This window comes from Pristiophorus japonicus, chromosome 8, assembly GCF_044704955.1.
Source record: "Pristiophorus japonicus isolate sPriJap1 chromosome 8, sPriJap1.hap1, whole genome shotgun sequence".
NCBI classification, from domain to species: Eukaryota; Metazoa; Chordata; class Chondrichthyes; family Pristiophoridae; genus Pristiophorus; species Pristiophorus japonicus.
This window is the reverse complement of record NC_091984.1, coordinates 158,168,537-158,311,596: the sequence shown is the minus strand read 5'-3', so window position 1 is coordinate 158,311,596 and position 143,060 is coordinate 158,168,537. Positions and strand designations below refer to the sequence as shown.

Here is a 143,060-nt window from a genome sequence, read left to right as displayed (position 1 = left end):
GCATCCTCCTCTATTTCGGCTGCGTCCAAAGGGTCGGCACCAGTCTCCATCTGCTCCACGACGACATGCAGGCCGTGATCCTGACCAATGGATCCACTACAGACCCAATCCACGTCCTGACCGCGGTCAAGCAGGGCTGCGTCATCACCCCAACCCTCTTCTCAATCTTTCTCGCTACAATGCTCCACCTCACACTCAACAAGCTCCCCGCTGGAGTGGAACTAAACTACAGAACCAGTGGGAACCTGTTCAACTTTTGTCGCCTGCAGGCCAGATCCAAGATCGTCCCATCCTCTGTGGTGGAATTGCAGTACGCGGACGACGCCTGCGTCTACGCACATTTAGAGTCTGAACTCCAAGTCATAGTCAACATCTTCACTGAGGCGTACGAAAGCATGGGCTTTACACTAAACATCCGTAAGACAAAGGTCCTCCACACAACACTATCCCCCAGTCATAAAGATCCACGGCACGGCTCTGGACAATGTGGAACATTTTCCATAACTCGGTAGACTAGTATCAACAAGGGTAGACGTCGATGACAAGATTCAACACAGCCTCCAATGCGCCAGCACAGGCTTCAGCCGCCTGAGGAAAAGAGTGTTCGAAATCAGACCCTCAAATCTTCCACCAAGCTCATGGTCTACAGGGTCGTAGTGATACCTGCCCTCCTGTATGGCTCAGAGACATGGACCATATACAGTAGACACCTCAAATCGCTGGACAAATACCACCAATGATGTCTCCGCAAGATCCTGCAAATCCCCTGGGAGGACAACGTTAGCGTCCTCGATCAGGCAAATATCCCCAGCATCGAAGCACTGACCACACTCGACCAGCTCCATTGGGCAGGCCACATTGTTCGCATGCCTGACACAAGACTCCCAAAGCAAGTGCTCTACTCGGAACTCAAAGTGGGCAGAGGAAATGTTTCAAGGACACCCTCAAAACTTACTTGACAAAGTGCAACATCCCCACTGACACCTGGCAGTCTCTGGCCAAAGACTGCCCCAAGTGGAGGAAGAGCATCCGGGAGGGCACTGAGTACCTCGAGTCTCATCGCCGAGAGCATGCAGAAACCAGGTACAGGCAGCGGAAGGAGCATGCGGCAAACCAGTCCCACCCATCCCTTCTCTCAACCACTGTCTGTCCCACCTGTAACAGAAACTGTAATTCCCATATTGGACTGTTCAGTCCCTAAGAACTCAGTTTTAGAGTGGAAGCAAGTCTTTCTCGATTTCGAGGGACTGCCTATGATGATGAGCAAGTAAGGAATCTCAAGGATGGCTAGGGCAACCAGAGAAGGAGGGAAACAGTCTTGGGTAGGCTGGAGTAATCCTGGGTTGACTTGGGTAGCCAACGAGAAAAGGAATCGCAGGTAGTCTGCAAAGGGATCTCAAGGAGACCCAACTTACTCTCAAGGGTGACAAGAGTAGCTGAAGAGCTCTGGCTGACTAGGGTAGCCACCGGGAGAAGTAATCATGGGTAGTCTGCGAAGGGGTCTCAGGGAGGCCAGAGGTAATCTCATGGACGGCCAGGGCAGCCAGAGGAGAGAAACAGTCTCGGATAGGCTGGAGCAATCTCGATTGACTGGGGTAGTCACAGAGAAACATAGAAAATAGGTGCAGGAGCAGAGCATTCAGCCCTTTGAGCCTGCACCACCATTCAACATGATCATGGCTGATCATGCAACTTCCGTACCCCACACTCCTACCTTCTCTCCATATCCCCTGATCCCTTTAGCCGTAAGGGCCACATCTAACTCCCTTTTGAATATATCTAACGAACTGGCCTCAACAACTTTCTGTGGTAGAGAATTCCACAGGTTCACAATTCTCTGAGTGAAGAAGTTTCTCCTCATCTCGGTCCTAAATGGCTTACCCCTTATCCTTCGACTGTGACCCCTGGTTCTGGACTTCCCCAACATCGGGAACATTCTTCCTGCATCTAACCTGTCCAATCCCATCAGAATTTTATATGCTTCTATGAGATCGCCTCTCAGTCTTCTAAATTCCAGTGAATATAAGCCTAGTCGATTCAGTCTAGGTTTATATTCACTGGAATTTATACGGGCCAGAAATAATCGCAGGTAGTCTGCAAAGGGTCTCAACAAGGCCAGGGGTAATCTCAAGGGTGGCTATGGCAGCCAGAGGAGAGAAACAGTCGCGGACAGCCTGGAGTAATCTCGGGTCAACTAGGGTAACCACAGAGAGAAGCCAGAGCAGGTCACTGCAAGATGGTATCGGGGGAGACCAAGGCAGTCAGGGAAAATTTCTCAGCCAGAGGCACTGGAAATGGACTCACTGCAGCAAAACGCAGTAGAGCCAGCGGCTAAGAGCAGTCGTAGGAAGTCCATGGAGGCTAAGGTAGTTGCATATATATGCAACAAATTAGACATTTCAGGGTCATGGGCACGGGAAATACTGCACTCTGGGGATCCGCAGGAAAAAACGGCAGAGTGGACAGTCAGTAGTAACCACAAAGGGTCAACAGAGAAGGTGATTTGACTCATGTGCTGCAGAAGCAGACAAGTGTTGAGAGAAAAGCTAGGACAGTTGGAGGAGGAGAATAAGAAATTAAAAAGTGTGATAAGCAGTTTCGAGAGACAAAAGCAGGACTAAGGTATTAAGGAAGAAATGGTCTGTAATCACCTGGAATATTTGTAGTGTCAGATGATCCATGCAGAAGGCAGCAGCAGACGTACATCGAACAAAGTGAAGGGCACTTAGAGAGAGCCAAAGAGGCAGAAGAACAGCTAAGAAAGATAAAGATAGCATATCAGGTAGCGCAGAAACAGGGTTACGAGAGAGCAGATCATGGGCCTTGTAAAGAAAAGATCTGCCAGTTAACAGCCAATTTAGATGGGGCCAAAGGGATGGTTTGTCTCATGGCACCAGGAGGCGAGAAAGTTTGGGATTCAGGGGGGACAGAGTCAATGGCCTGAGTATAGCGAGCATCAGTCGGCTCCCGAGGCACCGGGACCCCCCTGAGACCGATGTGTCTCTTGAGACAGCAGAAATTCGGCCCACCCCACCAAATGGTGGTCCAGCGCCATTACAGAGTGACTATGTGATCCCATACACACCACTTCAGCTGCAGGAGATGCTGACAGGTATGCCAAAATTAAAGCAGGGAGGGGATGCCTCCATTCATTTTGCCAACACAGAGTATAATAACTGCAGCAAGGAGGAGATAGTGAAGTTAACAGTGCTCTCTCTGGAAGGGAAGCTTTATCAGAGCTTGTTGACAGTCATCAAGTTAGATGCAGGAACCCCACAGGGCTTAAAGGAGGAAATCTTGTCAGCACTAGGGTACAGTAAAGATAGTCCATTTTGGCAGGTAGAACAGACTAGGAAGCAAGTAAATGAATCACCCGATACGTTTGCAGATAGACTGTGCTCTATTTATTTAAGGGCCACTGGAGAAAATCTGGTACGGGCAGGCTTATTAGGGGAACCCGGAAACCATTGGCTGAGAACCATAATGGCTAACAGTTTACCACGGCTCAGAGCAAAGATCAAAGCATGGTTTGACCCAGACAATCTCCAGAATACAGAGGCGGGGTAATGAGAAGATTGACTCTAGCTTTTAAGTCCAGGCAAGGGGAAGAGGAGAAACAAAAAGGGAAAGTGCACAAAGTAAGAGGAGAGGTTAGGGCAAAGAGAGAATGGAAACAAGAGGGAGGTAATGCGGATCGATCCAGAGGGTGGTTTAACTGTGGGAAGTTGGAACACTGGAGCAAGGATTGTAGACTCTCGAGAGGAGGGAAGCCAGGGTACGAGGGTGCTGAGGCAGAAACAGGCCAAAGGAAGGTAGCCGATGACCCAGTACAGGTTTTAGTGGCTGCATTACAGCAGGTTATGGGCAACGGTAGAGGAAAGCTGGACGCTGCAATGGGTGAAAAGGGACCAATGCATTGGCACCCCCACTATGACGTTGCGCCCAGCCAGAGTATCTGTGTCCACTCATCTACGATGGGAGGGGCAGGCCATGTGTAGATGTAAAGGTGGAAGCAGTTAGGGGAAGGTATCTGATAGATACAGGAGCCTCCAGCACAGTTGTCCACTCACCGAATCCGACCACTTCCCCGTGGTCGAGCGGAGTCCCATTTACACTGGCAGGCTTTACGGGTAATGAGCAGGCTGGGGCAGTGTCAAAGCTCTCAACCATAGAGTTAGGACCTAACATAACAAAGTGGGAATGCATTTTAATGAAGTGGGAACAGCCCGGTTCAGGAGTTCTCAGGGCCGACTACATGTTGGCACACCACACCATTGTGGATATGGCAAACAATTGTCTATGGGGGGCAGTTGATGCAGATAGGATAGGTGAGATTGTAGTGATTCCCAGGGACAGTACAGATAAAGGCATGATGAAGCCGAAAGGGAGTTATGACTTAGAAAGATTAGCCGATAGCATTCCGGCCAGGTATCAAGGGCATGTACAGGATAATACAGATGCATTTGCAATGCACAAGCATGATTGCGGGAGAGTAACTGGGGTAGAGGTGAAGATAGACGGGGGATCCGATGACACGGGCCCAGAAACAGTATCATTTTCCCCGGGAAGCAGAAAGGGATTTGGAAACTGCTGTAAATTCCTTGGTGGATCAAGGTGTGTTGAGGACCATAGCCACACATGTAAACTCACCCCTATGGCCAGTAGAGAAGCCCAATAACTCATGGAGAGCCATGGTAGATTACCGAGCCCTGAATAAAAATATTCCAGCCTGTGCACCCGTGGTAGCCGCTTTGTTAGGGAGTATCCCTGCGGCCACAACAACTTTTACCGTGCTGGACATTTCAAACGGGTTTTGGTCCATTCCCCTAAGATGGGAGGACCAGTATAAATTTGCCTTTACCTTTAAGGGTCAGCAGTACATGTAGACATGTCGTCCACAAGGGTTTTACAATAGTCCCTCATCTTTCACCAGATTATGGCTGAGGCACAAAGGTTTTAGTCAGCTGAATCGGTTGGTCCAATATGTGGATGACCTGCTCTTATTCTCCAAAAGTGCGGAGGACCACGGGCCCATTATTGAGTGAATTTTGCATTTGTTGAAAGAAGGTTTTAAAGTAAATCCCAAGAAAGCTCAAGTCGGCCAAGAGGAGGTGCAGTTTCTAGGTTTGACCATTAGAGTAGGAGAGAGAGCTATAGATGGAGCTGAGAAAAAGGCAGTCTAGGAGCTACCCATTCCTAAGGACATGTCTGAGGTAAGGTCTTTCCTGGGAATAATGGGTTACTGCAGGGAATTTAACGAAGGATATGCAGCCATGGCAGATCCTTTGTTGAGGCTTCTTAGGAAAGGAATAGGGTGGGAATGGAGTAAGAGTTGTCAGGAAACTTTCATCCGGTTAAAGGAGGTGTTACATACAGTTGGAAGCAGTAAATGGGGACCAGGACTTTAGTCTGGAGGTAGCAGTGACTGGGGACAGTTTGAGTGCAGTGTTACTCTAGGAGCGACACAGCAAGCTGAGATCGGTGGCCTACGCCTCCCGGGTTCTAACAGAAGTAGAAAAGAGCTTTTCAAACTGCGAGCGACATTTGTTAGCAACTCTTTGGGCAGTAAAGTATTTTCAGTCGCTCACAGGGTTAGCTACAGTAACTTTGCTGACCTGTCACACACTGACACAAATGTTACTGGACGGTATGATGAAAGATGGGACAGTAAGCAGTAGCAGGATTGCCAGCTTGATATTGTTGCTTACTCAGTTAGACCTGAAGGTTGAAAGGCCAGGAGAACCAAAGCTCGCCCTGAACCTGGTTTGTCCGGGGGCAGCTCACGTGTGTTCAGTGGAAGGCGTAGGATGTAGATGTGGGATTCTGAGCAGGGGAACATCCGACAGGCAGAGACATTTATGTAAATAGGTCAAGTTCAGTGACGAACGGAGAGAGAAAAACAGGCTGTGGGATTTACGATCCAGAGGCAGGGATAGAAAAGGCCATAAAGTTCCCCAACACTAAGTGCACAGCAGGCCGAACTGGCAGACGTAGTGCATGTGCTCACACACCCGAGTGATTTCCCAACTCCCTATAGGATATGTTTGGACTCCATCTTCACTTGTAACTCCTGTACAGAGTATTTAGCCAAATGGGTTAGGCGAGGGTTTAAGTCCTCAGACGGGAAGCCGTTGGTGACGGCTCCTTTGTTAAAAGTCATTTTGGATGTCACGGGTAGGGACCAGAAGGATCACTACATCCAAAAGGTCAAAGCACACTCTAAGACAGAGCCCAAGTGGGAAGGGAATGAGAAAGCTGTCACCCTGGCCAAAACAGGGGCAGGAGAAGGGACACCTTGGGATCCATATCACTGTGGACAGATTATGGCTGTAACAGGCAGAGAGGGGCCCAAAGAAGTACCATTGTCGCCTGATATAAAACAGGCTCAGCTACGGGATGCAGACCTTAGAGTAGTGATTAGAGACAAGGTAGATGGGAAGTCTGTAGTGGGAGCTTTAGGAGCTGTAAACATAGCAGGAAGTCAGGGAATGCTGTTTAAAGGAGACAGTTGGATCATGCCTGGGCAGTGCAGGGAAGAATTCTTGCAGCTAGCTCATGGGGGTCCAGTGGCTGGACATCCAGGGCCAGAAATGACATGGAATAAAGTGGAGGCGTGGGATGGTGGCCTGGGCTCAGAAACGATGTGAAGGATTATTGCCACAATTGTCTGGTATGTTCCGCAAACAATCCAGACCCCCACCGGAGGAAGGCTCCGTTGAGACACACGAGGAGGGTAGAGGGGCCATGGCAGTCTATACAGATAGATTTCATTGGGTCACTGCCCACCTCAGGCAGAGGCAATAAATATTGCCTGGTGTTAGTAAATCTTTTCACAAAATGGGTAAAGCTTTTCCTTGTAGGGGCCACCGCAGTAGTCACAGCAAAGATACTGGTGCGAGAAGTATTTTCTTGATGGGGTCTGCCCAATAGTGGAATCAGATCAAGGGAGTCATTTCACCGGAGTGGGAATACAGGGGAAATGGCATGTGGCGTATAACCCCCAATCGTCAGGTCCAGTAGAGAGGACAAACCCGACCTTAAAAGAGAGGCTTAGGAAGGAGATAGGAGATACCCCGAAGAAATGGGATGAGATCCTACCCCTAATACTGACGATCCACCGAGCCAGTCTCTCCAAGAGTACGGGACACTCCCTGCATGTGCTGATGACAGGGAGACTAATGAGGACTCTGACTCATATTAGCATCAGTCCTGACCGAAACGCAGGTTAAAGAGCTCATATGGGAAAGGTTTGTCAGAGATCTATATAATACTCTGAATGGGCTACATTGGGAAGCAGCTAACAATATGGGCAGGCAGCACCAACAGAATAAACTGCTGCTGGAACCCAGTGTTACACAGGAATGGAAGGTAGGGGATCAGGTAATGGTCAGGAATTATGCCAGAGTAGGGGCATTTGAACCGTTGTACAAGGGACCATATAACATAGTGGACAAGGCAAGCCCTATGGTCTATGTGATCCAGCTGCCAAAATGAATAAAGTGGTTTCACATAAACCAGTGTAAGCTGTACAACCCCGGAGAGAAAAGTAAAAAGCAGGCCAATGCCCAAGGAACTGTGATGCATTTGAGCCTTCCACCCATGCTGTGGGATGATGATGATGGAGACGTAAGGGATGGAGCATTAAGGCGGCGTGGTCGGGTGCTGCGACCGAGGGTGCCCTGAATGCCTCATCTCCATACCCAAGCCTCTGAAAGCCCAAGCATTGGGATAAAAGAGGAAAGCAGTGATCTAAATCATGTAAATGTACATATGTGTATAACTGAAGGAGGGGGAGGTGAGGGGGAGGTCCCTAACAGAGCAGGGTCATTGCTTTCATTTTGTCTTTATAGGAGTGAATCGAGCTAGGGATACGTGATGAGGTGGACATTGTGGGTAGGCCTGTGGATGGCCCTGGTTACAGCAGGATGGGGTGATCGGGGAGACGCTGAGACATTCCTTACACGCGGGTGTATGGGAGGAACCAGCCCCAATGTAACTCAAGGGGGAGCCATACAGAGCAACAAGGTCACAAACGCCCATGCTCACACTGGAAGTTGGCCAGTGTGGTTAGGGTCAAATTTGACCCAATACTCCAGAGAAACCGAGGGTAAACTTGGGGAGGTGGCAGTGTCCTGCCCTACGGTAAAGATCACAACCAGCAGGGTAGGGGTGAAAGACGAGTTTGTCTGGAATGGAAAGGAAGTACCCCCATGGGAGGGTGATGGTGGTTACGGAAAACAGACAGGGGAGAAGTTAATGCATCCACAGAATGGGAGAGATTGGGTAATAGTTCAAACAGGTGGACCACAGGAACAAAAGAAGGGACGAGATTGTGTTGGGAGAAATCGTGGAAGGAGGAACAAGGGATTTATATCTGTGTGGTTGGATCTAGCCACAAGTGCAGGGGAGGTGTGGTGATTGTTTTTAAACGACAGTGGCAGGATTCCGGGTCGGGTATGAATTGGACGCAGGGTTTTGATTCCTGTGTGACCTTGAACCCTCCAAAAGCAGTCAATGGAACCGAGCTGATCGCGAGCAGATTAAAACCTCTCCCTAAAATGCTGGAGATTCCAAACCAAGAAGTTCCATGGCCTGTCCTAACACCCGGGCTTAAGAATGGGGTGGTGTTAATCCCAACAGGGAAAATGTTGTATCATACTGTGTATTACGAAGTAGCGTCAGTTATTCTGTGTTTAACAGAGTTACAATTACACCAGTGTGCCTGACAGAAACGGATAATTATATGAGCAATTGTTAAGAGAAATGTTTAAGCAATTCTATCAGAAGAATTATGGGGACGAAAGTCAAGGGGAAGCGTACAAACCGATAAGCAAAAGCCAGACGGGCTGGGGGAGATGATAAAGGGGACTGATGAATGATGTGGCTATGGCGTTTAATACAGGAACATCACTGGTCAATAGTGTAGACAACGCACAGTTGCAAGTTCAAGTAAATACCTTAAGGGACCAGTTAAAGACAATACTGGGGGAGGGTAGTGACATAGAGGGTCACGAATTACAGAAAGACCAGGTAATGACAATCTATTTGAAGAAGATGGTAGCTGAGGTGGTGACACATGCTCAGACCATCAATGCTTTAATAAAGGATAGAAACGCGTCAGATCAAGCTGCTGAGAATGACGTGTGTGTGGGTGTCATGTATGGAGCTTGGTTGTTAAATCAAGGATGCAGTAATTTAGAGGATTTAAAACAAGGCCACGTACTATCGTGGGTCAGTAACAAGTACCTAAAAGCTTTGAATGTCTACAATAACCCCCTGAATCTGTGCCAGCTACAGTCAGCCTCCGAAGCGTACCCAGTCCCGGTCAACTGTGGTCAGAGTAAACAGTCTATAAGGGGATAGTGCTTAGAATACCGGTGATGGATCAGTCACAACGAACTGTACTGGTATACTGGGTGGAAAATATTGGGGTAATTCGGAACGGGGTACATGTGAAACATCATAAAACCCCTCAGTATGTGGTGAAATTGGGAGACTCAATAACTGGTGCTAGTCTGGAGGGATGTCACAGAGGAGGTACACATGTGGTATTGTGCCCCTATCATCTGAACCCTTTCAACCGGCTGGTATGTGGGTTCAAGTATGGGGACAGGCATCCTATAAGCTGTATCATGGAAGTGATGGCTCACGACCATGTCCCGCCACAGGTTTCGTACGAGGGGAACGGGACATACTGTGTCACCAGTGAAGGTTGGTACAGAGTACACCAGGACACTTGGTTCCGAGTGAAAGATTCCATCTTTTACTTCAAACCCCAGGTAGAGATACAAGTAGCACAAGAAAGGATAATTTCTATCTCAGACCACAAACATATCAGTATTACAGTCAACGATACTTTAACGAACCTCCAGGGATACATATCGCGTTTTGGATACGATATCCCGCCGTTACCTGAACATTTGACTGAACTATTAAAGAGCATCGAGCTGACCCACAAACATTATTCCACGTTACACCAAAAGAATGAAAAAGTAACGGAGGAAATCGAGGAAATAATTGCCCCTCCACGATGGAATGTGGGACTCAATATTGAGATTCCCCCCCTGGGTTCGAAGCATATAAAACTTGTTAATAATTGTACAGTTGGTAATATTGTTGTATCTATTCGCCTTGTCCTGTAAATTAAAGCAAAAGACGAGGGAAGGGAATCTTGAAGGGTTATTAAAATGAACCAAGGCCAAAGTGTTTGTAAAAGTATAAACTGAAGTCAGATGGAGTAAGGCCAAACATAGTTTTGTTGTAAAAAGTATGTTATCTGAAGATTGGACTGAAGACTGCAATACAACCAAAAAGGCTCAGGGAAAAGAAGAAGTCGCCTAGAGTAATATCTCTGACTTTATAAGAGACATTAAAGGGGGAAGTGTAAGGTTACACATTTTCACGATCGAAGCACAGCAAGAGGCCACGGACTAACATGGTTTAAAAGAAACCTTTGGGACTGTTGGGCGGGAGAAAGAACGCCAGCCTGGGACAGGTGGTGACTCATCACTGGTTAATGCAATTTCTGGGGTCAGGAGTGAGACCCGATTAACATCGAGACAAAAGATTTGATGCAATCAATCAGAGAAGCTGATGGATTAATTGGCTGGAGGGGAAAACCAGTTCCCTATGGAGACTACAAATCTGCGAAAACCCAGGACAACAAAGGATCCCATAAGGCGTGCATTCTTGGATAAAGGGGCACAAAAGATAAGGAGTTATCTTTTGCCCTGTCGATTCCATGCACCGAAGTAAGTGTGAATTGTAGCCATCCAAACAGATCCAGACCCATCATCACAGCCATCGAGACTCATCCAGACATATTAACTGAAAGCAGCCCAGCAGGAGATGTGTATAATCAACTGGTTATATCTGTAAGAGCTGAGAACCACAGCTCAGAGAGGAACAACAAGAAACAGAAGGATAGAAATGGAGCAAGCCATTCGGCCCTTCGAGCCTGCACTGCCATTCAAAAGATCATGGCTGATCATTCAACGTCAGTACCCCTTTCCTGCTTTCTCTCCATACCCCTTGATCCCTTTGGCCGGAAGGACCATATCTAACTCCCTTTTGAATATATCGAACGAACTGGCTTCAACAACTTTCTGCAGTAGAGAATTCCACAGGTTAACCACTCTCTGAGTGAAGAAGTTTCTCATCTCGGTCCTAAATGGCTTACCCCTTATTCTTAGATTGTGACCCCTGGTTCTGGAACTCAATAGCAATGGAAACATTCTTCCTGCTTCTAACCTGTCCAATCCCGTCAGAACTTTATGTTTCTATGAGCTCCCCTCTTATTCTTCTAAACTCCAGTGGATACAAGCCCAGTTGATCCAGTCTCTCCTCATGTGTCAGTCCTGCCATCCCGGCAATCAATCTGGTGAACCTTTGCTGTACTCCCTCAATAGCAAGAACGTCCTTCCTCAGATTAAGGGACCAAAATTGAACACAGTATTCCAGGTGAGGCCTCACCAAGTCTGTGTACAACTGCAGTAAGACCTCCCTGCTCCTATACTCAAATCCTCTAGCTATGAAGGCCAACGTGTCATTTGCCTTCATTTGCTGTACCTGCATGCCAAACTTCAATGACTGATGTATCATGACACCCAGGTCTCGTCGCACTTACCCTTTTCCTAATCTGTCACCATTCAGATAATATTCTGCCTTCCTGTTTTTGCCACCAAAGTGGATAACCTGACATTTATCCACATTATACTGCACCTGCCATGCATTTGCCCACTCACCTAACCTGTCCAAGTCACGCTGCAGCCTCTTAGCATCCTCCTCACAGCTCATACCGCCACCTAGCTTAGTGTCATCTGCAAACTTGGAGATATTACTCTCAATTCCTTCATCTAAATCATTGATGTATATTGTAAATAGCTGGGGTCCCAGCACTGAACCCTGCGGCACTCCACTGGTCACTGCCTGCCATTCTGAAAAGGACCTGTTTATTCCGACACTCTGCTTCCTGTCTGCCAACCAGTTCTCTATCCACGTCAATACATTACCCCCAATACCATGTGCTTTAACTTTGCACACTAATCTCTTGTGTGGAACATTGTCAAAAGCCTTTTGAAAGTCCAAATACACCACATCCACTGGTTCTCCCTTGTCCACTCTTCTCGTTACATCCTCAAAAATTTCTAGAAGATTTGTCAAGCATGACTTCTCTTTCATAAATCCATACTGACTTGGACCGATCCTGTCACTGCTTTCCAAATGCGCTGCTATTACATCTTTAGTAACTGATTCCAACATTTTTCCCACCACCGATGTCAGGCTAACCGGTCTATAATTCCCCATTTTCTCTCTCCCTCCTTTTTTAAAAAGTGGTGTTATTAGCTACCCTCCAGTCCATAGGAACTGATCCAGAGTGAATAGAATGTTGGAAAATGATCACCAATGCATCCACTATTTCTAGGGCCACTTCCTTAAGTACTCTGGGATGCAGCCTATCAGGCCCTGGGGATTTATCGGCCTTCAATCCCATCAATTTCCCTAACACAATTTCCTGACTAATAAGGATTTCCTTCACTTCCTCCTTTTCACTACACCCTCAAACCCCTAGTATTTCCAGAAGGTTATTTGTGTCTTCCTTAGTGAAGACAGATCCAAAGTATTTGTTCAGTTGGTCTGCCATTTCTTTGTTCCACATTATAAATTCATCTGATTCTGTCTGCAAAAGACCTACGTTGGTCCTTTGCAAGGAACAACAGCTCAGGGGAACAGGTCGAAGAAACACCTCAGTACAGCAGGTCAAAGGAACAACGGCCACGAACCAGCAGTGGGGGCCCAACACCTTCCGTCGCTCCACGAGCCGACAATCGACAACAGCAGCAACTGGCTGGATGGGTGATTGTATGTCTTTGATCAATCTCTAAGGTCTTGTTCTGTAATGTTTTGTTGTTTTATGTGTAATAAACTAACAGTTGGGTTTAAGCCTAAACTTTGCGTTACATGGAGTCCTTCCTGTAATTCCTGAGGTCTATGAATCAAAGTAGAGTGCAAAATCAACACGCGACACGAGGTCCCACCTCCCTGTTCAGTGGAATATTAAACCGAGGCCTTGTCTCCCTGTTCAGGGTAGTGTTAAAGAACGGCCCCGTCTCCCTATTCAGGGGAATATTAAACTGTGGCCACGTCTCCCTGTTCAGGGTAGTGTTAAAGAACGGCCCCCTCTCCCTATTCAGGGGAATATTAAACTGTGGCCACGTCTCCCTGTTCAGGGGGATATTAAACCGAGGTCCCCTCTCCCTGTTCAGGGGGATATTAAACCGAGGTCCCCTCTCCCTGTTCAGGGGGATATTAAACCGAGGCCCCCTCTCCCTGTTCAGGGTTGTGTTAAACCGAGGCCCCCTCTCCCTGTTCAGGGTTGTGTTAAACCGAGGCCCCCTCTCCCTGTTCAGGGTTGTGTTAAACCGAGGCCCCCTCTCCCTGTTCAGGGGGATATTAAACCGAGGCCCCGTCTCCCTGTTCAGGGTTGTGTTAAACCGAGGCCCCCTCTCCCTGTTCAGGGGGATATTAAACCGAGGCACCCTCTCCCTGTTCAGGGTTGTGTTAAACCGAGGCCCCCTCTCCCTGTTCAGGGGGATATTAAACCGAGGTCCCCTCTCCCTGTTCAGGGGGATATTAAACCGAGGCCCCGTCTCCCTGTTCAGGGGGATATGAAACCGAGGCCCCATCTCCCTGTTCAGGGGGATATTAAACCGAGGCCCCGTCTCCCTGTTCAGGGGGATATTAAACCGAGGCCCCATCTCCCTGTTCAGGGTTGTGTTAAACTGAGGTCCCCTCTCCCTGTTCAGGGGGATATTAAACCGAGGCCCCGTCTCCCTGTTCAGGGGGATATGAAACCGAGGCCCCCTCTCCCTGTTCAGGGGGATATTAAACCGAGGCCCCATCTCCCTGTTCAGGGTTGTGTTAAACCGAGGTCCCCTCTCCCTGTTCAGGGGGATATTAAACCGAGGCCCCATCTCCCTGTTCAGGGGGATATTAAACCGAGGCCCCGTCTCCCTGTTCAGGGGGATATTAAACCGAGGCCCCATCTCCCTGTTCAGGGTTGTGTTAAACTGAGGTCCCCTCTACCTGTTCAGGGGGATATTAAACCGAGGTCCCCTCTCCCTGTTCAGGGGGATATTAAACCGAGGCCCCGTCTCACTGTTCAGGGGGGTATTAAACCGAGGTCCCCTCTCCCTGTTCAGGGGATATTAAACCGAGGTCCCCTCTCCCTGTTCAGGGGGATGTTAAACCGAGGTCCCCTCTCCCTGTTCAGGGGTGTATTAAACCGAGGTCCCCTCTCCCTGTTCAGGGGATATTAAACCGAGGCCCCCTCTCCCTGTTCAGGGGGTATTAAACCGAGGCCCCCTCTCCCTGTTCAGGGGGATGTTAAACCGAGGTCCCCTCTCCCTGTTCAGGGGGGTATTAAACCGAGGTCCCCTCTCCCTGTTGAGGGGGATATTAAACCGAGGCCCCCTCTCCCTGTTGAGGGGGATATTAAACCGAGGCCCCCTCTCCCTGTTCAGGGGGATATTAAACCGAGGTCACGTCTCCCTGTTTAGGGGGATATTAAACCGAGGCCCCCTCTCCCTGTTCAGGGGGATATTAAACCGAGGTCCCCTCTCCCTGTTCAGGTGGATATTAAACCGAGGCCCCCTCTCCCTGTTCAGGGGGATATTAAACCGAGGTCCCCTCTCCCTGTTCAGGGGGATATTAAACCGAGGTCCCCTCTCCCTGTTCAGGGGGATATTAAACCGAGGCCCCCTCTCCCTGTTCAGGGGGATATCAAACCGAGGTCCCCTCTCCCTGTTCAGGTGGATATTAAACCGAGGTCCCCTCTCCCTGTTCAGGGGGATATTAAACCGAGGTCCCCTCTCCCTGTTCAGGGGGATATTAAACCGAGGTCCCCTCTCCCTGTTCAGGGGGATATTAAACCGAGGTCCCGTCTCCATGTTCAGGGGGATATTAAACCGAGGTCCCCTCTCCCTGTTCAGGGGGATATTAAACCGAGGTCCCCTCTCCCTGTTCAGGGGGATATTAAACCGAGGTCCCCTCTCCCTGTTCAGGGGGATGTTAAACCGAGGCCCCGTCTCCATGTTCAGGGGGATGTTAAACCGAGGTCCCCTCTCCCTGTTCAGGGGGATATTAAACCGAGGCCCCCTCTCCCTGTTCAGGGGGATGTTAAACCGAGGTCCCCTCCCCCTGTTCAGGGGGGTATTAAACCGAGGCCCCATCTCCCTGTTCAGGGGGATGTTAAACCGAGGTCCCCTCTCCCTGTTCAGGGGAATATTAAACCGAGGTCCCCTCTCCCTGTTCAGGGGGATATTAAACCGAGGCCCCCTCTCCCTGTTCAGGGGGATGTTAAACCGAGGTCCCCTCTCCCTGTTCAGGTGGATATTAAACCGAGGCCCCCTCTCCCTGTTCAGGGGGATATTAAACCGAGGTCCCGTCTCCCTGTTCAGGGGGATATTAAACCGAGGCCCCATCTCCCTGTTCAGGGGGATATTAAACCGAGGCCCCCTCTCCCTGTTCAGGGGGATATTAAACCGAGGCCCCCTCTCCCTGTTCAGGGGGATATTAAACCGAGGTCCCCTCTCCCTGTTCAGGGGAATATTAAACCGAGGCCCCCTCTCCCTGTTCAGGGGGATATTAAACCGAGGTCCCCTCTCCCTGTTCAGGGGGTATTAAACCGAGGCCCCCTCTCCCTGTTCAGGGGGATGTTAAACCGAGGTCCCCTCTCCCTGTTCAGGGGGGTATTAAACCGAGGTCCCCTCTCCCTGTTGAGGGGGATATTAAACCGAGGCCCCCTCTCCCTGTTGAGGGGGATATTAAACCGAGGCCCCCTCTCCCTGTTCAGGGGGATATTAAACCGAGGTCACGTCTCCCTGTTCAGGGGGATATTAAACCGAGGACCCCTCTCCCTGTTCAGGGGGATATTAAACCGAGGTCCCCTCTCCCTGTTCAGGTGGATATTAAACCGAGGCCCCCTCTCCCTGTTCAGGGGGATATTAAACCGAGGTCCCCTCTCCCTGTTCAGGGGGATATTAAACCGAGGTCCCCTCTCCCTGTTCAGGGGGATATTAAACCGAGGCCCCCTCTCCCTGTTCAGGGGGATTTTAAACCGAGGTCCCCTCTCCCTGTTCAGGTGGATATTAAACCGAGGTCCCCTCTCCCTGTTCAGGTGGATATTAAACCGAGGTCCCCTCTCCCTGTTCAGGGGGATATTAAACCGAGGTCCCCTCTCCCTGTTCAGGGGGATATTAAACCGAGGTCCCGTCTCCATGTTCAGGGGGATGTTAAACCGAGGTCCCCTCTCCCTGTTCAGGGGGATATTAAACCGAGGCCCCCTCTCCCTGTTCAGGGGGATGTTAAACCGAGGTCCCGTCCCCCTGTTCAGGGGGGTATTAAACCGAGGCCCCCTCTCCCTGTTCAGGGGAATGTTAAACCGAGGTCCCTTCTCCCTGTTCAGGGGAATATTAAACCGAGGTCCCCTCTCCCTGTTCAGGGGGATATTAAACCGAGGTCCCCTCTCCCTGTTCAGGGGGATATTAAACCGAGCCCCCCTCTCCCTGTTCAGGGGGATGTTAAACCGAGGTCCCCTCTCCCTGTTCAGGTGGATATTAAACCGAGGCCCCCTCTCCCTGTTCAGGGGAATATTAAACCGAGGTCCCCTCTCCCTGTTCAGGGGGATATAAAACCGAGGTCCCCTCTCCCTGTTCATTGGGATATTAAACCGAGGTCCCCTCTCCCTGTTCAGGGGGATTTTAAACCGAGGCCCCCTCTCCCTGTTCAGGGGGATATTAAACCGAGGTCCCCTCTCCCTGTTCAGTGGGATATTAAACCGAGGTCCCCTCTCCCAGTTCAGGGGGATATTGAACCGAGGTCCCCTCTCCCTGTTCAGGGGAATATTAAACCGAGGTCCTCTCTCAATGTTCAGGGGGATATTAAACCGAGGTCCCCTCTCCCTGTTCAGGGAGATATTAAACCGAGGCCCCCTCTCCCTGTTCAGGGGGTTATTAAACCGAGGTTCCCTCTCCCTGTTCAGGGGTATATTAAACCGAGGTCCCCTCTCCCTGTTCAGGGGGATATTAAACCGAGTTCCCCTCTCCCTGTTCAGGGGGATATTAAACCGAGGTCCCGTCTCCCTGTTCAGGGGGATATTAAACCGAGGTCCCTTCTCACTGTTCAGGGGGATATTAAACCGAGGTCCCCTCTCCCTGTTCAGGGGATATTAAACCGAGGTCCCCTCTCCCTGTTCAGGGGGATATTAAACCGAGGTCCCTTCTCCCTGTTCAGGGGGGTATTAAACCGAGGTCCCCTCTCCCTGTTCAGGGGGATATTAAACCGAGGCCTCCTCTCCCTGTTCAGAGGGATATTAAACCGAAGCCCCCTCTCCCTGTTCAGAGGGGTATTAAACCGAGGTCCCCTCTCCCTGTTCAGGGGGGTATTAAACCGAGGCCCTGTCTCCCTGTTCAGGGGGATATTAAACCGAGGCCCTGTCTCCCTGTTCAGGGGGATATTAAACCGAGGCCCCCTCTCCCTGTTCAGGGGGATATTAAACCGAGGTCCCCTCTCCCTGTTCAGGGGGATATTAAACCGAGGTCCCCTCTCCCTGTTCAGGGGGATATTAAACCGAGGTCCCCTCTCCCTGTTCAGGGGGATATTAAACCGAGGTCCCCTCTCCCTGTTCAGGGGGATATTAAACCGAGGTCCCCTCTCCCTGTTCAGGGGGATATTAAACCGAGGCCCCCTCTCCCTGTTCAGGGGGTATTAAACCGAGGCCACCTCTCCCTGTTCAGGGGGGTATTAAACCGAGGCCCTGTCTGCCTATTCAGGAGGATATTAAACCGAGGCCCCCTTTCCCTGTTCAGGGGGATATTAAACCGAGGTCCCCTCTCCCTGTTCAGGGGGGTATTAAACCGAGGCCCCCTCTCCCTGTTCAGGGAAATATTAATCCGAGGTCCCCTCTCCCTGTTCAGGGGGATATTAAACCGAGGTCCCATCTCCCTGTTCAGGGGGATATTAAACCGAGGTCCTCTCTCCCTGTTCAGGGGGATATTAAACCGAGGCCCCCTCTCCCTGTTCAGGGGGAAGTTACACCGAGGTCCTCTCTCCCTGTTCAGAGAGATATTAAACCGAGGTCCCGTCTCCCTGTTCAGGGGGATATTAAACCGAGGTCCCCTCTCCCTGTTCAGGGGGATATTAAACCGAGGTCCCCTCTCCCTGTTCAGGGGGATATTAATCCGAGGCCCCCTCTCCCTGTTCAGGGGGATTTTAAACCGACGTCACCTCTCCCTGTTCAGGGGGATATTAAACCGAGGCCCCCTCTCCCTGTTCAGGGGGATATTAAACCGAAGCCCCCTCTCCCTGTTCAGGGGGATATTAAACCGAGGTCCCCTCTCCCTGTTCAGGGTGATATTAAACCGAGGCCTCCTCTCCCTGTTCAGGGGGATATTAAACCGAGGCCCCCTCTCCCTGTTCAGGGGGATATTAAACCGAGGCCCCCTCTCCCTGTTCAGGGGGATATTAAACCGAGGTCCCCTCTCCCTGTTCAGGGGGTTATTAAACCGAGGCCCCCTCTCCCTGTTCAGGGGGATATTAAACCGAGGCCCCCTCTCCCTGTTCAGGGGGATATTAAACCGAGGTTCCCTCTCCCTGTTCAGGGGGATATTAAACCGAGGTCCCCTCTCCCTGTTCAGGAAGATATTAAACCGAGGTCCCGTCTCCCTGTTCAGGGGGATATTAAACCGAGGTCACCTCTCCCTGTTCAGGGGGATATTAAACCGAGGTCCCGTCTCCCTGTTCAGGGGGATATTAAACCGAGGTCCCCTCTCCCTGTTCAGGGGGATATTAAACCGAGGTCCCGTCTCCCTGTTCAGGGGGATATTAAACCGAGGTCCCTTCTCCCTGTTCAGGGTATATTAAACTGAGGTCCCACTCTCCCTGTTCAGGGGGATATTAAACCGAGGTCCCCTCTCCCTGTTCAGGGGGATATAAAACCGAGGTCCCCTCTCCCTGTTCATTGGGATATTAAACCGAGGTCCCCTCTCCCTGTTCAGGGGGATTTTAAACCGAGGCCCCCTCTCCCTGTTCAGGGGGATATTAAACCGAGGTCCCCTCTCCCTGTTCAGTGGGATATTAAACCGAGGTCCCCTCTCCCTGTTCAGGGGGATATGAAACCGAGGTCCCCTCTCCCTGTTCAGGGGGATATTAAACCGAGGTCCCCTCTCCCTGTTCAGGGGGATATTATACCGAGGTCCCCTCTCCCTGTTCAGGGGGATATTAAACCGAGGTCCCGTCTCCCTGTTCAGGGGGATATTAAACCGAGGTCCCCTCTCCCTGTTCAGGGGAATATTAAACCGAGGTCCTCTCTCAATGTTCAGTGGGATATTAAACCGAGGTCCCCTCTCCCTGTTCAGGGAGATATTAAACCGAGGCCCCCTCTCCCTGTTCAGGGGGTTATTAAACCGAGGTCCCCTCTCCCTGTTCAGGGGTATATTAAACCGAGATCCCCTCTCCCTGTTCAGGGGGATATTAAACCGAGTTCCCCTCTCCCTGTTCAGGGGGATATTAAACCGAGGTCCCGTCTCCCTGTTCAGGGGGATATTAAACCGAGGTCCCTTCTCACTGTTCAGGGGGATATTAAACCGAGGTCCCCTCTCCCTGTTCAGGGGATATTAAACCGAGGTCCCCTCTCCCTGTTCAGGGGGATATTAAACCGAGGTCCCTTCTCCCTGTTCAGGGGGGTATTAAACCGAGGTCCCCTCTCCCTGTTCAGGGGGATATTAAACCGAGGCCTCCTCTCCCTGTTCAGAGGGATATTAAACTGAAGCCCCCTCTCCCTGTTCAGAGGGGTATTAAACCGAGGACCCCTCTCCCTGTTCAGGGGGGTATTAAACTGAGGCCCTGTCTCCCTGTTCAGGGGGATATTAAACCGAGGCCCACTCTTCCTGTTCAGAGGGATATTAAACCGAGGTCCCCTCTCCCTGTTCAGGGGGATATTAAAACGAGGTCCCCTCTCCCTGTTCAGGGGGATATTAAACCGAGGCCCCCTCTCCCTGTTCAGGGGGATATTAAACCGAGGTCCCCACTCCCTGTTCAGGGGGATATTAAACCGAGGCCCCGTCTCCCTGTTCAGGGGGATATTAAACCGAGGTCCCCTCTCCCTATTCAGGGGGATATTAAACCGAGGTCCCATCTCCCTGTTCAGGGGGATATTAAACCGAGGTCCCCTCTCCCTGTTCAGGGGGATAATAAACCGAGGCCCCCTCTCCCTGTTCAGGGGGATTTTAAACCGAGGTCCCCTCTCCCTGTTCAGGGGGATATTAAACCGAGGTCCCCTCTCCCTGTTCAGGGGGATATTAAAGCGAGGCCCCCTCTCCCTGTTCAGGGGGATAGTAAACCGAGGTCCCCTCTCCCTGTTCAGGGGGATATTAAACCGAGGTCCCTTCTCCCTGTTCAGGGTATATTAAACTGAGGTCCCACTCTCCCTGTTCAGGGGGATATTAAACCGAGGTCCCCTCTCCCTGTTCAGGGGGATATAAAACCGAGGTCCCCTCTCCCTGTTCATTGGGATATTAAACCGAGGTCCCCTCTCCCTGTTCAGGGGGATTTTAAACCGAGGCCCCCTCTCCCTGTTCAGGGGGATATTAAACCGAGGTCCCCTCTCCCTGTTCAGTGGGATATTAAACCGAGGTCCCCTCTCCCTGTTCAGGGGGATATGAAACCGAGGTCCCCTCTCCCTGTTCAGGGGGATATTAAACCGAGGTCCCCTCTCCCTGTTCAGGGGGATATTATACCGAGGTCCCCTCTCCCTGTTCAGGGGGATATTAAACCGAGGTCCCGTCTCCCTGTTCAGGGGGATATTAAACCGAGGTCCCCTCTCCCTGTTCAGGGGAATATTAAACCGAGGTCCTCTCTCAATGTTCAGTGGGATATTAAACCGAGGTCCCCTCTCCCTGTTCAGGGAGATATTAAACCGAGGCCCCCTCTCCCTGTTCAGGGGGTTATTAAACCGAGGTCCCCTCTCCCTGTTCAGGGGTATATTAAACCGAGATCCCCTCTCCCTGTTCAGGGGGATATTAAACCGAGTTCCCCTCTCCCTGTTCAGGGGGATATTAAACCGAGGTCCCGTCTCCCTGTTCAGGGGGATATTAAACCGAGGTCCCTTCTCACTGTTCAGGGGGATATTAAACCGAGGTCCCCTCTCCCTGTTCAGGGGATATTAAACCGAGGTCCCCTCTCCCTGTTCAGGGGGATATTAAACCGAGGTCCCTTCTCCCTGTTCAGGGGGGTATTAAACCGAGGTCCCCTCTCCCTGTTCAGGGGGATATTAAACCGAGGCCTCCTCTCCCTGTTCAGAGGGATATTAAACTGAAGCCCCCTCTCCCTGTTCAGAGGGGTATTAAACCGAGGACCCCTCTCCCTGTTCAGGGGGGTATTAAACTGAGGCCCTGTCTCCCTGTTCAGGGGGATATTAAACCGAGGCCCACTCTTCCTGTTCAGAGGGATATTAAACCGAGGTCCCCTCTCCCTGTTCAGGGGGATATTAAAACGAGGTCCCCTCTCCCTGTTCAGGGGGATATTAAACCGAGGCCCCTTCTCCCTGTTCAGGGGGATATTAAACCGAGGTCCCCACTCCCTGTTCAGGGGGATATTAAACCGAGGCCCCGTCTCCCTGTTCAGGGGGATATTAAACCGAGGTCCCCTCTCCCTATTCAGGGGGATATTAAACCGAGGTCCCATCTCCCTGTTCAGGGGGATATTAAACCGAGGTCCCCTCTCCCTGTTCAGGGGGATGTTAAACCGAGGCCCCCTCTCCCTGTTCAGGGGGAGTTACACCGAGGTCCTCTCTCCCTGTTCAGAGGGATATTAAACCGAGGTCCCGTCTCCCTGTTCAGGGGGATATTAAACCGAGGTCCCCTCTCCCTGTTCAGGGGGATAATAAACCGAGGCCCCCTCTCCCTGTTCAGGGGGATTTTAAACCGAGGTCCCCTCTCCCTGTTCAGGGGGATATTAAACCGAGGTCCCCTCTCCCTGTTCAGGGGGATATTAAAGCGAGGCCCCCTCTCCCTGTTCAGGGGGATATTAAACCGAGGTCCCCTCTCCCTGTTCAGGGGGATATTAAACCGAGGTCCCCTCTCCCTGTTCAGGGTATATTAAACTGAGGTCCCACTCTCCCTGTTCAGGGGGATATTAAACCGAGGTCCCCTCTCCCTGTTTAGGGGGATATAAAACCGAGGTCCCCTCTCCCTGTTCATTGGGATATTAAACCGAGGTCCCCTCTCCCTGTTCAGGGGGATTTTAAACCGAGGCCGCCTCTCCCTGTTCAGGGGATATTAAACCGAGGTCCCCTCTCCCTGTTCAGTGGGATATTAAACCGAGGTCCCCTCTCCCTGTTCAGGGGGATATTAAACCGAGGTCCCCTCTCCCTGTTCAGGAGGATATTAAACCGAGGTCCCCTCTCCCTGTTCAGGGGGATATTAAACCGAGGTCCCCTCTCCCTGTTCAGGGGGATATTAAACCGAGGTCCCGTCTCCCTGTTTAGGGGGATATTAAACCGAGGTCCCCTCTCCCTGTTCAGGGGAATATTAAACCGAGGTCCCCTCTCCCTGTTCAGGGGGATATTAAACCTGTTCAGGGAGATATTAAACCGAGGCCCCCTCTCCCTGTTCAGGGGGATATTAAACCGCGGTCCCCTCTCCCTGTTCAGGGGGTTATTAAACCGAGGTCCCCTCTCCCTGTTCAGGGGTATATTAAACCGAGGTCCCGTCTCCCTGTTCAGGGGGATATTAAACCGAGGTCCCCTCTCCCTGTTCAGGGGGATATTAAACCGAGGTCCCCTCTCCCTGTTCAGGGGGATATTAAACCGAGGTCCCCTCTCCCTGTTCAGGGGGATATTAAACCGAGGTCCCCTCTCCCTGTTCAGGGGGATATTAAACCGAGTCTCCCTCTCCCTGTTCAGGGGGATATTAAACCGCGGTCCCCTCTCCCTGTTCAGGGGGATATTAAACCGAGGTCCCCTCTCCCTGTTCAGGGGGATATTAAACCGAGGTCCCGTCTCCCTGTTCAGGGGGATATTAAACCGAGGTCCCTTCTCACTGTTCAGGGGGATATTAAACCGAGGTCCCCTCTCCCTGTTCAGGGGATATTAAACCGAGGTCCCCTCTCCCTGTTCAGGGGGATATTAAACCGAGGTCCCTTCTCACTGTTCAGGGGGGTATTAAACCGAGGTCCCCTCTCCCTGTTCAGGGGATATTAAACCGAGGTCCCCTCTCCCCTGTTCAGGGGGATATTAAACCGAAGCCCCCTCTACCTGTTCAGGGGGATATTAAACCGAGGCCTCCTCTCCCTGTTCAGAGGGATATTAAACCGAAGCCCCCTCTCCTTGTTCAGAGGGATGTTAAACCGAGGTCCCCTCTCCCTGTTCAGGGGGAGAGTAAACCGAGGTTCCCTCTCCCTGTTCAGGGGGATATTAAACCGAGGTCCCCTCTCCCTGTTCAGGGGGATAGTTAACCGAGGTTCCCTCTCCCTGTTCAGGGGGATATAAAACCGAGGCCCCCTCTCCCTGTTCAGGGGGATATTAAACCGATGCCCCCTCTCCCTGTTCAGGGGGGTATTAAACCGAAGTCCCCTCTCCCTGTTCAGGGGGGTATTAAACCGAGGTCCCCTCTCCCTGTTCAGGGGGTATTAAACCGAGGTCCCCTCTCCCTGTTCAGGGGGGTATTAAACCGAGGCCCCCTCTCCCTGTTCAGGGGGATATTAAACCGATGTCCCCTCTCCCTGTTCAGGGGGATATTAAACCGAGGTCCCCTCTCCCTGTTCAGGGGGATATTAAAGCGAGGCCCCCTCTCCCTGTTCAGGGGGATATTAAACCGAGGTCCCCTCTCCCTGTTCAGGGGGATATTAAACCGAGGTCCCCTCTCCCTGTTCAGGGTATATTAAACTGAGGTCCCACTCTCCCTGTTCAGGGGGATATTAAACCGAGGTCCCCTCTCCCTGTTCAGGGGGATATAAAACCGAGGTCCCCTCTCCCTGTTCATTGGGATATTAAACCGAGGTCCCCTCTCCCTGTTCAGGGGGATTTTAAACCGAGGCCCCCTCTCCCTGTTCAGGGGGATATTAAACCGAGGTCCCCTCTCCCTGTTCAGTGGGATATTAAACCGAGGTCCCCTCTCCCAGTTCAGGGGGATATTAAACCGAGGTCCCCTCTCCCTGTTCAGGGGAATATTAAACCGAGGTCCTCTCTCAATGTTCAGGGGGATATTAAACCGAGGTCCCCTCTCCCTGTTCAGGGAGATATTAAACCGAGGCCCCCTCTCCCTGTTCAGGGGGTTATTAAACCGAGGTTCCCTCTCCCTGTTCAGGGGTATATTAAACCGAGGTCCCCTCTCCCTGTTCAGGGGGATATTAAACCGAGTTCCCCTCTCCCTGTTCAGGGGGATATTAAACCGAGGTCCCGTCTCCCTGTTCAGGGGGATATTAAACCGAGGTCCCTTCTCACTGTTCAGGGGGATATTAAACCGAGGTCCCCTCTCCCTGTTCAGGGGATATTAAACCGAGGTCCCCTCTCCCTGTTCAGGGGGATATTAAACCGAGGTCCCTTCTCCCTGTTCAGGGGGGTATTAAACCGAGGTCCCCTCTCCCTGTTCAGGGGGATATTAAACCGAGGCCTCCTCTCCCTGTTCAGAGGGATATTAAACCGAAGCCCCCTCTCCCTGTTCAGAGGGGTATTAAACCGAGGTCCCCTCTCCCTGTTCAGGGGGGTATTAAACCGAGGCCCTGTCTCCCTGTTCAGGGGGATATTAAACCGAGGCCCACTCTTCCTGTTCAGAGGGATATTAAACCGAGGTCCCCTCTCCCTGTTCAGGGGGATATTAAAACGAGGTCCCCTCTCCCTGTTCAGGGGGATATTAAACCGAGGCCCCCTCTCCCTGTTCAGGGGGATATTAAACCGAGGTCCCCACTCCCTGTTCAGGGGGATATTAAACCGAGGCCCGGTCTCCCTGTTCAGGGGGATATTAAACCGAGGTCCCCTCTCCCTATTCAGGGGGATATTAAACCGAGGTCCCATCTCCCTGTTCAGGGGGATATTAAACCGAGGTCCCCTCTCCCTGTTCAGGGGGATGTTAAACCGAGGCCCCCTCTCCCTGTTCAGGGGGAGTTACACCGAGGTCCTCTCTCCCTGTTCTGAGGGATATTAAACCGAGGTCCCGTCTCCCTGTTCAGGGGGATATTAAACCGAGGTCCCCTCTCCCTGTTCAGGGGGTATTAAACCGAGGCCCTGTCTCCCTATTCAGGAGGATATTAAACCGAGGCACCCTTTCCCTGTTCAGGGGGATATTAAACCGAGGTCCCCTCTCCCTGTTCAGGGGGGTATTAAACCGAGGCCCCCTCTCCCTGTTCAGGGAAATATTAATCCGAGGTCCCCTCTCCCTGTTCAGGGGGATATTAAACCGAGGTCCCATCTCCCTGTTCAGGGGGATATTAAACCGAGGTCCTCTCTCCCTGTTCAGGGGGATATTAAACCGAGGCCCCCTCTCCCTGTTCAGGGGGAAGTTACACCGAGGTCCTCTCTCCCTGTTGAGAGAGATATTAAACCGAGGTCCCGTCTCCCTGTTCAGGGGGATATTAAACCGAGGTCCCCTCTCCCTGTTCAGGGGGATATTAAACCGAGGTCCCGTCTCCCTGTTCAGGGGGATATTAAACCGAGGTCCCCTCTCCCTGTTCAGGGGGATATTAAACCGAGGCCCCCTCTCCCTGTTCAGGGGGATTTTAAACCGAGGTCACCTCTCCCTGTTCAGGGGGATATTAAACCGAGGCCCCCTCTCCCTGTTCAGGGGGATATTAAACCGAAGCCCCCTCTCCCTGTTAAGGGGGATATTAAACCGAGGTCCCCTCTCCCTGTTCAGGGGGATATTAAACCGAGGCCCCCTCTCCCTGTTCAGGGGGATATTAAACCGAGGTCCCCTCTCCCTGTTCAGGGGGTTATTAAACCGAGGCCCCCTCTCCCTGTTCAGGGGGATATTAAACCGAGGCCCCCTCTCCCTGTTCAGGGGGATATTAAACCGAGGTTCCCTCTCCCTGTTCAGGGGGATATTAAACCGAGGTCCCCTCTCCCTGTTCAGGAAGATATTAAACCGAGGTCCCGTCTCCCTGTTCAGGGGGATATTAAACCGAGGTCACCTCTCCCTGTTCAGGGGGATATTAAACCGAGGTCCCGTCTCCCTGTTCAGGGGGATATTAAACCGAGGTCCCCTCTCCCTGTTCAGGGGGATATTAAACCGAGGTCCCGTCTCCCTGTTCAGGGGAATATTAAACCGAGGTCCCCTCTCCCTGTTCAGGGGATATTAAACCGAGTCCCCCCCCGCTTTTCAGGGGATATTAAGCCGAGGCCCCCTCTCCCTGTTCAGGGGGATATTAAACCGAGGCACCCTCTCCCTGTTCAGGGGGGTATTAAACCGAGGCCCCCTTTCCCTGTTCAGGGGGATATTAAACCGAGGTCCCCTCTCCCTGTTCAGGGGGGCATTAAACCGAGGTCCCCTCTCCCTGTTCAGAGGGGTATTAAACCGAGGTCCCCTCTCCCTGTTCAGGGGGGTATTAAACCGAGGCCCTGTCTCCCTGTTCAGGGGGATATTAAACCGAGGCCCACTCTTCCTGTTCAGAGGGATATTAAACCGAGGTCCCCTCTCCCTGTTCAGGGGGATATTAAAACGAGGTCCCCTCTCCCTGTTCAGGGGGATATTAAACCGAGGACCCCTCTCCCTGTTCAGGGGGATATTAAACCGAGGTCCCCACTCCCTGTTCAGGGGGATATTAAACCGAGGCCCCGTCTCCCTGTTCAGGGGGATATTAAACCGAGGTCCCCTCTCCCTATTCAGGGGGATATTAAACCGAGGTCCCATCTCCCTGTTCAGGGGGATATTAAACCGAGGTCCCCTCTCCCTGTTCAGGGGGATAATAAACCGAGGCCCCCTCTCCCTGTTCAGGGGGATTTTAAACCGAGGTCCCCTCTCCCTGTTCAGGGGGATATTAAACCGAGGTCCCCTCTCCCTGTTCAGGGGGATATTAAAGCGAGGCCCCCTCTCCCTGTTCAGGGGGATATTAAACCGAGGTCCCCTCTCCCTGTTCAGGGGGATATTAAACCGAGGTCCCTTCTCCCTGTTCAGGGTATATTAAACTGAGGTCCCACTCTCCCTGTTCAGGGGGATATTAAACCGAGGTCCCCTCTCCCTGTTCAGGGGGATATAAAACCGAGGTCCCCTCTCCCTGTTCATTGGGATATTAAACCGAGGTCCCCACTCCCTGTTCAGGGGGATTTTAAACCGAGGCCCCCTCTCCCTGTTCAGGGGGATATTAAACCGAGGTCCCCTCTCCCTGTTCAGTGGGATATTAAACCGAGGTCCCCTCTCCCTGTTCAGGGGGATATTAAACCGAGGTCCCCTCTCCCTGTTCAGGGGGATATTAAACCGAGGTCCCCTCTCCCTGTTCAGGGGGATATTAAACCGAGGTCCCCTCTCCCTGTTCAGGGGGATATTAAACCGAGGCCCCCTCTCCCTGTTCAGGGGGATATTAAACCGAGGTCCCGTCTCCCTGTTCAGGGGGATATTAAACCGAGGTCCCCTCTCCCTGTTCAGGGGAATATTAAACCGAGGTCCTCTCTCAATGTTCAGGGGGATATTAAACCGAGGTCCCCTCTCCCTGTTCAGGGAGATATTAAACCGAGGCCCCCTCTCCCTGTTCAGGGGGTTATTAAACCGAGGTACCCTCTCCCTGTTCAGGGGTATATTAAACCGAGATCCCCTCTCCCTGTTCAGGGGGATATTAAACCGAGTTCCCCTCTCCCTGTTCAGGGGGATATTAAACCGAGGTCCCGTCTCCCTGTTCAGGGGGATATTAAACCGAGGTCCCTTCTCACTGTTCAGGGGGATATTAAACCGAGGCCCCCTCTCCCTGTTCAGGGGATATTAAACCGAGGTCCCCTCTCCCTGTTCAGGGGGATATTAAACCGAGGCCCCGTCTCCCTGTTCAGGGGGATATTAAACCGAGGTCCCCTCTCCCTGTTCAGGGGGATATTAAACCGAGGTCCCCTCTCCCTGTTCAGGGGGATAATAAACCGAGGCCCCCTCTCCCTGTTCAGGGGGATTTTAAACCGAGGTCCCCTCTCCCTGTTCAGGGGGATATTAAACCGAGGTCCCCTCTCCCTGTTCAGGGGGATATTAAAGCGAGGCCCCCTCTCCCTGTTCAGGGGGATATTAAACCGAGGTCCCCTCTCCCTGTTCAGGGGGATATTAAACCGAGGTCCCTTCTCCCTGTTCAGGGTATATTAAACTGAGGTCCCACTCTCCCTGTTCAGGGGGATATTAAACCGAGGTCCCCTCTCCCTGTTCAGGGGGATATAAAACCGAGGTCCCCTCTCCCTGTTCATTGGGATATTAAACCGAGGTCCCCTCTCCCTGTTCAGGGTGATTTTAAACCGAGGCCCCCTCTCCCTGTTCAGGGGATATTAAACCGAGGTCCCCTCTCCCTGTTCAGTGGGATATTAAACCGAGGTCCCCTCTCCCTGTTCAGGGGGATATTAAACCGAGGTCCCCTCTCCCTGTTCAGGAGGATATTAAACCGAGGTCCCCTCTCCCTGTTCAGGGGGATATTAAACCGAGGTCCCCTCTCCCTGTTCAGGGGGATATTAAACCGAGGTCCCGTCTCCCTGTTTAGGGGGATATTAAACCGAGGTCCCCTCTCCCTGTTCAGGGGAATATTAAACCGAGGTCCCCTCTCCCTGTTCAGGGGGATATTAAACCTGTTCAGGGAGATATTAAACCGAGGCCCCCTCTCCCTGTTCAGGGGGATATTAAACCGCGGTCCCCTCTCCCTGTTCAGGGGGTTATTAAACCGAGGTCCCCTCTCCCTGTTCAGGGGTATATTAAACCGAGGTCCCGTCTCCCTGTTCAGGGGGATATTAAACCGAGGTCCCCTCTCCCTGTTCAGGGGGATATTAAACCGAGGTCCCCTCTCCCTGTTCAGGGGGATATTAAACCGAGGTCCCCTCTCCCTGTTCAGGGGGATATTAAACCGAGGTCCCCTCTCCCTGTTCAGGGGGATATTAAACCGAGTCTCCCTCTCCCTGTTCAGGGGGATATTAAACCGCGGTCCCCTCTCCCTGTTCAGGGGGATATTAAACCGAGGTCCCCTCTCCCTGTTCAGGGGGATATTAAACCGAGGTCCCGTCTCCCTGTTCAGGGGGATATTAAACCGAGGTCCCTTCTCACTGTTCAGGGGGATATTAAACCGAGGTCCCCTCTCCCTGTTCAGGGGATATTAAACCGAGGTCCCCTCTCCCTGTTCAGGGGGATATTAAACCGAGGTCCCTTCTCACTGTTCAGGGGGGTATTAAACCGAGGTCCCCTCTCCCTGTTCAGGGGATATTAAACCGAGGTCCCCTCTCCCCTGTTCAGGGGGATATTAAACCGAAGCCCCCTCTCCCTGTTCAGGGGGATATTAAACCGAGGCCTCCTCTCCCTGTTCAGAGGGATATTAAACCGAAGCCCCCTCTCCTTGTTCAGAGGGATGTTAAACCGAGGTCCCCTCTCCCTGTTCAGGGGGAGAGTAAACCGAGGTTCCCTCTCCCTGTTCAGGGGGATATTAAACCGAGGTCCCCTCTCCCTGTTCAGGGGGATAGTTAACCGAGGTTCCCTCTCCCTGTTCAGGGGGATATAAAACCGAGGCCCCCTCTCCCTGTTCAGGGGGATATTAAACCGATGCCCCCTCTCCCTGTTCAGGGGGGTATTAAACCGAAGTCCCCTCTCCCTGTTCAGGGGGGTATTAAACCGAGGTCCCCTCTCCCTGTTCAGGGGGTATTAAACCGAGGTCCCCTCTCCCTGTTCAGGGGGGTATTAAACCGAGGTCCCCTCTCCCTGTTCAGAGGGATATTAAACCGAGGCCCCCTCTCCCTGTTCAGGGGGATATTAAACCGAGGTCCCCTCTCCCTGTTCAGGGGGATATTAAACCGAGGTCCCCTCTCCCTGTTCAGGGGGATATTAAAGCGAGGCCCCCTCTCCCTGTTCAGGGGGATATTAAACCGAGGTCCCCTCTCCCTGTTCAGGGGGATATTAAACCGAGGTCCCCTCTCCCTGTTCAGGGTATATTAAACTGAGGTCCCACTCTCCCTGTTCAGGGGGATATTAAAACGAGGTCCCCTCTCCCTGTTCAGGGGGATATAAAACCGAGGTCCCCTCTCCCTGTTCATTGGGATATTAAACCGAGGTCCCCTCTCCCTGTTCAGGGGGATTTTAAACCGAGGCCCCCTCTCCCTGTTCAGGAGGATATTAAACCGAGGTCCCCTCTCCCTGTTCAGTGGGATATTAAACCGAGGTCCCCTCTCCCAGTTCAGGGGGATATTAAACCGAGGTCCCCTCTCCCTGTTCAGGGGAATATTAAACCGAGGTCCTCTCTCAATGTTCAGGGGGATATTAAACCGAGGTCCCCTCTCCCTGTTCAGGGAGATATTAAACCGAGGCCCCCTCTCCCTGTTCAGGGGGTTATTAAACCAAGGTTCCCTCTCCCTGTTCAGGGGTATATTAAACCGAGGTCCCCTCTCCCTGTTCAGGGGGATATTAAACCGAGTTCCCCTCTCCCTGTTCAGGGGGATATTAAACCGAGGTCCCGTCTCCCTGTTCAGGGGGATATTAAACCGAGGTCCCTTCTCACTGTTCAGGGGGATATTAAACCGAGGTCCCCTCTCCCTGTTCAGGGGATATTAAACCGAGGTCCCCTCTCCCTGTTCAGGGGGATATTAAACCGAGGTCCCTTCTCCCTGTTCAGGGGGGTATTAAACCGAGGTCCCCTCTCCCTGTTCAGGGGGATATTAAACCGAGGCCTCCTCTCCCTGTTCAGAGGGATATTAAACCGAAGCCCCCTCTCCCTGTTCAGAGGGGTATTAAACCGAGGTCCCCTCTCCCTGTTCAGGGGGGTATTAAACCGAGGCCCTGTCTCCCTGTTCAGGGGGATATTAAACCGAGGCCCACTCTTCCTGTTCAGAGGGATATTAAACCGAGGTCCCCTCTCCCTGTTCAGGGGGATATTAAAACGAGGTCCCCTCTCCCTGTTCAGGGGGATATTAAACCGAGGCCCCCTCTCCCTGTTCAGGGGGATATTAAACCGAGGTCCCCACTCCCTGTTCAGGGGGATATTAAACCGAGGCCCCGTCTCCCTGTTCAGGGGGATATTAAACCGAGGTCCCCTCTCCCTATTCAGGGGGATATTAAACCGAGGTCCCATCTCCCTGTTCAGGGGGATATTAAACCGAGGTCCCCTCTCCCTGTTCAGGGGGATGTTAAACCGAGGCCCCCTCTCCCTGTTCAGGGGGAGTTACACCGAGGTCCTCTCTCCCTGTTCAGAGGGATATTAAACCGAGGTCCCGTCTCCCTGTTCAGGGGGATATTAAACCGAGGTCCCCTCTCCCTGTTCAGGGGGATAATAAACCGAGGCCCCCTCTCCCTGTTCAGGGGGATTTTAAACCGAGGTCCCCTCTCCCTGTTCAGGGGGATATTAAACCGAGGTCCCCTCTCCCTGTTCAGGGGGATATTAAAGCGAGGCCCCCTCTCCCTGTTCAGGGGGATATTAAACCGAGGTCCCCTCTCCCTGTTCAGGGGGATATTAAACCGAGGTCCCCTCTCCCTGTTCAGGGTATATTAAACTGAGGTCCCACTCTCCCTGTTCAGGGGGATATTAAACCGAGGTCCCCTCTCCCTGTTCAGGGGGATATAAAACCGAGGTCCCCTCTCCCTGTTCATTGGGATATTAAACCGAGGTCCCCTCTCCCTGTTCAGGGGGATTTTAAACCGAGGCCCCCTCTCCCTGTTCAGGGGGATATTAAACCGAGGTCCCCTCTCCCTGTTCAGTGGGATATTAAACCGAGGTCCCCTCTCCCTGTTCAGGGGGATATTAAACCGAGGTCCCCTCTCCCTGTTCAGGGGGATATTAAACCGAGGTCCCCTCTCCCTGTTCAGGGGGATATTAAACCGAGGTCCCCTCTCCCTGTTCAGGGGGATATTAAACCGAGGTCCCGTCTCCCTGTTTAGGGGGATATTAAACCGAGGTCCCCTCTCCCTGTTCAGGGGAATATTAAACCGAGGTCCCCTCTCCCTGTTCAGGGGGATATTAAACCGAGGTCCCCTCTCCCTGTTCAGGGAGATATTAAACCGAGGCCCCCTCTCCCTGTTCAGGGGGATATTAAACCGAGGTCCCCTCTCCCTGTTCAGGGGTATATTAAACCGAGGTCCCCTCTCCCTGTTCAGGGGGATATTAAACCGAGTTCCCCTCTCCCTGTTCAGGGGGATATTAAACCGAGGTCCCCTCTCCCTGTTCAGGGGGATATTAAACCGAGGTCCCCTCTCCCTGTTCAGGGGGATATTAAACCGAGGTCCCCTCTCCCTGTTCAGGGGGATATTAAACCGAGTCTCCCTCTCCCTGTTCAGGGGGATATTAAACCGCGGTCCCCTCTCCCTGTTCAGGGGGATATTAAACCGAGGTCCCCTCTCCCTGTTCAGGGGGATATTAAACCGAGGTCCCGTCTCCCTGTTCAGGGGGATATTAAACCGAGGTCCCTTCTCACTGTTCAGGGGGATATTAAACCGAGGTCCCCTCTCCCTGTTCAGGGGATATTAAACCGAGGTCCCCTCTCCCTGTTCAGGGGGATATTAAACCGAGGTCCCTTCTCACTGTTCAGGGGGGTATTAAACCGAGGTCCCCTCTCCCTGTTCAGGGGATATTAAACCGAGGTCCCCTCTCCCCTGTTCAGGGGGATATTAAACCGAAGCCCCCTCTCCCTGTTCAGGGGGATATTAAACCGAGGCCTCCTCTCCCTGTTCAGAGGGATATTAAACCGAAGCCCCCTCTCCTTGTTCAGAGGGATGTTAAACCGAGGTCCCCTCTCCCTGTTCAGGGGGAGAGTAAACCGAGGTTCCCTCTCCCTGTTCAGGGGGATATTAAACCGAGGTCCCCTCTCCCTATTCAGGGGGATATTAAACCGAGGTCCCCTCTCCCTGTTCAGGGGGATAGTTAACCGAGGTTCCCTCTCCCTGTTCAGGGGGATATAAAACCGAGGCCCCCTCTCCCTGTTCAGGGGGATATTAAACCGATGCCCCCTCTCCCTGTTCAGGGGGGTATTAAACCGAAGTCCCCTCTCCCTGTTCAGGGGGGTATTAAACCGAGGTCCCCTCTCCCTGTTCAGGGGGGTATTAAACCGAGGTCCCCTCTCCCTGTTCAGGGGGGTATTAAACCGAGACCCCCTCTCCCTGTTCAGAGGGATATTAAACCGAGGCCCCCTCTCCCTGTTCAGGGGGATATTAAACCGAGGTCCCCTCTCCCTGTTCAGGGGGATATTAAACCGAGGTCCCCTCTCCCTGTTCAGGGGGATATTAAACCGAGGCCCCATCTCCCTGTTCAGGGGTATATTAAACCGAGGTCCCCTCTCCCTGTTCAGGGGGATATTAAACCGAGGTCCCCTCTCCCTGTTCAGGGGGATATTAAACCGCGGTCCCCTCTCCCTGTTCAGGGGGATATTAAATCGAGGTCCCGTCTCCCTGTTCAGGGGGATATTAAACCGAGGCCCCCTCTCCCTGTTCAGGGGGATATTAAACCGATGTCCCCTCTCCCTGTTCAGGGGGATATTAAACCGAGGTCCCCTCTCCCTGTTCAGGGGGATATTAAACCGAGGCCCGCTCTGCTTGTTCAGGGTTGTGTTAAACAGAGGCCCCATCTCCCTGTTCAGGAAGGAGGCAGTATGTGATATCCCTGTGGGGAGCAGTGTCTGACCCTGAGCTGCCCCAGGGAGGCGGCAGTATGTGATGTCCCTGTGGGGTGCAGTGTCTGACCCTGAGCTGCCCCAGGGAGGGGGCAGTATGTGATGTCCCTGTGCGGTGCAGTGTCTGACCCTGAGCTGCCCCAGGGAGGGGGCAGTATGTGATGTCCCTGTGGGGTGCAGTGTCTGACCCTGAGCTGCCCCAGGGAGGGGGCAGTATGTGATGTCCCTGTGGGGTGCAGTGTCTGACACTGAGCTGCCCCAGGGAGGGGGCAGTATGTGATGTCCCTGTGGGGTGCAGTGTCTGACCCTGAGCTGCCCCAGGGAGGGGGCAGTATGTGATGTCCCTGTGGGGTGCAGTGTCTGACCCTGAGCTGCCCCAGGGAGGGGGCAGTATGTGATGTCCCTGTGGGGTGCAGTGTCTGACCCTGAGCTGCCCCAGGGAGAGGGCAGTATGTGATGTCCCTGTGGGGTGCAGTAAGTTCAGTGTCTGACCCTGAGCTGCCCCAGGGAGGGGGCAGTATGTGATGTCCCTGTGGGGTGCAGTGTCTGACCCTGAGCTGCCCCAGGGAGGGGGCAGTATGTGATGTCCCTGTGGGGTGCAGTGTCTGACCCTGAGCTGCCCCAGGGAGGGGGCAGTATGTGATGTCCCTGTGGGGTGCAGTGTCTGACCCTGAGCTGCCCCAGGGAGGGGGCAGTATGTGATGTCCCTGTGGGGTGCAGTGTCTGACCCTGAGCTGCCCCAGGAAGGGGGCAGTATGTGATGTCCCTGTGGGGTGCAGTGTCTGACCCTGAGCTGCCCCAGGGAGGGGGCAGTATGTGATGTCCCTGTGGGGTGCTGTGTCTGACCCTGAGCTGCCCCAGGGAGGGGGCAGTATGTGATGTCCCTGTGGGGTGCAGTGTCTGACCCTGAACTGCCCCAGGGAGGGGGCAGTATGTGATATCCCTGTGGGGTGCAGTGTCTGACCCTGAGCTGCCCCAGGGAGGGGGCAGTATGTGATGTCCCTGTGGGGTGCAGTGTCTGACCCTGAGCTGCCCCAGGGAGGGGGCAGTATGTGATGTCCCTGTGGGGTGCAGTGTCTGTCCCTGAGCTGCCCCAGGGAGGGGGCAGTATGTGATGTCCCTGTGGGGTGCAGTGTCTGACCCTGAGCTGCCCTCATTTTTTTTAAATTCGTAGCCAATCTTTCCAATTCTTTGTCAAATCACAAACACCAGAGGTCACCTTGCACACATCAAGGATCATCCTGCGCCAATGCTCTTAGCCAAAAGGCCAAGAGCCACTGCACCATTCCTGGAAGTACTGCAATACCAGGTTCGTGCCATGGAGGTGGATAGGTCAGCAACCCCACACACCTCCGTGGAGGTGGATGGGTCAATCCACCCCACTCACCTCCTATTTCCCCCCTGCTCTTGGGGACAGTCACGCTCCAATCAGTCCTTAATTGGAGGGACAGCGTCATCTACTGGACATCGGCGGTATTTCAAGGCACAGCATGTCCGCTTCGATCCCAGAGAATTCCGAAACCAACATGTAGTTTCAATTCATTTTATTATCAATTGTTTAACAAATTTTAACCCCATTTGTTGGGGCTTTCAGTATTTGAAGAAAACCCTTGAAAGAGTGGTGTGGATGCAAACACAATCAGCATTATTTTTAGCTCACCTTTTTCCCATTGATTAATTGGTCAAATATCCAGAATATTAAACTCCAGCCAGTTATAGGGGGAATGAATATCAGCAGAAAGAAAGCCCAACTCTCAGAATGGACACAGTTCAGTCTGGGGTAACAGCAGTATCCAAACCCTGCAGTCACTTGTGAAATCGCTGGTGTGTCCGTAGATGGCATGATCGAGTGAATCCCTTCCCACACATAGTGCAGATGAACGGCCTCTCCCCAGTGTGAACTCGCTGGTGTCTCAGCAGGTCAGATGACCGAGTGAATCCCTTCCCACACTCTGAGCAGGTGAACGGCCTCTCCCCAGTGTGAACTCGCTGATGTCTCAGCAGGTTGGATGACCGAGTGAATCCCTTCCCACACTCTGAGCAGGTGAACGGCCTCTCCCCAGTGTGAACTCGCTGATGTCTCAGCAGGTCAGATGACCGAGTGAATCCCTTCCCACACTCTGAGCAGGTGAACGGCCTCTCCCCAGTGTGAACTCGCTGATGTCTCAGCAGGTTGGATGACCGAGTGACTCCCTTCCCACACTCTGAGCAGGTGAACGGCCTCTCCCCAGTGTGAACTCGCTGATGTCTCAGCAGGTCAGATGACCGAGTGAATCCCTTCCCACACTCTGAGCAGGTGAACGGCCTCTCCCCAGTGTGAAGTCGCTGGTGTCTCAGCAGGTTGGATGACCGAGTGAATCCCTTCCCACACTCTGAGCAGGTGAACGGCCTCTCCCCAGTGTGAAGTCGCTGGTGTCTCAGCAGGTCAGATGACCGAGTGAATCCCTTCCCACACACGGAGCAGGTGAACGGCCTCTCCCCAGTGTGAACTCGCTCGTGTGTTAACAGGTGGGATGACCGAGTGAATCCCTTCCGACACACAGAGCAGGTGAACGGCCTTTCCCCAATGTGAGTGCGATGATGAATTTCCAGATCAGACGGTGAATTGAATCCCCTCCTACAGTCCCCACATTTCCACCGTTTCTCCATGGTGCGGGTGTCCTTGTGACTCTCCAGGTTGGATGATCACTTGAAGCCTGGTCCCCACATACAACACGTGTACTCTTTCTCCCCGCTGTGAATGGTGCGTTGATCTTTCAGGCTGTGTACCCGGATACTGCTCTTTCCACAGCTTGGAGCACACTCATTCAGGTGTGGGTGTCTTGGTGCTTTTCCAGTCACACTGATGTTTGAAATATGTTCTCACAGACAGAACAGACAAACGTTTCTCCTTCCACATTCAAAGGCGGTAATGATATTCAAGTCCTGAGGAATCGAGTGATTGTCAGCTCTTGACGTGATATTTGGTTTCAGTTCCCCCCGTCTGCGAATCCTCCCCTTCTAGTACCCTGGAAAAGGAGTTTACACCTTCTAGTACCCTGGAAAAGGAGTTTACACCTTCTAGTACCCTGGAAAAGGAGTTTACACCTTCTAGTACCCTGGAAAAGGAGCTTACACCTTCTAGTACCCTGGAAAAGGAGTTTACCTTAGAGTGCCCTGGAAAAGGAGTTTACACCTTCTAGTACCTTGGAAAAGGAGCTTACGCATTCTAGTGCCAGGAAAAAGGAGTTTACACCTTCTCGTAGCCTAGAAAAAGAGTTTGCACCTTCTAGTACCTTGGAAAAGGATTTTGCACCTCATATTACCCAGGAAAAGGAGTTTACATCTTCCAGTACCCTGAAAAATGAGTTGACACCTTCTAGTACACCGGAAAAGGAGTTTGCACATTCTAATGCTCTGGAAAAGGAGTTTATACATTCTAGTGCCCTGCAATTGGAGTTTACCCTTCTAGTACCCTGGAAAAGGAGTTTACACCTTCTAGTACCCTGGAAAAGGAGTTTACCTTCTAGTACCCTGGAAAAGGAGTTTACACATTCTAGTACCCTGGAAAAGGAGTTCACACCTTCTAGGGTCCTGGAAAAGGAGTTTACACCTTCAAGTGCCCTGGAAAAGGAGTTTACACTGTCTAGCACCCTGGAAAAGGAGTTTACACCTTCTAGTACCCTGGAAAAGGAGTTTACACCTTCTAGTACCCTGGAAAAGGAGTTTACACCCTCGAGTATCTTGGAAAAGGAGTTTGCACCTTCTAGTGACCTGAAAAAGGAGTTTGCACCTTCAAGTGACATGAAGAAGAGTTTACACCCTCGAGTACCCTGGAAAAGGAGTTTACATCTTCTAGTACCCTGGAAAAGGAGGTTGCACCTTCTAATGCCCTGGAAAAGGAGTTTACAGCTTCTCGAAGCCTAGAAAAAGAGTTTGCACCTTCTAGTACCTTGGTAAAGGAGTTTGCACCTCATATTACTGAGGAAAAGGAGTTTACATCTTCTAGTACCCTGAAAAATGAGTTGACACCTTCTAGTATACTGGAAAAGGAGTTTGCACCTTCTAATGCTCTGGAAAAGGAGTTTATACATTATAGTGCCCTGCAATTGGAGTTTACCCTTCTAGTATTCTGGAAAAGGAGTTTATACCTTCTAGTTCCCTGGAAAAGGAGTTTACACCTTCTAGTACCCTGGAAAAGGAGTTCACACATTCTAGGGTCCTAGAAAAGGAGTTTACACCTTCAAGTGCCCTGGAAAAGGAGTTTACACCGTCTAGCACCCTGGAAAAGGAGTTTACACCTTCTAGTACCCTGGAAAAGGAGTTTACACCCTTGAGTATCCTGGAAAAGGAGTTTGCACCTTCTAGTGACCTGAAAAAGGAGTTTGCACCTTCTAGCGACCTGGAAAAGAGTTAACACCCTCGAGTAACCTGGAAAAGGAGTTTGCACCTTCTAGTACCCTGGAAAAGGAGTTTACATCTTCTAGTACACTGGAAAAGGAGGTTGCACTTCTAATTCCCTGGAAAAGGAGTTTCTACATTCTAGTACCCTGCAAAAGGAGTTTATACCTTTCTAGTATCGTGCAAAAGGAGTTTATACCTTTCTAGTACCCTGGAAAAGGAGTTTACCTTCTAGTACCCTGGAAAAGGAGTTTACCTTCTAGTGACCTGGAAAAGGAGTTTGCACCTTCTCGTACCCTGGAAAAGGAGTTTACCTTCTAGTACCCTGGAAAAGATATTTATACCTTCTAATACACTGCTAAAGGAGTTTACACCTTCTAGTACCCTGGAAAAGGAGTTTACACCCTCTAGTGCCCTGGAAAAGGAGTTTACACCTTCTACTGACCTCGAAAAGGAGTTTACACCTTCTAGTTCCCTGGAAAAGGAGTTTACCTTCTAGTGCCCTTGAAAAGGAGTTTACACCGTCTAGTACACTGCTAAAGGAGTTTACACCTTCTAGTACCCTGGAAAAGGAGTTTACACCTTCTAGTGCCCTGCAAAAGGAGTTTACACTTTCTAGTACCCTGGAAAAGGAGTTTACACCTTCTAGGGTCCTGGAAAAGGAGTTTACACCTTCTAGCACCCTGGAAAAGGAGTTTACACCTTCTAGTACCCTGGAAAAGGAGTTTACACACTCGAGTATCCTGGAAAAGGAGTTTGCACCTTCGAGTATCCTGCAAAAAGGAGTTTACCTTCCAGTACCCTGCACAAGGAGTTTACACCTTCTAGTGGCCTGGAAAAGAGTTTACATCTTCTAGTACCCTGGCAAAGGAGTTTACACCTTCTCGTGACCTGGAAAAGGAGTTTACCTTCTAGTGCCCTGCAAAAGGAGTTTACACCTTCTAGGGTCCCGGAAAAGGAGTTTACACCTTCTAGTGCCCTGGAAAAGGAGTTTACATCGTCTAGTACCATGGAAAAGGAGGTTAAACTTAATTATGCCCTGGAAAAGGAATTTCTACATTCTAGTACCCTGCAAAAGGAGTTTATACCTTTCTAGTACCCTGCAAAAGGAGTTTATACCTTTCTAGTACCATGGACAAAGAGATTACACCTTCTAGTGCCCTGGAAAATGAGTTTACACCTTCTAGTAACCTGGAAAAGAGTTTACACCTTCTAGTACCCTGATAAAGGAGTTTATACCTTCTAGTATCCTGGAAAAGGAGTTTATACCTTCTAGTACACTGCTAAAGGAGTTTACCTTCTAGTGCCCTGGAAAAGGAGTTTACCTTCTAGTGCCCTGGAAAAGGAGTTTACCTTCTAGTGACCTCGAAAAGGAGTTTACACCATCTCGTACCCCAGAAAAGGAGTTTGCACCTTCTAGTACCTTGGAAAAGGAGTTTGCAGCTCAGATTACCCAGGCAAAGGAGTTTAAATCTTCTAGTGCCCTGAACAATGAGTTGACACCTTCTAGTACACTGGAAAAGGAGTTTGCAGCTGCTAATGCTCTGGAAAAGGAGTTTATACATTCTAGTGCCCTGCCAATGGAGTTTACCCTTCTAGTTCCCTGGAAAAGGAGTTTACACCTTCTAGTGCCCTGGAAAATGGGTTTACACCTACTAATTCCCTGGATAAGGAGTTTATACATTCTAGTACTCTGCAAAAGGAGTTTATCGCTTCCAGCACCCTGGAAAAGGAGTTTACACCCTTGAGTATCCTGGAAAAGGAGTTTGCACCTTCTAGTGGCCTGGAAAAGGAGTTTATACCTTCTAGTGACCTGGAAAAGAGTTTACACCTTCAAGTGCCCTGGAAAAGGAGTTTACCTTCTAGTACCCTGGAAAAGGAGTTTACCTCCTGGTACCCTGGAAAAGTAGTTTACACCTTCGAGTGCCCTCGAAAAGGAGTTTACATCTTCTAGTACCCTGGAAAAGGAGTTTCCATCTTCTAGTATCCTGGAAAAGGAGGTTGCACCTTCTAATGCCCTGGAAAAGGAGTTTCTACATGCTAGTACCCTGCAAAAGGAGTTTATACCTTTCTACTTCCCTGCAAAAGGAGTTTATACATTTCTAGTACCCTGGAAAATGAGTTTACACCTTCTAGTGACCTGGAAAATAGTTTATACCTTCTAGTACCCTGAAAAAGGAGTTTATACCTTTTAGTACCCTGGAAAAGGAGTTTATACCTTCTAGTACACTGCTAAAGGAGTTTATACCTTCCAGTACCCTGGAAAAGGAGTTTACCTTCTAGTGACCTGGAAAAGGAGTTTACCTTCTAGTGCCCTTGAAAAGGAGTTTACACCGTCTAGTACATTGCTAAAGGAGTTTACACCTTCTGGTACCCTGGAAAAGGAGTTTACACCTTCTAGTGCCCTGGAAAATGGGTTTACACCTACTAATTCCCTGGAAAAGGAGTTTACCTTCGAGTGCCCTGGAAAAGGAGTTTACACCTTCTAGTACCTTGGAAAAGGAGCTTACACATTCTAGTGCCCGGAAAAAGGAGTTTAAACCTTCTTGAAGCCTAGAAAAAGAGTTTGCACCTTCTAGTACCTTGGAAAAGGAGTTTGCACCTCATATTACCGAGGAAAAGGAGTTTACATCTTTTAGTACCCTGAAAAATGAGTTGACACCTTCTAGTACACTGGAAAAGGAGTTTGCACCTTCTAATGCTCTGGAAAAGGAGTTTATACATTCTAGTGCCCTGCATTTGGAGTTTACCCTTCTAGTATCCTGGAAAAGGAGTTTATACCTTCTAGTTCCCTGGAAAAGGAGTTTACACCTTCAAGTGCCCTGGAAAAGGGGTTTACACCGTCTAGTACCCTGGAAAAGGAGTTTACACCCTCGAGTATCCTGGAAAAGGAGTTTGCACCTTCTAGTGACCTGAAAAAGGAGTTTGCACCTTCTAGTGACCTGGAAAAGAGTTTACACCCTCGAGTAACCTGGAAAAGGAGTTTGCACCTTCTAGTATCCTGGAAAAGGAGTTTACATCTTCTAGTACCCTGGAAAAGGAGATTGCACCTGCTAATGCCCTGGAAAAGAAGTTTCTACATTCTAGTACCGTGCAAAAGGAGTTTATACCTTCTAGTACCCTGGGAAAGGAGTTTACCTTCTAGTACCCTGGAAAAGGAGTTTACCTTCGAGTGACCTGGAAAAGGAGTTTACAACTTCTAGTACCCTGGAAAAGGAGTTTACCTTCTAGTGACCTGGAAAAGGAGTTTACAACTTCTAGTAACCTGGAAAAGGAGTTTACCTTCTAGTGCCCTGGAAAAGGAGTTTACCTTCTAGTACCCTGGAAAAGATGTTTATACCTTCTAGTACACTGCTAAAGGAGTTTACACCTTCTAGTACCCTGGAAAAGGAGTTTACACCTTCTAGTGCCCTGGAAAAGGAGTTTACACCTTCTACTGACCTCGAAAAGGAGTTTATACCTTCTAGTTCCCTGGAAAAGGAGTTTACCTTCTAGTGCCCTTGAAAAGGAGTTTACACCTTCTAGTGCCCTGGAAAATGGGTTTACACCTACTAATTCCCTGCAAAAGGAGTTTATACCTTTCTAGTACCCTGAAAAAGGAGTGTATACCTTCTAGTACCCTGGAAAGGGAGTTTATACCTTCGAGTACACTGCTAAAGGAGTTTCTACCTTCTAGTACCCTGGAAAAGGAATTCACATCTTCTAGGGTCCTGGAAAATGAGTTTACACCTTCAAGTGCCCTGGAAAAGGAGTTTACACCTTCTAGCACCCTAGAAAAGGAGTTTACACCTTCTAGTACCCTGGAAAAGGAGTTTACACCTTCGAGTACACTGCTAAAGGAGTTTCTACCTTCTAGTACCCTGGAAAAGGAATTCACACCTTCTAGGGTCCTGGAAAATGAGATTACACCTTCAAGTGCCCTGCAAAAGGAGTTTACACCTTCTAGCACCCTAGAAAAGGAGTTTACACCTTCTAGTACCCTGGAAAAGGAGTTTACACCTTCTAGCACCCTGGAAAAGGAGTTTACACCTTCTAGTACCCTGGAAAAGGAGTTTTCCTTCTAGTGACCTGGAAAAGGAGTTTACCTTCTAGTGTCCTGCAAAAAGGAGTTTACCTTCCAGTACCCTGCAAAAGGAGGTTATACCTTACTAGTACCATGGAAAAGGAGATTACTCCTTCTAGTAACCTGGAAAAGAGTTTACACCTTCTAGTACCCTGAAAAAGGAGTTTTACCTTCTAGTGCCCTGGAAAAGAGTTTAAACCTTCTCGTGACCTGTAAAAAGGAGTTTACTTTCGAGTGCCCTGCAAAAGGAGTTTACACCTTCTAGTGCCCTGGAAAAGGAGTTTACATCTTCTAGTACCATGGAAAAGGAGGTTAAACCTAATAATGCCCTGGAAAAGGTGTTTCTACATTCTAGTACCCTGCAAAAGGAGTTTATACCTTTCTAGTGCCCTGCAAAAGGAGGTTATACCTTACTAGTACCATGGAAAAGGAGATTACACCTTCTAGTAACCTGGAAAAGAGTTTACACCTTCTAGTACCCTGAAAAAGGAGTTTTACCTTCTAGTACCCTGGAAAAGGAGTTTATACCTTCTAGTACACTGCTAAAGGAGTTTATACCTTCTAGTACCCTGGAAAAGGAGTTTAAAACTTCTAGTGCACTGGAAAAGGGGTTTACCGTCTAGTGACCTGGAAAAGGAGTTTACACCTTCAAATACCCTGGAAAAGGAGTTTGCACCTTCTAGTACCTTGGAAAAGGAGTTTGCACCTCATATTACCCAGGAAAAGGAGTTTACATCTTCTAGTACCCTGAACCATGAGTTGACACCTTCTAGTACACTGGAAAAGGAGTTTGCAACTTCTAATGCTCTGGAAAAGGAGTTTATACATTCTAGTGCCTTGCAATTGGAATTTACCCTTCTAGTATCCTGGAAAAGGAGTTTACACCTTCACACCTTCTAGTACCCTGGAAAAGGAGTTCACACATTCTAGGGTCCTGGAAAAGGAGTTTACACCTTCAAGTGCCCTGGAAAAGGAGTTTACACCATCTAGCACCCTGGAAAAGGAGTTTACACCTTCTAGTACCCTAGAAAAGGAGTTTACACCTTCTAGTACCCTGGAAAAGGAGTTTACACCCTCGAGTATCCTGGAAAAGGAGTTTGCACCTTCTAGTGACCTGAAAAAGGAGTTTGCACCTTCTAGTGACCTGGAAAAGAGTTTACACCCTCGAGTAACCTGGAAAAGGAGTTTGCACCTTCTAGTACCCTGGAAAAGGAGTTTACATCTTCTAGTACCCTGGAAAAGGAGATTGCACCTTCTAATGCCCTGGAAAAGGAGTTTCTACATTCTAGTACCGTGCAAAAGGAGTTTATACCTTTCTAGTACCTTGGAAAAGGAGTTTACCTTCTAGTACCCTGGAAAAGGAGTTTACCTTCTAGTGACCTGGAAAAGGAGTTTACACCGTCTAGTACCCTGGAAAAGGAGTTTACCTTCTAGTGACCTGGAAAAGGAGTTTACCTTTTAGTACCCTGGAAAAGATGTTTATACCTTCTAGTACACTGCTAAAGGAGTTTACACCTTCTAGTACCCTGGAAAAGGAGTTTACACCTTCTAGTGCCCTGGAAAAGGAGTTTACACCTTCTACTGACCTCGAAAAGGAGTTTATACCTTCTAGTTCCCTGGAAAAGGAGTTTACCTTCTAGTGCCCTTGAAAAGGAGTTTACACCTTCTAGTGCCCTGGAAAATGGGTTTACACCTACTAATTCCCTGTAAAAGGAGTTTCTACATTCTAGTACCCTGCAAAAGGAGTTTATACCTTCTAGTACCCTGGAAAAGGAGTTTATACCTTCGAGTACACTGCTAAAGGAGTTTCTACCTTCTAGTACCCTGGAAAAGGAATTCACACCTTCTAGGGTCCTGGAAAATGAGTTTACACCTTCAAGTGCCCTGGAAAAGGAGTTTACACCTTCTAGCACCCCAGAAAAGGAGTTTACACCTTCTAGTACCCTGGAAAAGGAGTTTTCCTTCTAGTGACCTGGAAAAGGAGTTTACCTTCTAGTGTCCTGCAAAAAGGAGTTTACCTTCCAGTACCCTGCACAAGGAGTTTACACCTTCTAGTGCCCTGGAAAAGAGTTTACATCTTCTAGTACCCTGGCAAAGGAGTTTAAACCTTCTCGTGACCTGGAAAAAGGAGTTTACCTTCGAGTGCCCTGCAAAAGGAGTTTACACCTTCTAGGGCCCCGAAAAAGGAGTTTATACCTTTTAGTGCCCTGGAAAGGAGTTTACACCTTCAAGTGCCCTGGAAAAGGAATTTACACCTTCTAGTAGCCTGGAAAAGGAGTTTATACATTCTAGTACCCTGGAAAAGGAGTTTACACCTTCAAGTGACCTGGAAAAGGAGTTTACACCTTCAAGCGCCCTGGAAAAGGAGTTTACACATTCTAGTAACCTGGAAAAGGAGTATACCGTCTAGTACCCTGGAAAGATAGTTTATACCTTCAAGTATGCTGGAAAAGGAGTTCACACCTTTTAGTATCCTGGAAAAGGAGGTTACACCTTCCAGTATCCTGGAAAAGGAGTTTACACATTCTAGTAACCTGGAAAAGGAGTATACCGTCTAGTACCCTGGAAAGGTAGTTTATACCTTCAAGTATGCTGGAAAAGGAGTTCACACCTTCTAGTACGCTGGAAAAGGAGGTTACACCTTCTAGCTCCCTGGAAAAGGAGTTTACACCTTCTAGCACCCTGGAAAAGGAGGTTACACCTTCTAGCTCCCTGGAAAAGGAGGTTACACCTTCTAGCACCCTGGAAAAGGAGTACACCGTCTAGTACCCTGGAAAGGGTGTTTATATCTTCTAGTGCCCTGGAAAAGCAGGTTACAACTTCTAGTTCCCTGGAAAAGCAGGTTACAACTCCTAGTTCCCTGGAAAAGCAGGTTACACCTTCCAATGCACTGGAAAATAAGTTTATACCTTCTAGTATCCTGGAAAAGCAGTTTACACCTTCTAGTGCCCTGGAAAAGGAGCTTACACCTTCGAGTGCCCTGGAAAAAGAGTTTGCACCTTGTCGTGCCCTGGAAAATGAGTTATACGTTCTAGTACCCTGGAAAAGAGTTTACACCTTCTAGGGGCCTGGAAAAGGAGTTTACACCTTCTAGTGCCCTGGAAAAGGAGTTTATACCTTCTAGTACCCTGGAAAAGGAAGTTACACCTTCGAGTGACCTGGAAAAGGAGTTTAGACATAGTACCATGTAAAAGGAGTTTACTTTCTAGTACCCTGCAACAGGAGTTCATACCTTCTAGTATGCTGGAAAAGGAGTTTACACCTTCTAGGAGCCTGGAAAAGGAGTTTATCTTCTAGTACCCTGGAAAAGGAGTTTATACCTTCTCGGAGCCTAGAAAAGGAGTTTACCTTCTAGTATCCTGCAAAAAGAATTTACACCTTCTAGTGACCTGGAAAAGGAGTTTATACCTTCTAGTACCCTGGAAAAGGAGCTTATACCTTCGAGTACCCTGGAAAGGAGCTTATACCTTCTAGTGACCTGAAAAAGGAGTTTATGCCTTCTAGTACCCTGGAAATGGAGTTTACACCTTGTAGAGAGTGACCTGAAAAAGAGTTTACACCTTCTAGTACCCTGGAAAAGGAGTTTATACCTTCTAGTGACCTGAAAAAGAGTTTACACCTCCTAGTACCCTGCAAAGGGAGTTTACCTTCTAGTACCTTGGAAAAGGAGTTTACACCTTCCAGTACCCTGGAAAAGGAGGTTACATTCTAGTACTCTGCAAAAGGTGTTTATACCTTCAAGTGCCCTGGAAAAGGAGTTTACACCTTCTCGTGACCTGGAAAAGGAGTTTACCTACTAGTGACCTGGAAAAGGAGTTGACCTTTTAGTGCCCTGGAAAAGGCGTTTAAATCATATAGTACCCGGGAAAAGAAGTTTAAATTCGAGTGCCCTGGACTAGGAGTTTACACCTTCGAGTGACCTGAAAAAGGAGTTTACCTTCGATTACCCTGGAAAAGGAGTTCACACGTTCTAGTGCCTTGGAAAAGGAGGTTACACCTTCGAGTACCCTGCAAAAGGAGTTTACACCTTCTAGTACCCTGGAAAAGGAGGTTATACCTTCTAGTACCCTGGAAAAGAAGTTTATACCTTCTAGTACCCTGGAAAAGGAGTTTACATCTTCTAATGCCCTGGAAAAGGAGTTTACACCTTCTAGTACCCTGGAAAAGGAGTTTACCTTCTAGTGCCCTGGAAAAGGAGTTTATCTTCTAGTGCCCTGCAAAAGGAGTTTACACCTTCTAGTGACCTGGAAAAGGAGTTTAAACCTTCTAGTGCCCTGGAAAAGGAGTTTATATCTTCTAGTACCATGGAAAAGGAGGTTGCACCTAATAATGCCCTGGAAAAGGAGTTTACCTTCTAGTGACCTGGAAAAGGAGTTTACCTTCTAGTGACCTGGAAAAGGAGTTTACAACTTCTAGTACCCTGGAAAAGGAGTTTACACCTTCTAGTGACCTCGAAAAGGAGTTTACACCTTCTAGTACCCTGGAAAAGGAGCTTATAGCTTCTAGTACACTGGAAAAGGCGTTTACACCTTCTAGTGACCTGGAAAAGGAGTTTACATCTTCTAATGCCATGGAAAAGGAGTTTACGTTCTAGTACCGTGCAAAAGGAGTTTACACCTTCTAGTGACCTGGAAAAGGAGTTTACATCTTCTAATGCCCTGGAAAAGGAGTTTATACATTCTAGAACCCTGCAAAAGGAGTTTATACCTTCTAGTACCCTGGAAAATGAGTTTATAGCTTCTAGTACACTGGAAAATGAGTTTACCTTCTCGAACCCTGCAAAAGGAGTTTACACCTTCGAGTGACCTGGAAAAGGAGTTCACCTTCTAGGGCCCTGCAAAAGGAGTTTATACCTTCCAGTACCCTGGAAAAGTAGTTCACCATCTCGTGCCCTGGATAAGGAGTTTAATACCTTCGAGTACCCTGCAAAAGGAGTTCACACCTTCTTGTGACCTGGAAAAGGAGTTTACATCTTCTAGTGCCCTGGAAAAGGAGTTGACACCTTCTAGTACCCTGGATAAGGAGTTTAATACCTTCGAGTACCCTGGAAAAGTAGTTTAATACCTTTGAGTTCCCTGAAAGAGGAGTTGACACATTCTAGTGCCCGGGGAAAAGAGTTTACCTTCTAGTACCCTGGAAAAGGGGTTTACACCTTCTAGTACCCTGGAAAAGGAGTTTACACCTTCTTGTACCCTGGAAAAGACGTTTACACCTTCTAGTGACCTGAAAAAGGAGTTTACCTTCTAGTACCCTGGAAAAGGAGTTTACCTTCTCGTGCCCTGCAAAAGTAATTTACACCTTCTAGTGACCTGGAAAAGGTGTTTATACCTTCTAGTACCCTGGAAAGGAGCTTACACCTTCTAGTGACCTGACAAAGGAGTTGACCTTCTAGTACCCTGGAAAAGGAGTTTATACCTTCTAGTACACTGCTAAAGGAGTTTATACCTTCTAGTATGCTGGAAAAGGAGGTTACACCTTCAGGTGACCTGAAAAAGGAGTTTACACCTTCTAGTGACCTGAAAAAGAGTTGACACCTTCTAGTACGCTTGTAAGGGGTTTTCACAGGGTTGTTGTGCCTTGGGTGTCTCTCTCTGGGCTTCTGCCCTCACAGCTTATGCCTGGCCTGTGAGGTACCCTGAGTGCTGCAAGAGCACCCCTGGAGAGACTGTGTCCACAGCTTATGAAGGGGGTTTTGAGACTCGTGCGTCCCCACAGCTTATGCCTAGCCTGTGAGGCACCTGTGAGTGTCAAACACTCCTAACCTCTTCTTCCCTAGCCTGTGACACACAGTTGAGCGTTTTCGAGGCGCTCCTAGCTTCCCTTACACGGTTCTGACATAAGACTCACGATCAGGAGATGTAATACAATAGAACTGAGACAAGGTGATTCCAAGAGGAACTTTAGGCTTCCAATTTATTTGGCAAGGTGTAACTCAACAAACAGCAATACACCAACAAAACAATCCCCCTAAATCCCACTAAACGGACACAACGAAAATCTTTACACCAGTTTAGCAGTACAATGCCCAACCTCCCACCTTTCCTGGCCTAACTGAGTTGGGAGTTCTGGGGACCAGAGGTTATACTCACTACTGTGCCTTCCGCAGTCTGGTGGTTTGTTTCTTCTATCTTTGGTGTCTTCGGACACTGGTTTTCCTTCAGTGTCGCGAGGCCTGTGGTTGTGGTTGTTGAATCACGAGGGCAGGGAAAATCATCACTCCTCTTCTTCACTACGTCAGAAACCCCTTTTTTATAGCCAGATTATCCAGTCCGCCTCTCCTGCTGAAGTCGATTCTTCTCATTGGTGGACTTTTGATTTTGAAAAATGCAGCAGTTTGAGGTTTTTAGGTTTTTTTTCCACTGATCTTAACCTACTCAAGGTTTGAGTGGGTGTTGATTGCATTGGCCTCCTGTAGCCATTGTGCTAGTCTGGCCTGAGCCAGATATTTCTATGCCTGATGAAAAAGGTGTTGGAATATGTATGTGGCATTGTTTAAATGCTAATGTTTTCAAGGGGCAAGTTTCGAGGGTATACAGTTCCCAGACAATTTGATTAGTTCCAATGTCCAAACTGGCCCTTTTGATATTGACTCCACCCCTTTTCTTGCAGACCTTTAAAAAAAATCCCAAATTCGATTAAAGTTCATAGTTTCTTCCATGTGCACTTTAGGATTTCAAACATTCTGGTAGATAGTTCCAAATTAAATTCCCTTTCCTATGAGTCCAAACACTGGGGGGGGTCTCCATTTGTGTCCCAAAGTTTTCCTTCCATCGGTTTCAAATCACAGCACAGACTGATCCCACAGCCCTTTTCCTTCTGGGTAAAATGAGGGGTTTTCGTCCTCCCCTACACCCTGCAAAAGGAGGTTACACTTTCGAGTGACCTGGAAAAGCAGTTTACCTTCCCGAGACCTGGAAAAGGAGTTTACAGCTTCTAGTACCCTGGAAAGGAGTTTATAACTTCTAGTATCCTGGAAAAGGAGTTTACACCTTCTAGTGACCTGGAAAAGGAGTTTATACCTTCTAGTGACCTGGAAAAGGAGGTTACACCTTCTAGCACCCTGGAAAAGGAGGTTACACCTTCTAGCACCCTGGAAAAGGAGGTTACACCTTCTAGCGCCCTGGAAAAGGAGGTTACACCTTCTAGCACCCTGGAAAAGGAGGTTACACCTTCTAGCGCCCTGGAAAAGGAGGTTACACCTTCTAGCGCCCTGGAAAAGAAGGTTACATCTTCTAGTACCCTGGAAAAGGAGGTTACAACTTCTAGTTCCCTGGAAAAGCAGGTTACACCTTCCAATGCCCTGGAAAATGAGTTTATACCTTCTAGTATCCTGGAAAAGCAGTTTACACCTTCTAGTGCCCTGGAAAAGGAGCTTACACCTTCGAGTGCCCTGGGAAAAGAGTTTGCACCTTGTAGTGCCCTGGAAAATGAGTTATACGTTCTAGTACCCTGGAAAAAGAGTTTGCACCTTCTAGGGGCCTGGAAAAGGAGTTTACACCTTCTAGTGCCCTGGAAAAGGAAGTTACACCTTCTAGTACCCTGGAAAAGGAGTTTACACCTTCTAGTGCCCTGGAAAAGGAGTTTATACCTTCTAGTACCCTGGAAAAGGGAGTTACACCTTCGAGTGACCTGGAAAAGGAGTATACCTCCTAGTAACCTGGAAAAGGAGTTTAGACATAGTACCATGTAAAAGGAGTTTACTTTCTAGTACCCTGCAACAGGAGTTCATACCTTCTAGTACGTTGGAAAAGGAGTTTACACCTTCTAGGAGCCTGGAAAAGAGTTTATCTTCTAGTACCCTGGAAAAGGAGTTTATACCTTCCAGGAGCTTAGAAAAGGAGTTTACCTTCTAGTACCCTGCAAAAAGAATTTACACCTTCTAGTGACCTGGAAAAGGAGTTTATACCTTCTAGTACCCTGGAAAAGGAGGTTATACCTTCGAGTACCCTGGAAAGGAGCTTATACCTTCTAGTGACCTGAAAAAGGAGTTTATGCCTTCTAGTACCCTGGAAATGGAGTTTACACCTTGTAGAGAGTGACCTGAAAAAGAGTTTACACCTTCTAGTACCCTGGAAAAGGAGTTTATACCTTCTAGTGACCTGAAAAAGAGTTTACGCCTTCTAGTACCCTGCAAAGGGAGTTTACCTTCTAGTACCTTGGAAAAGGAGTTTACACCTTCCAGTACGCTGGAAAAGGAGGTTACATTCTAGTTCTCTGCAAAAGGAGTTGATACCTTCAAGTGCCCTGGAAAAGGAGTTTACACCTTCTCGTGACCTGGAAAAGGAGTTTACCTACTAGTGACCTGGAAAAGGAGTTGACATTTTAGTGCCCTGGAAAAGGCGTTTAAATCATATAGTACCCGGGAAAAGGAGTTTAACTTCGAGTGCCCTGGACTAGGAGTTTACACCTTCAAGTGCCCTGGAAAAGGAGTTTACACCTTCTCGTGACCTGGAAAATGAGTTTACACCTTCCAGTGATCTGGAAAAGAGTTTACACCTTCTAGTACCCTGAAAAAGGAGTTTATACCTTCTCGTATCCTGGAAAAGGAGTTTATACCTTCTATTACACTGCTAAAGGAGTTTATACCTTCTTGTACCCTGGAAAAGGAGTTTACACCTTCTAGTGCCCTGGAAAAGGAGTTTATGTTCTCGTGCCCTGGAAAAGGAGTTTACACCTTATAGTCCCCTGGAAAAGGAGTTTACCTTCTAGTGACCTGGAAAAGGAGTTTACCTTCTCATACCCTGGAAAAGGAGCTTATAGCTTCTAGTACACTGGAAAAGGCGTTTACACCTTCTAGTGACCTGGAAAAGGAGTTTACATCTTCTAATGCCCCGGAAAAGGAGTTTACCTTCAAGTGCCCTGCAAAAGGAGTTTACACCTTCTAGTGACCTGGAAAAGGAGTTTACATCTTCTAATGCCCTGGAAAAGGAGTTTATACATTCTAGAACCCTGCAAAAGGAGTTTATACCTTCTAGTACCCTGGAAAATGAGTTTATAGCTTCTAGTACATTGGAAAAGGAGTTTACATTCTCGTACCCTGCAAAAGGAGTTTATACCTTCGAGTGACCTGGAAAAGGAGTTCACCTTCTAGGGCCCTGCAAAAGCAGTTTATACCTTCCAGTACCCTGGAAAAGTAGTTCACCATCTCGTGCCCTGGATAAGGAGTTTAATACCTTCGAGTACCCTGCAAAAGGAGTTCACACCTTCTTGTGACCAGGAAAAGGAGTTTACATCTTCTAGTGCCCTGGAAAAGGAGTTGACACCTTCTAGTACCCTGGATAAGGAGTTTAATACCTTCGAGTACCCTGCAAAAGGAGTTTACACCTTCTAGTACCCTGGAAAAGGAGTTTACACCTTCTTGTACCCTGGAAAAGACGTTTACACCTTCTAGTGACCTGAAAAAGGAGTTTACCTTCTAGTACCCTGGAAAAGTAATTTACACCTTCTAGTGACCTGGAAAAGATGTTTATACCTTCTAGTACCCTGGAATGGAGCTTACACCTTCCAGTGACCTGACAAAGGAGTTTACCTTCTAGTACCCTGGAAAAGAAGTTTATACCTTCTAGTACCCTGGAAAAGGAGTTTACATCTTCTAATGCCCTGGAAAAGGAGTTTACACCTTCTAGTACCCTGGAAAAGGAGTTTACCTTCTAGTGCCCTGGAAAAGGAGTTTATCTTCTAGTGCCCTGCAAAAGGAGTTTACACCTTCTAGTGACCTGGAAAAGGAGTTTACACCTTCTAGTGCCCTGGAAAAGGAGCTTATATCTTCTAGTACCATGGAAAAGGAGGTTGCACCTAATAATGCCCTGGAAAAGGAGTTTACCTTCTAGTGACCTGGAAAAGGAGTTTACCTTCTAGTGACCTGGAAAAGGAGTTTACAACTTCTAGTACCCTGGAAAAGGAGTTTACACCTTCTAGTGACCTCGAAAAGGAGTTTACACCTTCTAGTACCCTGCAAAAGGAGTTTATACCTTCTCGTACCCTGGAAAAGGAGCTTATAGCTTCTAGTACACTGGAAAAGGCGTTTACACCTTCTAGTGACCTGGAAAAGGAGTTTACATCTTCTAATGCCCTGGAAAAGGAGTTTACGTTCTAATACCGTGCAAAAGGAGTTTACACCTTCTAGTGACCTGGAAAAGGAGTTTACATCTTCTAATGCCCTGGAAAAGGAGTTTATACATTCTAGAACCCTGCAAAAGGAGTTTATACCTTCTAGTACCCTGGAAAATGAGTTTATAGCTTCTAGTACACTGGAAAATGAGTTTACCTTCTCGAACCCTGCAAAAGGAGTTTACACCTTCGAGTGACCTGGAAAAGGAGTTCACCTTCTAGGGCCCTGCAAAAGGAGTTTATACCTTCCAGTACCCTGGAAAAGTAGTTCACCATCTCGTGCCCTGGATAAGGAGTTTTATACCTTCGAGTACCCTGCAAAAGGAGTTCACACCTTCTTGTGACCTGGAAAAGGAGTTTACATCTTCTAGTGCCCTGGAAAAGGAGTTGACACCTTCTAGTACCCTGGATAAGGAGTTTAATACCTTCGAGTACCCTGCAAAAGGAGTTTACACCTTCTAGTACCCTGGAAAAGGAGTTTACACCTTCTTGTACCCTGGAAAAGACGTTTACACCTTCTAGTGACCTGAAAAAGGAGTTTACCTTCTAGTACCCTGGAAAAGTAATTTACACCTTCTAGTGACCTGGAAAAGATGTTTATACCTTCTAGTACCCTGGAAAGGAGCTTACACCTTCCAGTGACCTGACAAAGGAGTTTACCTTCTAGTACCCTGGAAAAGAAGTTTATACCTTCTAGTACCCTGGAAAAGGAGTTTACATCTTCTAATGGCCTGGAAAAGGAGTTTACACCTTCTAGTACCCTGGAAAAGGAGTTTACCTTCTAGTGCCCTGGAAAAGGAGTTTATCTTCTAGTGCCCTGCAAAAGGAGTTTACACCTTCTAGTGACCTGGAAAAGGAGTTTACACCTTCTAGTGCCCTGGAAAAGGAGCTTATATCTTCTAGTACCATGGAAAAGGAGGTTGCACCTAATAATGCCCTGGAAAAGGAGTTTACCTTCTAGTGACCTGGAAAAGGAGTTTACCTTCTAGTGACCTGGAAAAGGAGTTTACAACTTCTAGTACCCTGGAAAAGGAGTTTACACCTTCTAGTGACCTCGAAAAGGAGTTTACACCTTCTAGTACCCTGCAAAAGGAGTTTATACCTTCTCGTACCCTGGAAAAGGAGCTTATAGCTTCTAGTACACTGGAAAAGGCGTTTACACCTTCTAGTGACCTGGAAAAGGAGTTTACGTTCTCGTGCCCTGGAAAATGAGTTTACACCTTCTAGTCCCCTGGAAAAGGAGTTTACCTTCTAGTGACCTGGAAAAGGAGTTTACCTTCTAGTGACCTGGAAAAGGAGTTTACAACTTCTAGTACCCTGGAAAAGGAGTTTACACCTTCTAGTGACCTCGAAAAGGAGTTTACACCTTCTAGTACCCTGCAAAAGGAGTTTATACCTTCTCGTACCCTGGAAAAGGAGCTTATAGCTTCTAGTACACTGGAAAAGGCGTTTACACCTTCTAGTGACCTGGAAAAGGAGTTTACATCTTCTAATGCCCTGGAAAAGGAGTTTACGTTCTAGTACCGTGCAAAAGGAGTTTACACCTTCTAGTGACCTGGAAAAGGAGTTTACATCTTCTAATGCCCTGGAAAAGGAGTTTATACATTCTAGAACCCTGCAAAAGGAGTTTATACCTTCTAGTACCCTGGAAAATGAGTTTATAGCTTCTAGTACACTGGAAAATGAGTTTACCTTCTCGAACCCTGCAAAAGGAGTTTACACCTTCGAGTGACCTGGAAAAGGAGTTCACCTTCTAGGGCCCTGCAAAAGGAGTTTATACCTTCCAGTACCCTGGAAAAGTAGTTCACCATCTCGTGCCCTGGATAAGGAGTTTAATACCTTCGAGTACCCTGCAAAAGGAGTTCACACCTTCTTGTGACCTGGAAAAGGAGTTTACATCTTCTAGTGCCCTGGAAAAGGAGTTGACACCTTCTAGTACCCTGGATAAGGAGTTTAATACCTTCGAGTACCCTGGAAAAGTAGTTTAATACCTTTGAGTTCCCTGAAAGAGGAGTTGACACATTCTAGTGCCCGGGGAAAAGAGTTTACCTTCTAGTACCCTGGAAAAGGGGTTTACACCTTCTAGTACCCTGGAAAAGGAGTTTACACCTTCTTGTACCCTGGAAAAGACGTTTACACCTTCTAGTGACCTGAAAAAGGAGTTTACCTTCTAGTACCCTGGAAAAGGAGTTTACCTTCTCGTGCCCTGCAAAAGTAATTTACACCTTCTAGTGACCTGGAAAAGGTGTTTATACCTTCTAGTACCCTGGAAAGGAGCTTACACCTTCTAGTGACCTGACAAAGGAGTTGACCTTCTAGTACCCTGGAAAAGGAGTTTATACCTTCTAGTACACTGCTAAAGGAGTTTATACCTTCTAGTATGCTGGAAAAGGAGGTTACACCTTCAGGTGACCTGAAAAAGGAGTTTACACCTTCTAGTGACCTGAAAAAGAGTTGACACCTTCTAGTACGCTTGTAAGGGGTTTTCACAGGGTTGTTGTGCCTTGGGTGTCTCTCTCTGGGCTTCTGCCCTCACAGCTTATGCCTGGCCTGTGAGGTACCCTGAGTGCTGCAAGAGCACCCCTGGAGAGACTGTGTCCACAGCTTATGAAGGGGGTTTTGAGACTCGTGCGTCCCCACAGCTTATGCCTAGCCTGTGAGGCACCTGTGAGTGTCAAACACTCCTAACCTCTTCTTCCCTAGCCTGTGACACACAGTTGAGCGTTTTCGAGGCGCTCCTAGCTTCCCTTACACGGTTCTGACATAAGACTCACGATCAGGAGATGTAATACAATAGAACTGAGACAAGGTGATTCCAAGAGGAACTTTAGGCTTCCAATTTATTTGGCAAGGTGTAACTCAACAAACAGCAATACACCAACAAAACAATCCCCCTAAATCCCACTAAACGGACACAACGAAAATCTTTACACCAGTTTAGCAGTACAATGCCCAACCTCCCACCTTTCCTGGCCTAACTGAGTTGGGAGTTCTGGGGACCAGAGGTTATACTCACTACTGTGCCTTCCGCAGTCTGGTGGTTTGTTTCTTCTATCTTTGGTGTCTTCGGACACTGGTTTTCCTTCAGTGTCGCGAGGCCTGTGGTTGTGGTTGTTGAATCACGAGGGCAGGGAAAATCATCACTCCTCTTCTTCACTACGTCAGAAACCCCTTTTTTATAGCCAGATTATCCAGTCCGCCTCTCCTGCTGAAGTCGATTCTTCTCATTGGTGGACTTTTGATTTTGAAAAATGCAGCAGTTTGAGGTTTTTAGGTTTTTTTTCCACTGATCTTAACCTACTCAAGGTTTGAGTGGGTGTTGATTGCATTGGCCTCCTGTAGCCATTGTGCTAGTCTGGCCTGAGCCAGATATTTCTATGCCTGATGAAAAAGGTGTTGGAATATGTATGTGGCATTGTTTAAATGCTAATGTTTTCAAGGGGCAAGTTTCGAGGGTATACAGTTCCCAGACAATTTGATTAGTTCCAATGTCCAAACTGGCCCTTTTGATATTGACTCCACCCCTTTTCTTGCAGACCTTTAAAAAAAATCCCAAATTCGATTAAAGTTCATAGTTTCTTCCATGTGCACTTTAGGATTTCAAACATTCTGGTAGATAGTTCCAAATTAAATTCCCTTTCCTATGAGTCCAAACACTGGGGGGGGTCTCCATTTGTGTCCCAAAGTTTTCCTTCCATCGGTTTCAAATCACAGCACAGACTGATCCCACAGCCCTTTTCCTTCTGGGTAAAATGAGGGGTTTTCGTCCTCCCCTACACCCTGCAAAAGGAGGTTACACTTTCGAGTGACCTGGAAAAGCAGTTTACCTTCCCGAGACCTGGAAAAGGAGTTTACAGCTTCTAGTACCCTGGAAAGGAGTTTATAACTTCTAGTATCCTGGAAAAGGAGTTTACACCTTCTAGTGACCTGGAAAAGGAGTTTATACCTTCTAGTGACCTGGAAAAGGAGGTTACACCTTCTAGCACCCTGGAAAAGGAGGTTACACCTTCTAGCACCCTGGAAAAGGAGGTTACACCTTCTAGCGCCCTGGAAAAGGAGGTTACACCTTCTAGCACCCTGGAAAAGGAGGTTACACCTTCTAGCGCCCTGGAAAAGGAGGTTACACCTTCTAGCGCCCTGGAAAAGAAGGTTACATCTTCTAGTACCCTGGAAAAGGAGGTTACAACTTCTAGTTCCCTGGAAAAGCAGGTTACACCTTCCAATGCCCTGGAAAATGAGTTTATACCTTCTAGTATCCTGGAAAAGCAGTTTACACCTTCTAGTGCCCTGGAAAAGGAGCTTACACCTTCGAGTGCCCTGGGAAAAGAGTTTGCACCTTGTAGTGCCCTGGAAAATGAGTTATACGTTCTAGTACCCTGGAAAAAGAGTTTGCACCTTCTAGGGGCCTGGAAAAGGAGTTTACACCTTCTAGTGCCCTGGAAAAGGAAGTTACACCTTCTAGTACCCTGGAAAAGGAGTTTACACCTTCTAGTGCCCTGGAAAAGGAGTTTATACCTTCTAGTACCCTGGAAAAGGGAGTTACACCTTCGAGTGACCTGGAAAAGGAGTATACCTCCTAGTAACCTGGAAAAGGAGTTTAGACATAGTACCATGTAAAAGGAGTTTACTTTCTAGTACCCTGCAACAGGAGTTCATACCTTCTAGTACGTTGGAAAAGGAGTTTACACCTTCTAGGAGCCTGGAAAAGAGTTTATCTTCTAGTACCCTGGAAAAGGAGTTTATACCTTCCAGGAGCTTAGAAAAGGAGTTTACCTTCTAGTACCCTGCAAAAAGAATTTACACCTTCTAGTGACCTGGAAAAGGAGTTTATACCTTCTAGTACCCTGGAAAAGGAGGTTATACCTTCGAGTACCCTGGAAAGGAGCTTATACCTTCTAGTGACCTGAAAAAGGAGTTTATGCCTTCTAGTACCCTGGAAATGGAGTTTACACCTTGTAGAGAGTGACCTGAAAAAGAGTTTACACCTTCTAGTACCCTGGAAAAGGAGTTTATACCTTCTAGTGACCTGAAAAAGAGTTTACGCCTTCTAGTACCCTGCAAAGGGAGTTTACCTTCTAGTACCTTGGAAAAGGAGTTTACACCTTCCAGTACGCTGGAAAAGGAGGTTACATTCTAGTTCTCTGCAAAAGGAGTTGATACCTTCAAGTGCCCTGGAAAAGGAGTTTACACCTTCTCGTGACCTGGAAAAGGAGTTTACCTACTAGTGACCTGGAAAAGGAGTTGACATTTTAGTGCCCTGGAAAAGGCGTTTAAATCATATAGTACCCGGGAAAAGGAGTTTAACTTCGAGTGCCCTGGACTAGGAGTTTACACCTTCAAGTGCCCTGGAAAAGGAGTTTACACCTTCTCGTGACCTGGAAAATGAGTTTACACCTTCCAGTGATCTGGAAAAGAGTTTACACCTTCTAGTACCCTGAAAAAGGAGTTTATACCTTCTCGTATCCTGGAAAAGGAGTTTATACCTTCTATTACACTGCTAAAGGAGTTTATACCTTCTTGTACCCTGGAAAAGGAGTTTACACCTTCTAGTGCCCTGGAAAAGGAGTTTATGTTCTCGTGCCCTGGAAAAGGAGTTTACACCTTATAGTCCCCTGGAAAAGGAGTTTACCTTCTAGTGACCTGGAAAAGGAGTTTACCTTCTCATACCCTGGAAAAGGAGCTTATAGCTTCTAGTACACTGGAAAAGGCGTTTACACCTTCTAGTGACCTGGAAAAGGAGTTTACATCTTCTAATGCCCCGGAAAAGGAGTTTACCTTCAAGTGCCCTGCAAAAGGAGTTTACACCTTCTAGTGACCTGGAAAAGGAGTTTACATCTTCTAATGCCCTGGAAAAGGAGTTTATACATTCTAGAACCCTGCAAAAGGAGTTTATACCTTCTAGTACCCTGGAAAATGAGTTTATAGCTTCTAGTACATTGGAAAAGGAGTTTACATTCTCGTACCCTGCAAAAGGAGTTTATACCTTCGAGTGACCTGGAAAAGGAGTTCACCTTCTAGGGCCCTGCAAAAGCAGTTTATACCTTCCAGTACCCTGGAAAAGTAGTTCACCATCTCGTGCCCTGGATAAGGAGTTTAATACCTTCGAGTACCCTGCAAAAGGAGTTCACACCTTCTTGTGACCAGGAAAAGGAGTTTACATCTTCTAGTGCCCTGGAAAAGGAGTTGACACCTTCTAGTACCCTGGATAAGGAGTTTAATACCTTCGAGTACCCTGCAAAAGGAGTTTACACCTTCTAGTACCCTGGAAAAGGAGTTTACACCTTCTTGTACCCTGGAAAAGACGTTTACACCTTCTAGTGACCTGAAAAAGGAGTTTACCTTCTAGTACCCTGGAAAAGTAATTTACACCTTCTAGTGACCTGGAAAAGATGTTTATACCTTCTAGTACCCTGGAATGGAGCTTACACCTTCCAGTGACCTGACAAAGGAGTTTACCTTCTAGTACCCTGGAAAAGAAGTTTATACCTTCTAGTACCCTGGAAAAGGAGTTTACATCTTCTAATGCCCTGGAAAAGGAGTTTACACCTTCTAGTACCCTGGAAAAGGAGTTTACCTTCTAGTGCCCTGGAAAAGGAGTTTATCTTCTAGTGCCCTGCAAAAGGAGTTTACACCTTCTAGTGACCTGGAAAAGGAGTTTACACCTTCTAGTGCCCTGGAAAAGGAGCTTATATCTTCTAGTACCATGGAAAAGGAGGTTGCACCTAATAATGCCCTGGAAAAGGAGTTTACCTTCTAGTGACCTGGAAAAGGAGTTTACCTTCTAGTGACCTGGAAAAGGAGTTTACAACTTCTAGTACCCTGGAAAAGGAGTTTACACCTTCTAGTGACCTCGAAAAGGAGTTTACACCTTCTAGTACCCTGCAAAAGGAGTTTATACCTTCTCGTACCCTGGAAAAGGAGCTTATAGCTTCTAGTACACTGGAAAAGGCGTTTACACCTTCTAGTGACCTGGAAAAGGAGTTTACATCTTCTAATGCCCTGGAAAAGGAGTTTACGTTCTAATACCGTGCAAAAGGAGTTTACACCTTCTAGTGACCTGGAAAAGGAGTTTACATCTTCTAATGCCCTGGAAAAGGAGTTTATACATTCTAGAACCCTGCAAAAGGAGTTTATACCTTCTAGTACCCTGGAAAATGAGTTTATAGCTTCTAGTACACTGGAAAATGAGTTTACCTTCTCGAACCCTGCAAAAGGAGTTTACACCTTCGAGTGACCTGGAAAAGGAGTTCACCTTCTAGGGCCCTGCAAAAGGAGTTTATACCTTCCAGTACCCTGGAAAAGTAGTTCACCATCTCGTGCCCTGGATAAGGAGTTTTATACCTTCGAGTACCCTGCAAAAGGAGTTCACACCTTCTTGTGACCTGGAAAAGGAGTTTACATCTTCTAGTGCCCTGGAAAAGGAGTTGACACCTTCTAGTACCCTGGATAAGGAGTTTAATACCTTCGAGTACCCTGCAAAAGGAGTTTACACCTTCTAGTACCCTGGAAAAGGAGTTTACACCTTCTTGTACCCTGGAAAAGACGTTTACACCTTCTAGTGACCTGAAAAAGGAGTTTACCTTCTAGTACCCTGGAAAAGTAATTTACACCTTCTAGTGACCTGGAAAAGATGTTTATACCTTCTAGTACCCTGGAAAGGAGCTTACACCTTCCAGTGACCTGACAAAGGAGTTTACCTTCTAGTACCCTGGAAAAGAAGTTTATACCTTCTAGTACCCTGGAAAAGGAGTTTACATCTTCTAATGGCCTGGAAAAGGAGTTTACACCTTCTAGTACCCTGGAAAAGGAGTTTACCTTCTAGTGCCCTGGAAAAGGAGTTTATCTTCTAGTGCCCTGCAAAAGGAGTTTACACCTTCTAGTGACCTGGAAAAGGAGTTTACACCTTCTAGTGCCCTGGAAAAGGAGCTTATATCTTCTAGTACCATGGAAAAGGAGGTTGCACCTAATAATGCCCTGGAAAAGGAGTTTACCTTCTAGTGACCTGGAAAAGGAGTTTACCTTCTAGTGACCTGGAAAAGGAGTTTACAACTTCTAGTACCCTGGAAAAGGAGTTTACACCTTCTAGTGACCTCGAAAAGGAGTTTACACCTTCTAGTACCCTGCAAAAGGAGTTTATACCTTCTCGTACCCTGGAAAAGGAGCTTATAGCTTCTAGTACACTGGAAAAGGCGTTTACACCTTCTAGTGACCTGGAAAAGGAGTTTACGTTCTCGTGCCCTGGAAAATGAGTTTACACCTTCTAGTCCCCTGGAAAAGGAGTTTACCTTCTAGTGACCTGGAAAAGGAGTTTACCTTCTAGTGACCTGGAAAAGGAGTTTACAACTTCTAGTACCCTGGAAAAGGAGTTTACACCTTCTAGTGACCTCGAAAAGGAGTTTACACCTTCTAGTACCCTGCAAAAGGAGTTTATACCTTCTCGTACCCTGGAAAAGGAGCTTATAGCTTCTAGTACACTGGAAAAGGCGTTTACACCTTCTAGTGACCTGGAAAAGGAGTTTACATCTTCTAATGCCCTGGAAAAGGAGTTTACGTTCTAGTACCGTGCAAAAGGAGTTTACACCTTCTAGTGACCTGGAAAAGGAGTTTACATCTTCTAATGCCCTGGAAAAGGAGTTTATACATTCTAGAACCCTGCAAAAGGAGTTTATACCTTCTAGTACCCTGGAAAATTAGTTTATAGCTTCTAGTACACTGGAAAATGAGTTTACCTTCTCGAACCCTGCAAAAGGAGTTTACACCTTCGAGTGACCTGGAAAAGGAGTTCACCTTCTAGGGCCCTGCAAAAGGAGTTTATACCTTCCAGTACCCTGGAAAAGTAGTTCACCATCTCGTGCCCTGGATAAGGAGTTTAATACCTTCGAGTACCCTGCAAAAGGAGTTCACACCTTCTTGTGACCTGGAAAAGGAGTTTACATCTTCTAGTGCCCTGGAAAAGGAGTTGACACCTTCTAGTACCCTGGATAAGGAGTTTAATACCTTCGAGTACCCTGGAAAAGTAGTTTAATACCTTTGAGTTCCCTGAAAGAGGAGTTGACACATTCTAGTGCCCGGGGAAAAGAGTTTACCTTCTAGTACCCTGGAAAAGGGGTTTACACCTTCTAGTACCCTGGAAAAGGAGTTTACACCTTCTTGTACCCTGGAAAAGACGTTTACACCTTCTAGTGACCTGAAAAAGGAGTTTACCTTCTAGTACCCTGGAAAAGGAGTTTACCTTCTCGTGCCCTGCAAAAGTAATTTACACCTTCTAGTGACCTGGAAAAGGTGTTTATACCTTCTAGTACCCTGGAAAGGAGCTTACACCTTCTAGTGACCTGACAAAGGAGTTGACCTTCTAGTACCCTGGAAAAGGAGTTTATACCTTCTAGTACACTGCTAAAGGAGTTTATACCTTCTAGTATGCTGGAAAAGGAGGTTACACCTTCAGGTGACCTGAAAAAGGAGTTTACACCTTCTAGTGACCTGAAAAAGAGTTGACACCTTCTAGTACGCTTGTAAGGGGTTTTCACAGGGTTGTTGTGCCTTGGGTGTCTCTCTCTGGGCTTCTGCCCTCACAGCTTATGCCTGGCCTGTGAGGTACCCTGAGTGCTGCAAGAGCACCCCTGGAGAGACTGTGTCCACAGCTTATGAAGGGGGTTTTGAGACTCGTGCGTCCCCACAGCTTATGCCTAGCCTGTGAGGCACCTGTGAGTGTCAAACACTCCTAACCTCTTCTTCCCTAGCCTGTGACACACAGTTGAGCGTTTTCGAGGCGCTCCTAGCTTCCCTTACACGGTTCTGACATAAGACTCACGATCAGGAGATGTAATACAATAGAACTGAGACAAGGTGATTCCAAGAGGAACTTTAGGCTTCCAATTTATTTGGCAAGGTGTAACTCAACAAACAGCAATACACCAACAAAACAATCCCCCTAAATCCCACTAAACGGACACAACGAAAATCTTTACACCAGTTTAGCAGTACAATGCCCAACCTCCCACCTTTCCTGGCCTAACTGAGTTGGGAGTTCTGGGGACCAGAGGTTATACTCACTACTGTGCCTTCCGCAGTCTGGTGGTTTGTTTCTTCTATCTTTGGTGTCTTCGGACACTGGTTTTCCTTCAGTGTCGAGAGGCCTGTGGTTGTGGTTGTGGTTGTTGAATCACGAGGGCAGGGAAAATCATCACTCCTCTTCTTCACTACGTCAGAAACCCCTTTTTTATAGCCAGATTATCCAGTCCGCCTCTCCTGCTGAAGTCGATTCTTCTCATTGGTGGACTTTTGATTTTGAAAAATGCAGCAGTTTGAGGTTTTTAGGTTTTTTTTCCACTGATCTTAACCTACTCAAGGTTTGAGTGGGTGTTGATTGCATTGGCCTCCTGTAGCCATTGTGCTAGTCTGGCCTGAGCCAGATATTTCTATGCCTGATGAAAAAGGTGTTGGAATATGTATGTGGCATTGTTTAAATGCTAATGTTTTCAAGGGGCAAGTTTCGAGGGTATACAGTTCCCAGACAATTTGATTAGTTCCAATGTCCAAACTGGCCCTTTTGATATTGACTCCACCCCTTTTCTTGCAGACCTTTAAAAAAAATCCCAAATTCGATTAAAGTTCATAGTTTCTTCCATGTGCACTTTAGGATTTCAAACTTTCTGGTAGATAGTTCCAAATTAAATTCCCTTTCCTATGAGTCCAAACACTGGGGGGGGTCTCCATTTGTGTCCCAAAGATTTCCTTCCATCGGTTTCAAATCACAGCACAGACTGATCCCACAGCCCTTTTCCTTCTGGGTAAAATGAGGGGTTTTCGTCCTCCCCTACACCCTGCAAAAGGAGGTTACACTTTCGAGTGACCTGGAAAAGCAGTTTACCTTCTCGAGACCAGGAAAAGGAGTTTACAGCTTCTAGTACCCTGGAAAGGAGTTTATACCTTCTAGTATCCTGGAAAAGGAGTTTACACCTTCTAGTGACCTGGAAAAGGAGTTTATACCTTCTAGTGACCTGGAAAAGGAGTTTACACCTTCTAGTGACCTGGAAAAGGAGGTTACACCTTCTAGCACCCTGGAAAAGGAGGTTACACCTTCTAGCACCCTGGAAAAGGAGGTTACACCTTCTAGCGCCCTGGAAAAGGAGGTTACACCTTCTAGCACCCTGGAAAAGGAGGTTACACCTTCTAGTGACCTGGAAAAGGAGGTTACACCTTCTAGCGCCCTGGAAAAGGAGGTTACACCTTCTAGCGCCCTGGAAAAGGAGGTTACACCTTCTAGCACCCTGGAAAAGGAGGTTACATCTTCTAGTACCCTGGAAAAGGAGGTTACACCTTCTAGTCCCCTGGAAAAGCAGGTTACAACTTCTAGTTCCCTGGAAAAGCAGGTTACACCTTCCAATGCCCTGGAAAATGAGTTTATACCTTCTAGTATCCTGGAAAAGCAGTTTACACCTTCTAGTGCCCTGGAAAAGGAGCTTACACCTTCGAGTGCCCTGGGAAAAGAGTTTGCACCTTGTAGTGCCCTGGAAAATGAGTTATACGTTCTAGTACCCTGGAAAAGAGTTTACACCTTCTAGGGGCCTGGAAAAGGAGTTTACACCTTCTAGTGCCCTGGAAAAGGAAGTTACACCTTCTAGTACCCTGGAAAAGGAGTTTACACCTTCTAGTGCCCTGGAAAAGGAGTTTATACCTTCTAGTACCCTGGAAAAGGGAGTTACACCTTCGAGTGACCTGGAAAAGGAGTATACCTCCTAGTAACCTGGAAAAGGAGTTTAGACATAGTACCATGTAAAAGGAGTTTACTTTCTAGTACCCTGCAACAGGAGTTCATACCTTCTAGTACGTTGGAAAAGGAGTTTACACCTTCTAGGAGCCTGGAAAAGGAGTTTATCTTCTAGTACCCTGGAAAAGGAGTTTATACCTTCTAGGAGCTTAGAAAAGGAGTTTACCTTCTAGTACCCTGCAAAAAGAATTTACACCTTCTAGTGACCTGGAAAAGGAGTTTATACCTTCTAGTACCCTGGAAAAGGAGGTTATACCTTCGAGTACCCTGGAAAGGAGCTTATACCTTCTAGTGACCTGAAAAAGGAGTTTATGCCTTCTAGTACCCTGGAAATGGAGTTTACACCTTGTAGAGAGTGACCTGAAAAAGAGTTTACACCTTCTAGTACCCTGGAAAAGGAGTTTATACCTTCTAGTGACCTGAAAAAGAGTTTACGCCTTCTAGTACCCTGCAAAGGGAGTTTACCTTCTAGTACCTTGGAAAAGGAGTTTACACCTTCCAGTACGCTGGAAAAGGAGGTTACATTCTAGTTCTCTGCAAAAGGAGTTGATACCTTCAAGTGCCCTGGAAAAGGAGTTTACACCTTCTCGTGACCTGGAAAAGGAGTTTACCTACTAGTGACCTGGAAAAGGAGTTGACATTTTAGTGCCCTGGAAAAGGCGTTTAAATCATATAGTACCCGGGAAAAGGAGTTTAACTTCGAGTGCCCTGGACTAGGAGTTTACACCTTCAAGTGCCCTGGAAAAGGAGTTTACACCTTCTCGTGACCTGGAAAATGAGTTTACACCTTCTAGTGATCTGGAAAAGAGTTTACACCTTCTAGTACCCTGAAAAAGGAGTTTATACCTTCTCGTATCCTGGAAAAGGAGTTTATACCTTCTATTACACTGCTAAAGGAGTTTATACCTTCTTGTACCCTGGAAAAGGAGTTTATACCTTCTAGTGCCCTGGAAAAGGAGTTTATGTTCTCGTGCCCTGGAAAAGGAGTTTACACCTTATAGTCCCCTGGAAAAGGAGTTTACCTTCTAGTGACCTGGAAAAGGAGTTTACCTTCTCATACCCTGGAAAAGGAGCTTATAGCTTCTAGTACACTGGAAAAGGCGTTTACACCTTCTAGTGACCTGGAAAAGGAGTTTACATCTTCTAATGCCCGGAAAAGGAGTTTAACTTCGAGTGCCCTGCAAAAGGAGTTTACACCTTCAAGTGCCCTGGAAAAGGAGTTTACACCTTCTCGTGACCTGGAAAATGAGTTTACACCTTCTAGTGATCTGGAAAAGAGTTTACACCTTCTAGTACCCTGAAAAGGGAGTTTATACCTTCTCGTACCCTGGAAAAGGAGTTTATACCTTCTATTACACTGCTAAAGGAGTTTATACCTTCTTGTACCCTGGAAAAGGAGTTTACACCTTCTAGTGCCCTGGAAAAAGAGTTTATGTTCACCTGCCCTGGAAAAGGAGTTTACACCTTATAGTCCCCTGGAAAAGGAGTTTACCTTCTAGTGACCTGGAAAAGGAGTTTACCTTCTCATACCCTGGAAAAGGAGCTTATAGCTTCTAGTACACTGGAAAAGGCGTTTACACCTTCTAGTGACCTGGAAAAGGAGTTTACATCTTCTAATGCCCCGGAAAAGGAGTTTACCTTCTAGTACCCTGCAAAAGGAGTTTACACCTTCTAGTGACCTGGAAAAGGAGTTTACATCTTCAAATGCCCTGGAAAAGGAGTTTATACATTCTAGAACCCTGCAAAAGGAGTTTATACCTTCTAGTACCCTGGAAAATTAGTTTATAGCTTCTAGTACATTGGAAAAGGAGTTTACATTCTCGTACCCTGCAAAAGGAGTTTACACCTTCGAGTGAACTGGAAAAGGAGTTCACCTTCTAGGGCCCTGCAAAAGCAGTTTATACCTTCCAGTACCCTGGAAAAGTAGTTCACCATCTCGTGCCCTGGATAAGGAGTTTAATACCTTCGAGTACCCTGCAAAAGGAGTTCACACCTTCTTGTGACCAGGAAAAGGAGTTTACATCTTCTAGTGCCCTGGAAAAGGAGTTGACACCTTCTAGTACCCTGGATAAGGAGTTTAATACCTTCGAGTACCCTGCAAAAGGAGTTTACACCTTCTAGTACCCTGGAAAAGGAGTTTACACCTTCTTGTACCCTGGAAAAGACGTTTACACCTTCTAGTGACCTGAAAAAGGAGTTTACCTTCTAGTACCCTGGAAAAGTAATTTACACCTTCTAGTGACCTGGAAAAGATGTTTATACCTTCTAGTACCCTGGAAAGGAGCTTACACCTTCCAGTGACCTGACAAAGGAGTTTACCTTCTAGTACCCTGGAAAAGGAGTTTATACCTTCTAGTACACTGCTAAAGGAGTTTATACCTTCTAGTATGCTGGAAAAGGAGTTTACACCTTCAGGTGACCTGAAAAAGGAGTTTACACCTTCTAGTGACCTGAAAAAGAGTTGACACCTTCTAGTACCCTTGTAAGGGGTTTTCACAGGGTTGTTGTTGTGCCTTGGGTGTCTCTCTCTGGGCTTCTGCCCTCACAGCTTATGCCTGACCTGTGAGGTACCCTGAGTGCTGCAAGAGCACCCCTGGAGAGACTGTGTCCACAGCTTATGAAGGGGGTTTTGAGACTCGTGCGTCCCCACAGCTTATGCCTAGCCTGTGAGGCACCTGTGAGTGTCAAACACTCCTAACCTCTTCTTCCCTAGCCTGTGACACACAGTTGAGCGTTTTCGAGGCGCTCCTAGCTTCCCTTACACGGTTCTGACATAAGACTCACGATCAGGAGATGTAATACAATAGAACTGAGACAAGGTGATTCCAAGAGGAACTTTAGGCTTCCAATTTATTTGGCAAGGTGTAACTCAACAAACAGCAATACACCAACAAAACAATCCCCCTAAATCCCACTAAACGGACACAACGAAAATCTTTACACCAGTTTAGCAGTACAATGCCCAACCTCCCACCTTTCCTGGCCTAACTGAGTTGGGAGTTCTGGGGACCAGAGGTTATACTCACTACTGTGCCTTCCGCAGTCTGGTGGTTTGTTTCTTCTATCTTTGGTGTCTTCGGACACTGGTTTTCCTTCAGTGTCGAGAGGCCTGTGGTTGTGGTTGTGGTTGTTGAATCACGAGGGCAGGGAAAATCATCACTCCTCTTCTTCACTACGTCAGAAACCCCTTTTTTATAGCCAGATTATCCAGTCCGCCTCTCCTGCTGAAGTCGATTCTTCTCATTGGTGGACTTTTGATTTTGAAAAATGCAGCAGTTTGAGGTTTTTAGGTTTTTTTTCCACTGATCTTAACCTACTCAAGGTTTGAGTGGGTGTTGATTGCATTGGCCTCCTGTAGCCATTGTGCTAGTCTGGCCTGAGCCAGATATTTCTATGCCTGATGAAAAAGGTGTTGGAATATGTATGTGGCATTGTTTAAATGCTAATGTTTTCAAGGGGCAAGTTTCGAGGGTATACAGTTCCCAGACAATTTGATTAGTTCCAATGTCCAAACTGGCCCTTTTGATATTGACTCCACCCCTTTTCTTGCAGACCTTTAAAAAAAATCCCAAATTCGATTAAAGTTCATAGTTTCTTCCATGTGCACTTTAGGATTTCAAACTTTCTGGTAGATAGTTCCAAATTAAATTCCCTTTCCTATGAGTCCAAACACTGGGGGGGGGTCTCCATTTGTGTCCCAAAGTTTTCCTTCCATCCGTTTCAAATCACAGCACAGACTGATCCCACAGCCCTTTTCCTTCTGGGTAAAATGAGGGGTTTTCGTCCTCCCCTACACCCTGCAAAAGGAGGTTACACTTTCGAGTGACCTGGAAAAGCAGTTTACCTTCTCGAGACCAGGAAAAGGAGTTTACAGCTTCTAGTACCCTGGAAAGGAGTTTATACCTTCTAGTATCCTGGAAAAGGAGTTTACACCTTCTAGTGACCTGGAAAAGGAGGTTACACCTTCTAGTGACCTGGAAAAGGAGGTTACATCTTCTAGCATCCTGGAAAAGAAGGTTACACCTTCTATCACCCTGGAAAAGGAGGTTACATCTTCTAGCATCCTGGAAAAGGAGGTTACACCTTCTAGTACCCTGGAAAAGGAGGTTACACCTTCTAGTGCCCTGGAAAAGCAGGTTACAACTTCTAGTTCCCTGGAAAAGCAGGTTACACCTTCCAATGCCCTGGAAAATGAGTTTATACCTTCTAGTATCCTGGAAAAGCAGTTTACACCATCTAGTGCCCTGGAAAAGGAGCTTACACCTTCGAGTGCCCTGGGAAAAGAGTTTGCACCTTGTAGTGCCCTGGAAAATGAATTATACGTTCTAGTACCCTGGAAAAGAGTTTACACCTTCTAGGGGCCTGGAAAAGGAGTTTACACCTTCTAGTGCCCTGGAAAAGGAGTTTATACCTTCTAGTACCCTGGAAAAGGAAGTTACACCTTCGAGTGACCTGGAAAAGGAGTATACCTTCTAGTAACCTGGAAAAGGAGTTTAGACATAGTACCATGTAAAAGGAGTTTACTTTCTAGTACCCTGCAACAGGAGTTCATACATTGTAGTACGTTGGAAAAGGAGTTTACACCTTCTAGGAGCCTGGAAAAGGAGTTTATCTTCTAGTACCCTGGAAAAGGAGTTTATACCTTCCAGGAGCTTAGAAAAGGAGTTTACCTTCTAGTACCCTGCAAAAAGAATTTACACCTTCTAGTGACCTGGAAAAGGAGTTTATACCTTCTAGTACCCTGGAAAAGGAGGTTATACCTTCGAGTACCCTGGAAAGGAGCTTATACCTTCTAGTGACCTGAAAAAGGAGTTTATGCCTTCTAGTACCCTGGAAATGGAGTTTACACCTTGTAGAGAGTGACCTGAAAAAGAGTTTACACCTTCTAGTACCCTGGAAAAGGAGTTTATACCTTCTAGTGACCTGAAAAAGAGTTTACGCCTTCTAGTACCCTGGAAAAGGAGTTTACACCTTCTAGTGACCTGAAAAAGAGTTGACACCTTCTAGTACCCTTGCAAGGGGTTTTCACAGGGTTGTTGTTGTGCCTTGGGTGTCTCTCTCTGGGCTTCTGCCCTCACAGCTTATGCCTGACCTGTGAGGTACCCTGAGTGCTGCAAGAGCACCCCTGGAGAGACTGTGTCCACAGCTTATGAAGGGGGTTTTGAGACTCGTGCGTCCCCACAGCTTATGCCTAGCCTGTGAGGCACCTGTGAGTGTCAAACACTCCTAACCTCTTCTTCCCTAGCCTGTGACACACAGTTGAGCGTTTTCGAGGCGCTCCTAGCTTCCCTTACACAGTTCTGACATAAGACTCACGATCAGGAGATGTAATACAATAGAACTGAGACAAGGTGATTCCAAGAGGAACTTTAGGCTTCCAATTTATTTGGCAAGGTGTAACTCAACAAACAGCAATACACCAACAAAACAATCCCCCTAAATCCCACTAAACGGACACAACGAAAATCTTTACACCAGTTTAGCAGTACAATGCCCAACCTCCCACCTTTCCTGGCCTAACTGAGTTGGGAGTTCTGGGGACCAGAGGTTATACTCACTACTGTGCCTTCCGCAGTCTGGTGGTTTGTTTCTTCTATCTTTGGTGTCTTCGGACACTGGTTTTCCTTCAGTGTCGCGAGGCCTGTGGTTGTGGTTGTTGAATCACGAGGGCAGGGAAAATCATCACTCCTCTTCTTCACTACGTCAGAAACCCCTTTTTTATAGCCAGATTATCCAGTCCGCCTCTCCTGCTGAAGTCGATTCTTCTCATTGGTGGACTTTTGATTTTGAAAAATGCAGCAGTTTGAGGTTTTTAGGTTTTTTTTCCACTGATCTTAACCTACTCAAGGTTTGAGTGGGTGTTGATTGCATTGGCCTCCTGTAGCCATTGTGCTAGTCTGGCCTGAGCCAGATATTTCTATGCCTGATGAAAAAGGTGTTGGAATATGTATGTGGCATTGTTTAAATGCTAATGTTTTCAAGGGGCAAGTTTCGAGGGTATACAGTTCCCAGACAATTTGATTAGTTCCAATGTCCAAACTGGCCCTTTTGATATTGACTCCACCCCTTTTCTTGCAGACCTTTAAAAAAAATCCCAAATTCGATTAAAGTTCATAGTTTCTTCCATGTGCACTTTAGGATTTCAAACTTTCTGGTAGATAGTTCCAAATTTAATTCCCTTTCCTATGAGTCCAAACACTGGGGGGGGTCTCCATTTGTGTCCCAAAGATTTCCTTCCATCGGTTTCAAATCACAGCACAGACTGATCCCACAGCCCTTTTCCTTCTGGGTAAAATGAGGGGTTTTCGTCCTCCCCTACACCCTGCAAAAGGAGGTTACACTTTCGAGTGACCTGGAAAAGCAGTTTACCTTCTCGAGACCAGGAAAAGGAGTTTACAGCTTCTAGTACCCTGGAAAGGAGTTTATACCTTCTAGTATCCTGGAAAAGGAGTTTACACCTTCTAGTGACCTGGAAAAGGAGTTTATACCTTCTAGTGACCTGGAAAAGGAGTTTACACCTTCTAGTGACCTGGAAAAGGAGGTTACACCTTCTAGTGACCTGGAAAAGGAGGTTACATCTTCTAGCATCCTGGAAAAGAAGGTTACACCTTCTAGCACCCTGGAAAAGGAGGTTACATCTTCTAGCATCCTGGAAAAGGAGGTTACACCTTCTAGTACCCTGGAAAAGGAGGTTACACCTTCTAGTGCCCTGGAAAAGCAGGTTACACCTTCTAGCACCATGGAAAAGGAGGTTACACCTTCTAGCACCCTGGAAAAGGAGGTTACACCTTCTAGCACCCTGGAAAAGGAGGTCACACCTTCTAGCACCCTGGAAAAGGAGGTCACACCTTCTAGCACCCCGGAAAAGGAGGTCACACCTTCTAGCACCCTGGAAAAGGAGGTTACACCTTCTAGCACCATGGAAAAGGAGGTTACACCTTCTAGCACCCTGGAAAAGGAGGTTACACCTTCTAGCACCCTGGAAAAGGAGGTCACACCTTCTAGCACCCTGGAAAAGGAGGTTACACCTTCTAGCACCCTGGAAAAGGAGGTCACACCTTCTAGCACCCTGGAAAAGGAGGTCACACCTTCTAGCACCCTGGAAAAGGAGGTCACACATTCTAGCACCCTGGAAAAGGAGGTTACACCTTCTAGCACCCTGGAAAAGGAGGTTACACCTTCTCGCATCCTGGAAAAGGAGGTTACACCTTCTAGTACCCTGGAAAAGCAGGTTACAACTTCTAGTTCCCTGGAAAAGCAGGTTACACCTTCCAATGCCCTGTAAAATGAGTTTATACCTTCTAGTATCCTGGAAAAGCAGTTTACACCTTCTAGTGCCCTGGAAAAGGAGCTTATACCTTCGAGTGCCCTGGGAAAAGAGTTTGCACCTTGTAGTGCCCTGGAAAATGAGTTATACGTTCTTGTACCCTGGAAAAGGAGTTTACACCTTCTAGTGCCCTGGAAAAGGAGTTTACGTTCTCGTGCCCTGGAAAAGGAGTTTACATCTTCTAGTGCCCTGGAAAAGGAGTTTACGTTCTCGTGCCCTGGAAAAGGAGTTTACATCTTCTAGTCCCCTGGAAAAGGAGTTTACCTTCTAGTGACCTGGAAAAGGAGTTTACCTTCTAGTGACCTGGAAAAGGAGTTTACACCTTCTAGTGACCTGGAAAAGGAGTTTACAACTTCTAGTACCCTGGAAAAGGAGTTTATACCTTCTCGTATCCTGGAAAAGGAGCTTATAGCTTCTAGTACACTGGAAAAGGCATTTACACCTTCTAGTGATCTGGAAAAGGAGTTTACATCTTCTAATGCCCTGGAAAAGGAGTTTACCTTCTAGTACCCTGCAAAAGGAGTTTACACCTTCTAGTGACCTGGAAAAGGAGTTTACATCTTCTAATGCCCTGTAAAAGGAGTTTATACATTCTAGAACCCTGCAAAAGGAGTTTCTACCTTCTAGTACCCTGGAAAATGAGTTTATAGCTTCTAGTACACTGGAAAAGGAGGTTGCATCTTCTAATGCCATGGAAAAGGAGTTTATACATTCTGGTACCCTGCAAAAGGAGTTTATACCTTTCTAGTAGCCTGGAAAAGTAGTTCACCATCTCGTGCCCTGGAAAAGGAGTTTACACCTTCGAGTGACCTGGAAAAGGAGTTCACCACCTAGGGCCCTGCAAAAGGAGTTTATACCTTTCTAGTACCATGGAAAAGGAGCTCACCATCTCGTGCCCTGGATAAGGAGTTTAATACCTTCGAGTACCCTGCAAAAGGAGTTTATACCTTCTCGTACCCTGGAAAGGGAGCTTATAGCTTCGAGTACATTGGAAAAGGCGTTTACACCTTCTAGTGACCCTGGAAAAGGAGTTTACATCTTCTAATGCCCTGGAAAAGGAGTTTATAAATTCTCGAACCCTGCAAAAGGAGTTTATACCTTCTAGTACCTTGGAAAATGAGTTTATAGCTTCTAGTACACTGGAAAAGGAGGTTGCATCTTCTAATGCCCTGGAAAAGAAGGTTACACCTTCTAGCACCCTGGAAAAAGATTTTACACCTTCTAGTACCCTGGAAAAGGAGTTTACACCTTCTAGTGACCTGAAAAAGAGTTTACCTACTAGTACCCTGGAAAAGGAGTTTACCTTCTATAGACCTGGAAAAGGAGTTTATAACTTCTAGTGCCCTGGAAAAGGAGTTTACACCTTCTAGTGCCCTGGAAAAGGAGTTTACATTCTCGTGCCCTGGAAAAGGCGTTTACACCTTCTAGTACCCTGGAAAATGAGTTTATAGCTTCTAGTACACTGGAAAAGGAGGTTGCATCTTTTAATGCCATGGCAAAGGAGTTTATTCATTCTGGTACCCTGCAAAAGGAGTTTATACCTTTCTAGTAGCCTCGAAAAGTAGTTCACCATCTCGTGCCCTGGAAAAGGAGTTTACACCTTCTAGTGACCTGGAAAAGGAGTTTACATCTTCTAATGCCCTGGAAAAGGAGTTTACATCTTCTAATGCCCTGGAAAAGGAGTTTACATCTTCTAATGCCCTGGAAAAGAAGTTTATACATTCTAGAACCCTGCAAAAGGAGTTTATACCTTCTAGTACGCTGGAAAATGAGTTTATAGCCTCTAGTACACTGGAAAAGGAGTTTACCTTCTCGTACCCTGCAAAAGGAGTTTACACCTTCGAGTGATCTGGAAAAGGAGTTCGCCTTCTAGGGCCCTGCAAAAGGAGTTTATACCTTCCAGTACCCTGGAAAAGTAGTTCACAATCTCGTGCCCTGGATAAGGAGTTTTATACCTTCGAGTACCCTGCAAAAGGAGTTCACACCTTCTTGTGACCTGAAAAAGGAGTTTACATCTTTTAGTGCCCTGGAAAAGGAGTTGACACCTTCTAGTACCCTGGATAAGGAGTTTATAGCTTCTAGTACCCTGGATAAGGAGTTTACACCTTCTAGTTCCCTGGAAAAGGAGGTTACACCTTCCAGTACCCTGGAAAAGGAGGTTATACCTTCTAGCACCCTGGAAAAGGAGGTTACACCTTCTAGCACCCTGGAAAAGGAGGTTACACCTTCTAGCACCCTGGAAAAGGAGGTTACACCTTCTAGCACCCTGGAAAAGGAGGTTGCACCTTCTAGCACCCTGGAAAAGGAGGTTACACCTTCTAGGACCTTGGAAAAGGAGGTTACACCTTCTAGCACCCTGGAAAAGGAGGTTACACCTTCTAGCACCCTGGAAAAGGAGGTTACACCTTCTAGCACCCTGGAAAAGGAGGTTACACCTTCTAGCACCCTGGAAAAGGAGGTTACACCTTCTAGCACCCTGGAAAAGGAGGTTACACCTTCTAGCACCCTGGAAAAGGAGGTTACACCTTCTAGCACCCTGGAAAAGGAGGTTACACCTTCTAGCACCCTGGAAAAGGAGGTTACACCTTCTAGCACCCTGGAAAAGGAGGTTACACCTTCTAGCACCCTGGAAAAGGAGGTTACACCTTCTAGCACCCTGGAAAAGGAGGTTACACCTTCTAGCACCCTGGAAAAGGAGGTTACACCTTCTAGCACCCTGGAAAAGGAGGTTACACCTTCTAGCACCCTGGAAAAGGAGGTTACACCTTCTAGCACCCTGGAAAAGGAGGTTACACCTTCTAGCACCCTGGAAAAGGAGGTTACAGCTTCTAGCACCCTGGAAAAGGAGGTTACAGCTTCTAGCACCCTGGAAAAGGAGGTTACACCTTCTAGCACCCTGGAAAAGGAGGTTACACCTTCTAGCGCCCCGAAAAAGCAGGTTACAACTTCTAGTGACCTGAAAAAGGAGTTTACCTTCTAGCACCCTGGAAGAGGAATTTACACCTTCTAGTGCCCTGGAAAAGGAGTTTACACCTTCTAGTACCCTGGAAAAAGAGTTTACACCTTCTAGTACCCTGGAAAAGGAGTTTATACCTTCTAGTGACCTGAAAAAGAGTTTACACCTTCTAGTACCCTGAAAAGGGAGTTTACCTTCTAGTACCTTGGAAAAGGAGTTTACACCTTCCAGTACCCTGGAAAAGGAGGTTACATTCTAGTTCTCTGCAAAAGGAGTTTACACCTTCAAGTGCCCTGGAAAAGGAGTTTACACCTTCTCGTGACCTGGAAAAGGAGTTTGTACCTTCTAGTGACCTGGAAAAGAGTTTACACCTTCTAGTACCCTGAAAAAGGAGTTTATACCTTCTAGTACCCTGAAAAAGGAGTTTATACCTTCTCGTACACTGCTAAAGGAGTTTATACCTTCTAGTACCCTGGAAAAGGAGTTTACACCTTCTAGTGCCCTGGAAAAGGAGTTTACGTTCTCGTGCCCTGGAAAAGGAGTTTACACCTTCTAGTCCCCTGGAAAAGGAGTTTACCTTCTAGTGACCTGGAAAAGGAGTTTACCTTCTAGTGACCTGGAAAAGGAGTTTACAACTTGTAGTACCCTGGAAAAGGAGTTTATACCTTCTCGTACCCTGGAAAAGGAGCTTATATCTTTCTAGTAGCCTGGAAAAGTAGTTCACCATCTCGTGCCCTGGAAAAGGAGTTTACACCTTTGAGTGACCTGGAAAAGGAGTTCACCTTCTAGGGCCCTGCAAAAGGAGTTTATACCTTTCTAGTACCATGGAAAAGGAGTTCACCATCTCGTGCCCTGGATAAGGAGTTTAATACCTTCGAGTACCCTGCAAAAGGAGTTTATACCTTCTCGTACCCTGGAAAGGGAGCTTATAGCTTCGAGTACATTGGAAAAGGCGTTTACACCTTCTAGTGACCTGGAAAAGGAGTTTACATCTTCTAATGCCCTGGAAAAGGAGTTTACCTTCTAGTACCCTACAAAAGGAGTTTACACCTTCTAGTGACCTGCAAAAGGAGTTTATACATTCTAGAACCCAGCAAAAGGAGTTTATACCTTCTAGTACCCTGGAAAATGAGTTTATAGCTTCTAGTACACTGGAAAAGGAGGTTGCATCTTCTAATGCCATGGAAAAGGAGTTTATACATTCTGGTACCCTGCAAAAGGAGTTAGTTTATACCTTTCTAGTAGCCTGGAAAAGAAGTTCACCATCTCGTGCCCTGGAAAAGGAGTTTACACCTTCGAGTGACCTGGAAAAGGAGTTCACCTCCTAGGGCCCTGCAAAAGGAGTTTATACCTTTCTAGTACCATGGAAAAGGAGTTCACCATCTCGTGCCCTGGATAAGGAGTTTATACCTTCTCGTACCCTGGAAAAGGAGCTTATAGCTTCGAGTACATTGGAAAAGGCGTTTACACCTTCTAGTGACCTGGAAAAGGAGTTTACATCTTCTAATGCCCTGGAAAAGGAGTTTATTCATTCTGGTTACCTGCAAAAGGAGTTTATACCTTTCTAGTAGCCTGGAAAAGTAGTTCACCATCTCGTGCCCTGGAAAAGGAGTTTACACCTTCAAGTGACCTGGAAAAGGAGTTTACATCTTCTACTGACCTGAAAAAGGAGTTTATACCTTCTAGTAAACTGCTAAAGGGGTTTATACCTTCTAGTATGCTGGAAAAGGAGGTTACACCTTCAGGTGACCTGAAAAAGGAGTTTACACCTTCTTATGACCTGAAAGAGTTGACACCTTCTAGTACCCTGCAAAAGGAGGTTACACTTTCGAGTGACCTGGAAAAGCAGTTTACCTTCTCGAGACCTGGAAAAGGAGTTAACAGCTTCTAGTACCCTGGAAAGGAGTTTATACCTTCTAGTACCCTGGAAAAGGAGTTTACACCTTCTAGTGACCTGGAAAAGAGTTTACACCTTCTAGTACCCTGAAAAAGGAGTTTATACCTTCTAGTATCCTGGAAAAGGAGTTTACACCTTCTAATGCCCTGGAAAAGGAGTTTACCTTCTAGTACCCTGCAAAAGGAGTTTATACCTTTTAGTGCCCTGGAAAAGGAGTTTACACCTTCGAGTAGCCTGGAAAAGGAGTTTATACATTCTAGTACCCTGGAAAAGGAGGTTACACCTTCTAGTGACCTGGAAAAGGAGTTTACACCTTCTCGCGCCCTGGAAAAGGAGTTTACACCTTCTAGTAACCTTGAAAAGGAGTATACCGTCTAGTACCCTGGAAAGGTAGTTTATACCTTCTAGTGCCCTGGAAAAGCAGGTTATAACTTCTAGTTCCCTGGAAAAGCAGGTTACAACTCCTAGTTCCCTGGAAAAGCAGGTTACACCTTCCAATGCCCTGGAAAATGAGTTTATACATTCTAGTATCCTGGAAAAGCAGTTTACACCTTCTAGTGCCCTGGAAAAAGAGTTTGCACCTTGTAGTGCCCTGGAAAATGAGTTATACGTTCTAGTACCCTGGAAAAGAGTTTACACCTTCTAGGGGCCTGGAAAAGGAGTTTACACCTTCTAGTGCCCTGGAAAAGGAGTTTACACCTTCTAGTGCCCTGGAAAAGGAGTTTATACCTTCTCGTACCCTGGAAAAGGAAGTTACACCTTCGAGTGACCTGGAAAAGGATTTTATGCCTTCTAGTACCCTGGAAAAGGAGTTTACATCTTGTAGAGAGTGACCTGAAAAAGAGTTTACACCTTCTAGTACCCTGGAAAAGGAGTTTATACCTTCTAGTGACCTGAAAAAGAGTTGACACCTTCTAGTAACCTGCAAAGGGAGGTTACATTCTAGTTCTCTGCAAAAGGAGTTTATACCTTCAAGTGCCCTGGAAAAGGAGTTTACACCTTCTCGTGACCTGGAAAAGGAGTTGACCTTTTAGTGCCCTGGAAAAGGCGTTTAAATCATATAGTACCCGGGAAAAGGAGTTTAACTTCGAGTGCCCTGGACTAGGAGTTTACACCTTCGAGTGACCTGAAAAAGGAGTTTACCTTCGATTACCCTGGAAAAGGAGTTCACACGTTCTAGTGCCTTGGAAAAGAAGTTTATACCTTCGAGTACCCTGGAAAAGGAGTATACACCTTCTAGTGCCCTGGAAAAGGAGTTTATACCTTTCTTGTACTCTGCAAAAGGAGTTTATACCTTTCTAGTATCATGGAAAAGGAGCTTACACCTTCTAGTGCCCTGGAAAATGAGTTTACACCTTCTAGTGACCTGGAAAAGAGTTTACACCTTCTAGTACCCTGAAAAAGGAGTTTATACCTTCTTGTATCCTGGAAAAGGAGTTTACGTTCTCGTGTCCTGGAAAAGGAGTTTACACCTTCTAGTCCCCTGGAAAAGGAGTTTACCTTCTAGTGACCTGGAAAAGGAGTTTACAACTTCTAGTACCCTGGAAAAGGAGTTTACACCTTCTAGTGACCTCGAAAAGGAGTTTACACCTTCTAGTGACCTGGAAAAGGAATTTACATCTTCGAGTGACCTGGAAAATGAGTTTACACCTTCTAGTGACCTGGATAGGAGTTTACACCTTCTAGTACCCTGGAAAGGAGTTTACACCTTCTAGTACCCTGGAAAAGGAGGTTACACCTTCTAGTACCCTGGAAAAGGAGGTTACACCTTCTAGCACCCTGGAAAAGGAGGTTACACCTTCTAGCACCCTGGAAAAGGAGGTTACACCTTCTAGCACCCTGGAAAAGGAGGTTACACCTTTTAGCACCCTGGAAAAGGAGGTTACACCTTCTAGCACCCTGGCAAAGGAGGTTACACCTTCTAGCACCCTGGCAAAGGAGGTTACACCTTCTAGCACCCTGGAAAAGGAGGTTACACCTTCTAGCACCATGGAAAAGGAGTTTACACCTTCTAGCACCCTGGAAAAGGAATTTACACCTTCTAGCGCCCTGGAAAAGGAGTTTATACCTTCTAGTACCCTGGAAAAGGAGTTTACACCTTCTAGTGCCCTGGAAAAGGAGTTTACGTTCTCGTGCCTTGGAAAAGGAGTTTACACCTTCTAGTCCCCTGGAAAAGGAGTTTACCTTCTAGTGACCTGGAAAAGGAGTTTACACCTTCTAGTGACCTCGAAAAGGAGTTTACACCTTCTAGTACCCTGCAAAAGGAGTTTACACCTTCTCGTGCCCTGGAAAAGGAGTTTACATCTTCTATTACCATGGAAAAGGAGGTTGCACCTAATAATGCCCTGGAAAAGGAGTTTCTACATACGAGTACCCTGCAAAAGGAGTTTATACCTTTCTTGTACTCTGCAAAAGGAGTTTATACCTTTCTAGTATCATGGAAAAGGACCTTACACCTTCTAGTGCCCTGGAAAATGAGTTTACACCTTCTAGTGACCTGGAAAAGAGTTTACACCTTCTAGTGCCCTGGAAAAGGAGTTTACGTTCTCGTGCCCTGGAAAAGGAGTTTACACCTTCTAGTCCCCTGGAAAAGGAGTTTACCTTCTAGAAACCTGGAAAAGGAGTTTACCTTCTAGTGACCTGGAAAAGGAGTTTACAACTTCTAGTACCCTGGAAAAGGAGTTTACACCTTCTCGTGACCTCGAAAAGGAGTTTACACCTTCTAGTACCCTGCAAAAGGAGTTTATACCTTCTCGTACCCTGGAAAAGGAGCTTATAGCTTCTAGTACACTGGAAAAGGCGTTTACACCTTCTAGTACCATGGAAAAGGAGTTTACATCTTCTAGTACCCTGGAAAAGGAGATTGCACCTTCTAATGCCCTGGAAAAGGAGTTTCTACATTCTAGTACCGTGCAAAAGGAGTTTATACCTTTCTAGTACCTTGGAAAAGGAGTTTACCTTCTAGTACCCTGGAAAAGGAGTTTACACCTTCTAGTGACCTCGAAAAGGAGTTTGCAGCTTCTAGTACCCTGGAAAATGAGTTTATACCTTCTCGTACCCTGGAAAAGGAGCTTATAGCTTCTAGTACACTGGAAAAGGCGCTTACACCTTCTAGTGACCTGGAAAAGGAGTTTACATCTTCTAATGCCCTGGAAAAGGAGGTTGCATCTTCTAATGCCATGGAAAAGGAGTTTATACATTCTGGTACCCTGCAAAAGGAGTTTATACCTTTCTAGTAGCCTGGAAAAGTAGTTCACCATCTCGTGCCCTGGAAAAGGAATTTACACCTTCGAGTGACCTGGAAAAGGAGTTCACCTTCTAGGGCCCTGCAAAAGGAGTTTATACCTTTCTAGTACCATGGAAAAGGAGTTCACCGTCTCGTGCCCTGGATAAGGAGTTTAATACCTTCGAGTACCCTGCAAAAGGAGTTTATACCTTCTCGTACCCTGGAAAAGGAGCTTATAGCTTCGAGTACATTGGAAAAGGCGTTTACACCTTCTAGTGACCTGGAAAAGGAGTTTACATCTTCTAATGCCCTGGAAAAGGAGTTTACCTTCTAGTACCCTGAAAAAGGAGTTTATACCTTCTAGTGACCTGGAAAAGGAGTTTACACCTTCTAGTATCCTGGAAAAGGAGGTTATACCTTCGAGTACTCTGGAAAGGACCTTATACCTTCGTGACCTGAAAAAGGATTTTATGCCTTCTAGTACCCTGGAAAAGGAGTTTACACCTTGTAGAGAGTGACCTGAAAAAGAGTTTACACCTTCTAGTACCCTGGAAAAGGAGGTTACACCTTCTAGCACCCTGGAAAAGGAGGTTACACCTTCTAGCACCCTGGCAAAGGAGGTTACACCTTCTAGCACCCTGGAAAAGGAGGTTACACCTTCTAGCACCATGGAAAAGGAGTTTACACCTTCTAGCACCCTGGAAAAGGAATTTACACCTTCTAGCGCCCTGGAAAAGGAGTTTATACCTTCTAGTACCCTGGAAAAGGAGTTTACACCTTCTAGTGCCCTGGAAAAGGAGTTTACGTTCTCGTGCCTTGGAAAAGGAGTTTACACCTTCTAGTCCCCTGGAAAATGAGTTTACATCTTCTAATGCCCTGGAAAAGGAGTTTATACATTCTAGAACCCTGCAAAAGGAGTTTACCTTCTAGTACCTTGGAAAAGGAGTTTACACCTTCCAGTACCCTGGAAAAGGAGGTTACAGCTTCTAGCACCCTGGAAAAGGAGGTTACACCTTCTAGCACCCTGGAAAAGGAGGTTACACCTTCTAGCACCCTGGAAAAGGAGGTTACACCTTCTAGCACCCTGGAAAAGGAGGTTACACCTTCTAGCACCCTGGAAAAGGAGGTTACACCTTCTAGCACCCTGGAAAAGGAGGTTACACCTTCTAGCACCCTGGAAAAGGAGGTTACACCTTCTAGCACCCTGGAAAAGGAGGTTACACCTTCTAGCACCCTGGAAAAGGAGGTTACACCTTCTAGCACCCTGGAAAAGGAGGTTACACCTTCTAGCACCCTGGAAAAGGAGGTTACACCTTCTAGCACCCTGGAAAAGGAGGTTACACCTTCTAGCACCCTGGAAAAGGAGGTTACACCTTCTAGCACCCTGGAAAAGGAGGTTACACCTTCTAGCACCCTGGAAAAGGAGGTTACAGCTTCTAGCACCCTGGAAAAGGAGGTTACACCTTCTAGCACCCTGGAAAAGGAGGTTACACCTTCTAGCGCCCCGAAAAAGCAGGTTACAACTTCTAGTGACCTGAAAAAGGAGTTTACCTTCTAGCACCCTGGAAGAGGAATTTACACCTAGTACCCTGGAAAAAGAGTTTACACCTTCTAGTACCCTGGAAAAGGAGTTTATACCTTCTAGTGACCTGAAAAAGAGTTTACACCTTCTAGTACCCTGCAAAGGGAGTTTACCTTCTAGTACCCTGCAAAGGGAGTTTACCTTCTAGTACCTTGGAAAAGGAGTTTACACCTTCCAGTACCCTGGAAAAGGAGGTTACATTCTAGTTCTCTGCAAAAGGAGTTTACACCTTCAAGTGCCCTGGAAAAGGAGTTTACACCTTCTCGTGACCTGGAAAAGGAGTTTGTACCTTCTAGTGACCTGGAAAAGGAGTTGACACCTTCTAGTACCCTGGATAAGGAGTTTATAGCTTCTAGTACCCTGGAAAAGGAGTTTACACCTTCTAGTTCCCTGGAAAAGGAGTTGACACATTCTAGTATCCTCGAAAAGGAGTTTACACCTTCCAGTACCCTTGAAAAGGAGGTTACACCTTCTAGGACCTTGGAAAAGGAGTTTACACCTTCTATCACCCTGGAAAAGGAGGTTACATCTTCTAGCACCCTGGAAAAGGAGGTTACACCTTCGAGCACCCTGGAAAAGGAGGTTACACCTTCGGGCACCCTGGAAAAGGAGGTTACACCTTCTAGCACCCTGGAAAAGGAGGTTACACATTCTAGCACCCTGGAAAAGGAGGTTACACATTCTAGCACCCTGGAAAAGGAGGTTACACCTTCTAGCACCCTGGAAAAGGTGGTTACACCTTCGAGCACCCTGGAAAAGGAGGTTACACCTTCTAGCACCCTGGAAAAGGAGGTTACACCTTCTAGCACCCTGGAAAATGAGGTTACACCTTCTAGCACCCTGGAAAAGGAGGTTACACCTTCTAGCACCCTGGAAAAGGAGGTTACACCTTCTAGCACCCTGGAAAAGGAGGTTACACCTTCTAGCACCCTGGAAAAGGAGGTTACACCTTCTAGCACCCTGGAAAAGGAGGTTACACCTTCTAGCAACCTGGAAAAGGAGGTTACACCTTCTAGCACCCTGGAAAAGGAGGTTACACCTTCTAGCACCCTGGAAAAGGAGGTTACACCCTCTAGCACCCTGGAAAAGGAGGTTACACCTTCTAGCACGCTGGAAAAGGATGTTACACCTTCTAGCACCCTGGAAAAGGAGGTTACACCTTCTAGCACCCTGGAAAAGGAGGTTACACCTTCTAGCACCCTGGAAAAGGAGGTTACACCTTCTAGAACCCTGGAAAAGGAGGTTACACCTTCTAGCACCCTGGAAAAGGAGGTTACACCTTCTAGCACCCTGGAAAAGGAGGTTACACCTTCTAGCACCCTGGAAAAGGAGGTTACACCTTCTAGCACCCTGGAAAAGGAGGTTACACCTTCTAGCACCCTGGAAAAGGAGGTTACACCTTCTAGCACCCTGGAAAAGGAGGTTACACCTTCTAGCACCCTGGAAAAGGAGGTTACACCTTCTAGCACCCTGGAAAAGGAGGTTACACCTTCTAGCACCCTGGAAAAGGAGGTTACACCGACTAGCACCCTGGAAAAGGAGTTTACACCTTCTAGCACCCTGGAAAAGGAGTTTACACCTTCGAGCACCCTGGAAAAGGAGTTTACACCTTCTAGCACCCTGGAAAAGGAGGTTACACCTTCCAGCACCCTGGAAAAGGAGGTTACACCTTCTAGCACCCTGGAAAAGGAGGTTACACCTTCTAGCACGCTGGAAAAGGAGGTTACACCTTCTAGCACCCTGGAAAAGGAGGTTACACCTTCTAGCACGCTGGAAAAGGATGTTACACCTTCTAGCACCCTGGAAAAGGAGGTTACACCTTCTAGCACCCTGGAAAAGGAGGTTACACCTTCTAGCACCCTGGAAAAGGAGGTTACACCTTCTAGAACCCTGGAAAAGGAGGTTACACCTTCTAGCACCCTGGAAAAGGAGGTTACACCTTCTAGCACCCTGGAAAAGGAGGTTACACCTTCTAGCACCCTGGAAAAGGAGGTTACACCTTCTAGCACCCTGGAAAAGGAGGTTACACCTTCTAGCACCCTGGAAAAGGAGGTTACACCTTCTAGCACCCTGGAAAAGGAGGTTACACCTTCTAGCACCCTGGAAAAGGAGGTTACACCTTCTAGCACCCTGGAAAAGGAGGTTACACCTTCTAGCTCCCTGGAAAAGGAGGTTACACCTTCTAGCACCCTGGAAAAGGAGGTTACACCTTCTAGCACCCTGGAAAAGGAGGTTACACCTTCTAGCACCCTGGAAAAGGAGGTTACACCTTCTAGCACCCTGGAAAAGGAGGTTACACCTTCTAGCACCCTGGAAAAGGAGGTTACACCTTCTAGCGCCCTGGAAAAGGAGGTTACACCTTCTAGCGCCCTGGAAAAGGAGGTTACACCTTCTAGCGCCCTGGAAAAGGAGGTTACACCTTCTAGCACCCTGGAAAAGGAGGTTACACCTTCTAGCACCCTGGAAAAGGAGGTTACACCTTCTAGCACCCTGGAAAAGGAGTTTACACCTTCTAGTACCCTGGAAAAAGAGTTTACACCTTCGAGTACCCTGGAAAAGGAGTTTATACCTTCTAGTGACCTGAAAAAGAGTTTACACCTTCTCGTGACCTGGAAAAGGAGTTTATCTACTAGTGACCTAGAAAAAGAGTTGACCTTTTAGTGCCCTGGAAAAGGTGTTTAAATCATATAGTACCCGGGAAAAGGAGTTTAAATTCGAGTGCCCTGGACTAGGAGTTTACACATTCAAGTGCCCTGGAAAAGGAGTTTACACCTTCTCGTGACCTGGAAAAGGAGTTTGTACCTTCTAGTGACCTGGAAAAGGAGTTTACCTTCTAGTGCCCTGGAAAAGGAGTTTATCTTCTAGTGCCCTGGAAAAGGAGTTTACGCCTTCTAGTGACCTGGAAAAGGAGTTTACATCTTCTAGTACCATGGAAAAGGAGGTTGCACCTAATAATGCCCTGGAAAAGGAGTTTCTACATACTAGTACCCTGCAAAAGGAGTTTATACCTTTCTTGTACCCTGCAAAAGGAGTTTATACCTTTCTAGTATCATGGAAAAAGGAGTTTACACCTTCTAGTGCCCTGGAAAATGAGTTTACACCTTCTAGTACCCTGGAAAAGTAGTTTATACCTTCTAGTACCCTGGAAAAGGAGTTCACACCTTCTTGTGACCTGGAAAAGGAGGTTACACCTTCTAGTGCCCTGGAAAAGGAGTTTACCTTCTAGCGCCCTGGAAAAGGAATTTACACCTTCTAGCGCCCTGGAAAAGGAGTTTACGTTCTCGTGCCCTAAAAAAGGAGTTTACACCTTCTAGTCCCCTGGAAAAGGAGTTTACCTTCTAGTGACCTGGAAAAGGAGTTTACCTTCAAGTGACCTGGAAAAGGAGTTTACAACTTCTCGTACCCTGGAAAAGGAGTTTACACCTTCTAGTGACCTCGAAAAGGAGTTTACACCTTCCAGTACCCTGCAAAAGGAGTTTACACCTTCTCGTGCCCTGGAAAAGGAATTTACATCTTCTATTACCATGGAAAAGGAGGTTGCACCTAATAATGCCCTGGAAAAGGAGTTTATACCTTCTAGTACACTGCAAAAGGAGTTCACACCTTCTTGTGACCTGGAAAAGGAGTTTACATCTTCTAGTACCATGGAAAAGGAGGTTGTACCTAATAATGCCCTGGAAAAGGAGTTTACCTTCTAGCACCCTGGAAAAGGAATTTATACCTTCTAGCGCCCTGGAAAAGGAGGTTACACCTTCTAGCACCCTGGAAAAGGAGGTTACACCTTCTAGCACCCTGGAAAAGGAGGTTACACCTTCTAGCACCCTGGAAAAGGAGGTTACACCTTCTAGCACCCTGGAAAAGGAGGTTACACCTTCTAGCACCCTGGAAAAGGAGGTTACACCTTCTAGCACCCTGGAAAAGGAGGTTACACCTTCTAGCACCCTGGAAAAGGAGGTTACACCTTCTAGCACCCTGGAAAAGGAGGTTACACCTTCTAGCACCCTGGAAAAGGAGGTTACACCTTCTAGCACCCTGGAAAAGGAGGTTACACCTTCTAGCACCCTGGAAAAGGAGGTTACAGCTTCTAGCACCCTGGAAAAGGAGGTTACACCTTCTAGCACCCTGGAAAAGGAGGTTACACCTTCTAGCGCCCCGAAAAAGCAGGTTACAACTTCTAGTGACCTGAAAAAGGAGTTTACCTTCTAGCACCCTGGAAGAGGAATTTACACCTTCTAGTGCCCTGGAAAAGGAGTTTACACCTTCTAGTACCCTGGAAAAAGAGTTTACACCTTCTAGTACCCTGGAAAAGGAGTTTATACCTTCTAGTGACCTGAAAAAGAGTTTACACCTTCTAGTACCCTGAAAAGGGAGTTTACCTTCTAGTACCTTGGAAAAGGAGTTTACACCTTCCAGTACCCTGGAAAAGGAGGTTACATTCTAGTTCTCTGCAAAAGGAGTTTACACCTTCAAGTGCCCTGGAAAAGGAGTTTACACCTTCTCGTGACCTGGAAAAGGAGTTTGTACCTTCTAGTGACCTGGAAAAGGAGTTGACACCTTCTAGTACCCTGGATAAGGAGTTTATAGCTTCTAGTACCCTGGAAAAGGAGGTTACACCTTCGGGCACCCTGGAAAAGGAGGTTACACCTTCTAGCACCCTGGAAAAGGAGGTTACACATTCTAGCACCCTGGAAAAGGAGTTTACACCTTCTAGTGCCCTGGAAAAGGAGTTTACGTTCTCGTGCCCAGGAAAAGGAGTTTACACCTTCTAGTCCCCTGGAAAATGAGTTTACATCTTCTAATGCCCTGGAAAAGGAGTTCATACATTCTAGAACCCTGCAAAAGGAGTTTACCTTCTAGTACCTTGGAAAAGGAGTTTACACCTTCCAGTACCTTGGAAAAGGAGATTACACCTTCCAGTGCCCTGGAAAAGGAGGTTACACCTTCTCATGCCCTGGAAAAGCAGGTTACAACTTCTAGTGACCTGAAAAAGGAGTTTACCTTCTAGCACCCTGGAAAAGGAATTTACACCTTCTAGCGCCCTGGAAAAGGAGGTTACACCTTCTAGCACCCTGGAAAAGGAGGTTACACCTTCTAGCACCCTGGAAAAGGAGGTTACACCTTGTAGCACCCTGGAAAAGGAGGTTACACCTTCTAGCACCCTGGAAAAGGAGGTTACACCTTCTAGCACCCTGGAAAAGGACGTTACACCTTCTAGCACCCTGGAAAAGGAGGTTACACCTACTAGCACCCTGGAAAAGGAGTTTACACCTTCTAGCACCCTGGAAAAGGAGTTTACACCTTCGAGCACCCTGGAAAAGGAGTTTACACCTTCTAGCACCCTGGAAAAGGAGGTTACACCTTCTAGCACCCTGGAAAAGGAGGTTACACCTTCTAGCAACCTGGAAAAGGAGGTTACACCTTCTAGCACCCTGGAAAAGGAGGTTACACCTTCTAGCACCCTGGAAAAGGAGGTTACACCTTCTAGCACCCTGGAAAAGGAGGTTACACCCTCTAGCACCCTGGAAAAGGAGGTTACACCTTCTAGCATGCTGGAAAAGGATGTTACACCTTCTAGCACCCTGGAAAAGGAGGTTACACCTTCTAGCACCCTGGAAAAGGAGGTTACACCTTCTAGCACCCTGGAAAAGGAGGTTACACCTTCTAGCACCCTGGAAAAGGAGGTTACACCTTCTAGCACCCTGGAAAAGGAGGTTACACCTTCTAGCACCCTGGAAAAGGAGGTTACACCTTCTAGCACCCTGGAAAAGGAGGTTACACCTTCTAGCACCCTGGAAAAGGACGTTACACCTTCTAGCACCCTGGAAAAGGAGGTTACACCTACTAGCACCCTGGAAAAGGAGTTTACACCTTCTAGCACCCTGGAAAAGGAGTTTACACCTTCGAGCACCCTGGAAAAGGAGTTTACACCTTCTAGCACCCTGGAAAAGGAGGTTACACGTTCTAGCACCCTGGAAAAGGAGGTTACACCTTCTAGCAACCTGGAAAAGGAGGTTACACCTTCTAGCACCCTGGAAAAGGAGGTTACACCTTCTAGCACCCTGGAAAAGGAGGTTACACCCTCTAGCACCCTGGAAAAGGAGGTTACACCTTCTAGCACGCTGGAAAAGGATGTTACACCTTCTAGCACCCTGGAAAAGGAGGTTACACCTTCTAGCACCCTGGAAAAGGAGGTTACACCTTCTAGCACCCTGGAAAAGGAGGTTACACCTTCTAGCACCCTGGAAAAGGAGGTTACACCTTCTAGCACCCTGGAAAAGGAGGTTACACCTTCTAGAACCCTGGAAAAGGAGGTTACACCTTCTAGCACCCTGGAAAAGGAGGTTACACCTTCTAGCACCCTGGAAAAGGAGGTTACACCTTCTAGCGCCCTGGAAAAGGAGGTTACACCTTCTAGCACCCTGGAAAAGGAGGTTACACCTTCTAGCACCCTGGAAAAGGAGGTTACACCTTCTAGCACCCTGGAAAAGGAGGTTACACCTTCTAGCTCCCTGGAAAAGGAAGTTACACCTTCTAGCACCCTGGAAAAGGAGGTTACACCTTCTAGCACCCTGGAAAAGGAGGTTACACCTTCTAGCACCCTGGAAAAGGAGGTTACACCTTCTAGCACCCTGGAAAAGGAGGTTACACCTTCTAGCACCCTGGAAAAGGAGGTTACACCTTCTAGCACCCTGGAAAAGGAGGTTACACCTTCTAGCACCCTGGAAAAGGAGGTTACACCTTCTAGCGCCCTGGAAAAGGAGGTTACACCTTCTAGCGCCCTGGAAAAGGAGGTTACACCTTCTAGCACCCTGGAAAAGGAGGTTACACCTTCTAGCACCCTGGAAAAGGAGGTTACACCTTCTAGCACCCTGGAAAAGGAGTTTACACCTTCTAGTACCCTGGAAAAAGAGTTTACACCTTCGAGTACCCTGGAAAAGGAGTTTATACCTTCTAGTGACCTGAAAAAGAGTTTACACCTTCTCGTGACCTGGAAAAGGAGTTTATCTACTAGTGACCTAGAAAAAGAGTTGACCTTTTAGTGCCCTGGAAAAGGTGTTTAAATCATATAGTACCCGGGAAAAGGAGTTTAAATTCGAGTGCCCTGGACTAGGAGTTTACACATTCAAGTGCCCTGGAAAAGGAGTTTACACCTTCTCGTGACCTGGAAAAGGAGTTTGTACCTTCTAGTGACCTGGAAAAGGAGTTTACCTTCTAGTGCCCTGGAAAAGGAGTTTATCTTCTAGTGCCCTGGAAAAGGAGTTTACGCCTTCTAGTGACCTGGAAAAGGAGTTTACATCTTCTAGTACCATGGAAAAGGAGGTTGCACCTAATAATGCCCTGGAAAAGGAGTTTCTACATACTAGTACCCTGCAAAAGGAGTTTATACCTTTCTTGTACCCTGCAAAAGGAGTTTATACCTTTCTAGTATCATGGAAAAAGGAGTTTACACCTTCTAGTGCCCTGGAAAATGAGTTTACACCTTCTAGTACCCTGGAAAAGTAGTTTATACCTTCTAGTACCCTGGAAAAGGAGTTCACACCTTCTTGTGACCTGGAAAAGGAGTTTACATCTTCTAGTGCCCTGGAAAAGGAGTTGACACCTTCAAGTACCCTGGATAAGGAGTTTATAGCTTCTAGTACCCTGGAAAAGGAGTTGCCACATTCTAGTATCCTCGAAAAGGAGGTTACACCTTCCAGTACCCTGGAAAAGGAGTTTACACCTTCCAGCACCCTGGAAAAGGAGGTTACACCTTCTAGCACCCTGGAAAAGGAGGTTACACCTTCTAGCACCCTGGAAAAGGAGGTTACACCTTCTAGCACCCTGGAAAAGGAGGTTACACCTTCTAGCACCCTGGAAAAGGAGGTTACACCTTCTAGCACCCTGGAAAAGGAGGTTACACCTTCTAGCACCCTGGAAAAGGAGGTTACACCTTCTAGCACCGTGGAAAAGGAGGTTACACCTTCTAGCACCCTGGAAAAGGAGGTTACACCTTCTAGCACCCTGGAAAAGGAGGTTACACCTTCTAGCACCCTGGAAAAGGAGGTTACACCTTCTAGCACCCTGGAAAAGGAGGTTACACCTTCTAGCACCCTGGAAAAGGAGGTTACACCTTCTAGCGCCCTGGAAAAGGAGGTTACACCTTCTAGCGCCCTGGAAAAGGAGTTTACCTTCTAGCACCCTGGAAAAGGAATTTACACCTTCTAGCGCCCTGGAAAAGGAGTTTACGTTCTCGTGCCCTAAAAAAGGAGTTTACACCTTCTAGTCCCCTGGAAAAGGAGTTTACCTTCTAGTGACCTGGAAAAGGAGTTTACCTTCAAGTGACCTGGAAAAGGAGTTTACAACTTCTCGTACCCTGGAAAAGGAGTTTACACCTTCTAGTGACCTCGAAAAGGAGTTTACACCTTCCAGTACCCTGCAAAAGGAGTTTACACCTTCTCGTGCCCTGGAAAAGGAATTTACATCTTCTATTACCATGGAAAAGGAGGTTGCACCTAATAATGCCCTGGAAAAGGAGTTTATACCTTCTAGTACACTGCAAAAGGAGTTCACACCTTCTTGTGACCTGGAAAAGGAGTTTACATCTTCTAGTACCATGGAAAAGGAGGTTGCACCTAATAATGCCCTGGAAAAGGAGTTTACATCTTCTAGTACCCTAAAAAAGGAGTTTATACCTTCTAGTACCCTGGAAAAGGAGTTTACACCTTCTAGTGCCCTGGAAAAGGAGTTTACGTTCTCGTGCCCAGGAAAAGGAGTTTACACACCTTCTAGTCCCCTGGAAAATGAGTTTACATCTTCTAATGCCCTGGAAAAGGAGTTTATACATTCTAGAACCCTGCAAAAGGAGTTTACCTTCTAGTACCTTGGAAAAGGAGTTTACACCTTCCAGTACCCTGGAAAAGGAGATTACACCTTCTAGTGCCCTGGAAAAGGAGGTTACACCTTCTCGTGCCCTGGAAAAGCAGGTTACAACTTCTAGTGACCTGAAAAAGGAGTTTACCTTCTAGCACCCTGGAAAAGGAATTTACACCTTCTAGCGCCCTGGAAAAGGAGGTTACACCTTCTAGCACCCTGGAAAAGGAGGTTACACCTTCTAGCACCCTGGAAAAGGAGGTTACACCTTCTAGCACCCTGGAAAAGGAGGTTACACCTTCTAGCACCCTGGAAAAGGAGGTTACACCTTCTAGCACCCTGGAAAAGGACGTTACACCTTCTAGCACCCTGGAAAAGGAGGTTACACTTACTAGCACCCTGGAAAAGGAGTTTACACCTTCTAGCACCCTGGAAAAGGAGTTTACACCTTCGAGCACCCTGGAAAAGGAGTTTACACCTTCTAGCACCCTGGAAAAGGAGATTACACCTTCTAGCACCCTGGAAAAGGAGATTACACCTTCTAGCACCCTGGAAAAGGAGGTTACACCTTCTAGCACCCTGGAAAAGGAGGTTACACCTTCTAGCACCCTGGAAAAGGAGGTTACACCTTCTAGCACCCTGGAAAAGGAGGTTACACCCTCTAGCACCCTGGAAAAGGAGGTTACACCTTCTAGCACGCTGGAAAAGGATGTTACACCTTCTAGCACCCTGGAAAAGGAGGTTACACCTTCTAGCACCCTGGAAAAGGAGGTTACACCTTCTAGCACCCTGGAAAAGGAGGTTACACCTTCTAGAACCCTGGAAAAGGAGGTTACACCTTCTAGCACCCTGGAAAAGGAGGTTACACCTTCTAGCACCCTGGAAAAGGAGGTTACACCTTCTAGCACCCTGGAAAAGGAGGTTACACCTTCTAGCACCCTGAAAAAGGAGGTTACACCTTCTAGCACCCTGGAAAAGGAGGTTACACCTTCTAGCACCCTGGAAAAGGAGGTTACACCTTCTAGCACCCTGGAAAAGGAGGTTACACCTTCTAGCACCCTGGAAAAGGAGGTTACACCTTCTAGCACCCTGGAAAAGGAGGTTACACCTTCTAGCACCCTGGAAAAGGAAGTTACACCTTCTAGCACCCTGGAAAAGGGGGTTACACCTTCTAGCACCCTGGAAAAGGAGGTTACACCTTCTAGCACCCTGGAAAAGGAGGTTACACCTTCTAGCACCCTGGAAAAGGAGGTTACACCTTCTAGCACCCTGGAAAAGGAGGTTACACCTTCTAGCACCCTGGAAAAGGAGGTTACACCTTCTAGCACCCTGGAAAAGGAGGTTACACCTTCTAGCACCCTGGAAAAGGAGGTTACACCTTCTAGCACCCTGGAAAAGGAGGTTACACCTTCTAGCACCCTGGAAAAGGAGGTTACACCTTCTAGCACCCTGGAAAAGGAGTTTACACTTTCTAGTACCCTGGAAAAAGAGTTTACACCTTCTAGTACCCTGGAAAAGGAGTTTATACCTTCTAGTGACCTGAAAAAGAGTTTACACCTTCTCGTGACCTGGAAAAGGAGTTTATCTACTAGTGACCTAGAAAAAGAGTTGACCTTTTAGTGCCCTGGAAAAGGTGTTTAAATCATATAGTACCCGGGAAAAGGAGTTTAAATTCGAGTGCCCTGGACTAGGAGTTTACACATTCAAGTGCCCTGGAAAAGGAGTTTACACCTTCTCGTGACCTGGAAAAGGAGTTTGTACCTTCTAGTGACCTGGAAAAGGAGTTTACCTTCTAGTGCCCTGGAAAAGGAGTTTATCTTCTAGTGCCCTGGAAAAGGAGTTTACGCCTTCTAGTGACCTGGAAAAGGAGTTTACATCTTCTAGTACCATGGAAAAGGAGGTTGCACCTAATAATGCCCTGGAAAAGGAGTTTCTACATACTAGTACCCTGCAAAAGGAGTTTATACCTTTCTTGTACCCTGCAAAAGGAGTTTATACCTTTCTAGTATCATGGAAAAAGGAGTTTACACCTTCTAGTGCCCTGGAAAATGAGTTTACACCTTCTAGTACCCTGGAAAAGTAGTTTATACCTTCTAGTACCCTGGAAAAGGAGTTCACACCTTCTTGTGACCTGGAAAAGGAGTTTACATCTTCTAGTGCCCTGGAAAAGGAGTTGACACCTTCAAGTACCCTGGATAAGGAGTTTATAGCTTCTAGTACCCTGGAAAAGGAGTTGCCACATTCTAGTATCCTCGAAAAGGAGGTTACACCTTCCAGTACCCTGGAAAAGGAGTTTACACCTTCCAGCACCCTGGAAAAGGAGGTTACACCTTCTAGCACCCTGGAAAAGGAGGTTACACCTTCTAGCACCCTGGAAAAGGAGGTTACACCTTCTAGCACCCTGGAAAAGGAGGTTACACCTTCTAGCACCCTGGAAAAGGAGGTTACACCTTCTAGCACCCTGGAAAAGGAGGTTACACCTTCTAGCACCCTGGAAAAGGAGGTTACACCTTCTAGCACCGTGGAAAAGGAGGTTACACCTTCTAGCACCCTGGAAAAGGAGGTTACACCTTCTAGCACCCTGGAAAAGGAGGTTACACCTTCTAGCACCCTGGAAAAGGAGGTTACACCATCTAGCACCCTGGAAAAGGAGGTTACACCTTCTAGCACCGTGGAAAAGGAGGTTACACCTTCTAGCACCCTGGAAAAGGAGGTTACACCTTCTAGCACCCTGGAAAAGGAGGTTACACCTTCTAGCACCCTGGAAAAGGAGGTTACACCTTCTAGCACCCTGGAAAAGGAGGTTACACCTTCTAGCACCCTGGAAAAGGAGGTTACACCTTCTAGCGCCCTGGAAAAGGAGGTTACACCTTCTAGTGCCCTGGAAAAGGAGGTTACACCTTCTAGCACCCTGGAAAAGGAATTTACACCTTCTAGCGCCCTGGAAAAGGAGTTTACGTTCTCGTGCCCTAAAAAAGGAGTTTACACCTTCTAGTCCCCTGGAAAAGGAGTTTACCTTCTAGTGACCTGGAAAAGGAGTTTACCTTCAAGTGACCTGGAAAAGGAGTTTACAACTTCTCGTACCCTGGAAAAGGAGTTTACACCTTCTAGTGACCTCGAAAAGGAGTTTACACCTTCCAGTACCCTGCAAAAGGAGTTTACACCTTCTCGTGCCCTGGAAAAGGAATTTACATCTTCTATTACCATGGAAAAGGAGGTTGCACCTAATAATGCCCTGGAAAAGGAGTTTATACCTTCTAGTACACTGCAAAAGGAGTTCACACCTTCTTGTGACCTGGAAAAGGAGTTTACATCTTCTAGTACCATGGAAAAGGAGGTTGCACCTAATAATGCCCTGGAAAAGGAGTTTACATCTTCTAGTACCCTAAAAAAGGAGTTTATACCTTCTAGTACCCTGGAAAAGGAGTTTACACCTTCTAGTGCCCTGGAAAAGGAGTTTACGTTCTCGTGCCCAGGAAAAGGAGTTTACACCTTCTAGTCCCCTGGAAAATGAGTTTACATCTTCTAATGCCCTGGAAAAGGAGTTTATACATTCTAGAACCCTGCAAAAGGAGTTTACCTTCTAGTACCTTGGAAAAGGAGTTTACACCTTCCAGTACCCTGGAAAAGGAGATTACACCTTCTAGTGCCCTGGAAAAGGAGGTTACACCTTCTCGTGCCCTGGAAAAGCAGGTTACAACTTCTAGTGACCTGAAAAAGGAGTTTACCTTCTAGCACCCTGGAAAAGGAATTTACACCTTCTAGCGCCCTGGAAAAGGAGGTTACACCTTCTAGCACCCTGGAAAAGGAGGTTACACCTTCTAGCACCCTGGAAAAGGAGGTTACACCTTCTAGCACCCTGGAAAAGGAGGTTACACCTTCTAGCACCCTGGAAAAGGAGGTTACACCTTCTAGCACCCTGGAAAAGGAGGTTACACCTTCTAGCACCCTGGCAAAGGAGGTTACACCTTCTAGCACCCTGGCAAAGGAGGTTACACCTTCTAGCACCCTGGCAAAGGAGGTTACACCTTCTAGCACCCTGGAAAAGGAGGTTACACCTTCTAGCACCATGGAAAAGGAGTTTACACCTTCTAGCACCCTGGAAAAGGAATTTACACCTTCTAGTGCCCTGGAAAAGGAGTTTATACCTTCTAGTACCCTGGAAAAGGAGTTTACACCTTCTAGTGCCCTGGAAAAGGAGTTTACGTTCTCGTGCCTTGGAAAAGGAGTTTACACCTTCTAGTCCCCTGGAAAAGGAGTTTACCTTCTAGTGACCTGGAAAAGGAGTTTACACCTTCTAGTGACCTCGAAAAGGAGTTTACACCTTCTAGTACCCTGCAAAAGGAGTTTACACCTTCTCGTGCCCTGGAAAAGGAGTTTACATCTTCTATTACCATGGAAAAGGAGGTTGCACCTAATAATGCCCTGGAAAAGGAGTTTCTACATACGAGTACCCTGCAAAAGGAGTTTATACCTTTCTTGTACTCTGCAAAAGGAGTTTATACCTTTCTAGTATCATGGAAAAGGACCTTACACCTTCTAGTGCCCTGGAAAATGAGTTTACACATTCTAGTGACCTGGAAAAGAGTTTACACCTTCTAGTGCCCTGGAAAAGGAGTTTACGTTCTCGTGCCCTGGAAAAGGAGTTTACACCTTCTAGTCCCCTGGAAAAGGAGTTTACCTTCTAGAAACCTGGAAAAGGAGTTTACCTTCTAGTGACCTGGAAAAGGAGTTTACAACTTCTAGTACCCTGGAAAAGGAGTTTACACCTTCTCGTGACCTCGAAAAGGAGTTTACACCTTCTAGTACCCTGCAAAAGGAGTTTATACCTTCTCGTACCCTGGAAAAGGAGCTTATAGCTTCTAGTACACTGGAAAAGGCGTTTACACCTTCTAGTACCATGGAAAAGGAGTTTACATCTTCTAGTACCCTGGAAAAGGAGATTGCACCTTCTAATGCCCTGGAAAAGGAGTTTCTACATTCTAGTACCGTGCAAAAGGAGTTTATACCTTTCTAGTACCTTGGAAAAGGAGTTTACCTTCTAGTACCCTGGAAAAGGAGTTTACACCTTCTAGTGACCTCGAAAAGGAGTTTGCAGCTTCTAGTACCCTGGAAAATGAGTTTATACCTTCTCGTACCCTGGAAAAGGAGCTTATAGCTTCTAGTACACTGGAAAAGGCGCTTACACCTTCTAGTGACCTGGAAAAGGAGTTTACATCTTCTAATGCCCTGGAAAAGGAGGTTGCATCTTCTAATGCCATGGAAAAGGAGTTTATACATTCTGGTACCCTGCAAAAGGAGTTTATACCTTTCTAGTAGCCTGGAAAAGTAGTTCACCATCTCGTGCCCTGGAAAAGGAATTTACACCTTCGAGTGACCTGGAAAAGGAGTTCACCTTCTAGGGCCCTGCAAAAGGAGTTTATACCTTTCTAGTACCATGGAAAAGGAGTTCACCGTCTCGTGCCCTGGATAAGGAGTTTAATACCTTTGAGTACCCTGCAAAAGGAGTTTATACCTTCTCGTACCCTGGAAAAGGAGCTTATAGCTTCGAGTACATTGGAAAAGGCGTTTACACCTTCTAGTGACCTGGAAAAGGAGTTTACATCTTCTAATGCCCTGGAAAAGGAGTTTACCTTCTAGTACCCTGAAAAAGGAGTTTATACCTTCTAGTGACCTGGAAAAGGAGTTTACACCTTCTAGTATCCTGGAAAAGGAGGTTATACCTTCGAGTACTCTGGAAAGGACCTTATACCTTCGTGACCTGAAAAAGGATTTTATGCCTTCTAGTACCCTGGAAAAGGAGTTTACACCTTGTAGAGAGTGACCTGAAAAAGAGTTTACACCTTCTAGCACCCTGGAAAAGGAGGTTACACCTTCTAGCACCCTGGAAAAGGAGGTTACACCTTCTAGCACCCTGGAAAAGGAGGTTACACCTTCTAGCACCCTGGAAAAGGAGGTTACACCTTCTAGCACCCTGGAAAAGGAGGTTACACCTTCTAGCACCCTGGAAAAGGAGGTTACACCTTCTAGCACCCTGGAAAAGGAGGTTACACCTTCTAGCACCCTGGAAAAGGAGGTTACACCTTCTAGCACCCTGGAAAAGGAGGTTACACCTTCTAGCACCCTGGAAAAGGAGGTTACACCTTCTAGCACCCTGGAAAAGGAGGTTACACCTTCTAGCACCCTGGAAAAGGAGGTTACACCTTCTAGCACCCTGGAAAAGGAGGTTACACCTTCTAGCACCCTGGAAAAGGAGGTTACACCTTCTAGCACCCTGGAAAAGGAGGTTACACCTTCTAGCACCCTGGAAAAGGAGGTTACACCTTCTAGCACCCTGGAAAAGGAGGTTACAGCTTCTAGCACCCTGGAAAAGGAGGTTACACCTTCTAGCACCCTGGAAAAGGAGGTTACACCTTCTAGCGCCCCGAAAAAGCAGGTTACAACTTCTAGTGACCTGAAAAAGGAGTTTACCTTCTAGCACCCTGGAAGAGGAATTTACACCTTCTAGTGCCCTGGAAAAGGAGTTTACACCTTCTAGTACCCTGGAAAAAGAGTTTACACCTTCTAGTACCCTGGAAAAGGAGTTTATACCTTCTAGTGACCTGAAAAAGAGTTTACACCTTCTAGTACCCTGCAAAGGGAGTTTACCTTCTAGTACCTTGGAAAAGGAGTTTACACCTTCCAGTACCCTGGAAAAGGAGGTTACATTCTAGTTCTCTGCAAAAGGAGTTTACACCTTCAAGTGCCCTGGAAAAGGAGTTTACACCTTCTCGTGACCTGGAAAAGGAGTTTGTACCTTCTAGTGACCTGGAAAAGGAGTTGACACCTTCTAGTACCCTGGATAAGGAGTTTATAGCTTCTAGTACCCTGGAAAAGGAGTTTACACCTTCTAGTTCCCTGGAAAAGGAGTTGACACATTCTAGTATCCTCGAAAAGGAGTTTACACCTTCCAGTACCCTGGAAAAGGAGGTTACACCTTCTAGGACCTTGGAAAAGGAGTTTACACCTTCTAGCACCCTGGAAAAGGAGGTTACATCTTCTAGCACCCTGGAAAAGGAGGTTACACCTTCGAGCACCCTGGAAAAGGAGGTTACACCTTCGGGCACCCTGGAAAAGGAGGTTACACCTTCTAGCACCCTGGAAAAGGAGGTTACACATTCTAGCACCCTGGAAAAGGAGGTTACACATTCTAGCACCCTGGAAAAGGAGGTTACACCTTCTAGCACCCTGGAAAAGGTGGTTACACCTTCGAGCACCCTGGAAAAGGAGGTTACACCTTCTAGCACCCTGGAAAAGGTGGTTACACCTTCTAGCACCCTGGAAAAGGAGGTTACACCTTCTAGCACCCTGGAAAAGGAGGTTACACCTTCTAGCACCCTGGAAAAGGAGGTTACACCTTCTAGCACCCTGGAAAAGGAGGTTACACCTTCTAGCACCCTGGAAAAGGAGGTTACACTTTCTAGCACCCTGGAAAAGGAGGTTACACCTTCTAGCACCCTGGAAAAGGACGTTACACCTTCTAGCACCCTGGAAAAGGAGGTTACACCTACTAGCACCCTGGAAAAGGAGTTTACACCTTCTAGCACCCTGGAAAAGGAGTTTACACCTTCGAGCACCCTGGAAAAGGAGTTTACACCTTCTAGCACCCTGGAAAAGGAGGTTACACCTTCTAGCACCCTGGAAAAGGAGGTTACACCTTCTAGCAACCTGGAAAAGGAGGTTACACCTTCTAGCACCCTGGAAAAGGAGGTTACACCTTCTAGCACCCTGGAAAAGGAGGTTACACCCTCTAGCACCCTGGAAAAGGACGTTACACCTTCTAGCACGCTGAAAAAGGACGTTACACCTTCTAGCACCCTGGAAAAGGAGGTTACACCTTCTAGCACCCTGGAAAAGGAGGTTACACCTTCTAGCACCCTGGAAAAGGAGGTTACACCTTCTAGAACCCTGGAAAAGGAGGTTACACCTTCTAGCACCCTGGAAAAGGAGGTTACACCTTCTAGCACCCTGGAAAAGGAGGTTACACCTTCTAGCACCCTGGAAAAGGAGGTTACACCTTCTAGCACCCTGGAAAAGGAGGTTACACCTTCTAGCACCCTGGAAAAGGAGGTTACACCTTCTAGCACCCTGGAAAAGGAGGTTACACCTTCTAGCACCCTGGAAAAGGAGGTTACACCTTCTAGCTCCCTGGAAAAGGAGGTTACACCTTCTAGCTCCCTGGAAAAGGAAGTTACACCTTCTAGCACCCTGGAAAAGGAGGTTACACCTTCTAGCACCCTGGAAAAGGAGGTTACACCTTCTAGCACCCTGGAAAAGGAGGTTACACCTTCTAGCACCCTGGAAAAGGAGGTTACACCTTCTAGCACCCTGGAAAAGGAGGTTACACCTTCTAGCACCATGGAAAAGGAGGTTACACCTTCTAGCACCCTGGAAAAGGAGGTTACACCTTCTAGCACCCTGGAAAAGGAGGTTACACCTTCTAGCACCCTGGAAAAGGAGGTTACACCTTCTAGCACCCTGGAAAAGGAGGTTACACCTTCTAGCACCCTGGAAAAGGAGGTTACACCTTCTAGCACCCTGGAAAAGGAGTTTACACCTTCTAGTACCCTGGAAAAAGAGTTTACACCTTCGAGTACCCTGGAAAAGGAGTTTATACCTTCTAGTGACCTGAAAAAGAGTTTACACCTTCTCGTGACCTGGAAAAGGAGTTTATCTACTAGTGACCTAGAAAAAGAGTTGACCTTTTAGTGCCCTGGAAAAGGTGTTTAAATCATATAGTACCCGGGAAAAGGAGTTTAAATTCGAGTGCCCTGGACTAGGAGTTTACACATTCAAGTGCCCTGGAAAAGGAGTTTACACCTTCTCGTGACCTGGAAAAGGAGTTTGTACCTTCTAGTGACCTGGAAAAGGAGTTTACCTTCTAGTGCCCTGGAAAAGGAGGTTACCTTCTAGTGCCCTGGAAAAGGAGTTTACGCCTTCTAGTGACCTGGAAAAGGAGTTTACATCTTCTAGTACCATGGAAAAGGAGGTTGCACCTAATAATGCCCTGGAAAAGGAGTTTCTACATACTAGTACCCTGCAAAAGGAGTTTATACCTTTCTTGTACCCTGCAAAAGGAGTTTATACCTTTCTAGTATCATGGAAAAAGGAGTTTACACCTTCTAGTGCCCTGGAAAATGAGTTTACACCTTCTAGTACCCTGGAAAAGTAGTTTATACCTTCTAGTACCCTGGAAAAGGAGTTCACACCTTCTTGTGACCTGGAAAAGGAGTTTACATCTTCTAGTGCCCTGGAAAAGGAGTTGACACCTTCAAGTACCCTGGATAAGGAGTTTATAGCTTCTAGTACCCTGGAAAAGGAGTTGCCACATTCTAGTATCCTCGAAAAGGAGGTTACACCTTCCAGTACCCTGGAAAAGGAGTTTACACCTTCCAGCACCCTGGAAAAGGAGGTTACACCTTCTAGCACCCTGGAAAAGGAGTTCACACCTTCTTGTGACCTGGAAAAGGAGTTTACATCTTCTAGTGCCCTGGAAAAGGAGTTGACACCTTCAAGTACCCTGGATAAGGAGTTTATAGCTTCTAGTACCCTGGAAAAGGAGTTGCCACATTCTAGTATCCTCGAAAAGGAGGTTACACCTTCCAGTACCCTGGAAAAGGAGTTTACACCTTCCAGCACCCTGGAAAAGGAGGTTACACCTTCTAGCACCCTGGAAAAGGAGGTTACACCTTCTAGCACCCTGGAAAAGGAGGTTACACCTTCTAGCACCCTGGAAAAGGAGGTTACACCTTCTAGCACCCTGGAAAATGAGGTTACACCTTCTAGCACCCTGGAAAAGGAGGTTACACCTTCTAGCACCCTGGAAAAGGAGGTTACACCTTCTAGCACCCTGGAAAAGGAGGTTACACCTTCTAGCACCCTGGAAAAGGAGGTTACACCTTCTAGCACCCTGGAAAAGGAGGTTACACCTTCTAGCACCCTGGAAAAGGAGGTTACACCTTCTAGCACCCTGGAAAAGGAGGTTACACCATCTAGCACCCTGGAAAAGGAGGTTACACCTTCTAGCACCCTGGAAAAGGAGGTTACACCTTCTAGCACCCTGGAAAAGGAGGTTACACCTTCTAGCACCCTGGAAAAGGAGGTTACACCTTCTAGCACCCTGGAAAAGGAGGTTACACCTTCTAGCACCCTGGAAAAGGAGGTTACACCTTCTAGCGCCCTGGAAAAGGAGGTTACACCTTCTAGTGCCCTGGAAAAGGAGTTTACCTTCTAGCACCCTGGAAAAGGAATTTACACCTTCTAGCGCCCTGGAAAAGGAGTTTACGTTCTCGTGCCCTAAAAAAGGAGTTTACACCTTCTAGTCCCCTGGAAAAGGAGTTTACCTTCTAGTGACCTGGAAAAGGAGTTTACCTTCAAGTGACCTGGAAAAGGAGTTTACAACTTCTCGTACCCTGGAAAAGGAGTTTACACCTTCTAGTGACCTCGAAAAGGAGTTTACACCTTCCAGTACCCTGCAAAAGGAGTTTACACCTTCTCGTGCCCTGGAAAAGGAATTTACATCTTCTATTACCATGGAAAAGGAGGTTGCACCTAATAATGCCCTGGAAAAGGAGTTTATACCTTCTAGTACACTGCAAAAGGAGTTCACACCTTCTTGTGACCTGGAAAAGGAGTTTACATCTTCTAGTACCATGGAAAAGGAGGTTGCACCTAATAATGCCCTGGAAAAGGAGTTTACATCTTCTAGTACCCTAAAAAAGGAGTTTATACCTTCTAGTACCCTGGAAAAGGAGTTTACACCTTCTAGTGCCCTGGAAAAGGAGTTTACGTTCTCGTGCCCAGGAAAAGGAGTTTACACCTTCTAGTCCCCTGGAAAATGAGTTTACATCTTCTAATGCCCTGGAAAAGGAGTTTATACATTCTAGAACCCTGCAAAAGGAGTTTACCTTCTAGTACCTTGGAAAAGGAGTTTACACCTTCCAGTACCCTGGAAAAGGAGATTACACCTTCTAGTGCCCTGGAAAAGGAGGTTACACCTTCTCGTGCCCTGGAAAAGCAGGTTACAACTTCTAGTGACCTGAAAAAGGAGTTTACCTTCTAGCACCCTGGAAAAGGAATTTACACCTTCTAGCGCCCTGGAAAAGGAGGTTACACCTTCTAGCACCCTGGAAAAGGAGGTTACACCTTCTAGCACCCTGGAAAAGGAGGTTACACCTTCTAGCACCCTGGAAAAGGAGGTTACACCTTCTAGCACCCTGGAAAAGGAGGTTACACCTTCTAGCACCCTGGAAAAGGAGGTTACACCTTCTAGCACCCTGGAAAAGGAGGTTACACCTTCTAGCACCCTGGAAAAGGAGGTTACACCTTCTAGCACCCTGGAAAAGGAGGTTACACCTTCTAGCACCCTGGAAAAGGAGGTTACACCTTCTAGCACCCTGGAAAAGGAGGTTACACCTTCTAGCACCCTGGAAAAGGAGGTTACACCTTCTAGCACCCTGGAAAAGGAGGTTACACCTTCTAGCACCCTGGAAAAGGAGGTTACACCTTCTAGCACCCTGGAAAAGGAGGTTACACCTTCTAGCACCCTGGAAAAGGAGGTTACACCTTCTAGCGCCCTGGAAAAGGAGGTTACACCTTCTAGCACCCTGGAAAAGGAGGTTACACCTTCTAGCACCCTGGAAAAGGAGGTTACACCTTCTAGCACCCTGGAAAAGGAGGTTACACCTTCTAGCACCCCTGGAAAAAGGAGGTTACACCTTCTAGCACCCTGGAAAAGGAGGTTACACCTTCTAGCGCCCTGGAAAAGGAGGTTACACCTTCTAGTACCCTGGAAAAAGAGTTTACACCTTCTAGTACCCTGGAAAAGGAGTTTATACCTTCTAGTGACCTGAAAAAGAGTTTACACCTTCTCGTGACCTGGAAAAGGAGTTTATCTACTAGTGACCTAGAAAAAGAGTTGACCTTTTAGTGCCCTGGAAAAGGCGTTTAAATCATATAGTACCCGGGAAAAGGAGTTTAACTTCGAGTGCCCTGGACTAGGAGTTTACACCTTCAAGTGCCCTGGAAAAGGAGTTTACACCTTCTCGTGACCTGGAAAAGGAGTTTGTACCTTCTAGTGACCTGGAAAAGGAGTTTATCTTCTAGTGCCCTGGAAAAGGAGTTTACGCCTTCTAGTGACCTGGAAAAGGAGTTTACATCTTCTAGTACCATGGAAAAGGAGGTTGCACCTAATAATGCCCTGGAAAAGGAGTTTCTACATACTAGTACCCTGCAAAAGGAGTTTATACCTTTCTTGTACCCTGCAAAAGGAGTTTATACCTTTCTAGTATCATGGAAAAAGGAGTTTACACCTTCTAGTGCCCTGGAAAATGAGTTTACACCTTCTAGTGACCTGGAAAAGAGTTTACACCTTCTAGTACCCTGAAAAAGTAGTTTATACCTTCTAGTACCCTGGAAAAGGAGTTCACACCTTCTTGTGACCTGGAAAAGGAGTTTACATCTTCTAGTGCCCTGGAAAAGGAGTTGACACCTTCAAGTACCCTGGATAAGGAGTTTATAGCTTCTAGTACCCTGGAAAAGGAGTTGACACATTCTAGTATCCTCGAAAAGGAGGTTACACCTTCCAGTACCCTGGAAAAGGAGTTTACACCTTCCAGTACCCTGGAAAAGGAGGTTACACCTTCTAGCACCCTGGAAAAGGAGGTTACACCTTCTAGCACCCTGGAAAAGGAGGTTACACCTTCTCGCACCCTGGAAAAGGAGGTTACACCTTCTCGCACCCTGGAAAAGGAGGTTACACCTTCTAGCACCCTGGAAAAGGAGGTTACACCTTCTAGCACCGTGGAAAAGGAGGTTACACCTTCTAGCACCCTGGAAAAGGAGGTTACACCTTCTAGCACCCTGGAAAAGGAGGTTACACCTTCTAGCACCCTGGAAAAGGAGGTTACACATTCTAGCACCCTGGAAAAGGAGGTTACACCTTCTAGCACCCTGGAAAAGGAGGTTACACCTTCTAGCACCCTGGAAAAGGAGGTTACACCTTCTAGTCCCCTGGAAAAGGAGTTTACCTTCTAGTGACCTGGAAAAGGAGTTTACCTTCTAGTGACCTGGAAAAGGAGTTTACAACTTCTCGTACCCTGGAAAAGGTGTTTACACCTTCTAGTGACCTCGAAAAGGAGTTTACACCTTCTAGTACCCTGCAAAAGGAGTTTACACCTTCTAGTACCCTGCAAAAGGAGTTTAAACCTTCTCGTGCCCTGGAAAAGGAATTTACATCTTCTATTACCATGGAAAAGGAGGTTGCACCTAATAATGCCCTGGAAAAGGAGTTTCTACATACTAGTACCCTGCAAAAGGAGTTTATCCCTTTCTTGTACCCAGCAAAAGGAGTTTATACCTTTCTAGTATCATGGAAAAAGGAGTTTACACCTTCTAGTGCCCTGGAAAATGAGTTTACACCTTCTAGTGACCTGGAAAAGAGTTTACACCTTCTAGTACCCTGAAAAAGTAGTTTATACCTTCTAGTACCCTGGAAAAGGAGTTTATACCTTCTAGTACACTGCTAAAGGAGTTTATACCTTCTAGTACACTGCAAAAGGAGTTCACACCTTCTTGTGACCTGGAAAAGGAGTTTACATCTTCTAGTACCATGGAAAAGGAGGTTGCACCTAATAATGCCCTGGAAAAGGAGTTTACATCTTCTAGTACCCTAAAAAAGGAGTTTATACCTTCTAGTGCCCTGGAAAAGGAGTTTACGTTCTCGTGCCCAGGAAAAGGAGTTTACACCTTCTAGTCCCCTGGAAAATGAGTTTACATCTTCTAATGCCCTGGAAAAGGAGTTTATACATTCTAGAACCCTGCAAAAAGGAGTTTACCTTCTAGTACCTTGGAAAAGGAGTTTACACCTTCCAGTACCCTGGAAAAGGAGATTACACCTTCTAGTGCCCTGGAAAAGGAGGTTACACCTTCTCGTGCCCTGGAAAAGCAGGTTACAACTTCTAGTGACCTGAAAAAGGAGTTTACCTTCTAGCACCCTGGAAAAGGAATTTACACCTTCTAGTGCCCTGGAAAAGGAGTTTACACCTTCTAGTACCCTGGAAAAGAGTTTACACCTTCTAGTACCCTGCAAAGGGAGTTTACCATCTAGTACCTTGGAAAATGAGTTTACACCTTCCAGTACCCTGGCAAAGGAGGTTACATTCTCGTTCTCTGCAAAGGGAGTTTATACCTTCAAGTGCCCTGGAAAACGATTTTACACCTTCTCGTGACATGGAAAAGGAGTTTACCTACTCGTGACCTGGAAAAGGAGTTGACCTTTTAGTGCCCTGGCAAAGGCATTTAAATCATATAGTACCCGGGAAAAGGAGTTTAACTTCGAGTGCCCTGGACTAGGAGTTTGCACCTTCGAGTGACCTGAAAAAGGAGTTTACCTTCGATTACCCTGGAAAAGGAGTTCACACGTTCTAGTGCCTTGGAAAAGGTTACACCTTCGAGTACCCTGCAAAAGGAGTTTACACCTTCTAGTACCCTGGAAAAGGAGGTTTCACCTTCTAGTGCCCTGGAAAAGGAGTTTACACCTTCTAGTACCCTGGAAAAGGTGTTTACACCTTCTAGTACCCTGGAAAAGGAGTTTACACCTTCTAGTACCCTGGAAAAGGAGTTTACACCTTCTAGTACCCTGGAAAAGGAGTTTACACCTTCTAGTACCCTGGAAAAGGAGTTTACACCTTCTAGTGCCCTGGAAAAGGAGTTTATCTTCTAGTGCCCTGGAAAAGGAGTTTACACCTTCTAGTGACCTGGAAAAGGAGTTTACACCTTCTAGTGCCCTGGAAAAGGAATTTACATCTTCTAGTACCATGGAAAAGGAGGTTGTACCTAATAATGCCCTGGAAAAGGAGTTTCGACATACTAGTACCCTGCAAAAGGAGTTTATACCTTTCTTGTACCATGCAAAAGGAGTTTATACCTTTCTAGTATCATGGAAAAGGAGCTTACACCTTCTAGTGCCCTGGAAAATGAGTTTACACCTTCTAGTGACCTGGAAGAGGAGTTTACACCTTCTAGTACCCTGAAAAAGGAGTTGATACCTTCTAGTACCCTGGAAAAGGAGTTTACACCTTCTAGTGCCCTGGAAAAGGAGTTTACGTTCTCGTGCCCAGGAAAAGGAGTTTACACCTTCTAGTCCCCTGGAAAAGGAGTTTATACATTCTAGAACCCTGCAAAAGGAGTTTATACCTTCTAGTACCCTGGAAAATGAGTTTATAGCTTCTAGTACACTGGAAAAGGAGGTTGCATCTTCTAATGCCATGGAAAAGGAGTTTATACATTCTGGTACCCTGCAAAAGGAGTTTATACCTTTCTAGTAGCCTGGAAAAGTAGTTCACCATCTCGTGCCCTGGAAAAGGAGTTTACACCTTCGAGTGACCTGGAAAAGGAGTTCACCTTCTAGGGCCCTGCAAAAGGAGTTTATACCTTTCTAGTACCATGGAAAAGGAGTTCACCATCTCGTGCCCTGGATAAGGAGTTTAATACCTTCGAGTACCCTGCAAAAGGAGTTTATACCTTCTCGTACCCTGGAAAAGGAGCTTATAGCTTCGAGTACATTGGAAAAGGCGTTTACACCTTCCAGTACCCTGGAAAAGGAGTTTACACCTTCTAGCGACCTGGAAAATGAGTTTACATCTTCTAGTACCATGGAAAATGAGTTTATAGCTTCTAGTACACTGGAAAAGGAGGTTGCATCTTCTAATGCCCTGGAAAAGGAGTTTATTTATTCTGGTACCCTGCAAAAGGAGTTTATACCTTTCTAGTAGCCTGGAAAAGTAGTTCACCATCTCGTGCCCTGGAAAAGGAGTTTACACCTTCTAGTGACCTGGAAAAGAGTTTACACCTTCCAGTACCCTGAAAAAGGAGTTTATACATTCTAGTGACCTGGAAAAGGAGTTTACACCTTCTAGCGCCTTGGGAAAGGTGTTTACACCTTCTAGCACCCTGGAAAAGTTTACATCTTCTAATGCCCTGGAAAAGGAGTTTACCTTCTAGTACCCTGCAAAAGGAGTTTACACCTTCTAGTGACCTGGAAAAGGAGTTTACACCTTCTAGTGCCCTGGAAAAGGAATTTACATCTTCTAGTACCATGGAAAAGAAGGTTGCACCTAATAATGCCCTGGAAAAGGAGTTTCTACATACTAGTACCCTGCAAAAGGAGTTTATACCTTTCTTGTACCCTGCAAAAGGAGTTTATACCTTTCTAGTATCATGGAAAAGGACCTTACACCTTCTAGTGCCCTGGAAAATGAGTTTACACCTTCTAGTGACCTGGAAAAGAGTTTACACCTTCTAGTACCCTGAAAAAGGAGTTTATACCTTCGAGTATCCTGGAAAAGGAGTTTACACCTTCTAGTGCCCTGGAAAAGGAGTTTACGTTCTCGTGCCCTGGAAAAGGAGTTTACACCTTCTAGTCCCCTGGAAAAGGAGTTTACCTTCTAGTGACCTGGAAAAGGAGTTTACCTTCTAGTGACCTGGAAAAGGAGTTTACACCTTCTAGTGACCTCAAAAAGGAGTTTACACCTTCTAGTCCCCTGGAAAATGAGTTTACATCTTCTAATGCCCTGGAAAAGGAGTTTATACATTCTAGAACCCTGCAAAAGGAGTTTATACCTTCTAGTACCCTGGAAAATGAGTTTATAGCTTCTAGTACACTGGAAAAGGAGGTTGCATCTTCTAATGCCATGGAAAAGGAGTTTATACATTCTGGTACCCTGCAAAAGGAGTTTATACCTTTCTAGTAGCCTGGAAAAGTAGTTCACCATCTCGTGCCCTGGAAAAGGAGTTTACACCTTCGAGTGCCCTGGAAAAGGAGTTCACCTTCTAGGGCCCTGCAAAAGGAGTTTATACCTTTCTAGTACCATGGAAAAGGAGTTCACCATCTCGTGCCCTGGATAAGGGGTTTAATACCTTCGAGTACCCTGCAAAAGGAGTTTATACCTTCTCGTACCCTGGAAAAGGAGCTTATAGCTTCGAGTACATTGGAAAAGGCGTTTACACCTTCCAGTACCCTGGAAAAGGAGTTTACACCTTCTAGCGACCTGGAAAATGAGTTTATAGCTTCTAGTACACTGGAAAAGGAGGTTGCATCTTCTAATGCCCTGGAAAAGGAGTTGATTCATTCTGGTACCCTGCAAAAGGAGTTTATACCTTTCTAGTAGCCTGGAAAAGTAGTTCACCATCTCGTGCCCTGGAAAAGGAGTTTACACCTTCTAGTGACCTGGAAAAGAGTTTACACCTTCCAGTACCCTGAAAAAGGAGTTTATACATTCTAGTGACCTGGAAAAGGAGTTTACACCTTCTAGCACCCTGGAAAAGGTGTTTACACCTTCTAGCACCCTGGAAAAGGAGTTTACATCTTCTAATGCCCTGGAAAAGGAGTTTACCTTCTAGTACCCTGCAAAAGGAGTTTACACCTTCTAGTGACCTGGAAAAGGAGTTTACACCTTCTAGTGCCCTGGAAAAGGAATTTACATCTTCTAGTACCATGGAAAAGAAGGTTGCACCTAATAATGCCCTGGAAAAGGAGTTTCTACATACTAGTACCCTGCAAAAGGAGTTTATACCTTTCTTGTACCCTGCAAAAGGAGTTTATACCTTTCTAGTATCATGGAAAAGGACCTTACACCTTCTAGTGCCCTGGAAAATGAGTTTACACCTTCTAGTGACCTGGAAAAGAGTTTACACCTTCTAGTACCCTGAAAAAGGAGTTTATACCTTCGAGTATCCTGGAAAAGGAGTTTACACCTTCTAGTGCCCTGGAAAAGGAGTTTACGTTCTCGTGCCCTGGAAAAGGAGTTTACACCTTCTAGTCCCCTGGAAAAGGAGTTTACCTTCTAGTGACCTGGAAAAGGAGTTTACCTTCTAGTGACCTGGAAAAGGAGTTTACAACTTCTAGTACCCTGGAAAAGGAGTTTACACCTTCTAGTGACCTCAAAAAGGAGTTTACACCTTCTAGTCCCCTGGAAAATGAGTTTACATCTTCTAATGCCCTGGAAAAGGAGTTTATACATTCTAGAACCCTGCAAAAGGAGTTTATACCTTCTAGTACCCTGGAAAATGAGTTTATAGCTTCTAGTACACTGGAAAAGGAGGTTGCATCTTCTAATGCCATGGAAAAGGAGTTTATACATTCTGGTACCCTGCAAAAGGAGTTTACCTTCTAGTGACCTGGAAAAGGAGTTTACCTTCTAGTGACCTGGAAAAGGAGTTTACAACTTCTAGTACCCTGGAAAAGGAGTTTACAACTTCTAGTACCCTGGAAAAGGAGCTTATAGCTTCTAGTGACCTGGAAAAGGAGTTTACAACTTCTAGTACCCTGGAAAAGGAGTTTACAACTTCTAGTACCCTGGAAAAGGAGCTTATAGCTTCTAGTACACTGGAAAAGGCGTTTACACCTTCCAGTGACCTGGAAAAGGAGTTTACATCTTCTAATGCCCTGGAAAAGGAGGTTGCATCTTCTAATGCCATGGAAAAGGAGTTTATACATTCTGGTACCCTGCAAAAGGAGGTTATACCTTTCTAGTAGCCTGGAAAAGTAGTTCACCATCTCGTGCCCTGGAAAAGGAATTTACACCTTCGAGTGACCTGGAAAAGGAGTTCACCTTCTAGGGTCCTGCAAAAGGAGTTTATACCTTTCTAGTACCATGGAAAAGGAGTTCACCATCTCGTGCCCTGGATAAGGAGTTTAATACCTTCGAGTACCCTGCAAAAGGAGTTTATACCTTCTCGTACCCTGGAAAAGTAGCTTATAGCTTCGAGTACATTGCAAAAGGCGTTTACACCTTCTAGTGACCTGGAAAAGGAGTTTACATCTTCTAATGCCCTGGAAAAGGAGTTTACCTTCTAGTACCCTGCAAAAGGAGTTTACACCTTCTAGCGACCTGGAAAAGGAGTTTACATCTTCTAATGCCCTGGAAAAGGAGTTTATACATTCTAGAACCCTGCAAAAGGAGTTTATACCTTCTACTACCCTGGAAAATGAGTTTATAGCTTCTAGTACACTGGAAAAGGAGGTTGCATCTTCTAATGCCCTGGAAAAGTAGTTTACCTTCTAGTACCCTGAAAAAGGAGTTTACATCTTCTAATGCCCTGGAAAAGGAGTTTACCTTCTAGTGACCTGAAAAAGGATTTTATGCCTTCTAGTACCCTGGAAAAGGAGTTTACACCTTTTAGCACCCTGGAAAAGGAGGTTACACCTTCTAGTACCCTGGAAAAGGAGGTTACACCTTTTAGCACCCTGGAAAAGGAGGTTACACCTTCTAGCACCCTGGAAAAGGAGGTTACACCTTCTAGCACCCTGGAAAAGGAGGTTACACCTTCTAGCACCCTGGAAAAGGAGGTTACACCTTCTAGCACCCTGGAAAAGGAGGTTACACCTTCTAGTACCATGGAAAAGGAGGTTGCACCTAATAATGCCCTGGAAAAGGAGTTTCTACATACTAGTACCCTGCAAAAGGATTTTATACCTTTCTTGTACCCTGCAAAAGGAGTTTATACCTTTCTAGTACCCTGGAAAAGGAGTTTACACCTTCTAGTGCCCTGGAAAAGGAGTTTACGTTCTCGTGCCCAGGAAAAGGAGTTTACACCTTCTAGTGACCTGGAAAAGGAGTTTATACATTCTAGAACCCAGCAAAAGGAGTTTATACCTTCTAGTACCCTGGAAAATGAGTTTATAGCTTCTAGTACACTGAAAAAGGAGGTTGCATCTTCTAATGCCATGGAAAAGGAGTTTATTCATTCTGGTACCCTGCAAAAGGAGTTTATACCTTTCTAGTATCCTGGAAAAGTAGTTCACCATCTCGTGCCCTGGAAAAGAAGTTTACACCTTCTAGTGACCTGGAAAAGAGTGTACACCTTCTCGTAGCCTGAAAAAGGAGTTTATATCTTCTAGTGACCTGGAAAAGGAGCTTACACCTTCTAGCACCCTGGAAAAGGAGTTTACATCTTCTAATGCCCTGGAAAAGGAGTTTATAAATTCTCGAACCCTGCAAAAGGAGTTTATACCTTCTAGTACCCTGGAAAATGAGTTTATAGCCTCTAGTACACTGGAAAATGAGTTTACCTTCTCGTACCCTGCAAAAGGAGTTTACACCTTCGTGTGATCTGGAAAAGGAGTTCGCCTTCTAGGGCCCTGCAAAAGGAGTTTATACCTTCCAGTACCCTGGAAAAGTAGTTCACCATCTCGTGCCCTGGATAAGGAGTTTAATACCTTCGAGTACCCTGCAAAAGGAGTTCGCACCTTCTTGTGACCTGGAAAAGGTGTTTACATCTTCTAGTGCCCTGGAAAAGGAGTTGACACCTTCTAGCACCCTGGAAAAGGAGGTTACAACTTCTAGCACCCTGGAAAAGTAGGTTACACCTTCTAGCACCCTGGAAAAGGAGGTTACACCTTCTAGCACCCTGGAAAAGGAGGTTACACCTTCTAGCACCCTGGAAAAGGAGGTTACACCTTCTAGCACCCTGGAAAAGGAGGTTACACCTTCTAGCACCCTGGAAAAGGAGGTTACACCTTCTAGCACCCTGGAAAAGGAGGTTACACCTTCTAGCACACTGGAAAAGGAGGTTACACCTTCTAGCACCCTGGAAAAGGAGTTTACACCTTCTAGTACCCTGGAAAAAGAGTTTATACTTTCTAGTGACTTAAAAAGAGTTTACACCTTCTAGTACCCTGCAAAGGGAGTTTACCTTCTAGTACCTTGGAAAAGGAGTTTACACCTTCCAGCACCCTGGAAAAGGAGGTTACATTCTAGTTCTCTGCAAAAGGAGTTTATACCTTCAAGTGCCCTGGAAAAGGAGGTTACACCTTCTAGCACCCTGGAAAAGGAGGTTATACCTTCTAGCACCCTGGAAAAGGAGGTTACACCTTCTAGCACCCTGGAAAAGGAGGTTACACCTTCTAGCACCCTGGAAAAGGAGGTTACACCTTCTAGCACCCTGGAAAAGGAGGTTACACCTTCTAGCACCCTGGAAAAGGAGGTTACACCTTCTAGCACCATGGAAAAGGAGGTTACACCTTCTAGCACCCTGGAAAAGGAGGTTACACCTTCTAGCACCCTGGAAAAGGAGGTTACACCTTCTAGCACCCTGGAAAAGGAGGTTACACCTTCTAGCACCCTGGAAAAGGAGGTTACACCTTCGAGTGACCTGGAAATGGAGGATACACCTTCTCGCAACCTGGAAAAGGAGGTTACACCTTCTAGCACCCTGGAAAAGGAGGTTACACCTTCTAGCACCCTGGAAAAGGAGGTTACACCTTCTAGCACCCTGGAAAAGGAGGTTACACCTTCTAGCACCCTGGAAAAGGAGTTTACATCTTCTAGTACCATGGAAAAGGAGGTTGTACCTAATAATGCCCTGGAAAAGGAGTTTCTACATACTAGTACCCTGCAAAAGGATTTTATACCTTTCTTGTACCCTGCAAAAGGAGTTTATACCTTTCTAGTATCATGGAAAAGGAGTTTACACCTTCTAGTGCCCTGGAAAATGAGTTTACACCTTCTAGTGACCTGGAAAAGGAGGTTACACCTTCTAGCGACCTGGAAAAGGAGGTTACATCTTCTCGCACCCTGGAAAAGGAGGTTACACCTTCTAGCGACCTGGAAAAGGAGGTTACACCTTCTAGCACCCTAGAAAAGGAGGTTACACCTTCTAGCACCCTGGAAAAGGAGGTTACACCTTCTAGCACCCTGGAAAAGGTGGTTACACCTTCTAGCACCCTGGAAAAGGAGGTTACACCTTCTAGTGCCCTGGAAAAGGAGTTTACCTTCTAGCACCCTGGAAAAGGAATTTGCACCTTCTATTGCCCTGGAAAAGTAGTTTACACCTTCTAGTACCCTGGAAAAAGAGTTTACACCTTCTAGTACCCTGGAAAAGGAGTTTATACCTTCTAGTGACCTGAAAAAGAGTTTACACCTTCTCGTGACCTGGAAAAGGAGTTTATCTACTAGTGACCTGGAAAAAGAGTTGACCTTTTAGTGCCCTGGAAAAGGCGTTTAAATCATATAGTACCCGGGAAAAGGAGTTCAACTTCGAGTGCCCTGGACTAGGAGTTTACACCTTCAAGTGCCCTGGAAAAGGAGTTTACACCTTCTCGTGACCTGGAAAAGGAGTTTGTACCTTCTAGTGACCTGGAAAAGGAGTTTACCTTCTCGTGCCCTGGAAAAGGAGTTTATCTTCGAGTGCCCTGCAAAAGCAGTTTATGCCTTCTAGTGACCTGGAAAAGGAGTTTACATCTTCTAGTACCATGGAAAAGGAGGTTGCACCTAATAATGCCCTGGAAAAGGAGTTTCTACATACTAGTACCCTGCAAAAGGAGTTTATACCTTTCTTGTACCCTGCAAAAGTTTATACCTTTCTAGTATCATGGAAAAGGAGTTTACACCTTCTAGTGCCCTGGAAAATGAGTTTACACCTTCTCGTGACCTGGAAAAGGAGTTTATACCTTCTCGTACACTGCTAAAAGAGTTTATACCTTCTAGTACCCTGGAAAAGGAGTTTACACCTTCTAGTGCCCTGGAAAAGGAGTTTACGTTCTCGTGCCCAGGAAAAGGAGTTTACACCTTCTAGTGACCTGGAAAAGGAGTTTATACATTCTAGAACCCAGCAAAAGGAGTTTATACCTTCTAGTACCCTGGAAAATGAGTTTATAGCTTCTAGTACACTGAAAAAGGAGGTTGCATCTTCTAATGCCATGGAAAAGGAGTTTATTCATTCTGGTACCCTGCAAAAGGAGTTTATACCTTTCTAGTATCCTGGAAAAGTAGTTCACCATCTCGTGCCCTGGAAAAGAAGTTTACACCTTCTAGTGACCTGGAAAAGAGTGTACACCTTCTCGTAGCCTGAAAAAGGAGTTTATATCTTCTAGTGACCTGGAAAAGGAGCTTACACCTTCTAGCACCCTGGAAAAGGAGTTTACATCTTCTAATGCCCTGGAAAAGGAGTTTATAAATTCTCGAACCCTGCAAAAGGAGTTTATACCTTCTAGTACCCTGGAAAATGAGTTTATAGCCTCTAGTACACTGGAAAAGAGTTTACCTTCTCGTACCCTGCAAAAGGAGTTCACACCTTCTTGTGACCTGGAAAAGGTGTTTACATCTCCTAGTGCCCTGGAAAAGGAGTTGACACCTTCTAGCACCCTGGAAAAGGAGGTTACAACTTCTAGCACCCTGGAAAAGTAGGTTACACCTTCTAGCACCCTGGAAAAGGAGGTTACACCTTCTAGCACCCTGGAAAAGGAGGTTACACCTTCTAGCACCCTGGAAAAGGAGGTTACACCTTCTAGCACCCTGGAAAAGGAGGTTACACCTTCTAGCACCCTGGAAAAGGAGGTTACACCTTCTAGCACCCTGGAAAAGGAGGTTACACCTTCTAGCACCCTGGAAAAGGAGGTTACACCTTCTAGCACCCTGGAAAAGGAGGTTACACCTTCTAGCACCCTGGAAAAGGAGGTTACACCTTCTAGCACCCTGGAAAAGGAGGTTACACCTTCTAGCACCCTGGAAAAGGAGGTTACACCTTCTAGCACACTGGAAAAGGAGGTTACACCTTCTAGCACCCTGGAAAAGGAGTTTACACCTTCTAGTACCCTGGAAAAAGAGTTTATACCTTCTAGTGACATAAAAAGAGTTTACACCTTCTAGTACCCTGCAAAGGGAGTTTACCATCTAGTACCTTGGAAAAGGAGTTTACACCTTCCAGTACCCTGGAAAAGGAGGTTACATTCTAGTTCTCTGCAAAAGGAGTTTATACCTTCAAGTGCCCTGGAAAAGGAGGTTACACCTTCTAGCACCCTGGAAAAGGAGGTTATACCTTCTAGCACCCTGGAAAAGGAGGTTACACCTTCTAGCACCCTGGAAAAGGAGGTTACACCTTCTAGCACCCTGGAAAAGGAGGTTACACCTTCTAGCACCCTGGAAAAGGAGGTTACACCTTCTAGCACCCTGGAAAAGGAGGTTACACCTTCGAGTGACCTGGAAATGGAGGATACACCTTCTCGCAACCTGGAAAAGGAGGTTACACCTTCTAGCACCCTGGAAATGGAGGATACACCTTCTCGCAACCTGGAAAAGGAGGTTACACCTTCTAGCACCATGGAAAAGGAGGTTACACCTTCTAGCACCCTGGAAAAGGAGGTTACACCTTCTAGCACCCTGGAAAAGGAGGTTACACCTTCTAGCACCCTGGAAAAGGAGGTTACACCTTCTAGCACCCTGGAAAAGGAGGTTACACCTTCTAGCACCCTGAAAAAGGAGTTTACTTTCTAGCACCCTGGAAAAGGAATTTACACCTTCTAGCACCCTGGAAAAGGAATTTACACCTTCTAGTGCCCTGCAAAAGGAGTTTACACCTTCTAGTACCCTGGAAAACGAGTTTACACCTTCTAGTACCCTGGAAAAGGAGTTTATACCTTCTAGTGACCTGAAAAAGAGTTTACACCTTCTAGTACCCTGCAAAGGGAGTTTACCATCTAGTACCTTGGAAAATGAGTTTACACCTTCCAGTACCCTGGCAAAGGAGGTTACATTCTAGTTCTCTGCAAAGGGAGTTTATACCTTCAAGTGCCCTGGAAAACGATTTTACACCTTCTCGTGACATGGAAAAGGAGTTTCCACCTTCTAACGACCTGGAAAAGGAGTTTACCTTCTAGTGACCTGAAAAAGGAGTTTACCTTCTAGTCACTTGGAAAAGGCGTTTACACCTTCTCGTGACCTGGAAAAGAGTTTACACCTTCAAGTACTCTGGAAAAGGAGTTTATACCTTCTAGTGACCTGAAAATGAGTTTACACCTTCTAGTACCCTGGAAAAGGAGTTGACCTTATTGTGCCCTGGAAAAGGCGTTTACATCGTATAGTACCCGGGAAAAGGAGTTTAACTTCGAGTGCCCTGGAAAAGGAGTTTACCTCCTAGTACCCTGGAAAAGGAGTTTACACCTTCTAGTGACCTGAAAAAGGAGTTTACACCTTCGAGTGACCTGAAAAAGGAGTTTACACCCTTGTAGTGAGCGACCTGAAAAAGAGTTTACACCTTCTAGTACCCTAGAAAAGGAGTTTATACCTTCTAGTGACCTGAAAATGAGTTTACACCTTCTAGTACCCTGCAAAGGGAGTTTACCTTCTAGTACCCTAGTAAAGGAGTTTACCTTCTAGTATCCTGCAAAAAGAATTTACACCTTCTAGTACCCTGGAAAAGGAGTTTATACCTTCTAGTACCCTGGAAAGTGACCTGGAAAGGGAGTTTATACCTTCTAGTGCCCTGGAAAAGGAGTTTTCCGTCCTAGTGAACTGAAAAAGAGATTATACCTTCTAGTACCCTGCAAAAGGAGTTTACACAGTCTAGTGCCCTGGAAAAGGAGGTTACATCTTCTAATGGCCTGGAAAAGGAGTTTATACATTCTAGTACCCTGCAAAAGGAGTTCACACCTTCTAGTGACCTGGAAAAGGAGTTTATAGCTTCTAGTACCCTGGAAAAGGAGTTTACACCTTCTAGTACCATGAAAAAGGAGTTGAGACATTCTAGTACCCTGGAAAAGGAGTTTACACCTCCTAGTACGCTGGAAAAGGAGTTTACACCTTCTAGTACCCTGGAAAAGGAGCTTACACCTTCTAGTACCCTGGAAAAGGAGTTTACACCTTTTAGTACCCTGGAAAAGGAGGCTGCACCTACAAGTACCCTGGAAATGGAGGTTACACCTTCTAGTACCCTGGAAAAGGAGGTTACACCTTCTAGCACCCTGGAAAAGGAGGTTACACCTTCTAGCACCCTGGAAAAGGACGTTACACCTTCTAGTACCCTGGAAAAGGAGGTTACACCTTCTAGTACCCTGGAAAAGGAGGTTACACCTTCTAGTACCCTGGAAAAGGAGGTTACACCTTCTAGTACCCTGGAAAAGGAGGTTACACCTTCTAGTACCCTGGAAAAGGAGGTTACACATTCTAGTACCCTGGAAAAGGAGGTTACACCTTCTAGTACCCCGGAAAAGGAGTTTACACCTTCTAGTACCCTGGAAAAGGAGGTTACACCTTCTAGTACCCTGGAAAAGGAGTTTACACCTTCTAGTACCCTGGAAAAGGGGTTTCCACCTTCTAGCACCCTGGAAAAGGAGTTTACACCTCCTAGTATCCCGGAAAAGCAGTTTACACCTTCTATTGCCCTGGAAAAGGAGCTTACACCTTCAAGTGACCTGGAAAAGGGGTTTAAACCTTCTAGTGCCCTGGAAAAGGAGTTTATACCTTCTAGTGCCCTGTAAAAGGAGGTTACACCTTCTAGTACCCTGGAAAAGGAGGTTACACCTTCTAGTACCCTGGAAAAGGAGGTTACACCTTCTAGTACCCTGGAAAAGGAGGTTACACCTTCTAGTACCCTGGAAAAGGAGGTTACACCTTCTAGTACCCTGGAAAAGGAGGTTACACCTTCTAGTACCCTAGAAAATGAGTTTACACCTTCTAGTACCCTGCAAAGAGAGTTTACCTTCTAGTACCCTAGTAAAGGAGTTTACCTTCTAGTACCCTGCAAAAAGAATTTACACCTTCTAGTACCCTGGAAAAGGAGTTTATACCTTCTAGTACCCTGGAACGTGACCTGGAAAGGGAGTTTATACCTTCTAGTGCCCTGGAAAAGGAGTTTTCCGTCCTAGTGAACTGAAAAAGAGATTATACTTTCTAGTACCCTGCAAAAGGAGTTTACACAGTCTAGTGCCCTGGAAAAGGAGGTTACATCTTCTAATGCCCTGGAAAAGGAGTTTATACATTCTCGTACCCTGCAAAAGGAGTTTATACCTTCTAGTACCCTGAAAAATGAGTTTATAGCTTCGAGTACACTGGAAAAGGAGGTTGCATCTTATAATGCCCTGGAAAAGGAGTTTATACATTCTCGTACCCTGCAAAAGGAGTTTATACCTTTCTAGTACCCTAGAAAAGGAGTTTAATACCTTCGAGTACCCTGCAAAAGGAGTGCACACCTTCTAGTGACCTGGAAAAGGAGTTTATAGCTTCTAGTACCATGAAAAAGGAGTTGAGACATTCTAGTGCCCGGGGAGAAGAGTTTACCTTCTATTGCCCTGGAAAAGGAGTTTACACCTTCCAGTACCCTGGATAAGGAGTTTAATACCTTCGAGTACCCTGCAAAAGGAGTTCACACCTTCTAGTGACCTGGAAAAGGTGTTTATAGCTTCTAGTACCCTGGAAAAGGAGTTTACACCTTCTAGTACGCTGGAAAAGGAGTTTACACCTTCTAGTACCCTGGAAAAGGAGCTTACACCTTCTAGTACCATGGAAAAGGAGTTTACACCTTCTAGTACCCTGGAAAAGGAGGCTGCACCTACAAGTACCCTGGAAATGGAGGTTACACCTTCTAGTACCCTGGAAAAGGAGGTTACACCTTCTAGTACCCTGGAAAAGGAGGTTACACCTTCTAGTACCCTGGAAAAGGAGGTTACACCTTCTAGCACCCTGGAAAAGGAGGTTACACCTTCTAGTACCCTGGAAAAGGAGGTTACACCTTCTAGTACCCTGGAAAAGGAGGTTACACCTTCTAGTACGCTGGAAAAGGAGTTTACACCTTCTAGTACCCTGGAAAAGGAGCTTACACCTTCTAGTACCATGGAAAAGGAGTTTACACCTTCTAGTACCCTGGAAAAGGAGGCTGCACCTACAAGTACCCTGGAAATGGAGGTTACACCTTCTAGTACCCTGGAAAAGGAGGTTACACCTTCTAGTACCCTGGAAAAGGAGGTTACACCTTCTAGTACCCTGGAAAAGGAGGTTACACCTTCTAGTACCCTGGAAAAGGAGGTTACACCTTCTAGTACCCCGGAAAAGGAGGTTACACCTTCTAGTACCCCGGAAAAGGAGGTTACACCTTCTAGTACCCCGGAAAAGGAGGTTACACCTTCTAGTACCCCGGAAAAGGAGGTTACACCTTCTAGTACCCTGGAAAAGGAGGTTACACCTTCTAGCACCCTGGAAAAGGGGTTTCCACCTTCTAGCACCCTGGAAAAGGAGTTTACACCTTCTAACACCCTGGAAAAGGAGTTTACACCTCCTAGTATCCCGGAAAAGCAGTTTACACCTTCTATTGCCCTGGAAAAGGAGCTTACACCTTCAAGTGACCTGGAAAAGGGGTTTAAACCTTCTAGTGCCCTGGAAAAGGAGTTTATACCTTCTAGTAACCTGGAAAAGGAGTACCCCGTCTAGTACCCTGGAAAGGGAGTTTATACTTTCTAGTATGCTGGAAAAGGAGTTTACACCTTCTAGTATCCTGGAAAAGCAGTTTACACCTTCTAGTGCCCTGTAAAAGGAGTTTACACCTTCTAGTACCCTGGAAAACGGGTTTACACCTTCTAGCACCCTGGAAAAGGAGGTCACACCTTCTAGTGCCTTGGAAAAGGAGGTTACACGTTCGAGTACCCTGGAAAAGGAGGTTACACCTTCTAGTACCCTGGAAAAGTAATTTACACCTTCTAGTGACCTGGAAAAGGTGTTTATACCTTCTAGTACCCTGGAAAAGGAGTTTACACTTTCTAGTACCCTGGAAAGGGGGTTTACACCTTCTAGCAACCTGAAAAATGAGTTTACACCTTCTAGTACCCTGGAAAAGGAGTTTATACCTACTAGTACCCTGAAAAAGAAGTTTACATCTTCTAGTGGCCTGGAAAAGACGTTTACACCTTCCAATGCCCTGGAAAAGGAGTTTACATCTTCTAGTATCCTGGAAAAGGAGTTTATATCTTCTAGTGCCCTGGAAAAGGAGTTGACACCTTCTAGTGCCCTGGAAAAGGAGTTTACCTGCTAGGATCCTGCGAAAGCAATTTCCAAAAATCATTACTGCAAGTACAGGACAGAAATTCAGAACAGACAATTCTAGATTCTTTGGCACAGTCTTTCCTCTCTTGTTCGTCCAAAGCTGTAAATCCCCGCCCCGTACATTCTCCCTCCTCCTTGTCCTGAAATTCAAACACATTGCACGTCTGAACACAGCATGTCTTCCGCTCCCAGTTTTCACCACCAACTCTGGCTGGGTTCAGTTCTGCACTCCCTGGTTTCTCTCCGTCTCCTCCCCTTAAGGTGCTGACTCTGGCTGGGTTCAGTTCTGCACTCCCTGGTTCCCCTCCCTCTCCTCCCCTGAAGGTGCTGACTCTGGCTGGGTTCAGTTCCACACTCACTGGTTGCCCTCCCTCTCCTCCCCTGAAGGTACTGACTCTGGCTGGGTTCATGTTCCTCACTCACTGGTTCCCCTCCCCTGAAGGTGCTGACTCTGGCTGGGTTCAGTTCTACACTCACTGGTTCCCCTCCCCTGAAGGTGCTGATTCTGGCTGGGTTCAGTTCTACACTCACTGGTTCCCCTCCCCTGAAGGTACTGACTCTGGCTGGGTTCAGTTCCACACTGACTGGTTCCCCTCCCCTGAAGGTACTGACTCTGGCTGGGTTCAGTTCCATACTGACTGGTTCCCCTCCCCTCAAGGTACTGACTCTGGCTGGGTTCAGTTCCACACTCACTGGTTCCCCTCCCTCTGCTCCCCTGAAGGTACTGACTCTGGCTGGGTTCAGTTCTACACTCACTGGTTCCCCTCCCCTGAAGGTACTGACTCTGGCTGGGTTCAGTTCCACACTCACTGGTTTCCCTCCCTCTCCTCCCCTGAAGGTACTGACTCTGGCTGGGTTCAGTTCCACACTCACTAGTTCCCCTCCCCTCAAGGTACTGATTCTGGCTGGGTTCAGTTCCACACTGACTGGTTCCCCTCCCCTCAAGGTACTGACTCTGGCTGGGTTCAGTTCCACACTGACTGGTTCCCCTCCCCTCAAGGTACTGACTCTGGCTGGGTTCAGTTCCACACTGACTGGTTCCCCTCCCTCTGCTCCCCTGAAGTTGGAATCTCAGCATCCGGCACACAATCGTGACTGAATTACTGATAAAAAGGTATTATTGATCTACTTGTCTATTAATTTATGACGAAGGCAGCCTTTGCTGATTGGGGGGCTGGGGGGGGGGGGGGGGGGGGAAGAGCGGGGGGAGAGAGAAGCGTGAGTGAGGGGAGGGAGATGGGCGAGTGGGCAGCTTAAGAGGGCGATACAGCTCCCAAGCTCCAAACCCGCCGAACTCAGGTTATTATTCTGGGTTTGTCGCCTACACTAATTGTTTCTGAAGCACCCTGTCCACCCAACGCACCATTACTGCCCTCGGTCCACTCCCAGCAACCTCTCCCCAGACAGGGAATCCACCCCCAGCAACCTCTCCCCAGACAGGGAATCCACCCCCAGGCAACCTCTCCCCAGACAGGGAATCCACCCCCAGCAACCTCTCCCCAGACAGGGAATCCACCCCCAGGCAACCTCTCCCCAGACAGGGAATCCACCCCAGCAACCTCTCCCCAGACAGGGAATCCACCCCAGCAACCTCTCCCCAGACAGGGAATCCACCCCAGCAACCTCTCCCCAGACAGGGAATCCACCCCCAGCAACCTCTCCCCAGACAGGAAATCCACCCCAGCAACCTCTCCCCAGACAGGGAATCCACCCCAGCAACCTCTCCCCAGACAGGGAATCCACCCCCAGCAACCTCTCCCCAGACAGGAAATCCACCCCAGCAACCTCTCCCCAGACAGGAAATCCACCCCAGCAACCTCTCCCCAGACAGGGAATCCACCCCCAGCAACCTCTCCCCAGACAGGGAATCCACCCCAGCAACCTTTCCCCAGACAGGGAATCCACCCCCAGCAACCTCTCCGCAGACAGGGAATCCACCCCCAGCAACCTCTCCCCAGACAGGGAATCCACTCCCAACAACAACCGCTCCCCAGACAGGGAATCCACCCCCAGCAACCTCTCCGCAGACAGGGAATCCACCCCCAGCAACCTCTCCCCAGACAGGGAATCCACTCACAGCAACCTCTCCCCAGACAGGGAATCCACCCCCAGCAACCTCTCCCCAGACAGGGAATCCACCCCCAGCAACCACTCCCCAGACAGGGAATCCACCCCAAGCAACCTCTCCCCAGACAGGGAATCCACCCCCAGCAACCTCTCCCCAGACAGGGAATCCACCCCCAGCAACCTCTCCCCAGACAGGGAATCCACTCCAGCAACCTCTCCCCAGACAGGGAATCCACCCCCAGCAACCTCTCCCCAGACAGGGAATCCACTCCCAACAACCTCTCCCCAGACAGGGAATCCACCCCCAGCAACCTCTCCCCAGACAGGGAATCCACTCCCAACAACAACCGCTCCCCAGACAGGGAATCCACCCCCAGCAACCTCTCCCCAGACAGGGAATCCACCCCCAGCAACCTCTCCGCAGACAGGGAATCCACCCCCAGCAACCTCTCCCCAGACAGGGAATCCACCCCCAGCAACCTCTCCCCAGACAGGGAATCCACTCCCAACAACAACCGCTCCCCAGACAGGGAATCCACTCACAGCAACCTCTCCCCAGACAGGGAATCCACCCCCAGCAACCTCTCCCCAGACAGGGAATCCACTCACAGCAACCTCTCCCCAGACAGGGAATCCACCCCCAGCAACCTCTCCCCAGACACGGAATCCACTCACAGCAACCTCTCCCCAGACAGGGAATCCACCCCCAGCAACCTCTCCCCAGACAGGGAATCCACCCCCAGCAACCTCTCCCCAGACAGGGAATCCACTCACAGCAACCTCTCCCCAGACAGGGAATCCACCCCCAGCAACCTCTCCCCAGACAGGGAATCCACCCCAAACAACCTCTCCCCAGACAGGGAATCCACCCCCAGGCAACCTCTCCCCAGACAGGGAATCCACCCCCAGCAACCTCTCCCCAGACAGGGAATCCACTCACAGCAACCTCTCCCCAGACAGGGAATCCACCCCCAGCAACCTCTCCGCAGACAGGGAATCCACTCACAGCAACCTCTCCCCAGACAGGGAATAAACTCACAGCAACCTCTCCCCAGACAGGGAATCCACCCCCAGCAACCTCTCCCCAGACAGGGAATCCACCCCCAGCAACCTCTCCCCAGACAGGGAATCCACTCACAGCAACCTCTCCCCAGACAGGGAATCCACTCACAGCAACCTCTCCCCAGACAGGGAATCCACCCCCAGCAACCTCTCCCCAGACAGGGAATCCACCCCCAGCAACCTCTCCCCAGACAGGGAATCCACCCCAGCAACCTCTCCCCATACAGGGAATCCACCCCCAGCAACCTCTCCCCATACAGGGAATCCACTCCCAACAACAACCTCCCCCCATACAGGAAACCCCGCGCTGTGAGCTTGTTCAACCCCGCGCTGTGAGCTTGTTCAACCCCGCGCTGTGAGCTTGTTCAACCCCGCGCTGTGAGCTTGTTCAACCTCGCGCTGTGAGCTTGTTCAACCCCGCGCTGTGAGCTTGTCAAACCCCGCGCTGTGAGCTTGTCAAACCCCGCGCTGTGAGCTTGTCAAACCCCGCGCTGTGAGCTTGTTCAACCCCGCGCTGTGAGCTTGTCAAACCCCGCGCTGTGAGCTTGTCAAACCCCGCGCTGTGAGCTTGTTCAACCCCGCGCTGTGAGCTTGTTCAACCCCGCGCTGTGAGCTTGTCCAACCCCGCGCTGTGAGCTTGTCCAACCCCGCGCTGTGAGCTTGTCAAACCCCGCGCTGTGAGCTTGTTCAACCTCGCGCTGTGAGCTTGTTCAACCTCGCGCTGTGAGCTTGTTCAACCCCGCGCTGTGAGCTTGTTCAACCCCGCGCTGTGAGCTTGTTCAACCCCGCGCTGTGAGCTTGTTCAACCCCGCGCTGTGAGCTTGTTCAACCCCGCGCTGTGAGCTTGTCCAACCCCGCGCTGTGAGCTTGTCCAACCCCGCGCTGTGAGCTTGTCAAACCCCGCGCTGTGAGCTTGTCAAACCCCGCGCTGTGAGCTTGTTCAATCCCGCGCTGTGAGCTTGTCAAACCCCGCGCTGTGAGCTTGTCAAACCCCGCGCTGTGAGCTTGTGCAACCCCGCGCTGTGAGCTTGTTCAACCTCGCGCTGTGAGCTTGTTCAACCCCGCGCTGTGAGCTTGTTCAACCTCGCGCTGTGAGCTTGTTCAACCCCGCGCTGTGAGCTTGTTCAACCCCGCGCTGTGAGCTTGTTCAACCCCGCGCTGTGAGCTTGTTCAACCCCGCGCTGTGAGCTTGTTCAACCCCGCGCTGTGAGCTTGTTAAAAACGCTATGTGGACATTAATGCAATCAAACGTTGAACAAGAAGGATAAAAAGCTGGCAGAGACACAGACACCATAAAAACCCCAGAGCGAGATGACAGACTGAATACCATGTGACCTGTGTCCGACAGGCTCCAGGGACCGAGGTCTGTGGGCGACCCGTCAAACTATCGCCTGTTCAATATATATCACTATCAATTTAATAAACTCAGCATCTATTATTCCATCATCACCAGCTGCTGCCTAGTTTTATGTCTTGTCCGAGAAATCTGAAAAATATTTTGAGATTTATGACCCTAGTTTTAGATTGATATTAATTACTTTCAAACTCAATATAAAATTTACATTAGGGTCACTCTTCCCTAAAGGCCCCTTTACTACAATCTTATTAATTAACCTTTTCTCACTACACAATACTAGATCGAACGATCTAAAATAACCTGTTCCCCAACTGGTTCCTCAACATACTGATCCAGAAAACCAGCTTGTATACACCCCATGAATTTGTCCTCCACACTATTACTGCAAACTTGGTTTGCCCAGTCAATATGTAGATTAAAGTCCCCCATGATTACTGTACTACCCTTATCACATGGGTTTTTAAGTTCCTGAGTTATACTCTGCCGTACATTACAGCTACTGTTTGAGGGCCTATAAACAACTCCCACCAATGTTTTCTGCCCCTTGCTATATCTTAGGACCACCCAAACTGATTCTATTAATTTTCAAAGTCAAGACCTTTTCTCTCTACTGCATTTATCGCATCCTTTATTATCAGATCTATCCCTCCTCCTTTTCAATTTTGCCTATCTCTTTTAAAAGTTAAGCGCACTGGAATATTTAGCTCCCAACCATGGTCACATTGCAACCACATCTCCGTAATGGCTATTACATCAAACCTATCCATTTCTAGCTGCACAATTAATTCATCCAATTTGTTGCGAATGCTTCGTGCATTCGGATATAGTGCCTTTAGCTTTGACTTATTTCTACACTTTCCTGATGTCACCTTAGTCATTGATGCCCTATTACCTTTGTTACTCTGTCCCTTCCTGAACCCCTCTGCTTAATTTTACACAAAACTCTGCTCTGCTCTGCTCTCGAGCCTTGACATTTCTCTTGCTATTAAATTTACTTTTTCCTGAAACCAACCACTCCCCATTCATAGTTTAAAGCCCTACCAACTGCCCTAGTTATTCTATTCACCAGGACACTGGTCCCAGCTCTGTTTAAGTGGAGCCCATCCCAACGGTACAGCTCCCTCTTTCCCCAGTACTGCCCCTTCCTCCTACACACACATGCATTATTAATGGATGGTTCCGGAGAATGTGCCAGTATTTACAGGGGGTCCCGGGAGTGTGTCACTATTTACAGGGGGTCCCGGAAGTGTGTCACTATTTACAGGGGGTCCCGGGAGTGTGTCACTATTTACAGGGGGTCCCGGGTGTGTGTCACTATTTACAGGGGGTCCCGGGAGTGTGTCACTATTTACAGGGGGTCCCGGGAGTGGGTCACTATTTACAGGGGGTCCCGGGAGTGGGTCACTATTTACAGGGGGTCCCGGGAGTGGGTCACTATTTACAGGGGGTCCCGGGAGTGGGTCACTATTTACAGGGGGTCCCGGGAGTGGGTCACTATTTACAGGGGGTCCCGGGAGTGGGTCACTATTTACAGGGGGTCTCGGGAGTGGGTCACTATTTACAGGGGGTCACCGGGAGTGTGTCAATATTTACAGGGTGTCCCCGGGAGTGTGTCAGTATTTACAGGGGTCCCCGGGAGTGTGTCGGTATTTACAGGGTGTCCCCGGGAGTGTGTCAGTATTTACAGGGGGTCCCCGGGAGTGTGTCAGTATTTACAGGGGGTCCCTGGGAGAGTGTCGGTATTTACAGGGGGTACCCGGGAGTGTGTCAGTATTTACAGGGGGTCCCCGGGAGTGTGTCAGTGTTTACAGGGGGTCCCCGGAGAGTGTGTCGGTATTTACAGGGGGTCCCCAGGAGTGTCAGTATTTACAGGGGGTCCCCGGGAGTGTGTCAGTGTTTACAGGGGGTCCCCGGGAGTGTGTCAGTATTTACAGGGGGTCCCCAGGAGTGTGTCAGTATTTACAGGGGGTCCCCGGGAGTGAGTCAGTATTTACAGGGGGTCCCCGGGAGTGTGTCAGTATTTAACGGCGTTTCCCGGGAGTGTGTCGGTATTTACTGACTTGTTCACTGAAGTGAAGTCGACCCAGATGTTGAGGGAACCCTCTGTTGGCTATGAGACCGGGCTGGGGCCCCAAGGGCATGGTAGTGACATCTAGCCTGACCTCTGTAAAAGATTGGACTGAGAAGCATGTTACAGAGCAGTCAGCAATCAATTTCGTCCTTCAATGAACATCCGGTATTCTCCAACAATGCCCCGAGACCCTTGCTCTTGTCGGGACAATGACCCCACACTGGGATGCAAGGTTTTGCTGGTGAGCTAGTCGCCTGTGAAGGACTTCGCAACCGACCCTAAACATTTGCTCTCCCGCCGCACACTGTGCGCACGCTTACTCTGTCGCAAGGGCCATAGAAACTTACAGCACGGAAGGAGGACCTTCGGCCCATCGTGTCCGCGCTGGCCGACAAGAGACTATCCAGCCTAATCCCACTTTCCAACTCTTGCTCCGTAGCCCTGCAGGTTACAGCACTTCAAGTGCACATCCAAGTACTTTTTAAGTGTAGTGAGGGCTTCTGCCTCTACCATCCTTTCAGGCAATGAGTTCCAGGCCCCCACAAATTTCCCCTCAAATCCCCTCTAAACCTTCCACCAATTACTTTAATTCTATGCCGCCTGGTTATTGACTCCTCTGCCAAGGAAAACAGGCCCTTCCTATCCACTCCATCCAGGCCCCTCATCATTTTATACACCTCAATCAGGTCTCCCCTCAACCTCCTCTGTTCCAAAGAAAACAGATCCAGCCTTTCCAATCTTTCCACATAGCTAAGATTCTCCAGTCCCGGCAACACCCTCGTAAATCTCCTCTGTACCTCTCCAGTGCAATCACTAGTGTTTTATACAGTTCAAGCATAACCTCCCTGCTCTTGTATTGTTGGGCCACTGGGCAGCGAGTGGGAGCAGTGAGCCCGGTGTTCCGGGGAGGAGGAGGAGGGGGGGGGGGGGGGGGGGGGGAGGCCGGGCCCGGTGTCCCGGGGAGGGAGAGGAGGGGGGGAGGCCGGGCCCGGTGTCCCCGGGAGGAGGGAGGGAGGCCGGGCCCGGTGTCCCCGGGAGGGAGAGGAGGGAGGGAGGCCGGGCCCGGTGTCCCGGGGAGGAGGGGGGGAGGCCGGGCCCGGTGTCCCCGGGAGGAGGGAGGGAGGCCGGGCCCGGTGTCCCCGGGAGGGAGAGGAGGGAGGGAGGCCGGGCCCGGTGTCCCCGGGAGGGAGAGGAGGGAGGGAGGCCGGGCCCGGTGTCCCCGGGAGGGAGAGGAGGGAGGGAGGCCGGGCCCGGTGTCCCCGGGAGGGAGAGGAGGGAGGGAGGCCGGGCCCGGTGTCCCCGGGAGGGAGAGGAGGGAGGGAGGCCGGGCCCGGTGTCCCCGGGAGGAGGGAGGGAGGCCGGGCCCGGTGTCCCCGGGAGGAGGGAGGGAGGCCGGGCCCGGTGTCCCCGGGAGGAGGGAGGGAGGCCGGGCCCGGTGTCCCCGGGAGGAGGGAGGGAGGCCGGGCCCGGTGTCCCCGGGAGGAGGGAGGGAGGCCGGGCCCGGTGTCCCCGGGAGGAGGGAGGGAGGCCGGGCCCGGTGTCCCCGGGAGGAGGGAGGGAGGCCGGGCCCGGTGTCCCCGGGAGGAGGGAGGGAGGCCGGGCCCGGTGTCCCCGGGAGGAGGGAGGGAGGCCGGGCCCGGTGTCCCCGGGAGGAGGGAGGGAGGCCGGGCCCGGTGTCCCCGGGAGGAGGGAGGGAGGCCGGGCCCGGTGTCCCCGGGAGGAGGGAGGGAGGCCGGGCCCGGTGTCCCCGGGAGGAGGGAGGGAGGCCGGGCCCGGTGTCCCCGGGAGGAGGGAGGGAGGCCGGGCCCGGTGTCCCCGGGAGGAGGGAGGGAGGCCGGGCCCGGTGTCCCCGGGAGGAGGGAGGGAGGCCGGGCCCGGTGTCCCCGGGAGGAGGGAGGGAGGCCGGGCCCGGTGTCCCCGGGAGGAGGGAGGGAGGCCGGGCCCGGTGTCCCCGGGAGGAGGGAGGGAGGCCGGGCCCGGTGTCCCCGGGAGGAGGGAGGGAGGCCGGGCCCGGTGTCCCCGGGAGGAGGGAGGGAGGCCGGGCCCGGTGTCCCCGGGAGGAAGGAGGGAGGCCGGGCCCGGTGTCCCCGGGAGGAAGGAGGGAGGCCGGGCCCGGTGTCCCCGGGAGGAGGGAGGGAGGCCGGGCCCGGTGTCCCCGGGAGGAGGGAGGGAGGCCGGGCCCGGTGTCCCCGGGAGGAGGGAGGGAGGCCGGGCCCGGTGTCCCCGGGAGGAGGGAGGGAGGCCGGGCCCGGTGTCCCCGGGAGGAGGGAGGGAGGCCGGGCCCGGTGTCCCCGGGAGGAGGGAGGGAGGCCGGGCCCGGTGTCCCCGGGAGGAGGGAGGGAGGCCGGGCCCGGTGTCCCCGGGAGGAGGGAGGGAGGCCGGGCCCGGTGTCCCCGGGAGGAGGGAGGGAGGCCGGGCCCGGTGTCCCCGGGAGGAGGGAGGGAGGCCGGGCCCGGTGTCCCCGGGAGGAGGGAGGGAGGCCGGGCCCGGTGTCCCCGGGAGGAGGGAGGGAGGCCGGGCCCGGTGTCCCCGGGAGGAGGGAGGGAGGCCGGGCCCGGTGTCCCCGGGAGGAGGGAGGGAGGCCGGGCCCGGTGTCCCCGGGAGGAGGGAGGGAGGCCGGGCCCGGTGTCCCCGGGAGGAGGGAGGGAGGCCGGGCCCGGTGTCCCCGGGAGGAGGGAGGGAGGCCGGGCCCGGTGTCCCCGGGAGGAGGGAGGGAGGCCGGGCCCGGTGTCCCCGGGAGGAGGGGCACAGACCTGGGCTTCTCAGCGCTGTATCTGCATCTGCGCTGTAGGACCCAATCATGTGCTGGCAATGGGCGGGGTGGTCAGATCTCCGACCTCCTGTCGTGATTTGAAATTATTACTCACCCATTATATTTGTTTTTTTAATCGCAGCTTGTCAAAGCAAGTTCCTTGGAACGCAGATATTTTAATTTGCAGGAGGGAAACGAAGAAGGACCAGTGTGCGCATGCGCGATTACCATGGGGCCTGCATGTGTGTGGTTTTAGGACGCCACCATGTTTGATCAAAGCGTGGCCTGGGTGACCTGCCATCTTTGATACTGGCACAGATAACAGGCTGAAGGCATAACCCGCACCATCTTTGTTATTGGCAACACCAACGGACTGTCCCGTCTCCTATTCCTGTGGGCCACGGTTGGAGAAGCTGAATGGCCTCCTCTCGTTCTGAGGAGTTACAGTCTCAGGATAAGGGGCAGCCATTTAGGACTGAGTTGAGGAGAAATTTCTTCACTCAGAGCGTGGTGAATCTCTGGAATTCTCTCCTGTGGATGCTCAGTTGTTGAGCAAAGAATGACTAAAAAATAATTAAGAAAGGGAAGATAGACTATGAAAGTAAACTAGCACGAAATATAAAAACAGATAGTAAGAGTTTCTATCGGTATATAAAAGGGAAAAGAGTGGCTAAAGTAAATGTTGGTCCCTTAGAGGACGTGACCGGGTAATTAGTAATGGGGAACATGGAGATGGCAAAAACTCTGAACAAATATTTTGTATCAGTCTTTACAGTAGAGGACACTAACAATATTCTGACAGTGGATAGTTAAGGGGCTATATGGGGGGTAGGAACTTAACACAATCACTAAGGAGGTGGTACTCAGTAAGATAATGGGACTAAAGGTGGATAAATCCCCTGGATCTGATGGCTTAAACAAAGGGGACTACAGTGGGATGAGGACAGAGTTAGCTCAAGTAGACTGGAAACACAGACTAAACGGTGGCACAGTTGAGGAACAGTGGAGGACTTTTAAGAAGCTCTTTCATAGTGCTCAACAAAAATATATCCCAATGAAAAAGGGCGGTAAGAGAAGGGATAACCAGCCGTGGATAACCAAGGAAATAAAGGAGAGTATCAAATTAAAAACCAATGCGTATAAGGTGGCCAAGGTTAGTGGGAAACTAGAAGATTGGGAAAATTTTAAACAACACCAAAGAATGACTAAGAAAACAATAAAGAAAGGAAAGATAGATTATGAAGGTAAACTTGCGCAAAACATAACAGATAGTAAAAGCTTTTACAGATATATAAAACGGAAGAGTGACTAAAGTAAATGTTGGTCCCTTAGAAGATGAGAAGGGGGATTTAATAATGGGAAGTGTGGAAATGGCTGAGACCTTAAACAATTATTTTGCTTCGATCTTCACAGTGCAAGACACAAAAACCATGCCAAAAATTGCTGGTCACAGGAATGTGGGAAGGGAGGACCTTGAGACAATCACTATCACTAGAGGGGTAGTGCTGGACAGGCTAATGGGACTCAAGGTAGACAAGTCCCCTGGTCCTGATGAAATGCATCCCAGGGTATTAAAAGAGATGGCGGAAGTTATAGCAAATGCATTCGTTATAATCTACCAAAATTCTCTGGACTCTGGGGAGGTACCAGCGGATTGGAAAGCAGCTAATGTAACGCCTCTGTTTAAAAAAGGGGGCAGACAAAAGGCAGGTAACGATAGGCCGGTTAGTTTAACATCTGTAGTGGGGAAAATGCTTGAAACTATCATTAAGGAAGAAATAGCGGGACATCGAGATAGGAATAGTGCAATCAAGCAGACGCAGCATGCATTCATGAAGGGGCAATCATGTTTAACTAATTTACTGGAATTCTTTGAGGATATAACGAGGTGGATAGAGGTGTACCGATGGATGGGGTGTATTTAGATTTCCAAAAGGCATTCGATAAGGTGCCACACAAAAGGTTACTGCAGAAGATAAAGGTACGCGGAGTCAGAGGAAATGTAATAGCATGGATAGAGAATTGGCTGGCGAACAGAAAGCAGAGAGTCGGGATAAATGGGTCCTTTTCGGGTTGGAAATCGGTGTTAGTGGTGTGCCACAGGGATCGGTGCTGGGACCACAACTGTTTACAATATACATAGATGACCTGGAAGAGGGGACAGAGTGTAGTGTAACAAAATTTGCAGATGACACAAAGATTAGTGGGAAAGCGGGTTGTGTAGAGGACACAGAGAGGCTGCAAAGAGATTTAGATAGATTAAGCGAATGGGCTAAGGTTTGGCAGATGGAATACAATGTCGGAAAGTGTGAGGTCATCCACCTTGGGGAAAAAAAAACAGTAAAAGGGAATATTATTTGAATGGGGAGAAATTACAACATGCTGAGGTGCAGAGGGACCTGGGGGTCCTTGTGCACGAATCCCAAAAAGTTAGTTTGCAGGTGCAGCAGGTAATCAGGAAGGCGAATGGAATGTTGGCCTTCATTGCGAGAGGGATGGAGTACAAAAGCAGGGAGGTCCTGCTGCAACTGTACAGGGTATTGGTGAGGCCACACCTGGAGTACTGCGTGCAGTTTTGGTCACCTTATTTAAGGAAGGATATACTAGCTTTGGAGGGGGTACAGAGACGATTCATTAGGCTGATTCCGGAGATGAGGGGGTTACCTTCGGATGATAGATTGAGTAGGTTGGGTCTTTACTCATTGGAGTTCAGAAGGATGAGGGGTGATCTTATAGAAACATTTAAAATAATGAAAGGGATAGACAAGATAGAGGCAGAGAGGTTGTTTCCACTGGTCAGGGAGACTAGAACTCAGGGGCACAGCCTCAAAATACAGGGGAGCCAATTTAAAACCGAGTTGAGAAGGAATTTCTTCTCCCAGAGGGTTGTGAATCTGTGGAATTCTCTGCCCAAGGAAGCAGTTGAGGCTAACTCATTGAATGTATTCAAGTCACAGATAGATAGATTTTTAACCAATAAGGGAATTAAGGGTTATGGGGAGCGGGCGGGTAAGTGGAGCTGAGTCCACGGCCAGATCAGCCATGATCTTATTGAATGGTGGAGCAGGCTCGAGGGGCTAGATGGCCTACTCCTGTTCCTAATTCTTATGTTCTTATGCTTGCATCCTCGGGTCTTTAGAGAAGTAGCGGCAGGGATTGTGGATGAATTGGTTGTAATTTACCAAAATTCCCTGGATTCTGGGGAGGTCCCAGCAGATTGGAAAACTGCAAATGTAACGCCCCTATTTAAGAAAGGAGGCAGACAAAAAGTAGGAAGCTATAGACCAGTTAGCCTAACATCTGTGGTTAGGAAAATGTTGGAGTCCATTATTAAAGAAGCAGTAGCAGGACATTTGGAAAAGCATGATTCAGTGTCAGAGTCAGCATGGATTTATGAAGGGGAAGTCATGTTTGACAAATTTGCTGGAATTCTTTGAGGATGTAACGAACAGGGTGGATAAAGGGGAACCAGAGGATGTGGTGTATTTGGATTTCCAGAAGGCATTTGACAAGGTGCCACACAAAAGGTTACTGCACAAGATAAAAGTTCACAGGGTTGGGGGTAATATATTAGCATGGATAGAGGATTGGCTAACGAACAGAAAACAGAGAGTCGGGATAAATGGTTCATTCTCAGGCTGGCAATCAGTAACTAGTGGGGTGTCGCAGGGATCAGTGCTGGGACCCCAACTATTTACAATCTAGATTAATGACTTGGAAGAAAGGACCGAGTGTAACGGAGCCAAGTTGCTGACAATACAACGATGGGAGGAAAAGCAATGGGTGAGGAGGACACAAAAATTCTGCAAAAGGACAGGCTAAGTGAGTGGGCAAAAATTTGGCAGATGGAGCATAACGTTGGAAAGTGTGAGGTCATGCACTTTGACAGAAAAAATCAAAGAGCAAGTTATTATTTCAATGGAGAAAGATTGCAAAGTGCCGGAGTACATACTTATGCATGAAACACAAAAGGATAGTATGCAGGTACAGCAAGTGATCAGGAAGGCCAATAGAATCTTGGCCTTTATTGCAAAAGGGATGGGTTATAAAAGCAGGGAAACATAGAAACATAGAAAATAGGTGCAGGAGCAGGCCATTCAACCTTTCAAGCCTGCACCGCCATTCAATAAGATCATGGCTGATCATTCAACCTCAGTACCCCTTTCCTGCTTTCTCTCCATACACCTTGATCCCTTTGGCCGTAAGGGCCATATCTAACTCCCTTTTGAATATATCTAACGAACTGGCTTCAACAACTTTCTTCGGTAGAGAATTCCACAGTTAACCATTTATCCCGACTCTCTGTTTTCTGTTCGTTAGCCAATCCTCTATCCATGCTAATGTATTCCCCCCAACCCTGTGAACTTTTATCTTGTGCAGTAACCTTTTATGTGACACCTTGTCAAATGCCTTCTGGAAATCCAAATACACCACATCCACTGGTTCCCCTTTATCCACCCTGTTCGTTACATCCTCAAAGAATTCCAGCAAATTTGTCAAACATGACTTCCCCTTCATAACTCCTCATCTCGGACTTAAATGGCTTACCCATTATTCTTAGACTGTGACCACTGGTTCTGGAACTCCCCAGCAACGGGAACATTCTTCCTGCCTCTAACCTGTCCAATCCCGTCAGAATTTTATATGTTTCTATGAGATTCCCTCTCATTCTTCTAAATTCCAGTGGATACGAGCCCAGTTGATCCAGTTTCTCGTCATATGTCAGCCCTGCCATCCCGGGAATCAGTCTGGTCAACCTTCGCTGTACTCCCTCAATAGCAAGAACGTTCTTCCTCAGATTAGGAGAGCAAAACTGAACACAATATTCCAGGTGTGGCCTCACCAAGGCCCTGTACAACTGCAGTAAGACCTCCCTGTTCCTATACTCAAATCCTCTAGCTATGAAGGCCAACATGCCATTTGCCTTCTTCACCGCCTGCTGTACCGGCATGCCAACCTTCAATGACTGATGTACCATGACACCCAGGTCCCATTGCACCTCCCCTTTTCCTAATCTGTCACCATTCAGATAATATTCTGTTTAACTGGTTTTGCCACCAAACCTCACATTTATCCACATTATATTGCATCTGCCATGCATTTGCCCACTCACCTAACCTGTCCAAGTCACCCTGCAGGTGCTTAGTATCCTCCTCACAGGTCACACCGCCACTCAGTTTAGTGTCATTTGCAAACTTAGAGATATTACACTCAATTCATTCATCTAAATATCATTGACGTATATTTTAAATAGCTGAGGTCCCAGCACTGAACCCTGCGGCACCCCACTGGTCACTGCCTGCCATTCTGAAAAGGATCAATTTATTCCGACTCTCTGCTTCCTGTCTGCCAACCAGTTCTCAATCCACGTCAATACATTACCCCCAATACCATGTGCTTTAATTTTGCACACTAATCTCTTGTGTGGGATCTTGTCAAAAGCCTTTTGAAAGTCCAAATACACCACATCCACTGGTTCTCCCTTGTCCACTCTACTAGTTACATCTTCAAAAAATTCTCGAAGATTTGTCAAGCATGATTTCCCTTTCATAAATCCATACTGACTTGGATCGATCCTGTCACTGCTTTCCAAATGCGTTGCTATTTCATCTTTAATAATTGATTCCAACATTTTCCCCACCACCGATGTCAGGCTAACCGGTCTATAATTCCGTCTTCTCTCTCCCTCCTTTTTAAAAAAGTGGTGTTACATTAGCTACCCTCCAGTCCATAGGAACTGATCCAGCGTCAATAGAATGATCACCAATGTATCCACTATTTCTAGGGCCACTTCCTTAAGTACTCTGGGATGCAGCCTATCAGGCCCTGGGGATTTATAGGCCTTCAATCCCATCAATTTCCGGAACACAATTTCCTGACTAATAAGGATTTCCTTCAGTTCCTCCTTTTCGCTAGACACTCGAACCCCTCGGGAAATCTTGCTACAGTTATAAAAGATATTGGTGAGGCCACACCTGGAATACTGTGTACAGTTTTAGTTTCCATATTTACGAAAGGATATACTTGCTTTGGAGGCAGTTCAGAGAAGGTTCACTAGGTTGATTCCAGAGATGAGGGATTGACTTATAGAAACATAGAAATTTACAGCGCAGAAGGAGGCCATCTCGGCCCATCGTGTCCGCGCCGGCCGACAAAGAGCCACATGGCCCTCGGTCAGCAGCCCTAAAGGTTACATATAAACCTATGAACAATGATGGAAAGGCAAAGAGTACCCAGCCCAGCTAATCCGCCTCACCAGAACTGCGACACCCCTTACACTGAAACATTCTACACTCCACCCCAACCGGAGCCATGTGATCCTCCTGGGAGAGGCAAAAAACAGATAAAAACCCAGGCCAATTTAGGGAGAAAAATTCCTCTCCGACCCATCCAGGCGATCGACACTGGCCATATTCGATTCCCTGCAGTACTTACCATTATATCTGCGCCGGCCAATAAAAGGTCAACCAGTCTAATCCCAATTACCAGCTAGGTCCATAACCCTGCAGGTTACTGCACTTTACGTGCCCATCCAACCAACTCTTAAAAGTGGTGAGGGTTTCTGCATCCACCACTCTTCCAGGCAGCGAGTTCCAGATCCCCACAACCCTCTGCGTAAAGAAGCCCCCCCTCAAATCCCCTCGAAACCTTCCACCAACCACCTTAAAACTATGCTCCCTCGTAATAGACCCCTCCACCAATGGAAAGAGACCCTTACTATCCAATATGTCGAGGCCCCTCAATATTTTGTACACCTCAATGAGGTCTCCTCTCAACCTTCTCTGTTCCAATGAGACCAAACCCAGCCTATCCAATCTGCCCTCATAACGAAGATTCTCCATTCCAGGCAGCATCCTAGTAAATCTCCTCTGCACCCTCTCTAGTGCAATCACGTCCTTCCTATAATACGGCGACCATAACTGCACGCAGTACTCCAGCTATGGCCTAACCAAAGTATTAGACAATTTAAGCATAACCTCCCTGTTCTTATATTCTATGCCTCGGCCAATAAAGGCAAGCATGAGGAAAGGTTGAGTAGGTTGGGCCTTTACTCATTGGAATTCAGAAGAATGAGAGGTGATCTTATCGAAACATGTAAGATTATGAGGGGGCTTGACAAGGTGGATGCAGAGAGGATGTTTCTAATGGAGATCGAAAGGGTTGAAAGTTGGACGATTGAAGTTTGGATTAAAAAACAGGAAGTTTGGATCGAAAGAGGCTGCGAGACGATATGGTGCCTTTTAGCCACTGAAATGAGTTGATGGCATCATCTGTATGTTAAACAAGCAATGTTAAGTATTAGAGTACCTTGTTACTAAACGATGTTAAGTATTTGATGACATCTGTATGTTAAATGATTCAGAAAGCAGTTAGCCATGATTGTCTAAATGCAAATAAATCAGAGTTCAAAAGCTTTTTAGGTATAAATGATGGAACTGGCTTTTGTCACACTCTCTTATGGACTGTAGAGACACTGGAATCTCGAAAGGTGTGTAACTTCTGGAAGGGCTGCCTTTGCAAGCAGAGAGTTGGCTTGTGAATGTCTGAATGTCTAACTAAAAAAACCCGATCCGGCCTTTACTACAACTGAGTGAGTGCATACTTCGACGTTTGAAGCAACGAAGCGAAAAGAGCAAGACAGTCGTTTACAACAGGGGAGACTAGAACTAAGGGGCATAATCTTAGAATAAGGGGCTGCCCATTTAAAGCAGAGAAGAGGAGGAATTTCTTCTCTCAAGAGGGTTGTAAATCTGTGGAATTCACTGCCTCAGAGAGCTGTGGAAGCTGGGTCATTGAATAAGTTTAAGACAGAAATAGACAGTTTCTTAAACGATAAGAGAATAAAGGGTTATGGAGAGCGGGCAGGGAAGTGGAGCTGAGTCCATCATCGGATCAGCCATGATCGTATTGAATGGTGGAGCAGGTTCGATAGGCCATATGGCCTACTCCTGCTCCTATTTCTTATGTTCTTATGACTTGGAAATATATCGCTGTTCCTTCATCGACGCTGGGTCAAAATCCTGGAACTCCCTCCCTCGCAGTGTGGGAGCATCTTCACCACACGGACTGCAGCGATTCAAGGCGGCGGCTCACCATCACCTTCTCAAGGGCAATTAGAAATGGGCAATAAATGCCGGCCTTGCCAGCGACATCCACATCCCAGGAATAAATTTTTAAAAGCCATCTTTTGATGTTGCAAGTTAGTGGAATTGTAGGGAAATGCAGAGCAACAGGAAGCCAAGCATAGCCCTGCACGGACCAGCTGCACATCCATTGAATACTAGCCTCTCCTGTTGACAAAGGCGGCTGGCTGGTTGTTAGATGGCCTCATGGCTAGATGTGTGCAGTCTGCGACACCCTGCACTCCTGGGCCACTTCCTATGGCAGCAAAGCCCATCGCCCTTTCTTGCTGACATCCATTGGAAAATAGATGCTGTTGGCTCTGGCAAAGAGGGCTTGGCAAGCTGTTTTCTGTATGTGCGGACAGCATACTAACTTCAACAGCCTGAAAGGAGCTTGAGGCAACAAGGTTCAGAGCTGTGATCACTTTGACAGCCACCTGGCAGAGTGGGCTGCAGGTCTTGGTGTAGGATGCTGCATGGGTCTGTGATAGCCTCTCTGGAAAAACATCGTCCACTCATGCACAGCTCCTCAGATAATTCCAGGTAAATGGCTCAAGGCCTTTCATGGCCCTGGGCTGGGTATGGCCTGTGAGCAGCCCCCCCTCACCCAACTACTGCTCCTTGTGGCTCCCCATCCTGCAGCTCTTCCTCCTCCAACCAAACCAGTGTGCCCACGATGGCATTCATCTTCAGCCATGGCCTGAGGGGTAGAAGTAGAATAATGTGCAAGGAAGCAATATCCTCCCGCTGTTAAGTGAAGCAAAAGAGGAAACAGCAGAGGCTCTGACCATCATTTTCCAATCCTCTCTGGCTACAGGTGTGATGCTGACGGACTGCTGATGTGGTACCTTTGTTTAAAAAGGGGAGAAAGGGACAGACCGAGTAATTACAGGCCAGTCAGCCCAACCTCTGTGGTGGGAAAATTATTGGAGAAAATTCTGAGGGACAGGATAAATCTTCATTTGGAAAGACATGGATTAATCAAGGACAGTCAGCATGGATTTGTTAAGGGAAGGTCATGCCTGACTAACTTGATTGAATTTTGAGGTGGTAACCAGGAGGGTTGATGAGGGCAGTGCATACGATGCAGTGTATATGGATTTTAGCAAAGCTTTTCATAAGGTCCCACATGGCAGACTGGTCACGAAAGTAAAAGTCCATGGGATCCAGGGTAAAGTGGCAAGTTGGATCCAAAATTGATTCAGAGGCAGGAAGCAAAGGGTAATGGTCGATGGCTGTTTCCAGTGCGGTTCCGCAGGGCTCAGTACTCGGTCCCTTGCTTTTTGTGGTATGATATCAATGGCACGGCTCTGGACAACGTGGATCATTTCCCATACCTTGGGAGCCCCTTATCAACAAGAGCAGACATTGACGACGAGATTCAACACCGCCTCCAGTGCGCCAGCGCAGCCTTCGGCCACCTGAGGAAGTGAGTGTTTGAAGACCAGGCCCTCAAAACTGCCACCAAGCTCAAGGTCTACAGGGCTGTAGTAATACCCGCCCTCCTGTATGGCTCAGAGACATGGACCATGTACAGTAGACACCAAGTCGCTGGAGAAATACCACCAACGATATTTCCGCAAGATCCTACAAATTCCCTGGGAGGACAACATTAGCGTTCGCGACCAGGCCAACATCCTCAGCATTGAAGCACTGACCACACTTGATCAGCTCTGCTGGGCAGGCCACATAGTTCGTATGCCCGACACAAGACTCCGCTCTACTCGGAACTCCTTCACGGCAAATGAGCCAAAGGTGGGCAGCAGCAACATTACAAGGACACCCTCAAAGCCTTCCTGAAAAAGAGCAACATCCCCATTGACACCTGGGAGTCCCTGGACAAAGACCACCCCAAGATGGAGAAAGTGCAGGCGGGAGGGCGCTGAGCACCTCGAGTCTCATCGCCGAGAGCATGCAGAAATCAAGCGCAGGCAGCGGAAAGAGCGTGCGGCAAACCTATCCCACCCACCCTTTCCCTCAAAGACTATCTGTCCCACCTGTGACCGGGACACTGGTTCTCGTATTGGACTGTTCAGCCACCTAAGGACTCATCTTAAGAGTGGAGGCAAGTCTTCCTCGATTCCGAGGGACTGCCTATGATGATGATGATACCTGAATGTAGGGGGTATGATTAAGAAGTTTGCAGATTATACAAAAATTGTATGTGTGGTTGATAATGAAGAAGAAAGCTGTAGACTGCAGGAAGATATCAATGAACTGGTCAGGTGGGCAGAACAGTGGCAAATGGAATTCAATCCGGAGAAGTGTGAGGTAATGCATTTGGGGAGGGCTAACAAGAAAAGGGAATACACATTAAATGGTACGACACTGAAAAGTGTAGAGGAACAACGGGACCTTGGATGCATGTCCACAGATCCCTGGAGATAGCAGGCCAGGTAGATAAAGTGGTTAGCAAGGAATATGGAATACTTGCCTTTATTAGCCAAGGCAAAGAATACAAGAGCAGGCAGATTATGCTTGAACTGTATAAAACACTAGTTAGGCCACAGCTGGAGTGCTGCATGCAGTTCTGGTCACCACATTACAGAAAGGATGTGATTGCGCTGGAAAGGGTGCAGAGATTTATGAGAATGTTGCCTGGACTGGAGAATTTTGGCTAGGAGGAAAGATTGGATAGGCTGGGTTTGTTTTCTTTGGAACAGAGGAGACTGAGGAGAGACCTTACTGAGGTGTATAAAATTAGGAAGGACCTATTTCGCTTAGCAGAGGGGTCAATAACCAAGGGGCATAGATTTAAAGTAATTGGTTGAAAATTTAGAGGGGATCTGAGGGGAACTGTCTTCACCCAGAGGGTGGTGGGGGTCTGGAACTCTCTGCCTGAAAGGGTGGTAGAGGCAGAAACCCTCAACACATTTAAAAAGTACTTGGATGTGCACCTGAAGTGCCGTAACCTACAAGGCTGCGGACCCAGAGCTGAAAAGTGGGATTAGGCTGGCTAGCTCTTGGTCGGCTGACAAGGATACGATGGGCCAAAATGGCTTCCTTCCGTGCTATAAATTTCTGATTCCTCTAGGCTTTCTGCAGTATTTAGAAACATAGAAACATAGAAACATAGAAAATAGGTGCAGGAGCAGGCCATTCAGCCCTTCTAGCCTGCACCGCCATTCAATGAGTTCATGGCTGAACATGAAACTTCAGTACCCCATTCCTGCTTTCTCGCCATAACCCTTGATCCCCCGAGTAGTAAGGACTTCATCTAACTCCCTTTTGAATATATTTAGTGAATTGGCCTCAACTACTTTCTGTGGTAGAGAATTCCACAGGTTCACCACTCTCTGGGTGAAGAAGTTTCTCCTCATCTCGGTCCTAAATGGCTTACCCCTTATCCTCAGACTGTGACCCCCTGGTTCTGGACTTCCCCAACATTGGGAACATTCTTTCTGCATCTAACCTGTCTAAACCCGTCAGAATTTTAAACGTTTCTATGAGGTCCCCTCTCATTCTTCTGAACTCCAATGAATACAAGCCCAGTTGATCCAATCTTTCTTGATAGGTCAGTCCCGCCATCCCGGGAATCAGTCTGGTGAACCTTCGCTGCACTCCCTCAATAGCAAGAATGTCCTTCCTCAAGTTAGGAGACCAAAACTGTACACAATACTCCAGGTGTGGCCTCACCAAGGCCCTGTACAACTGTAGCAACACCTCCCTGCCCCTGTATTCAAATCCCCTCGCTATGAAGGCCAACATGCCATTTGCTTTCTTAACCGCCTGCTGTACCTGCATGCTAACCTTTAATGACTGATGTACCATGACACCCAGGTCTCGTTGCACCTTCCCTTTTCCTAATCTGTCACCATTCAGATAATAGTCTGTCTCTCTGTTTTTACCACCAAAGTGGATAACCTCACATTTATCCACATTATACTTCATCTGCCATGCATTTGCCCACTCACCTAACCTATCCAAGTCACTCTGCAGCCTAATAGCATCCTCCTCGCAGCTCACACTGCCACCCAACTTAGTATCATCCGCAAATTTGGAGATACTGCATTTAATCCCCTCGTCTAAATCATTAATGTACAATGTAAACAGCTGGGGCCCCAGCACAGAACCTTGCGGCACTCCACTAGTCACTGCCTGCCATTCTGAAAAGTACCCGTTTACTCCTACTCTTTGCTTCCTGTCTGACAACCAGTTCTCAATCCACGTCAGCACACTACCCCCAATCCCATGTGCTTTAACTTTGCACATTAATCTCTTGTGTGGGACCTTGTCGAAAGCCTTCTGAAAGTCCAAATATACCACATCAACTGGTTCTCCTTTGTCCACTTTACTGGAAACATCCTCAAAAAATTCCAGAAGATTTGTCAAGCATGATTTCCCTTTCACAAATCCATGCTGACTTGGACCTATCATGTCACCATTTTCCAGATGCACTGCTATGACATCCTTAATAATTGATTCCATCATTTTACCCACTACTGAGGTCAGGCTGACCGGTCTATAATTCCCTGTTTTCTCTCTCCCTCCTTTTTTAAAAAGTGGGGTTACATTGGCTACCCTCCACTCCATAGGAACTGATCCAGAGTCAATGGAATGTTGGAAAATGACTGTCAATGCATCCGCTATTTCCAAGGCCACCTCCTTAAGTACTCTAGGATGCAGTCCATCAGGCCCTGGGGATTTATCGGCCTTCAATCCCATCAATTTCCCCAACACAATTTCCCGACTAATAAAGATTTCCCTCAGTTCCCCCTCCTTACTAGACCCTCTGACCCCTTTTATATCCGGAAGGTTGTTTGTATCCTCCTTATTGAATACCGAACCAAAGTACTTGTTCAATTGGTCTGCCATTTCTTTGTTCCCCGTTATGACTTCCCCTGATTCTGACTGCAGGGGACCTACGTTTGTCTTCACCAACCTTTTTCTCTTTACATACCTATAGAAACTTTTGCAATCCGCCTTAATGTTCCCTGCAAGCTTCTTCTCGTACTCCATTTTCCCTGCCCTAATCAAACCCTTTGTCCTCCTCTGCTGAGTTCTAAATTTCTCCCAGTCCCCAGGTTCGCTGCTATTTCTGGCCAATTTGTATGCCACTTCCTTGGCTTTAATACTATCCCTGATTTCCCTAGATAGCCACGGTTGAGCCACCTTCCCTTTTCTATTTTTACGCCAGACAGGAATGTACAATTGTTGTAATTCATCCATGCGGTCTCTAAATGTCTGCCATTGCCCATCCACAGTCAACCCCCTAAGTATCATTCACCAATCTATCCTAGCCAATTCACGCCTCATACCTTCAAAGTTACCCTTCTTTAAGTTCTGGACCATGGTCTCTGAATTAACTGTTTCATTCTCCATCCTAATGCAGAATTCCACCATATTATGGTCACTCTTCCCCAAGGGGCCTCGCACAATGAGATTGCTAATTAATCCTCTCTCATTACACAACACCCAGTCTAAGATGGCCTCCCCCCTAGTTGGTTCCTCAACATATTGGTCTAGAAAACCATCCCTTATGCACTCCAGGAAATCCTCCTCCACCGTATTGCTTCCAGTTTGGCTAGCCCAATCTATGTGCATATTAAAGTCACCCATTATAACTGTTACACCTTTATTGCATGCACCCCTAATTTCCTGTTTGATGCCCTCCCCAACATCCCTATTACTGTTTGGAGGTCTGTACACAACTCCTACTAACGTTTTTTGCCCTTTGGTGTTCTGCAGCTCTACCCATATAGATTCCACATCATCCAAGCTAATGTCTTTCCTAACTATTGCATTAATCTCCTCTTTAACCAGCAATGCTACCGCACCTCCTTTTCCTTTTATTCTATCCTTCCTGAATGTTGAATACCCCTGAATGTTGAGTTCCCAGCCCTGATCATCCTGGAGCCACGTCTCCGTAATCCCAATCACATCATATTTGTTAACATCTATTTGCACAATTAATTCATCCACCTTATTGCGGATACTCCTTGCATTAAGACACAAAGCCTTCAGGCTTGTTTTATTAACACCCTTTGTCCTTTTAGAATTTTGCTGTACAGTGGCCCTTTTTGTTCTTTGCCTTGGGTTTCTCTGCCCTCCACTTTTCCTCATCTCCTTTCTGTCTTTTGCTTTTGTCTCCTTTTTGTTTCCCTCTGTCTCCCTGCATTGGTTCCCATCCCCCTGCCATATTAGTTTAAATCCTCCCCAACAGCACTAGCAAACACTCCCCCTAGGACATTGGTTCCGGTCCTGCCCAGGTGCAGACCGTCCGGTTTGTATTGGTCCCACCTCCCCCAGAACCGGTCCCAATGCCCCAGGAATTTGAATCCCTCCCTGCTGCACCACTGCTCAAGCCACGTATTCATCTGCGCTATCCTGCGATTCCTACTCTGACTATCACGTGGCACTGGTAGCAATCCCGAGATTACTACTTTTGAGGTCCTACTTTTTAATTTAGCTCCTAGCTCCTTAAATTCGTTTCGTAGGACCTCATCCCTTTTTTTTTACCTATGTCGTTGGTACCAATGTGCACCACGACAACTGGCTGTTCTCCCTCCCATTTCAGAATGTCCTGCACCCGCTCCGAGACATCCTTGACCCTTGCACCAGGGAGGCAACATACCATCCTGGAGTCTCGGTTGCGGCCGCAGAAACGCCTATCTATTCCCCTCACAATTGAATCCCCTATCACTATCGCTCTCCCACTCTTTTTCTTGCCCTCCTGTGCAGCAGAGCCAGCCACGGTGCCATGAACTTGGCTGCTGCTGCCCTCCCCTGATGAGTCATCCCCCTCAACAGTACCCAAAGCGGTGTATCTGTTTTGCAGGGGGATGACCACAGGGGACCCCTGCACTACCTTCCTTGCACTA

At 47.7% G+C, this 143,060-nt stretch overlaps 1 protein-coding gene across 1 annotated transcript; it reads right to left on the bottom strand.

Annotated features, from left to right (window-relative positions):
* Positions 1–35,605: 35,605 nt before the first annotated feature.
* LOC139269203 (zinc finger protein 436-like) lies at positions 35,606–36,448 on the bottom strand. The gene has a single exon (XM_070888295.1). It carries the CDS (start codon positions 36,446–36,448, stop codon positions 35,606–35,608), a length of 843 nt encoding a protein of 280 aa, XP_070744396.1.
* Between the last annotated feature and the right edge of the window lie 106,612 nt (positions 36,449–143,060).

What these genes read in the sequence shown, in the direction of transcription:
- LOC139269203 (XM_070888295.1), bottom strand. Translation starts at nt 36,448, where the DNA reads ATGGAGAAACGGTGGAAATGTGGGGACTGTAGGAGGGGATTCAATTCA.